The sequence below is a fragment of the Tasmannia lanceolata genome, unplaced genomic scaffold, assembly GCF_043159265.1.
Source record: "Tasmannia lanceolata isolate RefF3 unplaced genomic scaffold, GAP_Taslan_0.1 ptg000037l, whole genome shotgun sequence".
Taxonomy (NCBI): Eukaryota; Viridiplantae; Streptophyta; class Magnoliopsida; order Canellales; family Winteraceae; genus Tasmannia; species Tasmannia lanceolata.
Genome location: NW_027518714.1, coordinates 16946260 through 17089379, shown reverse-complemented (window position 1 = coordinate 17089379; position 143120 = coordinate 16946260). Strand labels below are relative to the sequence as shown.

Genomic DNA, 143120 nt, shown 5'->3' with positions numbered 1-143120 from the left:
TACGTAGTAATATTGAACAATATTTGAACAATATTTTTAAAAAGTTATACTAATTCATTAATAAATATTGAAATAAACAAATTGTAAAATACCTTAGTGGCACGTGCATATTTTACTAGTAAAAATAAACACAAAAACACGACTCTAATGTGGAAAACCAAAACTGACTTGGATCGGCTAGTGTAGGCCCCACATGATTGAATTATTTTTCTAACAAAACGTGCAACGTACTGTTGATATTTGATCCAACGGACTGCGTAGAATTAATCTGGCAAATTTGTAAATCATCGATTTCACTGTCGGCCATTTTGCCAAAAAATTTGTTTTCTTCTTCAACCACTAGCAAATTGCAATTGAATTTGCCATAAAATTTGTTTTCTTCTTCAATCCTACTCATTTTATTTTTCTGGGTGGGCCTATCCTACTCATTCTAGACTAATAAAACTTGGGAAAAGACAAACACCCTAATACGGGAAAAGCAAAACGTCGGTAAACCAATCAAAAAAAAAAATTCAACTTTTTGAATGGTTGTCGTTCTGACAAAAGTCACTGCCTATGGCTACGTGAATCAAACATTGACACGTCTCTCCTGTCTTGCATCCCCCCTTCTTTCTTTTAAAAGCATCCTTAGCCCTCTCCCCTTCTATCCATTTAAGGGACTCAAGTGGCCTTCAACATAAAACAGGAGAAATATTGTCTTAGCTTTGTTGCATCCACTGTCTGTCATGTCGTGTTGGACTGATTTTCTCTTTATTGCAGTGTTAGCAATAGTAGGAGTATGGTCACTAGTCTATCTCCTATATGCGATGAGGCGAAAAGGGAAAAGGCTACCTCCTGGGCCTTTAGGACTTCCTATCCTGGGGAGCCTTCACTTGTTGGGAGAGCTACCTCATCGTGAACTTCATAAGTTGGCCAACAAGTATGGACCCATCATGTACATACGCCTCGGCCTCGTCCCGACCATCGTCGTCTCGTCCCCTCAGGCAGCCCAAGAGTTCCTTAAGACCCATGACCTTGTCTTTGCCAATAGGCCCATCGTTGAAGTCTCCCACTACCTGTCCTTCGACCAAAAGGGCATGGCCTTCACACCGTATGGCCCTTATTGGCGTCATGTACGCAAATTATGTACCTTAGAGCTGCTTAGCCACGCAAAGATCGATTCCTTCAAGCCCATGAGGAGACAAGAGATTCGCCTCTTGGTCGAGTCGCTAAAGGATTCATCCAAGGTTGTGGTAGACCTCAGTGCTAAGGTGGCTTCTCTCTCTGTAGGTATGACATGTCTGATGATGTTTGGGAAGAAGTATGATGATGACGATTTGGACGGGAGGGGGTTCCAATCAGTGATTCAGGAAGCCTTGGAGTTGTCAGCAGCTTTCAACATAGCAGATTACTTGCCGTATATTGGGGCCCTCGATCTGAAGGGGCTGCGTCGTCGGACGAAAGCGGTTAGCAAAGTCTTTGACAAGTTCTTCGAGAAGATCATCGACGAGCATATGCTTGCGAGGGAAAGTGGGCATCGTATGGATATTGTGGACTTTTTGTTATCCCTCATGGAGTCAAAGGATAGTGACCTCCATATCGATCGAACCAGCGTCAAAGCAATCATATTGGTAAGGAGTATAACTTAAATTTATGGAATCTTTTGCCTGTAACTCCCTAATATGCAAGGTGGATCATCCTATTGGGAGGATTTTAGGGGAAAGGCCGATTTACGTTGGGGCCAACAAATAAACGGTTAAGATCTTCAAACAAAGTTCACCCAAGCGAATGATTTTTTTTCTTAAAAACTTATGGATTATATGCATGCGTAACTGTTTTTTTCTTCTTTTTTTCATTTTTTGGGAAATATAGTGGGGCCTATCGTGAACAAAGATCTACATAATTTACTTGTTGGGCCAAACGGACACACAGGCAGTGCCCCCAAAATCATTACCATAGATGAATAGATGATCATAACCTAACCTTAGGATCTGTTGAGATTTCGATATGTTGTAGTTTATCTATAGATTAGAGGATTAGTACCATCCAATATAGATGATTTTTAGGGCACAACCAATAAGATTTCACATCGGAAAGAGAGAAAAGATTTATGGGCTATATATGTGGATTCTCCCTCTCCCTGTGTAGACGCGTTTTCAGCATCCTTGTTGCATGAGCCGGGCACAGTTGGTGCTGTTGGAAAACAAAATCGAGGTGGGTTGAGACCGAGAACCTGACAATACTTACACAGTGGGGTCTGGGCATGACAGAATGGTATCAGAGCCGTACCTCCAGTAGTACGGTGTGCTAATGAGTATGCTGGGCCCTAAGGATGGTGGATTGTAAGATCCAACATCAGAAATGGAGAGAAAGTTCTCGGGCAATATATGTAAACTCTAGCCTTCTCCTTGTGTAAATGTGTTTTCAGCATTTCTAAGGGACGAGCCCCTCGAAGTGGGTCGAGCAAGGTGGTGCTGTTGAAAACAAAATCAAAGAGAGTGGAGAAACCCAGATCCGGACAATATTTACACAGTGGGGTCGGGGCATGATAATCCACGATGTAAATGTTGTTTGGTTCTGGGTCTCAACCCGCCCTGGTTCAGTTTTCCAGCAGCACTAACTGTGCCCGACCCATCCAACGGGAATGCTGAAAATGCGTCTACACAGTGAGAGGGAGAGTCCACATATATAGCCCAGAAATCTTTTCACCCTTTTCAATGTGGGATCTTACAATCCACCCGCTAGCACCCGCCTTGGATCCCTGCATGCATCTAGCATGTACACATACCACAGGAGGTCCGGCTCTGATACCAATATGTATCATAAGATCATACATAAGAAAGGGAAAGAAAGTTCCTGAGCTATATATGTGAGCTCGCATTCTCCTTGTGTAGACGCATTTTCACCCTCCAAGGGCAAGTCCCTGCAGAGTGGGTCGGGCACAGTAGTGATGTTGGAAAACAAAATTGAGGCGCTACACCGAGAAGTGTGGAGTAATCTGTGATGGCGGTAAAATTGAGTTCTACCCAATTCAACATCGACAAGTTTGACGGAAATAACACCAATATTTACAGTGGCGTGACACAACCTATTTACATTAGGGCCAAACAACCGAATGTGGACTATGTCTCCACTCAACATCTTCCTGTACTGCCATATAATAGGTGGGTCCCACTATATATGTCGTCCTTGCATATATAGGGGTGCATATTTTTCTAAAATAAAATGGAGTCCACCTACTTTGAAGATCCAAACCACCCCAACGTAAATAGGGTGTGCCCTAAAAATCATTCCCATTCTTCGACCTTGAGGTTAATTGGACGTTCAATTCCAGCTTACCTAAGCCTCTAACACAATTGGCCAGGGCTTTGTTGTTGAAGCTTGATGTTAGAGGTTCTATAATAGAGAGAGAGGTTCAAGGGGGCAGGTTTTCTCTCTCCGCCCTTGTTACTACACGGTCGGCCACCGTATAATTTCTCTAGTTTATATATACAATAGATTTGCAGGTAAACATTTTTTGATAAAACTGCCCTTTAAGCTCGTAGTGTAAGAGCATGATGTTTTTGCTCAAAAAAGGTTTGCTATCATGTTCTTAAGAAAAAAACTTAAATATTTTGTTTTTTTTCTGAGGCCATTAATAAATTCGTTGACTAATTGAAGCAGGCCTTCCATATCAGAGATCAATAAGCCAAAAACACTTACTCATTGGGGGGAAACGCATAATTGTATTAACATGTTTCCTAAGGCCTTTACATTCAAGTACCAAAATGCTACATTATTTATGGGCCTCACCAACACAATCAGTTCATGTAATAGAACTCGTCTTTGATGTTTCAATACCCAAAAATTGTTAACATTGGGTGATCTAACTATTCAATCAAGATCTATAAAGCACAAAAGGAAATATAAACATCCAATGGTTCAGATTGAGTTCCAAAAGAGCCATTGTAAACACACCGCCCAGCACAAGTAGTTCATTTTTTGGTTATGGACAATCTAATGTAAACCCAACATTTTTAGCAGATCATACCAAAATATGGATCTTTATATGGGTGTATGTGAGTCAGTCAGTTAAATTGCTTTCTTTTGTAGGATTTGCTTGCTGGTGCAATGGACACTTCGGCGACCGCAATAGAGTGGGCCCTCTCGGAACTCTTTCGGCATCCACAAGTGATGAAGAAGCTCCAAGAAGAAATAGAGAACGTGGTAGGCATAGAGAGAATGGTGGAGGAGTCAGACTTGGAAAACTTGGAGTACTTAGACATGGTGGTGAAGGAGAGTATGAGACTCCATCCTGTGGCCCCACTGCTCATACCACATGAATCAATGGAGGATTGTGTGGTAAACGGCTTCCACATACCGAAAAAATCTCGTGTCATGATCAATGCTATGGCAATCGGACGAGACCCAGATGCATGGCCTAATGCCGAAGAATTTCTCCCTGAGAGGTTCATCAGCTCAAATGTAGATGTGAGGGGCCGGAACTTCCAGCTTATTCCTTTTGGGTCTGGACGTAGAAGTTGCCCTGGAATGCAGTTGGGTCTCACCGTTGTTCGACTAGTACTTGCCCAATTGGTTCATTGCTTTGATTGGGAGCTCCCCGATGGTATGTCCCCAGGCGACTTGGACATGAGCGAGACGTTCAGCCTTGTAGTTCCAAGGGCCAAACATCTCATGGCTATTCCAACTTATCGCCTTCACGAATCACACTGAAACCACACTGATATTCTATGGGAGCAGTGTGGTTTAGTTAAGAAAGTTCAAGTTTGTTGTTGTAATATAAGCTGGCTCTAGTTAGTCTTGGTACGCAATGTCATAAGCGCATTCTTTTATATTTCTAAAAGTAGTTGCATATATATAATCTTGTTGGGAACGGTATTGAAGTAAAATATTATTATTTGTAGGCATGTTTGTGTTGGGGGTTCCACGTGAAAGCAAAATAGTCCCACATCGGAAAAGTGTAAAGATGTGAATGGGCTTATAAGGGAATGGGTTCCCTCCCTTTAACAACTAGCTTTTAAAGGCGAGTTCTACCCAAGTCCCAACAGTGGTATCAAAGCCGGGCACGTGGTAACCCCGGTTTAGCCTCCGAGGATGGAAATACCCTCGGGGAAGATCCCGGTAATCCTGGTATGCCTCTGAGGACGGAGAAATCCCTCAGAGAAGATCGAGATTGTCCACGGTGCTTCCACGTCGAGGAAGAGATTGTTGGGGGGTTCCACTTGAAAGCGAAATAGTCCCACATAGGAAAAGTGTAAAGATGTGGATGGGCTTATAAGGGAATGGGTTCCCTCCCCTTAACAACTAGCTTTTAAGGGCGAGTTCTAACCAAGTCCCAACAGTTTAATCTAACTTCATCGGCATGCAATAAGATCCGTCAGATCCAAATCGCATTGTTTGAATCTAAGTCTAATCAAAATACAAAATAAAGTGTATATGTTAGATTGTCCTTGTTGGGGGTAAAATCGGTATGCCTGCCCGGTACCGACCCTTAGACCAAACCATGGCACACAAATGGCCCAACACAAACTCACATAAAGAACTATCGGCACCGACCCTCAAGAGGAACCAGACATGATCACAGGAATCCCGCCGTTAAGCTATCAATCCGGGCAACCGTTACGCATAAGGCGCTTCATTCAAATTCAAAACATCCCGCCAAGGGCACTTTCCACAATCTCCGCTCATAATTCTAAGAAATCATATCTCCACGATCTTATCCTCCACCAATCACGCCCCACGTGGGCTGAATCAAAGGCATGATTGACGAGTGGGCATAATGGGCCTCCACTCCTATAAAAAGACACCCCCACGCTCAAAGGAGATCATCTTCCTCTACCCCCACAACGCTCTCTTTCTCTATGAAGTCGTATTTTGCTTAGATGTCTGTTGACGCCGATTTCTGACTTGGGCGTCGGAGGGTGCCCCCGGAGTCCCCCTTCGGGGGCCCTTTTAACGTTATTTTCTGTGAGCGCAAGTGAGTAGATCTACCAACTCGAACAGCCGAATCCGTCTACAACGCTCATCCGATTCTCAGGTACAATCATCAGAATGGCGCCATTCTTGGGACATGAAAAAAAAAATCTAAGCATGACAACAATTTTAGAGAAAGAAGCATTGGGAATCCACGCACCAGATCCGACTTTCATCCTTCTTCTCGCCAGCATGGTTTAAAATTTCGACCGAAATCCGAAATTTCGGATACCGGTGGGAACCGAAACTGAAAATTTCCGAAATTCAATTTTTCGCCATTTACCAAATTTGAGTCCGAAATTTCGGTAATTTCGGTTTAATGACATTATTTATTAAAAAAATAAAGTGTTACAAAATTTCACATTTTGGTCCGAAATTTCGGTTTTTGGTGGGGTCCGAAACGGTTACCGAAACCGAAATTTTAAACCTTGCTCGCCAGAACATTGGGGAATACTACCTCCCTCATGGTAGCACCTGTCAGGAACAGAACTTGGCCCAACGACCATGGTTTGCAGTTCCAAGACCGGAGCGAACCACCGTCCAGACTCAATATGCAGGTTCCTGAAATTCCATCTGCGGTCTACATCTAGGGTCCTCTGATTAGACTCAACAAGAGCCCCCGTCCATCTAAGGATTCAGGAAACAGAGTCGTCTTTATTGGAACCCGGAGACGAAGAAGACGGATGAATCAAGCGCCACCCTTCCCTCGTTCATCTAACCAGCGAACACCCCTTATACTCCAAGCCACGGGAAGCTTAAGACCGGTGAGATCTAATTCACGTACTCTTTTGATAAAATCTGTTAATTTTCTAGAATTTTTTGGAGAGCCTCTGATAGTAATTTTCGCTACTCCTTTTTTATAACGGCACCCATCTCTCTATCTTCCTCTTCTCCGATCTTTGGTTCGAGCCCCGGTGCAATAATCTCTCCGGAACTATTCTTCCAGGACTGGATAGAGAGATTACGGCAATCTCTCACTCGTATGACGGCAAGTACCCCAAAAAACTTTCTACCTTTCTCCTCTTGCGATTTTGATTTTGATTTTGGAAACCTCAGCCCCATCCCATTTTTCTATCCATCGCAAGCCTCACTACAAACAGTTAAAATTGATCCGAACCGTTCCTTAGATGGGCCAGTGTTTTGGATCTCTTAAAATTAAAAAATAACCCCAAACATGCAGTCCTGAACGGTTCCACCAAATTAAAGTTGGAACTCGGCATTCATGAACACTGATGGGCCCTACTACACAATGAGATGGCGGGCCCACACGGTGCAATGTTTGAGATGAGATGGTGCTTGCCCCATCCCATCAAAATACCAAGTGCGGTTTTAATAAATACACCCCCTCCTTTTACTCTTTCTTTTTTGGACGGTTATAGCTCCTTATACACAGTGCAAATGTTGCATGATCTCAATTGATGATTTAACTTATCGTGTCTATACATGTTGAAGTGGGCCAAACCTCTCCAAATTAACACCGTGTTTCTCGTCTTTACCACCCACGGTGTAGAATGAAATTACACCCGCACACTCTTGTTTTGATAAGAGCACTCCATACTATTTCTGATTAGTTGTTAAGACCATATTGAAAATGGTAACAGCCTTTAAAAGCTGATTGCAGAAATGCAAAATAAAGAGTGTAGTGCTATTATTGAAACAAAGGGAACACAACTGTAATCTATCACCATCTATCACACGCAGATTGAATGATCAAAGCCCTTGGATTAAAAACGTTTTAGCCAATTTCAAAATTTTGGAATAATTTGCTTATGGTTTGTGTGGCTCCCTTGAGGCATCTTACACATCCAGGGCATGAGAAACAATTGTTGGTTCTTTGTAAAGACCAATATGTGCAGATCTCACAAGGTTGAGGTTGAGTTGGTGTTCGAACATCCGATGTGACCCGCAAACAAGCCGAGCCGGTAGATGGCCCACCAAAAGCACCTCCAAACATCGGAGATCCAAGCGCTCGAGAAGAGCATCACTATGAAAACCACCCTCTTCGAGCAATTCTCCATGCCTGGGGTGATGAAGTACAACTCTCTCGCTGTCCATGGGTATGGTATGGTTGCACCAATCCCCCACCGACATATTCCGCCAATGCCACTTTCCACAATCTCCGCCCATAATTCTAGGAAATCATATCTCCACAATCTTATCCTCCACCGATCACGCCCCATGTGGGCTGAATCAAATGCATGATTGACAAGTGGGCATAATGGGCCTCCCCTCCTATAAAAAGGCACCCCCACGCTCAAAGTGGATAATCTTCCTCTACCCCCACAACGCTCTCTTTCTCTATGAAGTAGTATTTTGCTTAGATGTCTGTTGACGCCGATTTCTGACTTGAGCGTCGGAGGGTTCCCCCGGAGTCCCCCTTAGGGCCTGTTCAGTTGCGTGCAGGAAACGGAAAGGAAAAGGAAATGACGTGGCAGAAGGAAACGGAAAGGAAAAGAAACTGCTAAGAAATCAGTAAGAGTGCGCATTCAGTTGCCAGGAAACGGAAAATAAACAGTAAAGAAACAACAGGAATGTGCATTCAGTTGCCAGGGAAACGGAAAAGAAACATCACAGAATATGTTCTTTACCACATATTAAGCAAGTTATGCCCCCTAAGCCTACCAAATAGTCCACTAATACAAAGAAATACTTAAAAAAACTTAAGAAACTGATTTTAAAAGCAATATAATGGAACCAACAAGAAAGAGGGAAACCCATGGTAACACCCTCTGTGGCACCACCTCTGCCCTTTCATTTCGTAACTCCTCTACCTCCTCAACCCTTTCGCTGCTCCGATACCTGTCTCTCTCCAAATATGCGTCTAGCTGTGACTGAGCCTCTGCCAACGTCCCAAATGAGCGGTAGCATGCTCCGCTAAATTTGCCAACTTGCTCATGGAACTCTGGCCAAGTGTAGTAAATCCCAAGCCTCCTGCCATTAAAGACAGCATAGTACTTCTGCTTCCCCATACTCACCTAACAAAAAGACAACATATTTTCGATGAAAAGATATCAAAGCATCATCCAAATGTCAAAATTTTGGAATAATTTGCTTATGGTTTGTGTGGCTCCCTTGAGGCATCTTACACATCCAGGGCATGAGAAACAATTGTTGGTTCTTTGTAAAGACCAATATGTGCAGATCTCACAAGGATGAGGTTGAGTTGGTGTTCGAACATCCAATGTGACCCCCAAACAAGCCGAGCCGGTAGATGGCCCACCAAAAGCACCTCCAAACATCGGAGATCCAAGCGCTCGAGAAGAGCATCACTATGAAAACCACCCTCTTCGAGCAATTCTCCATGCCTGGGGTGATGAAGTACAACTCTCTTGCTGTCCATGGGTATGGTATGGTTGCACCAATCCCCCACCGACATATTCCGCCAATGCCACTTTCCACAATCTCCGCGCATAATTCTAGGAAATCATATCTCCACGATCTTATCCTCCACCGATCACGCCCCATGTGGTCTGAATCAAAGGCATGATTGACGAGTGGGCATAATGGGCCTCCCCTCCTATAAAAAGACACCCCCACGCTCAAAGGGGATCATCTTCCTCTACCCCCACAACGCTCTCTTTCTCTATGAAGTAGTATTTTGCTTAGATGTCTGTTGACGCCGATTTCTGACTTGAGCGTCGGAGGGTTCCCCCGGAGTCCCCCTTAGGGGGCCCTTCTAACGTTGTTTTCTGTGAGTGCATGCACCCACTGATCGAAGCTCTACCGACTCGAACAGCCAAATTCGTCTACAACGCTCATCCGATTCTCATGTACAAATTCTAGCGTCATCAGAATGGCGCCATCCGTGGGACCATAAACCGATGCCCCAAGAGGTTCGGTAGAGCGTCTATCTACTTGAAAGATATGACCTATAAACCGACACCCCAAGAGGCTCGGTAGAACGTCTATCTACTAGAAAGATATGACCCATAAACCGACGCCCCAAGAGGCTCGGTAGAGCGTCCATCTACTTGAAAGATATAACCCATAAATCGGTGCCCAAAGAGGCTCAGTAAAGAGTTTATCTAGGTGAAAGATATGACCCATAAACCGATGCCCTAAGAGGCTCGATAGAGCGTCTATCTACTTAAAATATATGTCCCATAAACCGATGCCCGAAGAGGCTTGGAAGAGTGTCCATCTACTTGAAAGATACGACCAAAAAACTGATGCCCCAAGAAGCTTGGTAGAGCGTCCATCTACTTGAAAGATATGACTCATAAACCAATGTCCCAAGAGGCTTAGCAGAGCGTCTATCTACTTGAAAGGTATGACCCATAAACCGACGCCCTAAGAGGCTCGGTAGAACATCTATCTACTAAAAAGATATAACCCATAAACCGACGCCCCAAGAGGCTCCGTAGAACGTCTATCTACTAAAAAGATATGACCCATAAACCGACGCCCCAAGAGGCTCGGTAGAGCGTCTATCTACTTAAAAGATGTGACCCATAAACTGATGCCCCAAGAGGCTTGGTAGAGCGTCTATCTGCTTAAAAGATATGACCCATAAACCGATACCCCAAGAGACTCGGTCTATCTGCTTAAAAGGTAGGTCAAGAAACCGACGCCCCTTGAGGCTCGGTAGAGGGTCTACCTTCACCAAATTCTCCGGCAAAAGGTAGGACAAGAAACCGACGTCTCTTGAGGCTTGGTAGAGGGTCTACCTGTACCAAATTCTCCAGCAAAATGTGGGACCAAAAACCGACGTCCCTTGAGGCTCGGTAAAGGGTCTACCTGCACCAAATTCTCCGGCAAAAGGTGAGGCCAAAAACCAAAGCCCTTTGAGGCTCGGTAAAGGGCCTACCTTCGACAAATAAAAAGGTAAGGCAAAAAACCGAAGCCCTTTGAGGCTCGATAAAAGGCCTACCTTCGACAAATAAAAGGTGAAGCGAAAAACCGATGCCCCTTGAGGCTTGGTAGAGGGTCCACCATCGCCGAATTTCTCCAACGTTAAGGTGGAACCAAAACCCGATGGTAGTGGGTCCACCATCGCCGAATTTCTCCAACGTTAAGGTGGGACTGAAAATCGACGCCCCTCATGGCTCGGTAGAGGGTCTACCATCGCCGAATTCTCCAACGTTAGGTACACTCGAAAACCGACGCCCCGCGAGGCTCGGTAGAGTATCTACCTTCTCAAACTCTCCAACAAAAAGGTACACCCAAAAAATCGTAGCCATGAGAGGGCTCAGTAGAGCGTCTACATTCTCCATCATCGATCGCCCTTCCTCAAGGCCATTCAACCTCCAAAAGTTGAAGGAGACACAACTTGAACTCCAACAAAGGATATCGGCCAAAGTTCGGATACACCAAGGATAGACTCCACACTTTTGAACTTTATATCGCCAAACTTCAGTAAGCTCGACCGAGCATCTAAAAAGCACCTTATTAAAGGTCAGTACCGGCCTACCTCTCAAAAACTTATCTACTTCCTTGATCCGCATAACGGGACAAGAAAGTAGAGGGGCAGTATGTTGGGGGTAAAATCGGTATGCCCGGTACCGACCCTCAGACCAAACCGTGGCACAAAAATGGCCCAACACAAACTCACGTATGTTGGGGATAAAATCGGTATGCCAGGTACCGACCCCCAGACCAAACCATGGCACACAAATGGCCCAACACAAACTCACATATGTTGGAGGTAAAATCGGTATGCCAGGTACCGACCCTCAGACCAAACTCACATAAAGAACTATCGGCACCGACGCTCAAGAGGAACCAGACACGATCGCAGGAATCCCGCCGTTAAGCTATCAATCTGGGCAACCGTTACGCATAAGGCGCTTCATTCAAATTCAAAACATCCCACCAAGGCCATTTTTCACTATCTCCGCCCATAATTCTAGGAAATCATATCTCCACGATCTTATCCTCCACCAATCACGCCCCACATGGGCTGAATAAAAGGCATGATTGACGAGTGGGCATAATGGGCCTCCCCTCCTATAAAAAGGCACCCCCACGCTCAAAGGAGATCATCTTCCTCTACCCCCACAAGGCTCTCTTTCTTTATGAAGTAGTATTTTGCTTAGATGTCTGTTGACGCCGATTTTTAACTTGAGCGTCGGAGGGTTCCCCCGGAGTCCCCCTTCGGGGGCCCTTCTAAAGTTGTTTTCTGTGAGCACAGGCACCCACTGATCGAAGCTCTACCAACTCGAACAGCAGAATTCGTCTACAATGCTCATCCGATTCTCAGGTACAAATTTTGGCGTCATCAGAATGGCGCCATCCGTGGGACCATAAACCGATGCCCCAAGAGGCTCGGTAGAGCGTCTATCTACTTGAAAGATATGACCTATAAACCGACGCCCCAAGAGGCTCGGTAGAACGTCTATCTACTAGAAAGATATGACCCATAAACTGACGCCCCAAGAGGCTCGGTAGAGTGTCCATCTACTTGAAAGATATGACCCATAAACCGGTGCCCAAAGAGGCTCGGTAGAGAGTCTATCTACTTGAAAGATATGACCCATAAACCGTTGCCCTAAGAGGCTCGACAGAGCATCTATCTACTTAAAAGATGTGACCCATAAACCGATGCCCCAAGAGGCTCGGTAGAGCGTCCATCTACTTGAAAGATACGACCAAAAAACCGATGCCCCAAGAAGCTCGGTAGAACGTCCATCTACGTGAAAGATATGACTCATAAACTGATGCCCCAAGAGGCTCAGTAGAGCGTCTATCTACTTGAAACGTATGACCCATAAACTGATGCCCCAAGAGGCTCGGTAGAACGTCTATCTACTAAAAAGATATGACCGATAAACCGACGCCCCAAGAGGCTCGGTAGAGCGTCTATCTACTTAAAAGATGTGACCCATAAACCGATGCCCCAAGAGGCTCGGTAGAGCGTCTATCTGCTTGAAAGATATGACCCATAAACCGACGCCCCAAGAGGCTCGGTAAAGCGTCTATGTGCTTAAAAGGTAGGTCAAGAAACCGACGCCCCTTGAGGCTCGGTAGAGGGCCTACCTTCACCAAATTCTCCGGCAAAAGGTAGGACAAGAAACTGACACCTCTTGAGGCTTGGTAGAGGGTCTACCTATGCCAAATTCTCCAGCAAAAGGTGGGACAAAAAACCGACGCCCCTTGAGGCTCGATAAAGGGTCTACCTACACCAAATTCTCCGGCAAAAGGTGAGGCCAAAAACCAAAGCCCTTTGAAGCTCGGTAAAGGGCCTACCTTCGACAAATAAAAGGTAAGGCAAAAAACTGAAGCCCTTTGAGGCTCAATAAAAGGCCTACCTTCGACAAATAAAAGGTGGAGCAAAAAACTGATGCCCCTTGAGGCTCGGTAGAGGGTCCAACATCGTCGAATTTCTCCAACGTTAAGGTGGGACCAAAACCCGATGGTAGAAGGTCCACCATCACCGAATTTCTCCAACGTTAAGGTGGGACTAAAAACCGACGCCCCTCGAGGCTCGGTAGGGGGTCCACCATCGCCGAATTCTCCAACGTTAGGTACATTCGAAAACCGACGCCCCGCGAGGCTCGGAAGAGTATCTAACTTCTCCAAATTCTCCAACAAAAAGGTACACCCAAAAAATCGTAGCCCTGAGGGCTCAGTAGAGCGTCTACATTCTTCATCATCGATCGCCCTTCCTCAAGGCCATTCAATCTCCAAGAGTTGAAGGAGACACAACTTGAACTCCAATAAAGGATCTCCGCCAAAGTTCGGATGCACCAAGGATAGACTCCACACTTCCGAACTTCATATCGCCAAACTTCAGTAAGCTCGACTGAGCATCTAAGAAGCACCTTATTAAAGGTCAGTACCGGCCTACCTCTCAAAAACTTATCTACTTCCTTGACCCGCATAACGGGACAAGAAAGTAGGGGGCAGTATGTTGGGGGTAAAATTGGTATGCCCGGTACCGACCCTCAAACCAAACTGTGGCACAAAAATGGCCCAACACAAACTCACATATATTGGGGGTAAAATCGGTATGCCAGGTACCGACCCCCAGACCAAACCGTGGCACACAAATGGCCCAACACAAACTCACATATGTTTGGGGTAAAATCGGTATGTCAGGTACCGACCCTCGGACCAAATTCACATAAAGAACTATCGGCACCGACCCTCAAGAGGAACCAGACACGATCGCAGGAATCCCACCGTTAAGCTATCAATCCGGGCAACCGTTACGCACAAGGCGCTTCATTCAAATTGAAGACATCCCGCTGTTAACTTTTAAGCCTTTTGGAGTTAACGGTGGCTCCGCTCCTCCACGCCTTTGTATATCCTAACGATATCTGTGAAAGAGGGGGGGGGGGGGGAATATACATCAGAGGGGAGGAAATATCACTGCCCAAAACAAAATAGAAAACAAAGGTGATTATCATCACCATTTCAAAAAAATAGGATTCAAAATAGAAAAACGAAGAGAAACAGCAATAGTATATTTTTGTAATTCTTAATCCATAGCATAAAATATTAGATGCTCTATGATGCAACCTTATCTCTTGATGGCCTCATTTAAGCATGAAGACATGTTTTGTCATCCCATCAATAATGCTATCTTCAGACTAGCATTATTGATGGGGAGTGGGGGGGGGGGGGGGGGGGGGGAGGTTGGGAGTGGGGGGAATATCACTGTCCTCGATCTAACAGCAGCTTCTCAAAAAGTGAGCTGCTGTTGGATCAAATATCAAGGGTGGTACCTCTACCGTATTGTTCTAACTTCTAAGGCCTTAAACAGTTAACACCATATAAAAACTCCTAAAATAGTTATCTTGCTATATATGTTAGTGGATTAGTTTTAGAATATTGCTAGTCAGAGGATTCTTATAATAAAATATGTATGAAACATTTGAAATGAGACATTGTACACACTAGGGCTGCAACTCGAGCCGGGTTTTACCCGACCCGCATCGACCCAACCCGAAAATAACCTGGGTCGGGTTCAGGTTTCATGGGTTTCGGGTCGAGCCTGGTTGAGCATTCAAAAGCCCGCATGAATCTCAGGTCGAGCCGGGTTTGAAGGGGCCCAACCCGACCCGACCCGACCCGAGTTACATAAGTTATAGTATGTACATTTTTTTCTATTGTTAGTTACAAGTTAAAAGTGAAAACCCACACACCCACTGTTATTGTATGTGAGTGTAATTTCTGCTTCTATGAGTTGAGTTGATTCAAGCGTTTGATTCAGCATTGTTTGATTGTAATTACAACATTGTTTGATTACGGCATTATTTGATTCAAGTGTAAAGTGAGTGTAATTACATCATTGTTTGATTCAAGTGTAATGTGAGTGTAATTTCTACTTCTATGAGTTGAGTTGCCTTGCCAAACAAGAATTTTCCTTAAAAAATTGCGTCAACGTGAAAAAACCCGACCCGACCCGACCCGAGATTTATCATGGGTAGGGCCGGGTTTGGGAATCGTGGGTTTTCCGGAAAAAACCCCGACCCGACCCGACCCGAGATATTTCTCGGGTAGGGTTGGGTTCTCCAAAACCCGACCCGCCCGACCCGAGTTGCAGCCCTAGTACACACATAGCCGCCAGGCTACATCACTCTATGATTTTAACAGTTTCGATTGTGCATAGATGGCCTCATTTAAGCATGAAGACATGCTTTGTCATCCCATCAATAATGCTATCTTCAGACAATCTGTTCGAGAAGATAATAAAAAAAATCTATTAGAAAAAGGTAAACCAGCTTTCAACATGTCATTTTGATAACGACACAAGGAAATATTAGATGGCAACCAAATTTATTTCTCCCCAAAACTACTGTTCTTTGCACAATCTTTTTACATTAGGAGAAATTATACGGTGTAAGCAAAGCACAAACCTTGGCATAATAGGAATATGATAAATGTGCAAAGTACTGTTGATATTTGATCCAACGGACTGCGTAATCTGGGCAGTTGCTGGGGACCACTTAGTAAATCTTCGCTTTCACTGTAGTCGGCCATTTTGCCATAAAATTTGTTTTCCTCTTCAACCACTACCAAATTTTAAATTTTTGAATGATTGTCGTTTTGACAAAAGTCGCTGTCTATGGCTACGTGAATCAAACAGTGACTCGCCTCTCCTCTCCTCTCATGCATCCCCGGCCCCCTTCTTTCTTTTATAAGCATCCTTAGCCCTCTCCCCTTCTATCCATTTAAGGGACTTAAGTGGCCTTCAACATAAAACAGGAGAAATATTGTCTTAGTTTTGTTGCATCCACTGTCTGCCATGTCGTCTTGGACTGATTTTCTCTTTATTGCAGTGTTAGCAATAGTAGGAGTATGGTCACTAGTCTATCTCCTATATGCGATGAGGCGAAAAGGGAAAAGGCTACCTCCTGGGCCTCTAGGACTTCCTATCCTGGGGAGCCTTCACTTGTTGGGAGAGCTACCTCATCGTGAACTTCATAAGTTGGCCAAGAAGTATGGACCCATCATGTACATACGCCTTGGTCTCGTCCCGACCATCGTCGTCTCGTCCCCTCAGGCAGCCCAAGAGTTCCTTAAGACCCATGACCTTGTCTTTGCCAATAGGCCCATCGTTGAAGTCTCCCACTACATGTCCTTCGACCAAAAGGGCATGGCCTTCACACCGTATGGCCCTTATTGGCGTCATGTACGCAAATTATGTACCTTAGAGCTGCTTAGCCATGCAAAGATCGATTCCTTCAAGTCCATGAGGAGACAACAGATTCACCTCTTGGTCGAGTCGCTAAAGGATTCGTCCAAGGTTGTGGTAGACCTCAGTGCTAAGGTGGCTTCTCTCACTGCAGGTATGACATGTCTGATGATGTTTGGGAAGAAGTATGATGATGACGATTTGGACGGGAGGGGGTTCCAATCAGTGATTCAGGAAACCTTAGAGTTGTCAGCAGCTTTCAACATAGCAGATTACTTGCCGTATATTGGGGCCCTCGATCTGAAGGGGCTGCGTCGTCGAACGAAAGCGGTTAGCAAAGTCTTTGACAACTTCTTCGAGAAGATCATCGACGAGCATATGCTTGCGAGGGAAAGCGGGCATCGTAAGGATATCGTAGACTTTATGTTATCCCTCATGGAGTCAAAGGATAGTGACTTCCATATCGATCGAACCAGCATCAAAGCAATCATATTGGTAAGGAGTATAACTTAAATTTATGGAATCTTTTGCCTATAACTCCCTAATATGCAAGATGGATCATCCTATTGAGAGGATTTTAGGGGAAAGGCCGATTTACCTTGGGGCCAACAAATAAACGGTAAAGATCTTCAAACAAAGTTCACCCGAGCGAATGATTTTTTTTCTAAAAATATTATGGATTATATGCGTAACTGTTTTTTTTTTTTTTTTTTTTTGGAAATATAGTGGGGCCTATCGTGTACTAGATCTACATAATTTAGTTGCGGGGCCCAACGAAACAGGTTGTGCCCCCAAAATCATTACCATAGATTATCATAACCTAGCCTTAGGATCTGTTGAGATTTCGATATGTTGTAGTTTATCTATAGATTAGAGGATTTTATCATCCAATATAGATGATTTTTAGGGCACAACCTATAAGATCTCACATCGGAAAGAGAAAAGAGATTTATGGGCTATATATGTGGATTCTCCCTCTCCCTGTGTGGACGCATTTTCAGCATCCTTGTTGGGTGAGCCGGGCACAGTTAATGCTGTTGGAAAACAAAATCGGGGTGGGTTGAGACCGAGAACATGACAATACTTACACAGTGGGGTCTGAGCGTGACAGAATGGTATCAGAGTCGTACCTCCAGTAGTACGGTGTGCTAATGAGTATGCTGGGCCCTAAGGATGGTGGATTGTAAGATCCTACATCGGAAATGGAGAGAAAGTTCTCGGGCTATATATGTGAACTCTAGCCTTCTCCTTGTGTAAATGTGTTTTCAGCATTTCTAAGGGACGGGCCCCTCAAAGTGGGTCGAGCAAGGTAGTGCTGTTGGAAAACAAAATCAAAGAGGGTGGAGAAACCCAGATCCGGACAATATTTACACAGTGGGGTCGGGGCATGACAATCCACGATGTACATATTGTCTGGTTCTGGGTCTCAACCCGCCCTGGTTCAGTTTTCCAGCAGCACTAACTATGCCCAACCCACCCCACGGGAATGCTAAAAATGCGTCTACACAGTGAGAGGAAGAGTCCACATGTATAGCCCAGAAATCTTTTCACCCTTTTCAATGTGGGATCTTACAATCCACCCGCTAGCACCCGCCTTGGAGCACTGCATGCATCTAGCACGTACACATACCACAGGAGGTCCAGCTCTGACACCAATATGTATCATAAGATCATACATCAGAAAGGGAAAGAAACTTCCTGAGGTAATTATGTGAGCTCGCACTCTCCTTGTGTAGACACATTTTCAGCCTCCAAGGGCAAGTCCCTGCAGAGTAGGTCAGGCACAGTAGTGATGATGGAAAACAAAATCGAGGCACTATACCGAGAAGTGTGGAGTAATCTGTGATGGTGGTAAAATTGAGTTCTACCCAATTCAACATCGACAAGTTTGACAGAAATGACACCAATATTTAGAGTGGCGTGACACAACCTATTTACATTAGGGCCAAACAACCGAATGTGGACTATGTCTCCACTCAATATCTCCTCTGTACTGCCATATAATAGGTGGGTCCCACTATATATGGCGTCCTTGCATATATAGGTGTGCACATTTTTTGAAAATAAAATGGAGTCCACCTACATTGAAGATCCAAACCGCCCCAACATAAATAGGGTGTGCCCTAAAAATCATTCCCATTCTTCAACCTTGAGGTTAATTGGACGTTCAATTCCAGCTTACCTAAGCCTCTAACACAATTGGCCAGGGCTTTGTTGTTGAAGCTTGATGTTAGAGGTTCTATAATAGAGGGAGAGAGGGGGTGCAGGTTTTCTCTCTCCGCCCTTGTTACTACACGGTTGGCCACCATATAATTTCTCTAGTTTATGTGTACTATAGATTTGCAGCTAAACATTTTTTTTTGATAAAACTGCCCTTTAAGCTCGTAGTTATAAGAGCATGATGTTTTTGCTCAAAAAGGTTTGCTATCATGTCCTTAAGAAAAAAACTTAAATATATTGTTTTTTTCCGAGACCATTAATAAATTTCGTTGACTAATTGAAGCGGGCCTTCCATATCAGAGATCAATAAACCAAAAACACTTACTCATTGGGGGAAATGCATGATTGTATTAACATGTTTCCTAAGGCCTTTACATTCAAGTACCAAAATGCTACATTATTTATGGGCCTCACCAATACAATCAGTTCATGTAATAGAACTCGTCTTTGATGTTTCAATACCCAAAAATTGTTAACATTGGGTGATCTAACTATTCAATCAAGATCTATAAATCACAAAAGGAAATTTAAACATCCAATGGTTCAGATTGAGTTCCAAAAGAGCCATTGTAAACACACCGCCCAGCACAAGTAGTTCATTTTTTGGCTATGGACAATCCAATGTAAACCCAACATTTTTACCAGATCATACCAAAATATGGATCTTTATATGGGTGTATGTGAGTCAGTCAGTTAAATTGCTTTCTTTTGTAGGATTTGCTTATTGGTGCAATGGACACTTCGGCGACCGCAATAGAGTGGGCCCTCTCGGAACTCTTTCGGCATCCACAAGTGATGAAGAAGCTCCAAGAAGAAATAGAGAACGTGGTAGGCATAGAGAGAATGGTGGAGGAGTCAGACTTGGAAAACTTGGAGTACTTAGACATGGTGGTGAAGGAGAGTATGAGACTCCATCCTGTGGCCCCACTGCTCATACCACATGAATCAATGAAGGATTGTGTGGTAAACGGCTTTTACATACCGAAAAAATCTCGTGTCATGATCAATGCTATGGCAATCGGACGAGACCCAGATGCATGGCCTAATGCCGAAGAATTTCTCCCTGAGAGGTTCATCAGCTCAAATGTAGACGTGAGGGGCCGCAACTTCCAGCTTATTCCTTTTGGGTCTGGACGTAGAAGTTGCCCTGGAATGCAATTGGGTCTCACCGTTGTTCGACTGGTACTTGCCCAATTGGTTCATTGCTTTGATTGGGAGCTCCCCGATGGTATGTCCCCAGGCAACTTGGACATGAGCGAGATGTTCAGCCTTGTTGTTCCAAGGGCCAAACATCTCATGGCTATTCCAACTTATCGCCTTCACTAATCACACTGAAACCACACTGATATTCTATTGGAGCTGTGTGGTTTAGTTAAGAAAGTTCAAGTTTGTTGTTGTAATATAAGCTGGCTCTAGTTAGTCTTGGTACTTAATGTCATCAGGGCATTCTTTTATATTTCTAAAAGTTGTTGCATATATATAATCTTGTTGGGAACGGTATTGAAGTAAAATATTATCATTTGTAGGCATGTTTGATCTAACTTCTCCGTCAGATCCAAATCGCATTGTTTGAATCTAAGTCTAATCAAAATACAAAATAAAGTGTACATGTTAGATTGTCCCGTGTGTTATTTCACTTCGGTTGGGAAAAGTACCAAAATCCATAGGCAAAGGTTTTTCCCTTCGGATTTCAAAGTTCACAACTTCTATATGCTAGGTTGGGGTAGGGAAAGCCCTTTCCGTCTGGATTTAACGTTCCATAGAGATTGTGTAATACCCGCCCCCATGTAATTTTTTTTATATGTGGTTGTCTTTATCAAATTTTTTTTATATGTGGTTGACCTTATGGTAATTTTAATGGGTGTCATTATCAAAAGTGAGCTTTGGGTTAATTGCTTGGAAATGGGTATCTTTATCTAATGGGACTTAGGATTGATTTCATTGGAATGGGTGTCGTGGCCAAAATCAAGCTTAGGATTAATTTCTTGGAAATGGGTATCTTTATCAAATGGGACTTATGATCGATTTCATTAGAATGGGTGTCCTTACCAAAATCAAGCTTAGTTTTTAACTAGCCGTTTTAAGGTCCATAAAGGCTAGTTTTGGCTTGGTTTGGCTATATAAAGGGCTTCTACCCCCTTAAACCATGAAGACACACCCTTGGAAGATATTTATATAAACATATTTTAGAATGCTTAATACCCTTGTGCCTCTATTTGGTGATCATCTGGGGGATTAAAATAGGTTTTCACTTGTTTAGTGAGCATATCTATTGTATTTGCCTTTATGAAGGCGTTGTTTTTCATCTCTGTGATTAGTGGAGGCACCCGGAAGACCCTTGAAGACAAGCTTGGGGATAAAGCTCGGGATATCAAATGCAGCACAGACTCAGTCTGGGGACAAATTTTTTGGGGATTAAAAATTAGTATGTGGTTTGGACTTCTTAGACTTCACCCGTAAGAAGTCCGGGTTAGTGGAAACCTCGAAGAGGATATTCAAGGAGTTGGTGTAGGCTGGTTTGTGCCAAACCACTATAAAAATACTGATGCACTCCATCTATCTCTATCTTTCTTATGCACTTGTATTTTTATCTTCTTGTGATCAATTATTTTTGTTCTCGTGATTTAATTTTCTGATGAATCTTTTAAAAGAGCAAAGTTTCTAAAACCCAATTAACCCCCCCACCCCCCCAATTGGTATTAGAGCTAAAGGCTCTTGTCAAGAAAACAGTTTGGTTGCTATTTTATTTATTTTTTGAGTATTTTTAATGGATTTATTTTTTGAGTCTTTATCAAGGTGAAATGAATTCTACGTCAAATGAGTTAGCTTGTGAAACTTTTGTTCTCATTTTCCACCCAAATCTAGTACGAAATGTGAGTCAATCCATCACCGGCAAATCCATGATCTTGCACAAGCAAAATGGAGAATAATATATGGCAAATAACCACAACCACATAGGTGAGAAAAAGAAATAAATCACAAGCAGCCACAAGAAGACGTGATTCACCATAATGGACTACATCCACAAGCAAGGCAATACATAATCCACTACTTAGAACCATAATTGTATATTGTTACCTCACACCGGTAAAACTCACCAGAAAAGCCCTTCACTCCAACTTTCTATACAACCACAAAGCAGCCCTCAAATCTCTACTTGAGTAACCAAGAAGAGAAATGACCTCTGCGTTTGTATCGTCACAAAAGCCCTCCAAGAGCCCAAGAGAAAACTTTTCTTTTTGCCCTAACCTTTTCTGCTCTCAAAACCTCCATCTCTTCTCCTTTCTTTAAACCCTATTCTCTTTTGCCTTTTACAAAACTGTATAAAAAGGAAAGAAAACATCCCACTTAAACTACTAAGTGGGATCGACTCCACAAAAAAGGCAAAATAAAAAACAAATGTGATTATACATCAACATTTCAATAAAATGGGATTCAAGATAGAAAAACAAAGAGAAAGATAAATAGCATAATTTTTTAATTCCTAATCCATAGCATGAAATATTAGTTTCACAGGGAACCAAATCCATTTGGGTCTCCCCATGATGCTCCATGATGCAACTTCATCTCTTGACATAAAAAGTCTTATTCCAAAACACCAAGCTGAGAAAGATTCATAGAAAACCTTTCTATTTGAAAGACTACCTTTTATAATTAGTTAATTTTTTAATTAGCAAATAAAACTATTGTTTAGAAACTCTAGAACATTTCTTTGGAAACCAATGTTTATTAGGAGTCTAAAATAGGTATCTTCAGGGGCGGAGCCATTAATTTACACTTTGCGGGGGGGGGGGGCGCACACTATATCTCCCTCCGCCCCTGGGTATCTTGTTATATGTTAGTGTATGTATTTGTTTTAGAATATTGCTAGCTAGCTAGTATAAGGATTCTTATTATAAAAGATGAATGGGACATTTGAAAAGAGACTTTTGATTAGTTTTATGAAATAATAAAGAGAAGGGAGATATGTTGACGTTTTCCTTTTATCTTCTTCTCCCGATTGCACTAGTAGGTGTGATTGCCGCTCATCCTTGGTAAAATGCCTACACACGCATTGCCAGGCTAAATCACTCTAGATTTTTAACAGTTTCGATTGTACCCAGATGGCCTCATTTAATCATGAAGATTGCTTCACTACCCCATCAATAATTCTATCATCAGACAATGTGCTCGAGAAGACAATAAAAAATTCAATTAAAAAAAAGGTAAAACAGCTTTCAACATGTCATTTTGATAACGACACCATGAAATATTAGATGGAAACCAAGTTTATTTTTGGGAAATGATTTCTACGCTCCAATGTTTTGATAAACATGCGCTCCATTTTTTGTCGTGTAGTATTTAAAGGCTGTCAGAGGAATATTACGGTTCTCAAAAAGCTCTTAAAGCCCTTTAAATACTACACGACAAAGCCCTTTAAACAGCTATGTGAATCAGACATTAGCTCCTCTCTTCTCTCATGCACCCTTCTTTCTTTTAAGCACCCTTAGCCCCCTCACCTTCTCTCCATATTTGTGTGTTAAATGTTTTTAGCTTTGTTACATCCATGCCTACCATGTCTTCTTGGACTGATTTTCTCTTTATTGTAGTAGCAGCAGTAGTAGGAGTATGGTCAATTGTCTATCTCTTATGTGCTACGAGGCGAAAAGGGAAAACACTACCTCCTGGCCCTCCAGGATTTCCTATCCTTGGGAGCCTTCACATGTTGGGTGAGCTCCCTCATCGTGACCTTCATAAGTTAGCCCAGAAATATGGTCCCATCATGTACATACGCCTCGGCCTCGTCCCGACCATCGTCGTCTCGTCCCCTCAGGCAGCCCAAGAGTTCCTTAAGACCCATGACCTTGTCTTTGCCAATAGGCCCATCGTCGAGGCCTCCCACTACTTGTCCTTCGATCAAAAGGGCATGGCCTTCACAGAGTATGGCCCTTATTGGCGTCATGTACGCAAATTATGTACCTTAGAGCTGCTTAGCAACACAAAAATCGATTCGTTCAAGTCCATGAGGAGACAAGAGGTTGGCCTCTTGGTCGAGTCACTAAAGGGCTCGTCCAAAGTTGTGGTGGACCTCAGTGCCAAGGTGGCTTCTCTCTCTGCTGGTATGACATGTCTGATGGTGTTTGGGAAGAAGTATGAGGATGACGAATTGGATGAGAGGGGGTTCAAATCAGTGATTCAGGAAGCAATGTCGTTGTCAGCAGCTTTCAACATTGCAGATTACGTGCCGTATATTGGGGCCCTGGATCTTCAAGGATTGCGTCGTCGGATGAAAGCGGTCACCAAAGTGTTTGACAACTTCTTCGAGAAGATCATCGACGAGCATATAGATGAGAGGCAAAGTGGGCATCGTAAGGATATCGTGGACTTTATGCTATCCCTCATGGAGACTAAGGATAGTGACTTCCATATCGATCGAACCACCATCAAAGGAATCATATTGGTAAGGAATATAACTTAAATTCATGGGATCCTTTGCCTATAGATCCCTAATATATGCAAAATAGATTGTCTTGTGGAGATGATTTTCTGGACAAGGCCTATTTACGTTGGGGCCCAACAAATAAACAGTTTAGATCTTCAAACAAAGTTGACCCGAGCAATTGATTTTTTATTTTTTTTAAATATCGATTATATGCGTGCACATATTTTATTTTTTATTGTTTTGGAAATATGTCTTGTACAAAGATCTACATAATTCAGTTGCCCAATGTAAATAGGCAGTGCCCCGAAAATCAACACCATAAGATCATTCTAACCTTAGGCTCTGTAGAGATTTCGATATGTTGTAGTTCATCTATAGATTATAGGAATAGGATCACCCAATATTGATGAGTTTTGGGGCACAACCTATTTTCATTAAGGCCAAACAAACGAATGTGGGCTAGAGTGCATTTTTAAAAATTGTTAGCGCAGAACCCATAGGTGTTTTCCTAAAATGCAGTGGATTCCACGTACTTTGAAGATCCAAACCATTCAGTTGTTGGGCCCAAACGTCAATAGGGTGTTCCCTAAAAATGGTCCCCATTCTTCGACCATGAGGTTAATTAGACCTTCAATTCGAGCTTACCTAAGCCTCTAACGCAATTGGCCAGGGCTTTGATCCTGAAGCTTGATGTTAGACGTTCTATGAGAGAGAGAGAGAGAGGTTTGGCCCCTCGACCCCAACTTCGGAAATTGATTTTAATAATGCTACCTGAGAGTAGAAGGGTTTAGTTTATATATACAATAGATTTGCAGTTAAACTTCTTTGATATAACTGCCCCTTTAAGCTCGTATTTCTAAGAGCACAATGTATTTTGCTCAAAAAGGTTTGCTACCATTTTTTTTTTTTTGAAATGGTGAATTATATTAGAATGGAAAGGGAAGCCCGAGATGGGACAGCCCAATAGAACATATTACAAGATAAGAAAGCAGAAACAGAAAATACACAACATCAACAGAACAAGACATGGCTGATCAATCAAACCATTGTAAAGAGTCACTATTCACACCCCTCTTGGCTAACAGATCAGCCTTCTCATTGGCCGCCCTCCTCACATGCTTCAAGACAGCCGATGACCCTGATATAATCTCGTGGATTTCATCTATGAACGGCAAGAATCTCCAAGGAGGCGCCACTCCCCCCTTAAGCCACCGGATAACATTTAAGGAATCCCCTTCAATAATAACCTTGTAAAGACAATCACCACTTATTTTCTTGATACCGTGGAATACCACCTTAACTTCCGCCTCCGAAGCATCACATACACCAATCGGACCAAAGAAGGCCCATTGAACAATGCCCTTGCCATTACGGCATAACCCTCCCACCCCGGCCGGCCCGGGATTACCAAAAGAAGGACCATCAAAATTAAGTTTGAACATACCAAGAGGAGGCGGTTCCCATCTACCATATTCTTAGGGAAAAAAAAACATAAATTGTTTTTTCTGAGACCATTAATAATTTTTGTTGACTAAGAGCACAAGTTTGGTGTGAAGAGGCTCAATTGAAAGAAGTATTCCCAGATTTGTTTGGAGTGATGGAAGAGCAAGAAGCTGGGGTTAAGGATTGCTTCGAGCGAAGTGAAGAAGGGATAACATGGAGGCTTAATTATTTTCAGGCGGAACCTATTTGACAGGAAGATGGAAAGCGTAGTGAGGCTACTTCATATGCTTGCATCCTGTTACATAAAGAAATCAGGTGAAGATAAAACCAAAAAAAAAAAAAAGGTATGAATCCAGTGGTCGTCTGGTTCTTTTAGTGTCAAATCATTCTATAACATAATTGCATCCAATCCAACAGTCTCACCAGTGGCTACAGTATGGAAAATACCACTACCTCCCAGGATCTGTGCCTTTACTTGGATGGCAACATTAGACAAGATCCTCATTGTGGACCATCTTCGTTACTAACACATGTGGATCATAGATCATTGTACATTATGTGTGGAGGCGGGAGAATCAGTTGACCACATGTTCCTTTATTGCAAAATAGCTAGATATGTGTGGACTAAAATCCTAAGTAGGTTTGGCATATCATGGGTTTTTCCATCTAAGCTGTCGGAGCTCTTGGAAGGATGGTCCTCAGCTCCATGGCGTAAAAAAGGTAAAGTCTTATGGAATGTGATATTCTTAACCACAATTTGGGTGTTCAACGAGAGAAATGCCAAGGTGTTTAGAGGCTTAGTGGGTAAGAGTTCTAACTAGCATCATATTTGTCTCAGCATATGATCTATGGAGAGGATGGTCAAAGGTATGTAGCTGTAGGGAGTTAATTAGGCTGGTCGTCAATCAGAGTTGGAAGCCCCCTACTAGCGGATACCTAAAGTTGAACTTTGACGGTTCAAGCTTAGGGAATCCTGGCCGGCAAGAGTAGGTAGTCTTCTTAGAGATGGGAGCGGAGCAACGATATGAGCTTTTTCGGGTCCTATTGGTATCGCTGCCTCTAATGTGGCGGAAATTAGAGTGGTGTATCAAGGAATCAAGATATTAGACCGAACTACCGAAGCATTCTTGATAAGGTCTTGGCGGAGGGTGACTCATTGAATGTTATAAAATGGTTGGAGGGTAGGGCATCCCATCCTTAGCGGTTCGCTAGTTGGATCGATGAAATCTTGGATCGAGTGGCGTGAACATCCATATCTTTCCATTATGTTAGAAGATCAGCTAATAATAAGGCCGTTAAACTAGTGAGGTAAGGTTCCTCATGGAGGGAGTTGGTAGTATGTATTTAATTTCCTTTCCCCTTGAATGGTTTTCGCTATGTATTTCTTCTTTTCTTTTCCTCCCTATTTTTTTGTTTTCTCTTGATAAGCTCAATTGTCGAGGCCCTCCTTGTGTATCATTCTCGGCTTTAATATAATTCTTTGCCATTCCAGAAAAAAAAATCGTTGGTTAATTGAAGCGGGCCTTCCATATTAGAGATTAATAAGCCCAAAACACTTTTAGCAATGACTGTTGTGGATCTTATATTTTCACCTCATTTCTCAATGACTATTTCAGTTAAATTGGTTTCTTTTGTAGGATTTGCTTGCTGGTGCAATGGACACTTCGGCTACTGCAATCGAGTGGGCCCTCTCGGAACTCTTTCGGCATCCACGAGTGATGAAGAAGCTCCAAGAAGAATTAGAGAACGTCGTCGGCATAGAGAGAATGGTCGAGGAAGCAAACTTGGCAAAATTGGAGTACTTAGACATGGTGGTGAAGGAGAGTATGAGGCTCCATCCTGTGGCCCCACTGCTCATCCCGCATGAATCAATGGAGGATTGTGTGGTAAATGGCTTTCACATACCAAAAAAATATCGTGTCATGATCAATGCTACGGCAATAGGACGAGACCCAGATGCATGGCCTAATGCCGAACAATTTCTTCCTGAGAGATTCATCGGTTCAAACATAGACTTGAGGGGCCGCGACTTCCAGCTTATTCCTTTTGGGTCTGGACGTAGAGGTTGCCCTGGAATGCAATTGGGTCTCACTGTTGTTCGACTCGTGCTTGCACAATTGGTTCATTGCTTTGATTGGGAGCTCCCCGATGGTATGTCCCCGGGCGACTTGGACATGAGCGAGACGTTCAGCCTCGTAGTTCCAAGGGCAAAGCATCTCATGGCTATTCCAACTTATCGCCTTCACGAGTCACACTGATACTCTATGCGAACAGGGTGGTCTAGTTAGTCTTATTACTCTATGTCATAAGGGCATTCTTGTATATTTCTAAACAGAGATTTGCTAGCGTCCATCGCAAAAGGAATTTCACAGATGGCCTATTGCATGTGAGAGCAGCCACACAGGCTCACTTTTCAGCAGATTTTATACGAGGTGGCTGCTCCCACATGCAACAGGCCATCCGCGAAATGCCTTTTACAATGGATGCTAGCAAATCCCTTCTAAATGTATTTGCATACAATCTTGTTTGGAATGGTATTGAAGTTAAATATTATTATTTGTAGCCATGTTTGATCTAACTACATCTTCGTGCAATAAGATCTGTCGGATCCAAATCGCATGTACCGAATTGAGTCAGATCTAAATACAAAATAAAGTGTATATGTTGCGATTTTCACTACAACAAAACTGGGTTTTTTCTATGGACAAATCCGTAAGAAAAAGCACCAAAATTCATAGGTAAAAGTTTTTTCCCTACGAATTTCAACATGCACAACTTCCGTAGGGCTAGATGGGGAAAAAGCCCTTTCCCTAAGGGTTTGACGTTTCATAGGGATAGGCCACCTTTCCTACAGAAGTTAATAAATACTGTAAGGAAAGTATGGACAGGGGGGAGAATAATCTGTATGGACAGTTTTTCTACAAAATTTTCCTTAGGGATCCGCCTTTCCAAATTTTAAAATAATCCGTAGGGAAAATGTGCTTTCCATGTGGAATTTCAAAAAAAAAATCCATAGCAATAGAATTTCAAAACAATCCGCAGGAAAAATGTATTTTCCCTACAAAATGTCAAAAAAATCGGTACGGATAAGCTTTTTTCCTGCGGAATCTCAAAATAAACCATAGGGAAAATGTGTTTTTCCCTGCAGAATTTCAAAAAAAAAAAAAAAAAAAAAACCGTAGGGGTAGCCTTTTCTTTTCTTTTCTTTTTTAAATCCAAGATAACAAAGTCATAGGTAGAAGGGCTTTTTTGTTGGCCTACCTTAAAATTTCTCCCATCGGAATGCAAGCTATACAAATGAATAGTTCCACTGGGATAGTGATTCAGGGGCATACGAGCTCATGGCATGGATGGCCCGTTCCAAGAGGGAACACAAGCTACCCCAAATTTAGGATTTCATCTAATGTTGGCATGCCTCGTAGCATGTCAACACGTTTCCAATTAATGAGTCTATTTCCTTCTTTAAAGTTTCTTATTTTGATTTTAGTTGTTCTAAGTTAGCAACTTTATATTGTTTTAAAAGTAAATTCCGTAATTTACTTTAGCCACTGCTTTGATATATTTTAGGGAAAATTACATTTACACCCCCTCTAGTTTCTGACACATCCACTTACACCCCTATAGTTTAAAACGTGACGAATACACCCCTGTAGTTTCAATTTGTTTAAGGTAGGCCCCCTCAGCTGAAGGTTCGTCCATAGATTGAAGGGTTAGGATGATCCGATGGAACTGATTTTTTGGGCACACCCTATCTATGTCAAGGCCCATCAAATGAACGCTTTGGATCATCCAAACAATGTGGGCCCACATTATTTGGATGATTTTTTGGTAGTGTTTGGATTCGGGTATGGGTCCACATTATTTGGATGATCCAAAGCGTTCATTTGATGGGTCCTGACATAGATAGGGTGTGCCCACAAAATCAGCTCCATCGGATCATCCTAACCCCCTTCAATCTATGGACGAACCTTCAGCTGAGGGGGCAAACCTTAAACAAATTGAGACTACAGGGGAGTATTTGTCACGTTTTAAACTGTAGGGGCGGAAGTGGATATGTCAGAAACTAGAGGGGGTGTAAATGTAATTTTCCCTATATTTTATAATTGGTTGCTTATTTTAGTATTGAATGTAATTGGTAAGAGTACATGTCTTTAAATATTGCACGTATAGGATAAGAAGAGCTTGTTTTTTGCCAGTTAAAATATTGATAAAAGGTGTTCCGTGGAGAACAGTGTTATTACACTTGTTTCTTGGAGTTTCCCTCTAATGTGGGTTAGCTTTTAAGCACCACAATTATCCTTCATAATCTTCTGAACCAACCGTCTTGTTTGTTTTTTATTGTGCACCACCCCTATTTCATAGCTCTTTCTATTTTTTTATAAATTTCCATGTGACTGTTGTACTTGTACACCACACACAGTATATAATCGAAAAAGTGATTCTGCTCGGTTGAGCAGTTAACTTATTTGCTCAGTCGGCCACAAATACAGTGGGGGCTCACATTGTTTGGGTGATGCAAACCATTCATTTGATTGGCCGTGACGTAGATAGGGTGTGCCAAAAAATCAGCCCCAGAGGATCATCTCAACCCTTCAATTTGTCCATTTTAACCTCCACAAATTAAAGGGTTGGGATGATCCTATGGAGCTGATTTTTTGGGCACACCCTATCTACGTCAAGGCCTATCAAATAAATACTTTGGATCATCCAAACAATGTGGGCCAATTGTCTTTCTAGCTGACCGCAGATAAGTTATCTGCTTGACCGAGCCGAATCACTTTGCCCGAATAAAATATCAAAATCTTTACAATTATAACATTCATTTTTTTCATAACATCATATACAATATACAAAAAGTTAATTAAATTAACCAAACATCTTTAAAATTGCAAAAATTCATCAATAACAAATGTCACTTGAAATCACTTCAAAATTGTCCCATTAGCTAAACTTGACACAAACTACATTGTTCAACATTTGTCATTCAATGGTAAGATTTGCCAGGGTCCACCGCAAAAGGCATTTCAGAGCTGGTCTGCTACATGTCAGACCAGCTACCTCGTGAGTCCTTGTGAATGAAGACAACAGCTTTTGTCTCCATACAGACATGAAGATCAGAGCTTTTGTCTCCATTCACGAGGTTGCTGGTTTAAGATGCGACAAACCAGCCGTGAAATGGACGCTAGCAATTCCCTTCAATGATTTATAATTTGGACCGTAACCCAACGCAAGTTAGCATTCCCTCAACCCTAACCCGACCCAACCCAAGCCTGGAATCAAGATTGGTCAACCCTAACCCAACCTACATCTAAATCTTTCAATCGTGACCCAACCCTATTTACCTGTTTTTTTCCAAATCGGGCTGGGTTAAGTCGGGTTAATCTAAGGCTAAATAGAAAATTACAAAAGAAAAAAAAAATCATAACCCTAAGAAACCACGATAACCCGAGCCAAAATCGGGTCCGTAGCCTAAACCCGACCCAAGTTCTTACAGCTTTGTAAGAAGTATAATTAGATTAGAAACGTCCAGTTGAGAAGCATGGCTTTATATACAGTTTGGATAATCGATAGAGTTAAAAAATAGTGGCCCGACCCGGGCACCCTTTAAAGTCTCTTCGAGGCAATAACGATGCGAGGAAACCGTCTACTACGTGTTTGATGATTTGTGGCAATGGGAAGATATCATGCTTCTTTACTACCGCACCCCACTAATATCTGCACTTAAAAAAACCAACAACACGCTCACATCTCACTCCTTTGCCTCTCTCTTGAAACAATGCAAGTCTCTATCCGAAGCCCAACGGATCCACCAACAAATCCTCACAACCGGACTACTCCAATCTCCAACACAATCCTCCTCTTTAGCAACCTCAATCATCTCAACTTATCTCCATTTCGGAGCTTCCTCAGACGCCCTTTCGGCACTAGAAAAACTATCCCCATCTTCCGTTTACTGGTGGAACAACTTAATTCAATATCACGTCCTTCACGGCCATCTCAACCATGGCATTTCCCTCTACTACCGAATGCAAATTCTTGGGACAAAACCCGATCATTATACCTTCCCTTTCGTCCTCAAAGCGTGCGGTGAGTTGCCTTCTTTTCGTCGAGGCACGGCCGTTCACACAGTTGTTACTAGAGGCGGATTTGAATCCAATGTTTTCGTATGCAACGCGTTGGTGGCAATGTACGCGAGGTGTGGGGCAATAGAGGATGCGCGCCAAGTGTTTGATGAAATTACTGAGAGAAGGATAGATGATGTGGTGTCGTGGAATTCGATGGTGGCTGCTTATGCACAGAGTGGCAATTACCGTGGCGCGTTGGAGACCTTTGTGGGGATGATGGAAAGGGAAGATGCAAAGAGGCCTGAGGTGGTGAGCCTGGTTAACATTCTTCCCGCTTGCGCTTCCCTTGGAGCTTCATCACAAGGCAAGCAAATTCATTGTTTTGCTGTAAGAAATGGGCTGTTATGGGATATCTTTGTGGGCAATGCTATGGTTGATATGTATGCGAAATGTGGGATGATGAGGGAAGCTCTGAGGGTGTTTGAAGGCATGAAGAGGAAGGATGTTGTGTCGTGGAATGCGATGGTTACTGGGTATTCTCAGAGTGGGAGCTTTGGGAAAGCCTTGGAACTGTTTGAGAAAATGCGCGAGGAGAGAATTGAGCTGAATGTGGTGACTTGGAGCGCAGTGATAGCAGGGTACGCTCAAAGGGGTCATGGGGATAAGGCATTGGATGTGTTCCGGCAGATGCAGCTTGCGAGATCGGAGCCCAATGCGGTCACCCTTGTCTCCCTTTTATCTGCTTGTGCTTCTGTAGGAGGTCTGCTTCAAGGGAAGGAGACACATTGTCACGTGCTCCGATGCCATGTGAATTGGGCCAATTATGAGGATGGTGACGATCTTATGGTGAAGAATGGTATCATAGATATGTATTCCAAGTGTAAGAGTTTTGATGCCGCCCGAGCCTTGTTTGATTCTATACCACTGATTGAAAGAAATGTGGTGACTTGGACTGTCATGATTGGCGGTCATGCTCAACACGGGGATGCCAACCATGCCTTGAAACTCTTTTCCCAAATGCTGCTTGGGACCAACGCCAAGCCGAATGCTTTTACCATATCCTGCGTTCTGATGGCTTGCGGGCGCCTAGCAGCCCTGCGGTTTGGTAGACAAATTCATGCCTATGTAACCCGCAACCAGTACGAGGGTGTGATGTCGTTTGTCTCCAATTGCCTTATAGACATGTATTCCAAGAGTGGTGACATTGACGCTGCACGAAACGTGTTTGATAAAATGTCTCAGAGGAATGCTGTCTCTTGGACGTCACTGATGACAGGGTATGGAATGCACGGCCATGGTGATGATGCACTTCGCCGGTTCAATGAAATGCAGGAAGCAGGGCTGGTGCCCGACGGAGTTACCTTCCTTGTCGTGCTCTATGCGTGTAGCCACTCCGGCATGGTTGATCATGGGCTGAATTACTTCACCAGCATGAGTAGGGATTTTGGGGTGGCCGCCGGTGTTGAGCACTATGCTTGTATGGTTGATATCCTGGGCCGTGCAGGACGTTTGGATGAAGCCCGAGAGTTGATTGAGGGCATGCCTATGGAACCCAGTGCAGTTGTGTGGGTGGCATTACTCAGCGCCTGTAGGATTCATGCCAATGTAGAGCTTGGGGAATATGCTGCACAAAGGTTGTTACAGTTGGAATCAGAGAATGATGGATCATATACACTCCTTTCGAACATTTATGCCAATGCCGGGCGTTGGAGAGATGTGGCCCGGATCAGAAGCTTGATGAAAAAAGCGGGTATCAAGAAGAGACCTGGGTGCAGCTGGGTTCAAGGAAAGAAGGGCACTGCTTCATTCTTCGTTGGGGACAGGTCCCACCCGCAATCACAACAGATATATGCAGTCCTTGCGACCTTGATGCAACGCATTAAGGCCATGGGGTATGTGCCAGAGACAAGCTTTGCACTACATGATGTGGATGACGAGGAGAAAGGGTCCCTTCTCGTTGAGCATAGCGAAAAGCTGGCTCTTGCGTATGGCATTTTGACCTCATCCCCCGGATTGCCCATTCGGATCACCAAGAACCTGCGTGTCTGTGGCGACTGCCACAGTGCCATCACTTTCATTTCTAAGATCATTGATCATGAAATTATAGTGAGGGACCCGAGTCGCTTCCATCATTTTAAGAATGGCTCCTGTTCTTGTGGTGGCTACTGGTGATGGTGGATTTTCTCTGAGTTGATCTAATGATGATGGCAGTGAGGATGATTAAAATTGACTACTTAATTAATTTCTTCAGTTAATTACTCCCTGAATGGGGAAGGTAAGTCCTTCACATGGAAGCAAACTACACCATTTTAGTTTTATTTTTATTTTTATTTTTGAAGAGGTAACGAAAATTGCATTATATCAGAGAGAGTACAAAGGGACAAGACATCCCCAAGATCAACAATGACAATGCGAAAAGGCCCCACCCATAAGAGGGCCACAAAAACCCGAAAAGGCCCCACCATTTTAGTTTTATACCACTTATAATAATTGTTGATTTTTTATTATGATTATTTTCTATAAGTTGCATCATAATTTTTTCAAGTGAGTGTACTCATCATAATTTTGTCAGGTGAATGTACTGGAATGGCTCTGTTTTATTTATGCTGATTGACAATTTAGATACAATCACATTCTTCTTCTCTCACAGTATATAGGCATCAATTCATATGCACTCTCTGTTATACATGTATGTGTTTCCGTTTTTTTCACAGCAGGACATGACAATGCCATTTCAATGTGAAACAAAATTTCTCAAAAAATGGACAAAACTACAGGAAGAAACTTAAAATGTGAATACAAATACAAGCCAATTAAGGGATTTTCTTTTTCTTACATTGAACAATTTTCTTTTTAGAAGATGTCTCCCTCCATTTGCTCCATATAGTTCTATCAATTGGGAAAATGAATGTTCCCATTATGGAAATTCTCCCTTTCTCTCCTATCTTGGTCTGAGTAGAATAGGCAAAACCAATACAATGATGATCCCTGCACCAAGGCTCATAGCAATGCATGTCCACTTCCTTGAGCTCTTCTGGTATTCCTTTGCCGTCTGTAGCTGCTCAGTCCCTCTCCGCACAAATGAATTGGCGTGTGCCACATTACTCTCTATGTCATTGAGATGTTGCCCTTGTGCCTCCACTAGAGCGGCCATGTCCAGGAAAACCTGGTGTAGGTCAAGGAGATTCTTTTCAATCTCCTTGACAGCATCATGGCGCTCTTGGATCTCAGATATGGTGTCAAGGATCTGGCCTCGTCCTTGGTCCTGGATGGCCTTTTGGAGGAACGTCTCGCTCTCCCCTGAAGAGATGAGATTCTCTATTGTCTGTTCATCAGCTTTCTCCCCCGTGATCGTGAAGTACCTGTTGAAGTATAGATGATTAAATAACACCATCTCTAACTATAACCATTTCGGGAAAAAGAAAACCATCTCTAACAGCTTAAGCTTTTGGAGTAATTGGTTGTTTCACATGGCATCAAAGCTATTGCCTAAAGGCATGTCCTGGGTTCAACACCCAACAACTCCTTGATATTAAAAATCCACTTGTAACGGAGGAGGTGCCACACATGAAGGGGAGTCTTGAAATGATTAAATAACACCATCTCTAACAACTTAAGCATTTGGAGTAATTGGTTGTTTGATAGTACCTACGCTCCACCGTTTCCTTGTACTCAGATGTGATCTTGGCTCGAAGGCTTTGGAAGTCATCCATGAGGTCCTTGAGCTTCTTTCCGATCCCACCCACCACAGACGTCCGGGTCCTATCGGCCGACGACCCTGGCCCACAACCAGGGACGTTCCGTTGGGCAACGTTGGACTGGTCTAGTGCCTCTAGTTTTGTCTTGATGATTTTCACCCGCTTGAGCACCTGCTCCACATCGGTGTCCATTCGCGCTCTTAGGTCCTTAACGGTCTTCGCGTTGTGTACTGTTTTGCTTTCCTCATTCATCTCTTGGAGTTGCTTGTAGAGCCTCTCTACCACCCTCATGTCATCCTTGACATTCTCCACGTCTTCGAAGAACCTGTCAAGGTTTACGCTCTCCTTCCCTCCTATCTCCCCGTCGGCCATTGGCCCATTCTCCATGTCAATACGGACCTGCTGTTTCAGGTCCGTGTACTTCTTGAAGGAACCGGAAAACAGATCATTCATTGTAGCTAATTAGATGTGGATGGTGTTCTCTCTTTTTAGTGTACTAATAGTAATACATGCGATAAGATCACAAAATTAAGTAGGATTTTGAGCCGCTTTCTCTATCAAAAAGTGAAGGTTCCATCTTCATATTCGTCATCCCTACTGTATCTTCATTGAAGCAAAATTCACATGCTGAGATTCAATGGCGCTTTCTCTGTCAAAAGTGAAGGTCTCATCTTCATATTCGTCATCCCTACTATATCTGCATTGAAGTAAAATTCACATGCTAAGATTCAATGACAACACAAGAGAAATGAGAGAGGGAGGGGAGGAGAGGCCAAATCTGATTCTCTTGGCAGAAAAAAACAGACCACCGAAAAAAAAAAACGTGTTGGTGGTTGAGAGGGGAAATAGGAGCTTCAGTGGACAGAGAGAATGGTCAAATCTCCTTTAAGTTTCCCCCTCACAAACGAAACAAACAAAAAAAGCCCCTCTCTTCTCCTTAGAATTCTCATCAAATTCCATGGCTTACCACCCCTCGAGATTCCAGCTTCTCTTGCAAATCTTCCAGACCTCCCTGTATTTTTAAAACAATACATACCACCTAAGTGGGGACACCATATAAGCATAATTTAAAAAATAATAATAATCACATGAGGCCACCTCTTTCTAAGATCCAAACCGTTCACTTGTCGGCCCCTTTGACCATGCCGATAAAATCATCTCCATAGGATGATCCTAACCCTCCGATCAATAGAGATCAATAGATAGAGGATAACCTATATAAACCTTCATAAATAGAAGAGTTAGAATCCTAGAATGGAGATGATTTTTAGGCTACAACCTATTTACATTTGAGGCCACACAATGGAATGGTTTGGATTTTCGAACAAGTTAGACAAGTGTATTTTTAAGAATAAAGAGACTACACCTACTCACAGTCATCTTTTGTACCATATAATAGATGTGCCCCCACAAAATATGGTCTTGGCATCAGCTTGTATATTTAAAAAAAAAAAAAAAAAAAAAAAACCCAAACCGGAGCCCACCTTGTTCGAAGATCCAACCCATTTGGGCCCAATGTAAATAGATTATGCGTCAAAAATCATTTCCAATGGATGATCCTAACCCTCTAATACGACTATACCATATAGAAATCTCTATAGATTGGAATGTTAGATCATCATATGGTGATGATTTTCAAGGTACACCCTATTCGCGTTGTGGTCCAACAACTGAATGGTTTAAATCTTTGAACAACGTAGGCCCACTTCTTCTTTTTTTAAATAATAAAATACATGTGCGCAAGTAAGGACGCCATATAACGCGTATTTAATAGAAAATTTATCAGGCCCGTCTTGTTTGAAGATCCAAACTTATCATTTGTCGGACCCCAACGTAAATAGGCTTTGTTCATAAAATTATCTCTATAAGATAATCAAAACACTCTGCTCTATAGACCTTTACAAATAGAACAATATGATGGTCCTATAGATATGATTTTTATGGAAAGGCCTATTTACGTTGGGCCCAAACAAATTAACGGTTTAGATCATCAAACAGAGTAAAAAGGTAAAAGGGGCGAATGGGGGACTTGTAGGGGGCGAATTTATCACCCTGCTTTCTTAAACTAAGCCAAGAAGAAAACAGCTAAAAAGCACCACATCTTATCCTTTCAAACGGTTGGGGGATCAGCCTGTAAAACAGAAATGTAATAAATTTAACTAGATGCTCGAACAATAACTGCTTTGGCTTGAAATGTAATAAATTTTCTGTAATCACAATTCTCTGTTTCAGATCGTTTGCTCGCAGTAAGGTTATAAATGGAATTGACATTTCAGTTTAAGAGCATGACTTGCATGTTGTCTTGTTGAAAATAAGCTTAATAGTACATGATCAGTTAACTGTTCGGATTGGCCACACATGGACACTAGTTGTGTCTCATCAGAAGAACCCATGATAGTTTGAAATCAATCTCTGAGTTTAGAAATCCTTCAACAACTATTGATTACAAGGAATCCTCTACTTAAGTCTCTTTCAAAGGTCTGATAGTTATTGGAATTTATAGTGGCAAGCAGCATCTACAAGAGAAGTTTTCACTGGTTTTTTCAAATACATAATGCAGAGTTCAGATTAGAGTGACAGGTCTCTGCCATTTTCAACGAAGTTTGCCTCCACTATTTTCCTGATTAGTCGGGCCACTCCATTTTCTCTTTTTCTTCTCTTCCCTGCAAAAGATACTCCATCAATGATCTGTTAACTACTTCTTGGATTTGATATTTTTACTTTTTGGGTTTTATTTTTACTCATATTTTGCCCTTACTTGAATTTCGTATGCTCAAGATGAAGCCAAGATGTGGATCTTCAGCTCAAATGGTAGAGCACTTGGGAAATTGCGTATAATCGGAAATTTCTCAAGAGGATGGTGGTTCAAATCCACCAAGATCCGTTACTTCTTAATCTATTTTATTGATATTGCCCTTCAATACTAAAATAAAAATAAAAAAAATCAAATCCATGCAACAACTTGGAAGCACTAGTGCGGCCAACAATGCACACTAGTATTTTAATCCATTAGGAGGGCCCACAAATGCACACTAGTGTTTTGATCCATTAGGGCTCACAAATCCATGGGAAACAGTAAAACTCAAGGTTACTGTGATTATATAAATCACACTGAAAAAACAAGAAGATAATTTTAATTAAACCGAAACAACCCTCTGTATTTAAAAAATTGATTATTAAAACTCTAAACTTCAAAGTCATGTATTTGTTGATGACAAACGTGTGATTTCAATGTCCACGTGACTCTAAAAAGTTCCCATTGGAGTCTCTAGAGTCCCAAGTGTCCGCACATTAAAGTCCAAGTCCCAAAAGAGTTATGGACAATTTGGCAAAGTCCATCAGGGACTTAGGGACTTAAAAACACGCACGACTAAACCCCCTTGCTATAACTAATTAGGCCAGCAAAGGAGATGATGTAGCCCATAGAGTTACTAAAAACACCTCCAATACCTGCCATGCCTGGGTTGCCAAATGACGGTGCTAATCAGAAATGAATTCCGATTTCTAATGATATTGGCCACTGAAAAACTAGTGAGAAGCTATTGTTGCAAAGCCTGAGATCCCACCGTGAATTTGATTTTCCATAACATCCATCTTAAGGTATAAGATTTATCCTCAAAAATATTCCTACAAGTTCAATGTGTCCAAATGATCCATAAGACTGTAAAAGGTGTAAGTTGCCAAAGTTCCAAGGGAGCCTAGACTTGTTGCTCCCCAGCTGAGATAAGTTTGCTTACTCTTACCATTCTCCATTTTCATCTCACAAATGCAATTTAAATTCGTTTCTGTTGTACAGAATAGTTGTCAGATAACCTCATGATCATGCATCTTTTCAACAATATTATTCCAGTGCAACCATGTCTTTGCAGCAAGCATTTTGACAATATAGCTAAAGACCTTGAAAATAAAAAATAAAAAAAATCAAATGAATGATGGGTAAAAAGAGAGCTATGGTTCACTATTGTGTACAACAGCAATTTGCACAACTAGGATCGCCCAATTTCCAAAGCAAATCTGCCAATTGGAAAGATTTGCTGCTGTTGAAAGGATATAAAGTATAAACAAACTTATGGATATATCACTTTTGATGAATGGTGAAAACGTAGAATGAAAACATGGATGCAGATATTAGATATGTATCATCTTTCTCCTTGCTATTGATATATCGGGAGATCATTAGGTGTTTGATGATCACCAAGATCCCCTCCTTCTGCAGTCAACTTCTGATCTCCAGCCTCACCCACCATTTTCAAGAAGAAACTGTGCCTGCACAAGCAATGCCCAGAAACTTGAACAAAAGCATTGGGAAGAATTCAAGAAAGTTTCGCATAAACTTATGACTCTTACCGAATAAGAAGTCAGGCAAAGCAAACTTAATATGCGTAGATTTTTTATTTTAGTTTTTTGAATGGTACTTGGTATGCCTAGAAGTTCATACAGTTTTTGACAGATAGTATCAAAGATATATTAGAGAAACAAGCCAGAGTTGACAATTAACACCAGATGTGGATCGTGGACTGTGGATCTGGATCATCAATCGGGTAAGTGTGGTCCCACTTTGGATTGCCAATGGCCCAACGTTCATTCAATTGGAAAAACCTAACCCCTGATTGGTGGACTGCAGATGGACAGCCATAATAGGATGCCTTTTTGAGCTTTAACTGTCAATTTGCATTACACATATCTAACAGTTAGGATCATCTAGTCAGTGATTTTTGCACAATGACTCATCCACATTGGGCCCACTAAATGAACAGTCCAAAAGAACCACCCAACCACATCCGTGTCACGAGTACAATATTCATAGCAAATTCGGAGCATCATATGGTGCGAATGATTTGTTCTGGACCGTCTTCATGCCATCATACAATACTGGTTCACATCTCCGTGACAAAGACATTTCATGACTCCATCTGCTCAATTAAACAGTGCTGTGCAGAAACCTCGAGGTCAGGGAATCTCGGCCCATCCACCAGGTAGAAAAAGAAAACACAATACACCTTTTAAAGGATTTGCCACATTCAGATACGTGTATTGGATTCCCGACAACACGGCTACTATGTTGTTTCTAAAAAAAATTTTTTTTTTTTTTTTTTTGAAAGTAAACGAAATTTACTCCGAAAAAAAAGAGGGGACAAGTTGTCCCCATTGCAAAGAGGTGAAAAAACTACAAGGGCTATCAGAAGCCGCTACAAAGAGCCCATAATATCAGAACAGACTATATTCAACGATGGTAAGGAAACCCCTTCTTTGGCTAGAGCATCCGCCATGGTATTTACAGACCTTATCCGGTGACCCAGTTGGGGACGAAGAATACGAATCAAATCTCTAATTTCGTCTAGAATGTGGTAAAGCCTCCAAGGGCCACTACACTGGTTGCCCGCCCAGGCGATGACATTGGATGAATCCCCCTCGACGATTAAGGGTCCAATATTATGCGTTTAAAACCACTTGAGGCCCGCAAGAAGGCCCCTCGCCTCTGCTTCATTGGCTTCGCAATTACCAGCTGGACCTGAGTAAGACATAATGATTCTTCCTGTTGAATCTTGGATGACTCCTCCGAATCCAGCCCTCCCCGTGTGTCTAAAATTCTATGAATCCAGACACATTATTATATGCTGTGCGTCTATGACAAGATGTCTTTTTTTTTCTTCTCTTATGAAATGATGTCTATACAATGTTATAGATTCCAATACTATGGCATGCCAACATATGATGTTTTCTACATTACTTTGTGCCCAGCACCAAAATACTTGATCTTTTCCAAATACCAAAAAATAAATTGAAATTATGAAAATGCAAATAATAGCAGACAAACACAAAAGAGAAGATAGTTTGAGATTTTATCCTAATAAGCACACAGGTGCGTATCTCACAGGGCAATTTTTCAAAAAGTAGGTTCTGCTTGTTAAGTAGCTTGTAATGCTATCATAATGAGTTGCTTGATAAGTGAGCAATTACCATCGGGTGTCTGCAGTCAATTCAGGGTGGAAAGCAGTTCCAAGCAAGTTCCCTTGCTTTACGGCTACGATCACTTTTTCTTCAGACTTAGGTTTCTCCTGTAACACGGTTCATAAAATGTTTAGAGCACAGAACATAAAGCCCTAGTAGACTACACTAAAGAAGTTACCCGACTGATATATCCTTGTGAAAATGAAAATAAGGTCGCCATGGAAATCGTCTTGCGAAGTGAACATGAACATAGTTCCCAATACTCCTCTGATATTGAAAACATCATAATTAAAGGATAAAATGAGAAAGGCTGATTAAATCGATTGCTACTGGCATATTATGATAATTTCATGGAAAATTTAAATTTTCATTTTCAGCTAGGGGTATTTTCTTAGTTATCCCACCAAAATTTCGGTGTAAGTTTCCTCACTAATCTTGACAAATCAGCGTTAGCGTTATTTATATGCCAATTTTCGCAAAATAAGAAAACATCATAAATATTGGATAAAATGAGAAAGGCTGATTAAATCGATTGCTAGTGGCATATTATGATAATTTCATGGAAAATCTAAATTTTCATTTTCAGCTAGGGGTATTTTGGTAGTTATCCCTCCAAAATTTGTGTAAGTTTCCTCCCTAATCATAACAAATCAGGGCTACAGTTATTTATATGCCATTTTGCACAAAATAGGGTAATTACATACTACAAAGAGAAGAACTACAATTACTTTCTTCTTTTAACTTTATGAACAGTTCATAGAGGCCTTAAAGTTACCCAAAAGAACAATGACGTCAATTTGGTTCCAGAATTAACATAATGGCTAATCTGAATATAACAGAGAGTCCACAAAAAAAAAATAACTCTGAACTTCCCAAAAGAAGCTTAAGAATGACCTTTGGTGCATTCGAAAAATAAGTGCCAAGATGTTGTAGAGAGACCTTGAACAAATCACTGAACCAGCAAAGGAAGGTAATAATCTCCTCCTAGAAAGAGTGCTTAAAAACTCAGACTTGAATGAGAACTCGATGAAGGTAAAACCTAGCTGACCTGGGCATGGCATTGATGGACACAGCCAATGTTTCATTAACTCGGGTGAATCAAAGGAGATTCTGACTGACTCGGTGTGACAAAACTAGAACACATTGACAAGCTTAGCTGAGAGCCTGTATAAGATCATGTCGAAGACATAAAGGTTTGGGGGAAATTATCCCGCTGTATCAGGTTGCTTTCATGGACAGATGCCGAATTTTGGATGGAGTTCTCATTGCTAATGAGTTTCTAGACTATTGGAAGAAAAGGGATGGGGGAGACGCAAAATCATCTTGTCTGCAAAATTGACATGCATGAGGTGTATGCCCATGTAAATTGGAGATTTGTGCCTTTCTAGGCAGGATGGGTTTTGGAAAGAAATGGAATGGTTGGATTCGTGAATGTATTCTGCATCCATCTTTCTTAATTTTGGCGAATAGCAAACCAACGATATTTTCTCCGTGAGCTCCAGGGGACTTACACAAGGGAATCCTCTATCTTCTTATTCATGATTGTTAGGCACAAGATAACTCTATCTAAGGAACTAAGCAAAATAGACCAGCAGGGCATAAATTTGGGAGTAGGGATGCCTCCGAACAAAGGGGGTCTAATTATAAGGATCTATTGAAAAGAACTTACTGGTTACACTTTCCAGCCACATGATCTTCTCATCCCGCATTTGAATACCAATCAATTGACCTATTAGTAAGGCAAGTCAAAGCCTCCCCAATCTTGCCTATATTAAGCATAAGCTAAGGGCGAAGCGTTGCAGAAGCTAATGCAAATTATAAAAGAAACTGAGAGACGGGAAGCTCCTGATCACAGCTAACATCAATATACTTCAAATCTTTGGTCAACTAATAGACAAACAATTAATGTAAAAATCACAGTAACTAACATTTCGACTGGTAACAAACCTAAGAAATGCTGCAGAAATAGATCTGGACTGTTGATTACAACTGTATACCATATCCTAAGAAAATAAATGCAGAATTCTTCTGAACTGGAGTCTTCTTTCCAAAATAGCTCCATGAACAGCAAATTGCAATTTAAACCCTACAACAAAACCCAGCTTCTTTTCTTTTTATTCAAAAACCCCCACAAAAAAAAAAAGCTGAAACAGAGTCCCATACAAACACTCATGCATGCATACATACATTTATCTTATATATATATATATATATATATATATATATATATATATATATATATATATATATACTGGAAAAATCCTATGGAGAGATTACCAAGGAAGCAGGATTCTTCCCTGGGAGTGGGGAACCTCGATTCCCGGGTTCTCGAATCCGAAACAGGAATCTTCTCGAATCCCCAAAAACTGGGTATCCCGGTTCGGATTCGCCGGAAACCCGATCCCACTTTTGGGAATCGTGGTTTATGATTCCCCGGAAACTCGATTCTTACTTTTGGGAAACGCGATTTAATGTTATGTGAAACGTGATTTCCCAGCGAAGCCTTGGAGATTCCCTGGCGATGCCCAACTCCCCAGCGATTCCCCGACGATTCCCCGGCGATTTCACGATTCCCGCTTTCGATTCCCGTTTCGATTCCCGCTCTGGCAACCTTGGAGATTACTACACAAAGACAGTATAAACTGATGATCCCAATCACATACACACACAGACAGTATAAACTGATGACTTTCAAAAAATAAAACAAAAAAGAAAAGAAAAAAGAACCACAGCAGCTATTGGACTAAAAACAGCACATAAATGAGCAAGGTAAACTTTGCATCATCCATAAGTGGGCACCATCTACATCAGATATTGCATTAGGGACAGTAGCATTTTCTCTCTTCCAAGGTCGATGTTTCTGGTCCATTTCTGGGCCATGAACAGTCCCTATTTCCATCTCCCTGCATATGTTTTAATGACTTTTGGACTTTCCACCTTTCGCCTATGTCAATCAGCCTCATCCTCAACCTCAGTACTACATCAGAAGCCCCTATAATCTTTTATGTATGCCAAGGAAAGGGGACTAATTGAGGACGTTTTTCTCTGGAGGGGAAGACAGAGAGTCTCAATATCTCACCTCTAATGTCCAAATAATATCCTAAATTTCCTGGAAAGATTCGAAGAATAGGGTGGTAAACCTGAAGCTCTCGCTCAGCTGGTAAACCTGGCTTCAATTTATCGAGTGACATACAAATATTTGTCTCAGGAATTTCGCAGGAAGGATGTATCTCGGGATATTTTAAGAACAAAACTAGGTCAACAAATACTATCATGAATTAATTGTGATATTTCCGTGATTGTTTCAAAGTAAAAAAATAAAATATGAACATATCTCAATATTTTTCATTATCTCGGAAAATTTTGTGATTTTGGTGTTTTATAAAGATATCGCAATATTTTGAAAAGTATTGATATTTGAGACTATGAGTGAGGAAGATGCATCTTATTGGGATTGTTGTTTGTGAAGTGGATTCCTTACCAATGTCTTATTTGGACCTTCCAGTTAGTATGCACACAGCATGGTAAACTTTTGTGGACCTTGATGGTGGAGCATATGGAAAGGAAACTCGCAGGGTGAAGAAAGAAAATAGTCATCTATCTTTTAAAATGAAAATAGCTCTAATAAAAGCACTCCCTGTCCAATTTTCCTACCTATTTCATGTATTTGTTCAAGATTCCTAAGTTTCCAAAAAGATTGAGAGATAATAGAGGATTTTCTTTGGGGAGGAAGAGGTGAGGAAAATAAAGCATCTACTAAGCAGGGAGTCTGTATGCAAAACCAAATGGGGAGGGGATTGGGTTTAGGTAAAACTATCCTTGGGATGAAGATTTGGGAAGGGAAAAAAATACGGAGAGGGTTGAGAAGAGTGGGAGGCGTTAGGTTTAGGTGCATGGAGGTTTGGTGGTTTGGTCTATCAGGTTAGGAATGAGTTATTGTCGTGGGTAAAGTTAAGAATCGGGAAGGGGAATATGGTAAGATTTTGGATATATCTCTCGTTAGGAGGCATACCTTTTTCCTTGCATTACTAAATCTTCTCATATCAGTTAGTGTCATGGAAAAGATGCAAAAGTTCAACAATGTTATAAGCAGATGGGGAGAATGATTGCTTGGGGGTGAATTCCTAAGAATTTAAAGGGTCAAAGTCTTAAATAATTTATCAGGCTTTTACAACTTTAGAGAGGGTCTTCCCTTCTCTAGAAGATGAAGAAAGTCACCTATGGGGGTGGACAAGCGAAGAGGTGATTTCATCATATGATCCTTTTTCTCATTGCTTGCCAAGGCAGTGAGAAATATGGGTTTTGGAGAAGGATTTGGATGTCATCCATCTCATTTAGAATCCAATCCTCCTATTGGACAGTTCTTAAAAAATCAACACTTTGGATGTGCTAAAATTGAAGATCTTTCACTTGGGGAAAAGGTGTATGCCATGAAAAAAGAAAAAAGAGTCGGTTCATCACATCTTGATGGAAAAAAGGAACCATGGCATTTTCAACAAGGCTCACTGCTCTTTCAGTTAGATTCTTTGAGAAATCAAGTATGTGTTGCCAAGTCGGGCCCTTGTGGGATCGCTACCAAGACTTTTTTGTGTAGTGGAAGAAATCATTGTAGGTTGTCTGACAAAGAGGCATAGAACCGCTAGCTGGGTTCCCATTCCCAATCCATTCGGCATAGGAGGGGTGTTTAGAGATAGCAATGGCAAGGTATTGTGGCCCTTTCAAGTCTCGTTAGAGTAGCAGACTCCAACAAGGCCAATGCGAGGGTGGTCCTTATTGGTCCTTGCATCTTTTTCGACAAATTCGGAGGCACTCAGTGAATTAAGATTACCAAAAGTGTAAGGGACTCAAAAAGCAGTGAATTGAGGTTATCGAAAGTGTAGGGGGACATGTCGGTGGGGTGACATCATTAATGAGATAGGCAAACTAAGTAGAGGGATGGATGTGCGTGTGTGTGTGTGTGTGCGTGCGTGCTTGCATCTGTGCGTACATGTGTGTGGCAGGGGGAGGGTTGGATGAGTATTAAGATGGATTCTTAGTGGAGTGGCAACCACGACCCCATTGTAGTTTAGCTTTTGTATCTCTTCGTTTTTTCATAACACCAGTTAACTTCTACTAAAAAAATATAAATGGTAAAAAGGAAAAAAAATAAACAGTCACATATTCGTAGAAAGGTTTCAAATTTCCTCCTGAAATTTAACATACACATTTCCATGCTAACTAAAACAGAACTACCTCCCTCTAGATTCAAAAGAGTTCCTGATACAAGAAAGAAGCTACATAAGAACTGCAAAAAGTGACCATTTCAAAAAAAGAACTGCAAAAAGTGATTGGTTGCCATTTTTTCATCCAATACATATAATTCAAGCTTAATTTAATAAGTTATTCTCTTTGAATTAAAGCTTAATTTGATAAGTTATTCCCTTTCATTTCCATCAAAAGCCAACCCAATCTGGTTTTGGGCACTTTCCCAGATTATATTAGTCAGAATGGTGGATGAAATATATCTACATCCGTTTCAAGCACTCAATAATTTGAAAGTTATTGAAAGTTTTCATCATTTTTAAAAGGCAGCATCTATCCAAGGATTGGAATAGCGAGATTTCCCTATAGAAGGTAATGCCACTAGACCCAGTGATGAGAAAGTAGAGGCATCCTCGCAGGAATTATTTAGTCACTGAATAGCCCTCTACTATATTAGGATAAGGGATATTTGAATGGGTCTCAATAATTATGGATAGGAAAAGAGAGTAGCAAAAACACACACCAAAAACATTTTAAAGTAGTAGCAGGTCATAAACCCCTCGAGAAGGCAGCTGAGAAAGAAAATAAGGTAACAAACCTTCTGACTTTCGTCAACAGATTTTGAACTCGATGATTTTTCCAGCATAACAGGGTAATCAGCAAGCACTTCGACATCAGGTCCTGCTTCCAAGATTGCAGGCGCGCGAATAAACACTCCACGAAAAGTTGCAGGGCCCCCTTCCTTTGCTATAATTTCAGGCACTGAAAGCTCTGTTTCGAAGCTTTGAAGCTGCAAAAATGGCGAGGTAGATCAGCCACCATATGCTGGAAACAAGCATTACTGAATACTGTTTAGTGATTAAGAAAAATAGATCGTTAAAGCAAAGTTCACAGTCAATAAATTTAACAAACATGAAGAAGAATCAAAAAGTACCTGACTACCAAAGAAGTTTCGATGGACAGTACAATCTAAACCTCCAACGAGATCTTGCCCTCCAGACTTTTGGCCTGAGAAGCATATTTCGTCAAACCAAATTGTTATGAAGGTTACGAAAAAGACAGAATTGGACAGGAATCGCACATTTACTCACCAACTGCTTTATTTGCCAAGAAAATAAGCCCTGCACAAGTCCCCCACACAGGCTTCCCTGTTTTAACAAAGTCTCGTAGGGCAGGAAACTGCAAATCAAGAGGACATATGCAAAATCTCATTGGTTATTTCACCACTTGTGTGAATTCTAACAGAATAAGCAAGCACCCATTTCATCAAATTACTACTGAATTATTACATGTGCTTGTCAAGGTGGACTTACAAGATACAGAAATTATCTAAAGATAAAAACAGAGATGTAATATCGAGAAAAGGACATATAATGAAGGGGAGGGATGGGAAATCCTTGATCTTCAACCCTACTTTTATACGCAAGTTCATTAATTTAGGGCCTCTTTGGATACCTCCAACAATGATTTGCATATAATCTTATATGCAAATGCTTTTAAAGTAAAATATGATTATTAAAGTAAAATATGATTATTTGCAAATAATGTTTATAACAGTCCTCAAAATCTTACAGTTAATGGTTTCCAATGAGGCTTTAAGTTCCCATTTGCAAATAAGATCAAAATAAAATAAGCTTATTTTCAAATAAGGGCCTATTTGAGTGGCATCCATTGAGGCCCTTAAGGTATATTTTGTTAAATAAGCATAACAAAATTGATGAAAAATCAACAATATCTGCCAAGTGGATACTGATCTCTTGGAGTCAAATTTGCAGACCACTTTGATCCACTCCCTGTTTAACCGCAAGAATGATGATACTCCCTTCCAATCTCCAAATTCGAGTGTTCTCCATTTCAAAGTTGTGAGGGAGTGGAGATCTTTATGGTTTTTATTGGCTTCCCTAATTCCACTAAAAAAATTCCAGTTTTGAGGGATAAATCGGTCAATCCCATAACCTGTCCTGTAATTATCAAAATAACTGGCATCGAACCGATAATACAACCAGTATCAACCAATACATGCACAATTCTCTCAAAAGTTTCCCAATTAATCATAGTTATTAAACCCCATTTTGTATTGAGTTCATTATGAGATTTATTCATTTCTCTAACTATTTGATTATTTTTGGATTTCCTTTATTCAAACAGTTCGTTGATTTGATTGGCCAAAATAGTGTAATGGAAATTTTATAAATTCCAGTAACAAACCATTTGATAAAAACAAATATATATAATATATTAATTTTGCAAAAAATTAAGTTGTTAATATTTAGAAAAAATTAAAAACAAAATTCTATCTTGGCATGATAGATCATCAAGTATCACCAGGGTAATTATATTTAAGTATCTTGTATCTGTTGAGTATTCTAAACATACTCAAATTAAATATAATTACACGTAAAAATAATTCCATACTTAATTCCTCGACTTCAATTAATACACTCACTCGGTTAAATACCATAATTTTATACAATCGCTTCTCTAGTTAAGTATACCAAAATAAAATTATGATATCTAACAGTGCGTACATGATTCAATATATTCCGAAAACATATAGAAGCACATACTTCCGTTGAACCACTTTGTTACGAACACGAATCGGTATGTAACGTGATTGATCTTCTCAGAGGGAAGATCAGCCTCTTGATCCACTTCGAGGGAAGGATCAGTCCTCCTTTGTGCAAAGACACAATTCTAAGATAATTTCTTCATTCATTGATTTCCATTATAGTAGCATGTGCTTATATAAAGCACTTCAAGATAACATAGAAAGATCTTATGATAAATATAAAAATAACTAAATAAAGATTATACTAATCTAAATTAATATTCTAATCTATCAAGCTACTAAATATATCGAATCTTACTAGATCTGATCTTATTCTCTAAAATAAGAAAGTAATTTATTCCATTCTAAATGGGACCCATCTAGGCACGTATCATTTGCGATCCTACACGTGTGGATATTTTCACATGTTGTCGATTGGTTTGTGTGAGATATGCCTACACACAACCATGGGTTTTTCCCACGCATGTGTATATTTTCACATGTTGTGGATCAGTTTGTGTGAGATATGCCTACACACAACCATGGGTTTCCTCAATCACACAGGGTCAAAAATCTTCTGAAGCATGTTCCTTCAGACAAACCCTAGCGAAAAATTTCGTGTACTAAGTATAGTGGTGTTATTCCATCTGCAAATCTTGTAGTTCTTTCCATGTGGGTCTACTAAGAAATACTTCTCACAAAAATTGTATGGCAAGAGAACAATAGGAAGACAAAAAAGCTAAAGGAGCATGAGAAAACAAGATGAAGAATATATACAACGAAAAATCCCTATAAAACATAAGAATTGAAGTTAAAAGTGATGAACCCATCTTTCACCTTCAAGACTACTCCTTCCCATATTGATTTTTCTCCAAGGCATATTTCTCACACATATCAACATATACAGAAATACCAAAACAAACACTTTAAAACCCAAAAACAGAAAAAAGGCAAAAGAACAAAAGAAAAAGAAGGTATGAGAAAGACAAACCAGGTTGTGATATTCAGCAAGTTTAGCCATGGTGGTGCTCTCTCCACCGGGTATGATGAGACCAGTAACATTCTGCAATTGTTCAGGCTTCCTTATCTCCACACCCTTCACTCCAATCCTTCTAAGTGCTACATAATAATAAAACAAATCACAAAGAGTAAAAAAAAAAATAGAGGAAGAGAAAGGAGAGAAAAAGATGAGAAGAAGAGAAAACCTACCTGCCAAGTGTTCGTTAAAAGAACCCTGTAGAGCAAGGACGCCGATTGACATGGCAGGCTTGGCAGCAGTCTCGCACTCACTTGACTGCATGGAGAGAGAGAGCGAGGGCAAATACGTTTTTATTTCTTCTAGAGGGCAAAAATAGAAGTCAGGGAGTGTTTGGTTCTCAAGAAGAGAGATACGCGGGATTACACAAAACATAAGCCCACCAATTTCCATTGGTTAAACAATGACCCACGTATATTAATATTGGTGGACTATTGAAGTCCTTACGTGAAAGATATTCTCATACGAGGAGTATAATTATTTAAAAAAAAAAAAAAACAGAATGTGTGATTCTCTCTGCGTTTGAATTCCCTCAATCGGGAATTGGAATCGGCATCCTATTCCAATTCATAATCTGATTCTCTTGAAAACATAATGGAAAAAAAAATTTTGATTAAAAACATTTAATAAAAATTTCATTTGGGTCGTGGGAGAATCAGAATAACACCTCTTGGGTGGGAAACGGATTTGGAATTTCCCTACCTTAGATTCGACTACGGTGTCATTTCCACCTTTTTTATTCCATTCATTTTTTGAACCAAATGCCAGAATAGGGCAGAATAAGAATAGGATGCTGAATCCAAAGCCATGCCAGCCAGATATTTCATTAGCTATATTCATCATAATAACAAGATCGATCACAGCCGTGTTTGGCAACCATGAAAAATAATTCCATGGAATATTGGTGGGCTCAAGTGTGTGAGGAGAATGGGAGGAGGAGAGGAAGAGACTGAACCTTAAAACTTAAAAGTCACCTTAGTGATCCAGGGACTAGGATCATCCAATCATGAAAGAACCAGTGCCATTAGTTAGACTTGTGTTTAGCCATCAGATCAATGGACATAATCATACATCCCAAGGGCAGTGATAAATCTACCCCCATGCCTCTCCTCTCTCCTCTCTCCTCTCTCCTCTCTCTCAGCACTGCCCTATATGGTGATCGGTTTAAGAAATATGGGGGTCGATTTATCACTGCCCACATAAAATATGTTTAGTTTCCAGTAGTTGAGTTTTATTTTTTCTAGTAAATAACTAAGCAGTTTTAGAAGATTTCAATATAGCTTTGCATTAACATTTATCGTGCAAAATAAGTTACGTAAGAGATGTAAATTCTACATGAACACGCGGTGCAAAAGAGAAGACTCTTGACCTGTCTGAGAAGTTTTTCCTTGACTGATAAAATGTTAGACTCGTTAACAAAACCCATTTTGTATCAGCCATAGGAAAAAATAACTATTTTAATCATGTCTTTAGCAGACCTTGGTCTAGACCGTTGAATTAACTACTTTACCTCTTTCAGGAGTCAAAACAGGAGAAATTATATGATATAAGGGCTTACGACGATAAGGCCTTTGTACAGTGGAAGTACCATCCTTCATATCTGATCCAACAGCAGCTCCTCAAAAAGTGAGCTGCTGTTGGATCAAATATCAAGGGCGGTACCCCTGCCGTATTGTTGTAATATAGAGTCTCTCATCACAGGAGTGAACTTAAAAAAAAAAAAAAAAAAAAAACCAGTGACGGACCGGATGTGGGACATTAGAGCTATGGGACACATGTTACAACTGTCTCTTGTTCTGCAGTATGCAAGGAAAATGGTTATGAGATCAGAGGAACATACAATAGATAGGGGTTGAGCCTCTAGCTCAGTTGATTGAGTCTCTGTTCTGCAACCTTGAAGTCCGAAGTTCAATCCCAGCTTGCCTACCAAAAAGAAAAAAGAAAAAGAAAAAGAAAGCATACCATAGATAATGAAGTACTCCATTGTATCTGTTAACTGAGCAATGACAGGAATTCAAAGTGCTTGCCAAGGAAAGCACCAGCTGACATATATTACAGATAATATCTTGTATTGACATCGATATATGTGGTGATTTGGTTCCAAGATTATCATAACAAAGAGCAACTTGTCATCCGATGGGACCTAAATTTCGAACCTGTTATGTTCCGAAGCAACTTATCATGACGTGTAAGCTCGATAATGATCTATGGTCCCTTCAATTGTCTGGGAATCCAATAAATGCACCCATATGTGGTGTGAAACACTCGGGCAATATTAGTATTTCCTCCAAAGGTCAGCATTACCTTCATCCACTACCTCCATCATATTGCATCCAATAAAAGTAATCTCTCTAATTTCCACTTGGCTATATAAAAAGGGTGGAAATAAAGCTTCCTTTTCACATCATTTTTACATCTGAAAGTGCAGAAGTATTAGACGCTGACAGCAACCCGTTTTGGTGAAACTTTTACTGACGTTATGTATATCTCAGAGCAGGAAACCAGAAACCGATGACAAGCTAAGGCCAGCGCTGATATAGATATCACAAAGGAAGTCCAGCAGAATCTCATCATCAATATAGGATCTCTCCTTACTCCATTTAAAACCCTGTAGAAAATCACTTTCATTCGGCGGTCCCGCAGGAGCAACGAAGATGATTCTGAAGGCAAACCCGTCTCTCTGCTGTGCTGTACATTAATCGTTGTCATGTGAGAACCATGTAGTCTTGTAATAAACCTTCCATGAGTTTTAGTCATCCATTGGTGGAGCACATCAGCAAGAGACCTAGTAAAATACTGACGGAAGAAAATTGCCTCCTTCGATGTCATACTTCGAATTAATGAAGCCGGATCCTGTTCATCATTAGAAAAACCCAAGAGTATTCATGTAGTTTTTGAAATGCTAAGTAACAAGTGAAAAATGATAAGACTATGCATGCTGAGTCATAGTAAAATGATTATTTGTACAGTAGTCTGGCTTGCTAACACAACTGGAATCATAGTTTTCTGAGGAAAAAAAAAAAAGAAGGGAAATGATATATTTGCCCCCACTATAGCAAGAGAGTGTTTCTAAGATCCTAGGTTTTTGGCCAGTAGTGAGTGGCGGCCTTAGCACGCATAGGTGGTACATATTTTGTGATTAAAAGATGATATAAAGAATACAGTTTTTGTCATGTACAGAGATGAAAATAAACCAGTGTCAATGCTTTGTTTATCTCCTTTGGACTGGTGCCGGAATGTCGGCCAGTCCACCTTAATATTTTGTAATGCAGGCAGGATGGGACTACTGGTCCCGAATGCTATCTTAATATTAATGAAATCTGTCAACTTTCAAAAAATATATATTTGCCCCCCTTTCTTCTTGGGGCACTCCCTTTTAGTGTAAAAAGAGTGGTCATAAATACACTATAGAGGGGTGGCCCTGAGGAAGAAAAGGAATAAATCACTTCCCAAAAAGAAAATGGCGAGATAACATAAATTAGAAGATAAAGGGTTCTAGTCAAGATGACAAGGATGTTTGTGCATGTAAGATGATCTGCAATTGTTCATTTGTTACAGGCATAGATTCTTCTAAATGGGAGAAGTACCTATGCCGGACACGTCTCGGATTCCGATACTTAAGGATTCACTGTGACACTTCAAGATCTCTTGTCTGTTTTTTAAATATTACTACCCCAACTTAACAATTACCGTATGTTTTGAGTTTTACCCAATAATGCAGGGCAATTTTTTATTTTATTTTTGAAAGATAGGGCCTGGCAATTATTACTACCCCAACCTGTCAGATGTCACAAAAGGACAAGTCTTGGCATGCGGATAGCGCTTTTAGAGCGTGGGAATATCATTCCCATTTATTTGATTGTCTTCTTATTTTGATCATAGAATGTTTTAGCATTACTATTCATGCTTGATCAGACTAATTCAATATTGCACTTCTTCATCAGTTTCTGTCATAACATGAGAGATCAAACTTTAAAACGTAGTCAACCATAATTTTTTTGGGCAATAAAAATAAAAATTTTGTTTTTTATTTTTTTGAAAGATGACTTTTATTAACCATAAAGAGCTACATGAAAGGGGACAAGATGTCCCCTCATGCAGCAGTTACAATCCATAGGAGGTACAAAAAATTTTGTTATTTTTGTAATAGAAACATATCACTATTTCCTAATTTGTAAGGATCCTAAACATATCTGACAAAAGCATATCGGATCCTTGCAATTCTCATAATATAAAATAACCATATCGGTATCTAGGTAACATATGTACGGACAGCTGCAAATTTTACAAAAATAACCATTAGCATTCAAACCAGGAAATATGACCATCATAATCACAAATGATATGGAGAATAGCACACTAGTCCTAAGTCCTAACAAGATAGCTTACAAAAAATAGTAATTGATTTGTGAAAAAGAGAAATTGCAAGAATTACAGTTACATAGATCAAAAACAAAAAACAGAAAGAAAAAAAAACTGCATAGAAATTTGCATGATTCACATGAGCCAGGATAACAAGAGCCATCAATTTGTAGTTTGGGATACGCACCACTGTCATCAAGAGTCTTCTGAGAACAGTTCCATTTTTAGAAGGTAAAATCCTCAAGATCAAGCGTGAAACTTCAAACACACCATTCGGTTCATTTGTGGTATATTCAGGTCGAGTATCAGGGTCTAATGCATTAAGCCCATGCATGCATTTCCTGCCTCACACATAAAAACAGAAAATGTGAAAACTTGCCCACTAACAAATGTGAGGTCAAATAAGAAAAGCACTGATAGAACAGACATATAAACTTTGTAACTAATTAAAACAATATAACTACACCAACCACCCAGGATTTAAGCCATACAAACAAATCTTGTCATTTGATACGCATTTCATTCAGCATTCTCAAATAGGAGAAAGAAAAGTTTCAGAAAACGGTTCCAATTTTGTGACTTCCATCTTCTCTTATGAGATGGCGATATCATAACATAGAGGAAAGCTTTATATGTCGTCTTTAGCAGCATGTCTACTACAGCTTCTACAGTAGATATTATTGCATGCTGGAAAAACACCTGCTGTGAACTTTCTTTAGTTCAAAAGATAGCATCTATCTGACGATGCCAAAATATGTTTTCTTTCCGATTTGGTTTGGTGGCGATATCCCTACTACAGGTAAATCCTTAAACAGTTTCAACTAAGAAAATCCATTATTAACCTCCTCCACCAACGTTTGCAATGCTGTTAGAAGCATGGTCATACCCACAAGCCCTTCACAAGTTTAATCTTGAAGTGGGCATTTTGCATGAAACTAAGATTGGTCGCACACAACAGACATTGCCAACAGTACTGAATAACAAGCTATGATATGATCAATGCCAATATAGATAGAACACTAAGTACGGAAAAATATGCAGCAGATGGATATCCATCTTCAAGTTCCAAATGTTTTATCCTGATTAGTTTCAAGCAAGGTTTTAAATGTCAATTTTGGTGTCGGTTTCGGCCACAAACAAAACCGAAAATTTTCAGTTTCAGCCAAGTAAGTAAAAAAACAAAACAAATTTCGGATTTTTTTTAAAAATTCACCTTTTTTCCGAAATCTCGGCCGAAATTATCAAAGTTTCGGCATCAACAGATCAGACTATGAGAATTCTAATTATTATAACTGTACTATTCAAGCACGCACACACACACACACACACACACACATATATATATATATATATATATATATATGAGGAAACTGTTGGTGAGCTAGCTTGCCCAATCACATGGGGGCCCACTTTGTTAGGATGATCCAAACCATTCATTTGAAAGTCCCTTACATAGATGGGGGATGTACCAAAAATCAGCTCCATAGGATCATCCTAACCCCTCCATTTGTGGAGGACAAAAATGGACAGACACAAATCTGCCCCATTTTTGTCCTCCACAAATGGAGGGGTTAGGATGATCCTATGGAGCTGATTTTTGGTACACCCCCTGTCTATGATAAGGCCTTGCAAATGAATGGTTTGGATCACTCCCCAAAATGTGGGACCCATGTGATTGGGCAAGCTAGCTCACCAAACTTATGGTGAGCTAGCTTGCCCAATCACATGGGGGCCCACTTTGTTAGGATGATCCAAACCATTCATTTGAAAGTCCCTTACATAGATGGGGGGTGTACCAAAAATCAGCTCCATAGGATCATCCTAACCCCTCCATTTGTGGAGGACAAAAATGGACAGACACAAATCTGCCCCATTTTTGTCCTCCACAAATGGGGGGGTTAGGATGATCCTATGGAGCTGATTTTTGGTACACCCCCTATCTATGATAAGGCCTTGCAAATGAATGGTTTGGATCACTCCCCAAAATGTGGGACCCATGTGATTGGGCAAGCTAGCTCACCATAAGTTTGGTGAGCTTAAGCTCACCAACAGTTTCCTCATATATATATATATATATATATATATATATATATATATATATATATATATATATATATATATATATATATATATATACGGTTCCTACACATATGTGTAGAGAGTTCTCTACACACTAGCTTAAAATACAATGGGGGCCCACATTGTTTGGGTGATCCAAGCCATCCATTTTAAAGGCCCTCACATAGATAGGGTGTCTACAAAAAATCAGATCCATAGGATCATCCCAACCCTACGATTTGTGGAGGTAAAATGGATGTCTTTAAACCTTCACAAATTAGTCCATTTTTTGCCTCCACAGTTCGAATGGTTAGGATGATCCTATGGATCTGATTTTTTGTGGACACCCTATCTATGTGAGGGCCTTAAAAATGAATGGTTTGGATCACCCAAATAATGTGGCCCCGACTGTATTTTAAGCTAGTGTGTAGATAACTTATCTACACATGTGTGTAGGAACCGTTTTCTCTCTCTCTCTCTCTCTCTCTCTCTCTCTCTCTCTCTCTCTCTCTCTCTCTCTATATATATATATATATATATATATATGTGTGTGTGTGTGTATGTGTGTGTGTGTGTGTGTGAGAGAGAAAACGGGTCCTACACACTTGTGTAGATAAGTTATAAGTTATCTACACACTAGCTTAAAATACAGTGGAGGCCCACATTGTTTAGGTGATCCAAACCATTCATTTGAAAGGCCCTCACATAGATAGGGTCTCCACAAAAAATCAGATCCATAGGATCATCCCAACCCTACAATTTGTGGAGGTAAAATGGACGTGTATAAACCTTCACAAATTAGTCCATTTTTTGCCTCCACAGTTCGAATGGTTAGGATGATCCTATGGATCTGATTTTTTGTGGCTACCCTATCTATGTGAGGGTCTTTCAAATGAATGGTTTGGATCACCCAAACAATGTGGGCCCCACTGTATTTTAAGCTAGTGTGTAGATAACTTATCTACACAAGTGTGTAGGAACCTCTCTCTCTCTCTCTCTCTCTCTCTCTCTCTCTCTCTCTCTCTCTCTCTCTATATATATATATATATATATATATATATATATATAGAGGAAAAGGATTGTACGCTCGAGTGTACCAAGCTTATGGTACGCTCGAGTGCCCAATCACATGTGGGCCCACTTTGTTAGGATGATCCAAAGCATTCATTTCAAAGGCCCTTACATAGATGGGGTGTGTGCCAAAAATCAGCTCCATAGGATCATCCTAACCCATCCATTTGTGGAGGTCAAAATGGACAGACACTGTTTGTCCACAAATCTGCCCATTTTTGCCCTCCACTTTTGGAGGGGTTAGGATGATTCAATGGAGCTGATTTTTGGTACACACCCTATCTATGATAGGGCCTTGCAAATGAATGCTTTGGATCACCACAAAAAATGTGGGACCCATGTGATTGGGCACTGGAGCGTACCATAAGCTTGGTACGCTCGAGCGTACAATCCTTTTCCTCACATATATATATATATATATATATATATATATATATATATATATATATATATATATATATCTGAGGAAAGTGTTTCTGAGCTCGAGCTTAGATAAGCTTATCTAAGCTCAAGCTCAGAAACTCATGTGGGCCCACATTTTGGGGTGATCCAAAGCATTCATTTGAAAGGCCCTTTCATAGATAGGGTATGTACAAAAAATCGGGTGGTTAGGATCATCCTAACCCTTCCAGTTGTAGAGGGAAAAATTGGGCACATCCGTGAAGAAACATTATCTGTCCATTTTTCCATCCACTTTTGGATGGGTTAGGATGGTCCTAACAACATGATTTTTTGTATACTCCCTATCCATGTAAGAGCCTTTCAAATGAATGCTTTGGATCACCCCAAAAATGTGGGCCCACTTGAGTTTTTGAGCTCGAGCTCAGATAAGCTTATATGAGCTCGAGCTCAGAAACTCTCTCTCTCTCTCTCTCTCTCTCTCTCTCTCTCTCTATATATATATATATATATATATATATATATATATATATATATAGAGAGAGAGAGAGAGAGAGATCTTAAAGCTGAAGGATAATCGTTCTACTGTAGTTTATCAAGTCAGGGGTAGTTTTGTGATATGTCAAGGTGCACATGCTCTGTAAAAAACTTTAGTTTGGCCAACTACTAGACTCATGTATGCACCAGAAGATATTATTCTATTGAACAATGAATCCTAAATATCAGCTCACCTAGTTGCACCAATTTTTAAAAAGAGTGCAAGCTTCTGCCACTGGAACTCCTTCTTCTTGTTAAATACTACCTGAATATGCATAATGAAATTAAACAAACAACAATGTAATGCTAATCGATTTATGGAAGAACAACACTAAGAAGAGTAATATTGCTACCAGCATTTCATGTGGCAAAGTACATCATTTTTCAAGGTGTATTTAGGGAAAAAGTTTAAAAGTAACTGTAGAGTGAGAAATTATAGCTTTCTAAACATAAGAAACATAGTCTGGTACAGTGGAAAATGGATACCGAGTGCAAAATTCTCTTTGTATCAGCCGAATTATCAGTAAGAAGTTTACGAACAACATAAGGGTATGCAGCTTGAAATGTCTTAAAGTCTTGATCTGTTGCTACTGCCAAGCCTGATGAAGCCCACAAGAGAAATAAATCAACAATTTTGGTTATTATGGGGAGAAACAAATATGGAAGAACATAAGATACTAAAATGAAAAATTTCGTCAATATCGAATGTGTGGACGTGAACATCACAAAATAGCTAATATCAAACGTTGAAAACAAGAGATAGTCATGGTAAGATACGTGGTATTACTATTTATAACGTAACAAGGAGTTTTATATGGTTTCCATGTATTGCTGTGCATAATCAGGGCGCCACCCTATGCCGTGCTTCATTATGCACGGCAACGCACCAGATACCATATAATTTCACATAATAAGACTTCATTACTTAAGTAGTTGTCATCTCAGACAGTATTATCAGGCACACATGTTCACAGTGCCACTAACAAAATCTTAATCACTTTTCCTTGCTTACAACTATGCATTATACATATTTAATCTTCAATTTCTCTAGATCATATAGTTTAATGCTGATTATATGGATAAAATTTAAAATTATCATAATTGAAGTAAATTAATCAAGTGAACTTTACAAGATATGGATTTCCTTCTTACAGATAGAACAGGCACAACAAGCAAATATAAAACTACACATAGCATGAAATGTTATGTATCTTATATGGAAATAAATAATTGAAGTGAATAAATCATGTCAACTTTACATGACATAGATTTCCTTACAATTTTTACAGATAGAACATGCACAACAAACAAAAATAAAACTACACAGCATGAAATATCATGTATCTTACCTTCCAATGAAGCCAAAGAGCGTAAAACTAGTGTATAGTACGGCGGCATACGAAAATTATATTTTAGGGCTACCATCCAAATTTTGCCAAGAACCTTCAAAGATAAATACAGAAGTCAGCCAGACCTAAGGTCCAAGCAATAAGAGATAACACAAGTCCAAGACGGAAAAAGAAACAGTTCAGTTTACAAATGGCATGCTTAATTAACTAAAGAACAAGCGAAAAGGGATCAAACATATAGGCTATACACCTCAGGACCTGTATAAATTATCTTATATGACAGTTTCCCATTCAAAGGTTTCTTCACCAGACACAATGATAAGATAAAATGCAAGCATGGCATATATATTAAAAACACAAATATATTAGCTTTGGCATTTAGATCCCCTCATATAATTTTTATAAACTTACAGCGGCAACTGAATGGGAGTAGCCTGAACACTTAGTTTGTTTCACAAGTATGTAACACAAGTGAATATTTAACATAAGAGAAATCAATTCTTTTAATATTTAAATAGTAAAAGTGAAGATCAAAATTCTGTGTTAATTTCTTTTCCTTATCACATATCCTTCAAATATCTATCCTCAACAACAAGGAGCAATCAAATTATTGCCAATACAGTTTTATTTATATTGGTCATGATCCACATATTGCATTTAAATAAAGCTTCATATTCCATCCGCAGTTGCTACTTACGTTCTTGGTTTCAAAACTGATAGGAAAAATGATAAAGGAAACAACAGCACTAGAAAGGAAAATAGACTGTTAGAAATGGTTGTGTCATGTGACAGGTATTTCGGTCAGAAAGCCTTGCCTAAGACCTTAAGAGAGAAATCTGGAGCAGCTGTCTGAGAGCAAATATCTAAAATCTTATTTTGGATCTTATCCATCCTCCTTGATGAAGTACCTGTTTTTTGTGTAACAAGTAAATGACAATAAGGGAGTTATTCGCCACTACCAATGGCCTAAAAGAGGGGCCGTTCTCAACCCCTCTATATCTGACAGTCATATTTGCTAAATCAACAGGCCGGTATGGCATCACATCAATATGCTTTCCCTTTTTGTGGATATCTGCATGAATTTATCATGATGATCTTCCACAATAGCATATTTCAGAGCAATGATTTCCAAGCTATAATCATAAGGTCGGGTGCCTTCAACTTTTTTCTATTGATGCTTTATTTAAGGCCTACATTGGGCTCTGATGGCTATTTGATGCACAGTGACAGTCATGCTCATGACTAAAGCAAAAAAGGAGCGAATCGACTACCAATGTGATTTAGAAAAACCATTTTTGAAGCACAACATTTTATAAATAAAGACCTGAATGCACAACACCAGGAGAAATAATAAACAAAGTAACTATATTAATGACCGGCCCAAAGTGAAATTTCATTGTAAGCAGCATGTGAGGATGATATAAGAGAGAGGTCATTAGAGCAAGATCAATAAACGATAACATGTATGCCTAGACAGGAAAAGAACTCTCAAATAGAAAACACAAATAAATACCTTTGTAACTTTATCCACGGAAACAGACATTGTAATTATATGCAATGTGGCCAAAATATGAAATATAATGAACATGGATAATGTCCAAAGCGACATCAGAATAGCAACTAGTGGAGCAGAACAAGGAAACTGACCCTGCTGAACTTGATATCAGGAATTCCATCTTTAAAGACTACCTCTCCCAAGGCTTCTTCCAGTTCCTGAGTATTTCAACTCAAACGTTAGATGAAGCTTACGACCTCAAATATTATTTCACAGGCAGCAGAATGAGAACACCCTCAGCTCTAGATATTATAATCAACTAATACAGAACAGTGCTCAAACATGCTTCAATATTCTACTGAGCAAACAATTACATCCAGCCACCACATAAATATTTGAAGAATTATGCAAAGAGAAAGAATGATAATAGGCACGCACCATGGTCACACGGCGGATATTAGTTCCCCGCATCACAACATCCATTTCAGTCAAATCATAAACAAGGCCAGCCCAGTCCCCATTTACAATGTGTAATATCGATGCAAGCATAGCAAACTGATGTTTCCTCTTCATCCGACAAAGTAAACCAAAATCAAGAAACCTAACAAGCAGACATCATATGATTTTAACTTCTGATCTCAAATAATATATCTGAAAGATGTTTCTGGAAAAAATCTATTTCATGATTCTGTCAGTTGCAAAATTACAAAGTAAAAACTATCAATCTCATGGAGAAAAGGTCATTGAGGTTACCCAATTTGCCCTGAAGACGTATAAAGCAAGTTCCCAGGATGAGGATCAGCATGCAATAGGCCGGTTTCCAGGAGTTGAACAAGTGTTGCTTCCACTCCTTTGTTAACCTTGAAATCAAAACACCAAAGGTCACAGAGTAATCAGCTTCAGGAAGAGAATTATTAATCAGGTGAAAAAAAATAAGAATAATATTACAGAAAAAGCAAGCAAAATGAAAACCAAATAGGCCTTGTAAACATCTAATAGAGACTTCTATGAAAATATAGACATACAGCTTGATTGTTCAACTCAAGTACACTGGGTTATGTGACATACAGCTTGATTGTTCAACATCAAAGGTCACAGAGTAATCAGCTTCAGGAAGAGAATTATTAATCAGGTGAAAAAAAATAAGGATAATATTACAGAAAAAGCAAGCAAAATGAAAACCAAATAGGCCTTGTAAACATCTAATAGAGACTTCTATGAAAATATAGACATACAGCTTGATTGTTCAACATCAAGTACACTGGGTTATGTGAAATAGACAGTCTTGAAAATGAAGACTGTAGAAATGAAATAAGAACATAAAAGGTTTGAATAAGTTACCCAACCTTTTGCACAAAGTCAGAAGGATTTGGAACACTTAACCTTTTTGATATGTTGTGGGGAGTCCCACAAACCATCACAGAACTTCAAGGGTGCAGGGCAATCAGATTGGCATATATTCTTTAGAGGCTTGCCCTCCCTTGATCTTGCGGGTAACTTGGAAGGAGAGTGGAAGAATCAGTAATAATAAAATTTCATCAAGGCCAAGACTAGCAGAAGAAATCAAGACTCCGGTAGGGTTTTGAGCATTGAGGAAGGAGTTTAGGGGCATCACGTTTCAAGACTTGATTAGTAGGTGGTTGAAGTGGCTTAAGGCCATTTAGCAAGGGGCAAGGTAGCCACTTAATGGTAATCTCCACAAGAAGGCCCTATCAAGCTTAATTTCGATCAGAGTTATTTGAACAATCTGTGATGTGGCTGCTAGTATGAATGGGTGTTTAGAGATAGCAGAGAGGAAGTGAAATCAGCTTTTTTGGCCTAGCGGGTTTCAAATATTCAAATGAATCCAAAGCATGTATTTTGTTAGAGTAAGGTTTCTTTAACTCGATGGTCATTTGGAAGAGACATGCACATACAGTCCCTCAGCCCTATATTGTTGAAATCTGAACCTGCTCGCATCAGCTATTCAAACCAACCTCTAAACATGAGAATTTCAGCCCATTATATACACCAAATCCTATTAAGGTAAGGTATGGAGGTAAGATCAAGCTAAACACGGATGGGGCTTCCAAAGGCAGCCCTGGTGTGATTGGTGATTGGTGATTGGTGATTGGGAAGTTATGAGAAACTATTGTGGTATATAGTCTTCGCTTTTTCTCATTATTACAATACTGCAACTAACATGCACGCAAAAGCAAGAAGCATGTTGGACAGCTTAAGATACTGCAAAGCGCTGGGATTTGAAAAGATTTGGATCGGCCATAAAATTTTACTACCAGGATCTTATATCGCTTATAGTTGAGCTAAAACCGCGGATGTCTCATGCCCCCAGAGGTAAATCAAGTTGCCGATCCTTCAGCCAATCATGCTTGAGACAATAAATGAAATAATGTCTTCAAATTTTGGAGAGCTTCCTAATAGAGAAAAAGGTGCAGCTAAATGTGATGCTCTGGGAATACCAAGTATTCGATGTAAGTAAGCTTGAAAGTTTTTTTGAATTCACAGGGATGGTGGTATGCCCCCCTCTTCTACTGTTTTCTTATATCAATAGAATTTAAGGTGTCGCCCCGGATTCCTAGATAAATTCTGGGTTAAAAAGGGAGGTATCATGTGCATTAAAGAAACATTCAGCTCCCTGGCGGTCAACGAACACAATTGAGAAGTCATTGGATTTATCAAGAAGCTTGGATGTCTTTATTTGCTATGTTCTACAAGAATTTAAACGAGGTCAAAATACCCATGCCAGAGCCCAGAGAATGTGCATAATACATATCTCGGGGATTATTTGCGCTTTGGACAATCTCAGTAAAGTTTTTTTTATGACAATCTCAGTAAAGTTGATCACTAATCAGAATAAAACAATAAGAATAATAAGTAGCTCAAAAACTAAAAAAGGAATAAATATTTTTTCCAATCCATCCTCATTTGAGAATAAGATGTTAATCAAACAAGAAACACTAAAAAACAGTGCAAGAGTTTGAAGAAAGGAACGGAAAACTGTGCAAGTAACTGATATTTCAAGAATATAGTGCAAGTAACTGATTCCTCAACTAGGCTTCAAACTGGAATCTTGAAAGAGTTTGAAGAAAGGCACGGAAAACTGTTCTAAAAATGTCGCACTAGAAGAAACATTTGATATTTCAAGAATGATAAAGCTCTAATCAAGCATCCCACACAAAAAGCAGCACCCAGTTACATGATAAAGCTCTAATCAAGCATCTCACACAAACATTTAAACGTCCTTATTAGAGCCTCGCATGCCCTATTAATAAGTGAAACCCGCGCGTGGTGGATTCACAATCCACTGCCTTGATCCACTTGGGTACATCCACGCCAAGCCCCGCACTGCTTTCAGTCTCTATCTATGATCAGATCCTTTTTTAACCCCATTATGACCGCTATCAAAGAGGAGCTTTTTCCGATAGTTGCAAACCCTGCCGTGACCAAGAATCAAGTCCTGTAATCTGGAACCATGCACAGTTGCAGTCCTAACCCTGGAGCGTGCCAAGCCTGTGCAGACTTTGACGCGGCCTAGGACACTGATGGCGGCGCGATTAGCAGTAGCCATGCTGCAGCCGATCGATCAAGTCACCAAAAACCTTTCCCGGTTGACAGAACATCCCGCTACTAACACTTGAAAAAGGCAGCTTTCAAGGTCTCGTCGCTTCGGTGAAAGTGATCGGTATATTAGCCTAGCCCCTTTTTTCATCGAGCGATTAAGTCTTCCTATTTCATTTCGGGCAGTAGAAGAACGGGAGGAAGAACAAACAAGCCAGTGGGATTGCGGTAGAGGTTCTTTCTTTAGACACTCGACTGTTTTCATAATAATACATGCAGTATGACATCCTCTGTATGATACAAAAGAAAGATATTAAGTTTTCATAGGGATACATGCAGATGTCCATGTCCACAGATATCTACGATCGTACACCGGTCCACATGCATATGAGAACTGACATCCTAGCAAATATAAAAAGATACAAAATTGCACACGAGGAATAAACGAGCCCTAGATGGAGAGAAAACTAGAGGTCAGATGAAGTTGCATCCAGTTCTACTTACAGAATATCTCTACTGAAAAAGAAAGCTTTCAGATACTAGGTGCATGCAATCATTAGTTGGTATATACCAGATCAAGAAGATGTGTTTTAGCCTCCAGTCGTTGCCTCTCTGAATAACCCAGACTATGATGACCTGAATCTCGAGATAGCGATAGTAATTCATTTGGATTTTCTCCTATCACCCACTCCATAGTCAAAACTCTCCTTCTGGTCAAATGTCTAAATACTCTTGGAACAAATATAAACGGAAAGTACTTATGAGCTTCCTGTAGAAGAGAAAAGTGCAATTATGCATTATCATCTTGAAACCAGTGAGAGATTGAGGTTCAAGAGAACTGCAAATCCATAATAGCTCAAAGCAAATGAAATTCAGGTACTCCAAACAAAATATTACCAAGAACTCAGAAGCATTTACAGCCTCTAAAGTGTAATCCAACTCCCCGGTGAAGCCTTTCCCGAGCTCATCGGCATAAAGACAAAGATCACTTTTTCTCTTTGCTACTTTTTGCAGTAGCCGTAGCTGCAGCAATTGATTACAAAATTATCTCAGAATAATACACACACACACACACACACACACACACACACACACACACACACACACACACAGAGAGAGAGAGAACACAGCCAACTAAAAACAGGTTTCATGAAAGAAATCAGTCAATATAAATCGCAACCCTCGTAGAAGCACCTGACAGCATCATCCAATAATTAGCATAGATATGATGTTGAGTACCAATAAAAAACACCATGAAATTGGAGCCTACACACATCAACAAATCCTCCAATTTGGTAACACATTAGTCATCAGCAATTATGTCTCTATACTAACCCAATGACAAGCCTAGGTGATATCTTAGTATCAGCTCCAAAATGCATCAAGAATTGCATAAATTCAGCTAAATTACTGGTAAATGTAATGTGCGTCTAAACTCTCAACTCTCAGACCTTCAGAAAATATGGGATGAGAATCATATACAAGAATAAGGGCAATGGCAGTGTTTAAAAACGCGTTGACTCGGCTCGGAACTCTGCCGAGTCGACGCAGATTCGTGCCGACCGCGTTTCTGAGTCGCGGACTCGGCGAGTCCGAGCCGAGTCAAGCCGATTCAAACACGAAGTGGTTTTTCAAGTAATATACGTTGGATATATCACTAAAATATCAGTTGATAAAAAAAGGGAAAAAATTCAAAATTGCTTTGACAGAGAGTAAGAGACCCATTTAAATGCTCTTCTACATCCGATGGTGACACTTTATTTTCTTTATTCTTTCTCTATTTTTTGGATTTGGTGTATCCAGCAAATGCTAAAAAATCACATGTTAACTAATGGGCCCATAAAAAATCAGTGGATGGAGTAAAATATTGATGCAACGTTTCAAAATGGATTGAATTCACCTCTTTTGTTTTAGACAAATTGAGCTATGTATGTATAGCCATCCAATGAGGTAATGCCATGTGGGATTCAGGCTTCCAAGAAACACTAATGGCATTTATTTCACGCAGGCATAGGTGTACTGGGCGGCTACCCATTTTCTATGCAAAAGTTGAAAACCCATTTTTCTAAGAAAAAGTTAGCTGCAATTAAACTTTTAAAGTTGGATAATCCAAACCGTTGGATGATCCCTTATTATATCTATTTTACTTGGTTTGATCATCTAAGCCGTCCATTTGATAGGAGGCAGCGTCAGTGGGTTTTGCTCAAAAATTCATTTCAATATTTATAACTTTATATGGTGTAAAACTTTTGGATGATCCCTTTTCGATGCAACTCTGTTTATAATTTTATATGGTGTATTTTTTTCATGGCTTATGCCATAGGATGAACCAAACTGTCCATTTGGTGGGCCACAACGTAAATAGGTTGTGCCAAAAAATCATTATCGTAAGACGATCCTAATCCTCTGATACATTGACAACTGCATATTTGTCAAATGTAATGTATTAATTTTGGAAAATGATATTTGCGCCAAAGTGTTTTGATAAACATGCGCTCTGTCGTGTAGTATTTAAAGGGCTTTAAGAGCTTTTTGAGAACCCTAATATCCACTGACATCCCTTTAAATACTACACGACAGACAAATGGAGCGCATGTTTATCAAAACACTTTGGCGCTGATATCATTTCCCTTAATTTTTTTTATAGAAAAATATGATCCATTTCACTAATGATTTAGTTACTAATGATACTTTAATACTTATTTTTACATTATTTCTATTTTTTTGAATTTTTTTATTTATTTTTATAAAAATTACGACTAATCTGACTTAGCCGTGTCAACCGCGTCCGCGCCGAGTCGACAAGGATTTTCTTCGGCCGCGTTCCGCGTTGAAACCGCGTTTTTAAACACTGGGCAAGGGTATTCAGGTAGAGGCGTTCAACAAAGGAGAGATGAATGCCGTTCGTAGTCGCAGATGAGGAAAGAATTTCAGCATCTATCGAGCTACATTTTTTTTTATGTGATTCATTCAGGCTTACTATTCTGAAAAGGACGCTCTGGATGCTTTAGGACCAATCGAGGAATGTTGTCATCGAAGTTTTGCAAGCTTTGGCGATATGGCGAGCAAGGTAGTTACTATATATATATATATATATATATATATATACTAGTGAAAAACCCCGTGCGATGCACGGGCCGACAAAGAACTGTACGGACCACATCATAGGTTGATCCAAACCGTCCATGTGATGGAACACAACAGACAAAGGTTGTGCCCATAAAATCATTTCCATAGGCTGATCCTAGCCCTCCAATCTATAGAGGTTTCCATCATATGTTGTTCCTCTTAAGGTACCCGGAATTCGTCAATATTTTGAAAGTGTCCTGAATCCGTATTATTATGTAATATGTTAACAAAAATCCGTAGTATTATGTAACATATGCACCCAATCCGTAATGTTTGCAAAAACAAAAACGCCACCATGACTTTGTCCACTTTTTTTATGAAAAAAGCAGAGAGGGGAGTAGGATTGAAATTATGTGGCTTTAATGGGTGCCTTTGTTAAAAAGCATAAAGGAGGGCGTAGGATTGAAAATATGTGGGTTGAATGTGCCTTGTTAAAAAAAGTCAAAAAAAGTGATGTGTAATTCTCATAGAATTTTGGGAGAAATTCAAATAATTCTCTCTGTTCTCTTCTGCTATATATATATATATATATATGAGGAAAATGATTGTGAGCTTGAAGCTCATATAGCTTATATGAGCTTGAGGGCCAAAACACATGGGTCCCACATTTTTTGTGGTGATCCAAACCATTCATTTGCAAGGCCCCATCATAGATAGGGTGTGTACCAAAAATCAGCTCCATTGGATCATCCTAACCCCTCCAAAAGCGGAGGGCAAAAATGGGCAGATTTGTGGCAAACGGTGTCTGTCCATTTTGCCCTCCACTTTTGGATGGGTTAGGATGATCCTATGGAGCTGATTTTTTGTACACACCCTATCTATGTAAGGGTCTTTCAAATGAATGCTTTGGATCATCCTAACAATGTGGGCCCACATGTGTTTGGGCCCTCAAGCTCATATAAGCTATATGAGCTTCAAGCTCACAATCATTTTCCTCTATATATATATATATATATATATATATATATAGGAAAAGGATTATACGCTCGAGCGTACCCCAAGCTTATGGTACGCTCGAGTGCCCAATCACATGGGTCCCACATTTTTTGTGGTGATCCAAAGCATTCATTTGCAAGGCCCTATCATAGATAGGGTGTGTCCCAAAAATCAGATCCATTGAATCATCCTACCCCCTCCAAAGTGGAGGACAAAAATGGGCAGATTTGTGGACAAACAGTGTCTGTCCATTTTTACCTCCACAAATGGATGGGTTAGGATGATCCTATGGTGCTGATTTTTGGTACACACCCCATCTATATAAGGGCCTTTCAAATGAATGCTTTGGATCATCCTAAAAATGTGGGCCCACATGTGATTGGGCACTCGAGCATACCATAAGGTTGGTACACTCGAGCATATATATATATATATATATATATATATATATATATATATATATATATATATATATATATATATATATATTATTTTTTTATTTTTTTTGAAAAATGACATATTTTATTAACATTAAGATGGCAGATGGGACCAGGAGTCCATCCTATTACATGATATTATAAGAAGCCAGGCCGGGCATACCCAAACCCGAGATAAAACATCAAAGTAAACAATTACAGTTACAGTTATATGTCTTTTCCTTCCCCGCTTCCTACCGGTGATAACCTATCAATTATAGCACAAACTGCGACCTTCTGCGTCTTGAAACCTTGCCTTAACCCTTAACCCATACCCTATTAAAACAGACAGTCATAAGAAGAACACAGAATCTGAAGCTGTAGAGAGATCACCACACTCCAAGAGATAAAGTAGCCAATGAAGAGTATCCAGATTAATTCTAGTTTAAGCGAAAGACATAATCTCTCGAGCCAAAACCTTTGAAGTTGTAGTTCCTCTGGATATAGATCGAATACGTTCTCTTTGCTACGTAACCATGACACTCACCCCTCTATACTCAAAAACTATAACTATTCTCCCCAATTTTTCGGTATTTACACATCTAACAAACCTACCTGGTAACTTAGAAGAACTCTTTTCAAACAGTTGTGCCAAAGCCCGGGAACAGATTTTCTTGAGCCAACGAAAGTTCTAACGTCCTGAGCTCACACCAGGTGTGCTTATCAAAAACCCCCTCCCCAGCCTTCTTTTCAGCCTCTTTTGATCTTTCCTCTTTTTCTTCCAAGTCTCTTGCTGCCATAGCCAAGAACATATCTTTAGTCGCCTCCAAGTCCTCCTCATATCCAATCCCAAAGACGTCACCCATTGTTAACAAATCATCAAACTCTTCCGAGAACAACCCTCGGTTTCTCTTGAACTATTTGCCATCATTTTACCCTCAACTTTAGTATCCACGCTAAGTCTTGGACTCTCCCCGGCCAGCTGATTTACTTCCAGTCCTAGCGTGTCCCGGGAAACAATGGGCTCATCAACCAGGCCATCCCACATTTTCTCCAGGTCCCTAATTACCGCCCTTTTTTCCTCCTCCCAGAGACGTCTACGGGGCGCCTTTTCTTCTCTAAGATTTTACTAAAGATGGAGAGTTCGAGGAGGGGCACAAGCAATTCCTTGTCATTTGTCTTCTCAGAAGAACTATGGTCGTTACCTTTACTGCTGCTGGAATCATTCCTTTGCTGAGCCCATCGCTTTTTTACCGAGCTCAAGGAAACCTCACATGGAGTGGGTGATTCCTTCCTCTCCGGCTTTTCGTTGTAACTCAAGTCTTCCAGGAGGTCTAAATCTCCAACTTCGAATGTAAAATCCTGGACATTCCAAGTGTTGCTAAACGGGTTCACTTCCTTCCCTGTCATAGCTGCATCGGTGAAGTTGTCGAAATCTCAAAGAAGCCGTTGAGAGTCGGAAACGAGTTTTCTCTTCCTGTAATCCTCTTTCCTAAAAATGCCTCTGAGTTTTCTTTTTAAAACAGAAAGGCCAGCTCGAGTAGCTAGCAACCGTGCTTCCGGGTTAGTACCTCTACGTGGTATGTTACCTTTCCCAATACGTAGACGCTTCTCCTTAGTACTCTTACTCTCCTTATAAAATCTGTTTTTTTATTTTTAAGGCCTTTTTCTCCTTTGCCGACTTCAGTGTACAACTGTCAGCAATATCTTTTCGAAAAGCCTTACCTTTCGCCATGTGCTGCCACATTTAATGATTTTAGCATTGTCCCTTCTCCAGACTGACCCCACTTCCCACTCACAGCAGCGACTCTGCTCTTTGACAATCTAGACGAATTGTTGTCTGCTGGAATAGGCGAGGAGTTGGGCAATTAGAAATTCAAAGAGGGACCCACCAACGGCTCCCTGCCACTATCACAACCCTCGGGATTAACATCTGCCCCCTTTTCGGGTGGAACAACCATCGCCAGCGACTCATTGTCGGAGGCCTGCATACTGGGGCCCTCAAAAGAAACCGAATTATCTTTACTACTTGATTCCCCCACCACCGACATCGCCAGGCTATTAATACTATCTTTGGAAATCACCTTAACTCTTATTGAATAAATGTTGGAATCTATTCTTAGGTTGATAAAGGAGGGGATAGTTTTTCAAAGGGGAGTCATGACCAGAACCGAGGCAAAAGCCATACAATGGTCATGGTTGCCAAAAAGCTGGGTCTGAATCACCTGGCCCAAGTGTTGACCAAGGATCTCCACAGTTGACGTGGAACAAGCATGGAGGGGGGTATCATAGAATCTGATCCTTATGGTTCTAGCACCCGTGTTATATGCCGGGAACCAAGGTTGAAGAGAAGAGGGGTATCCCCCAGGGCATCACCTCCATGCCTAAGAATGGAAGTGGCCTGGGATTCTGACTCAAAGCAAAATAAGATGTCCACTGAGTTGATGGAATAAGGCTTTTGCAGATCAGATAGACCCCAACATCTTCTAGCCCACTCCCAAACATCTTCCAACAGCCAGGATCCAGACTTCAAGCTCCCAATGAGGCAACTCTTAAGGTTCTTTTTCCTTTCCTCCACCAGGCTGGCTGGAATATCAAGAGCCGGGAGGTCATCATGAACAGAAGCCTGAGGGGGACCATCTTTAGGTCCCCAAACCATGGCTGGAGCCAGTTTATTCTTAGGTCCTGAGCATTTCCTACAGACATTGCGCGAGCCAAAGTTTTTATAATGGTATTTCGAACACATCCAATCGCTGTAATTCGAAGGCATACGTCGATTAAACTCAGTAGCTCTACGGCCAGGGACTTTTCTGGCCTCAAACTCCAATCTTCTCACTCTGATATCCCTAACCTCAATGCTTCCCAGAGATCCAGAATGGGAATTGGGGGGAGCCCAATGGGGTCTGACCAGATTGTCTCCTTGCCCAAACAAACTTAAAGACCGCCGGCAACAAATATTAAAGATCCCCAGAGATTCAAACACTTACAATGCATGAAAACCAGACTCAATAAAATTTTAAAAATGCCCCGCTAAGGGTTCAAGATTAAGGCCGCATGAGCATATGAGAGAGTCCAACGGAAAGCCAGAGACAGGGGCCACCGGAGGGAGAATCCGACGGCTTCTGAAGACATCCCTAATGGTCATTTTTTAACCAATGAGCTCCAGGCATCGCCATAGATTATCTTCCTCTAGGGCTCCAATTTTTCATATATATATATATATATATAGACACACACACTCGTATGCATGTAATTATTTATGATGTAAGTGGATGTCGTTTGTCTGTCATTATGCATGTATTAATGTATGTGTGCATGTTGCTACATTTAATAGAAAAGCAAAGTGCAAACAGTAAACAGGTGCAGTTTCCAAAAGGCCAAGTACAGGCGAGTACATACCCCAAGGCGGAGAATATAGATATCTCGCACAACCATGTGATGCAAGTCAGGACGTTGTACTTTTACAGCAACACTACAACCATCAAAAGTAGAAGCACGATAGACCTGGGATGCAGGTTAACAGAACATGTAAAAACTAAAGAACAACAAGGTTTCTGAAGATATAATAAGGAAAAAGTGACAGGAACAGTCAGAAGAACAGCCTAACTAAAACAGATGCAAAACTCTTATGGATGCAAACTATGGTGAGAAACCTAAAACCAGCAAATAGGAAGACCAATCTCATGATGCATGGGCTGAAGATCTATGACGAGAAAATTTATAAGCAATATAGAGCATCTAATGTTGTTAATGCAAAATTTCATAGAACTAAAATGACTAGGAAATTAAGGCCAACCATGAACACATAATCACAAAACATAAGGATAATTAGAAAATTGGTCTAATTATACTTTTTTTAGTTTTTTTTTTTTTTTTTTTTTGGAAGGTAAGCTGGCTTGAACTCTGGGTCTCTGCTCCCAGGTAGACTACTTGTCTTGACAAGATTCTCACGCTGGTTCACCTGCAGAATAGAAAAATGCTTATTGTTGATCATTGTGCCCTATATCTGAAGGCAGGGGAGTCTGTGGATCATATTTTTCTCCAGTAAAGGTTAGCCAAGGAGGTTTAGAGTTGCATCCTAGAGAGATTTGGGATATCCTGGGTCTTCCCCTCCCAGCTTGATGGTCTTCTAGAGCTGGTTTTCTGCCCCTAGGCAGAAAAAATGGAGGATTTTGTGGAGGGTGCTGATCTTGGCTACTATTTGGATGATTTCGAAGGAAAGGAATGCCCGGTGGGGCTGCTCGCCATCCTTGGAGATTTATGCATATGATTGACAAGATTCGAGACCGAGTGGCGGATTTTCCGGTTACATTCCAACATGTTAGGAGATCTGCTAGCAGTGATGCGGATAAGTAGCTCGAGAGGGAGCTGAGAGGGATAGCTTGGCGATTTTTTATTTTCTCCCTCCTTGAGGGGCTTTGTCGATTGGTGCATTTTGTTTCCACACCTTTGTTTTAGTTTCATGTGTACTGACTATCTCGGTCGCAGGTCTCTCCCCGTTTTTTCTTCTTTGATAAAATGATCTATCTTTCGAAAAAAACAAGTTCGCTTGAACCTACAACCGTGTGGTTGTGACATGAAGCATCTTCCAACTGAGACATGGAAAGCCTATAGACTAATGAAGTTGGAACTTAGCAGGGACACTCAGCTACACTTCAAGGGCTGCAAATGACTAACATGGAAACTGTGACCTGTATATGTCAAGGCCAACATTTACTCTCAACTCAGTTACTCAATTTTCGGTTTCACAATTCTAAGGAAAGAGGGAACAAATTCCAAAATGTACACCACATTCCGCGAATAAGGAGCAAAAAAGTGTTTTGCCGCAAAATACATGCACAGAAAAAAGTAAAAGTTCAACCAGAAGAATGATGAATAAGTTCATTACTGCAAGCACTGGAAACTAACTAATCAAAACCTTAATCAACATATTTTAAAATGAGAAAAGTGTTGGTGCGCTTGAGGTGTTATACCGCCTCCCATTGGTTTAAATGTTTGGGTCCCACATACCAGATTACCAGAACCAATGGGAGGCGTTATAATGCCTCAAGCGCACCATTGTTTTGGTGCGCTTGAGCGCACAATCTTATAGCTCTTTTAATATATATATATATATAGGGATCGACATATTTTAAATATAAATATATATGAGGGGAGAGAGAGAGAGAGAGAGAGAGAGAGAGAGAGAGAGAGAGAGAGGATAAGAAATAGAAAGGTTTAGACAAGTGTCCTGCATGGTCACCTGGCCAAATGAAGCGGCAGCTACAGGTTCCTCAGATATGTAGCTAAAGACTGTTTCTACAGGACAGCCTAACTCTGCCTCAATTATCTCCATAGCCATGGCCCTGGGAAAAGGAGGGATTTGATCGTGCAGTTCAGATAATGCCTGCAATCACGGGACAAAGACCAAAATTTAAAAAACAAAAAAAAAAAAAAAAACAAATAAACTAAACTAAATTTCAAGCCACCAGTACCACGCGTTTTACAGCGTGATCCACATAAAAAGTAGTTACTATACAGCACCATGTACTAACAGTGAAAACTTAAAATAAAGAAGAAAGCAGCTGCCAATAATATAATCAAAAGAAAATGTAAATAATTAAGTGTAATCACAAAACATGAAATTTCTTGGTTGCTGTTTAAAAGGTCCATAGTACAAGACAGATGATATGGCACAAGTGTTTAAAACTTAGGCCAAAACTACCCAGTTCAGTATACCCCAAAATGAAAGATTCCCTACTTCACGAATATTTCAGGTCCCCCCTCCTCTAAAACCATGTTTTTAATCCTTGATTGGCATACAATATATCTTTCTGGGTTGGAAAAGGCTATCAAGGCCCACTTTGGACGTTAATAAGTCCATCACTGTCTCCAACTTCATTTTTTTATCGTCTTGCTCCCTTGTTCTTAGCATTTCATCACATCTCAAAGGATGAAAATAGTAACCATAATGGATTCAGATAAATCATTCTTAAACTCACAATAAAGTTACTTGAAATAAACCAACAAGAAATCCCGATAAGGATGTGTCAATATTTGAAACTGATCAGTGTTATTGAGTGCGACGGTTATCATTTTATCATGTATTTGCAGAGGAGGGTAGCGCAGATTCCTAGGTTGCCACTTGTCAGTTATTGAACATTTTCTAAATGTTTAGCTTAGAGAATTCTTTATACTTTTTCCTTCTTTGGAACCAGAGAATATAGGTTGTTAGTTATTGAAATTTTTTTAATGTTTTTTTAATGGTATATTTTCTAAATGTTTAACTTAGAGAATATGTTATCTTTCTTCTTTCTTTGGTAACAGAGAATACATTATCCTTCTTTTTTCTTTGGTAACAGAGGATAGGTAACACTCCAGTTAAAAAAAACAGAGAATAGGTAATACTTCATCACAGAATATTTTGATCTGTTCTAAGTATAAATAGTCCATCAGGCTCATACCGATACAAATCAATTCAATAATAGGAATTTACTATTGTAATAATACAATACAAAATAATTCAGCAAACCAAAGTGATACTAATAGGAAGAGATAATAAAGGTTCATGCTCAACAAGTTAAGCAGTTGCTTAGAACAGGTAAAATAAGCCAGAATCCACATATGAGGCTAGAAGAGGAAGGGATGAGAAAAAAAAGGAGTAAAGATTGAAATTTCAGAGGGAATGGTCTATTCATTTTCAAGAAAGATAATCATGTTCCTATCATGATCCATTTATAGATGCCTAGGAATACAAAGAGGTGAAAGTTTAAAAGCCTTGTCATGCTGGAACACAAAAGGACACGTATGCAGAACAATTAATAGAAAGATGAATAAGATTATACTCTCAAACCTTGGAAATCTCTGAACCAATTATATCTGGCCTTGTGGAGACGGACTGACCAACTGCATTAGCAAGCAAACGCATGTAACTAGCATATTTGGGAATCTTGTGACTGCAGAAAAAGAGAAATACCAAAGGTAAAACATAAAATATTTTCATGGGATGAGAGAAGATAAATAAATGGCATGGATCGTGCAATATAAACTGCAATTCAATACTGAGCTAGAATCTCATCAGGGGTTGAGCTTGTAGATCAATTGAACATTGCTCTCTATTGCAACATTGAGGTCACAAGTCAGTCCCAGTTCACCAACCAAAAAAGGGAGCTACAATCTCAATTATTTTGCCTCTAACCTTTGATAAAAGTGGGGCCAAGATTCAGCATTGTTTGTTTGAGCAGCTGCCCAATATAGTATTCTGCGCTTTTCCTGTCACCATTTCCATCCACGCCAGATCTGTTGAACATTTCTGAGGTTCGCATTTTTATCACAGCAGTCGTGAATGATGAAAATACCTTCAGATACATACACCACATTATCAACCGGCAATACAAATACAATCCCAATGACAGCCTATCTACAGCTAGCCTCTGTTTGATTAGAAGCAACAAAATTTGCGATCCAAGGTTTAGGCTGGCCATGGATGAAAAAAATCAAATTAAGAACTGCACACATACTTTTTTTTTTAAATCTTTTGTCAATGGAAAACTGTATTATGGTATACATATAGAATAAGTATATTCACTAGCATGGAAGGATGCTTACAAGGAAAATTTTATAAAATTTCAAATTTAAAATGTAAAAGGGAGAAACACGTCTTATCTAAAGACATAAATTATACCTAAGAGACTAGGGAAAATGTATGCCATCCCTATTAAAAGCATAATATGCTTTTGGCGTGGAAGGAAAGAATAACCAACTTTCAAGGTCAAGTCTTCACAGACAAGAGGCATCAGGGTTTTCTCAACTCAACTCAACAAAGCCTTTGTCCCAAACTAGTTGGGACAAAGGGTTTCTATTTCAAAAAATTTAAAACAATTTTCTCTGAAACTATAAAAGAAACATACTTTGCCAAAGTATGATGAGGAACTGGGTAAAACCTCAATACTTCAGGCCTAAAACTAAATTCTAAAATACTAATGGTCAAAGACAGTACCATATTTTCATTCAAAGTAAGGTACAAAATAACATAATGAAATATTTGAAATACCTCCAGAACTCGAAAGGCCAAGATATGAGGCCTGCAATTGAAATAATCTGCAACCCTTTGTGGATCGTAAACATCGGGAAGAGGCGTAGACCAAACTTGTGAGACATGGTAGAAATAATAAGCATAGTCCTTCAAAGCATTTAGATCAGCTATCAACAAGTCAGTCCCAGACAATCCTGACAAAAGAATTACAAACAACAAAATCAAGATGGCGAAAGAATTATAGAAGCCAATGATAACCAATTAGTGGTAGAAAGTAATGACTAAAAAAAGTTCAGAAGCAAATGGAGTGGAAGGTGATTATCTTTATAGAAAATGACCAATTGGTCAGAAATAGTCTTGCTTAAATTTCCATGTGATCTTTGTAATTGGACCAGTGTTCAAAAGCTCACCAAATCTAAACAGAGTATGCCCTAGTAGATGTAGGTTTTCTGAGCCCCAAATAACAGTCCAAACTCTCCTCTATGAAAAATATGCCAAGCCAATAATTGCTTTTGAAAGTATAAAAGATTAAATAAAGCCATCTCCAACGGCTTAAGCTTTGGAGTAACTGGTTGTTTCAAATGGTATCAGAGCAATTGCCTCATGGCAGGTCCTGGGATCAAATCCCAACAACCCCTTGATAAATTTCCACGTGTAAGGGCAACCCAAAAGAAAGAGGGGCCACACGTGGGGGGGTGTGTTAAAGTATAAAAGATTAAATAACGCCATCTCCAACGGCTTAAGCTTTCGGAGTAACTGGTTGTTTCACGGCTTTAACCAATTATGCCCAGATTAAATTTGGAAATAGAAAAAACAATGTCGGGGTGGAGTATTAGTTTTGGAACATTGATTTGGACAAACGTAGACTTGAAGCCACACTACCTATTTAAGTCACAAACACTAAAAGAACGACAATCCAAGAATGCGAACTAGAGCCTGGTGAGAATATATTTCCGCTCTAAAGCATCATCCAAGGAAATAGAGCCAAAACTTCTCTTTTCTGTTAATAATTGTGCCCTTAGAAAGGTTTCAAGATTTGCAAGAAAGGTTTTGAAGTCTCTCAGCTTCAGTTTGCACATGATACGCTCTTGTTCAGTTCTTCTAATGTAGTGAAAGTGCTGAATTTAAAAGCAATCCTGCGGTGCTATGAAGTTATAACAGGGCGGAGATCTAACTTTCATAAATCCAAGGTGTTTGGAATTCACTTGGAGGAGTGTGCAATTCAAGGATTGGCAGGCATAATGGGATGTAAGGTGGATTTACTTCCTACTTCTTATCTAGGTTTGCCTCTTGGGGTTGGTAGAGCTAAGAAGATGAGTTGGGACCATATTGTGCAAAGAGTGGAAAAGAGATTAGACACTTGTAAGAGAAATTTGGTGTCTAGGGGAGGAAGAATCACACTTATCAAAGTGGAAAAGATATTAGAACAGATTCAAAGATGCTTTCTTTTCTTTTTCTTTTTCTTTTTCTTTTTCTTTTTCTTTTTTTGGGGTGGGGGGGGACCCCACGCTGGTAAAATGGGAAGTGGTGTGCAAGCCATTAAAAGGTGGATGCATAGGGATCAGAAGAGTTAAGGAGACCAACATTGCCCTTCTAGGAAAGTGGTTGTGGAGATTTGAAAAGGAGGAGTCCCACCTGTGGGTTAAAGTTATTGAAGGTAAGTATGGCGCCCTTCCAGAGCATTGGGCTCCATCAGATATTTTTAGAAGCAAAGGGTTGACGATCTGGAGAGAGATTAAGAGCTTTAGTTATTTGTTTGAAGATGGCATTAGATTCAGGATTTATTCAGGAGAAGTGATCGTATGCTTAGAGAGATGTTCCCGGATTTATTAGTCATTGTTGTGCATAAAGAAAGCCTTGTCATAGATAGCATGGAGAAAAGGAATGAGATGGTGTCTTGGAAACCTTAATTCAAGAGAAATTTCTTGGACCGAGAGCTTGCATCCATCGCCCATCGGTAGATTGCTAGAAGGGCTTACATAAAACAAGACGGAGAAGACAAGAGGGTTTGGATCTGGAACACATCTGGGGAATTTTCGGTAAAGCCTTTCTACCATTGCCTAGTGACTAGATCGGTGACCTCCAAGGTAGCTAGAATGTGGACAATCCAGGCTCCCCCAAGGATATGCATCTTTGGGTGGGCGGCTTTAAGAAAGCGGATTCAGACGGTGGACTTTCTTAGAAAGAGGAAGATTCTCATCGTTGATTATTGTGCGCTCTGTTTTGAAGAGAGGGAATCTATGGATCATCTGCTCATTCATTGCAAAATGGTATGGGAGATTTGAAGCAAAGCGCTAGGCAGATTTGGTATTAGTTGGGTTTTTCCTGAGAACCTCATGAATCTTTTCATTGGGTGGTCAGCAGCGCCGTGGAAGAGAAAATGAAAAGTTCTATGGAATGTTTGCTTCCTAGCTACTAGGGGTGCAACTCGGGTCTTGTTGGGTCGGGTTGAGGCCAACTTTAACCCAACCCGAGATAGCATTCTCTCAACCCTAACCCAACCCAACCCGAGCTTCGGGTTGGGGATGGTCAACCCTAACCCAAACCCGCCTACAAATCGGTCGGGTTGAGTTGGGTTCATATCGGGCCAAATTGAAAAATACAAGGAGAAAAAAGCATAATCCTAGAAAAACAAGAGAAAACTATAGGACACTGGTCGGGTCGGGTTGCCAAGGCCTCAACCCAAAATTAAATCGGTTGGCTTTTCCCAACACCCTAACCCAACCCAACCTGAGAAAATGCCAACCCAACCTGACCCAAAATCGGGTTGAACCCGTCAGGTTCTGGTTGAGCCCGACCCAAGTTGCACCCCTACTAGCTGCTATTTTGGTGCGTTAAAGGGTATTTTGGTATTTTCAATTGAGGACTTTAAAAACTAGGTCAATTAGCAGTCCACACTTAAAAATCGAGACAACAGAATAAGCATTTTAAGCTTACGGCCCGTTTGGATACCTCCCATTTGTATTTGGATTTGGAATTGAGTTTTGAATACAAATTGAATAGATCCGGCAGCTCATGTAGAGGGAGACACAGAGGGAAGGGGGTACTTCCTAGTGGAGGGGAGAGGTTGAGGAGCAAAGATGGTGAAGGAAACTGCCACATCTGTGGATTTTCAATTTCTTATTTCCACAGCATATTTAGAAATCGGATTTTTTTCACTGTCAGCTGCTGAATTAGAAATCCAAGAATTTGATCCGATCCAAATTACAATGCAAAAAGGGCTGCAAATGTGAGAAATCCAAATCCAAATCTTCTCGGCATCCAAACGGGCCCTTAAAGAATTCCACTTCTCTATGAATTATTCAGGGTTTTACTAACTAGTGGGCACTCGATGAGGAGAGTTTAAATGCTCTTGGATACATCAATTTATCCATGTTTTGCGTCCTCTTTTTAATCAAAAATTGGGTAAAATGATGTTTCCAAGAGCATTAAATGCTCTTTAACGAATGCCCTAGCAAGACCCATCATGCGAGATGAAGCATTTGTTCTGAATTTCTATTTCTCAATTTCAAAGGCAAAGACACAGACCTGGATATGAAGGGTTTGGCCATGGAGGGGTTGGTGTGGGATCGGCGTGAGGATCTTCGAGATTTCGCATCCAGAAGAAATTTTCGAAGGATTTGGAGAGAGTAGGGAGGTGAACAGATTTGAACTTTTGAAACCCTAACTTGAGAAATTCCCGGTCCTGGCGAAGGACCTGGGCCAAGTTTCCTACTCGCCTCTTGTTCTCTTTTGTAGAAGAAGGCGCGAGGCTCGAGACAATGGAGAGAGGGAGAGTGGCTAAATTCGCCATGGGATTTGGGAGACGGGTTGAATTAGGGATTTTCTGGTTTGGAAGAGTGAGGAAGAGGGGTTTTGTGTGTTGCAGAGAGGGAGAAGGTTAGGGTCGTTGTGAGTTGTGACGCTTCACTCCCATAATAAAGGAGACAAATGGATGGAGGAGAGAGCGGGTATTGAAGGCTTTCCGTTAAGTGCGAAGGGGGTATTTTGGGAATTTGAATCTAATTATATCTACTACAATAAGCTGGGATGAATAATATAATCTAATTATATCTACTACAATAAGCTGGGATGAAAAGAAAGAGTTTTTTCCATTTTTTTGAAACTTACATGAGATTTACACATCACATTTTTTGACTTTTTTGAACAAATGCACCCATTCAACTCATATAATTTCAATCTTACCCCCCTCATTACATAAATACCTCTTATGCCCTTCATTCCTTCGTCTCCCTCTTCTCCCCTTACCATCGAACATCCACAAAAACCTAATCCTTAAACCCCAAATATAAAAACCCATGTAGCAAAACCCACCTCTTACCTCTTATGCCCTTCATTCCTTCGTCTCCCTCTTCTCCCCTTACCATTGAACAACCACAAAAAACTAATCCCTAAACCCCAAATATAAAAACCCATGTAGCAAAACCCACCTCTTATGCCCTTCATTCCTTCGTCTCCCTCTTCTCCCCTTACCATCGAACAACCACAAAAAACTAATCCCTAAACCTCATGTAGCAAAACCCATGTAACTAAACCCCACCCAAAAAAGGAAATCGAATTGGGGTTATGCACCTCTCTCTTTCTCCATGTCGCCATTCCACCTGTACTTTCTACCCATCTCTGTCGCCATCAACATGCACAGAAAGTGGCTTCCAAGCCTCCCCCTCCCTCAAGTCGTCTCATTTCTTGGATATTTTGATTCAGTATTAACTTTAGCAATGCCAAAAACTCCATGCTTCTGGAAGTAGATTAGTTGCCTTTCTGCTTCTTTCTTATTAACTCTGAATAATTCGGGTTTTTCATTACTTCTTTTTATGCAGTCTATTTAGGGCGGAAATGTTATCCTTGATATGTTTGCTTTACTCAATGGTGTTTTGGGGGTTAAGTGGAAAATGATTGAAATTTATCTTTTTCTTTCATTTGCAGGTTGTTCCACTATCCGATGGACTCTTACTTCATCTTGGGCAGTGATTGTAGTTTATTATTCTTTGGGTAAGAAATAAATTATTGAAATTTTGGTTGATGATTAGGTTGAAAATAATTGAAATCTATACATATTTTTTATTTCCAACATTACTTGATGTGCACAACTTAGGGTTAACTTTGTTTTCTATTCTTACTCTGCTTTTGGGTCATTGATTGAGGGACAATTCGGGGGTTTCAATTTTTTTTCCCCAAAAATCATGAAGGAGAATTACAAAGTCAGAATTGTTGATCGAAGGTATGTTTATTTCATTAATTTGTTTTGTTTAACTTCTGAAGCGATTCAAGCATCTCTTGCTTAATCTAATTTGAGTGTGTTTTGCTTTCATTATATGTTCTCATTCTAAATTTGAATGATATTGATAAATTTGAATTCATGGGATATGGGTCTGTGGTTTTGTAAATTCTACTTTTTCCTTTTCAGAAGCTGGTTTTGTAAATTGTTTTTTTTTATTTGTTTGGTTAAATTAAATTTCAAGGATTATGTAGATTTGAATATACTTTTCTTCTATTTTCATGTATTTACACCGTTCAATTAATGGAAAATATATTATTTTTTATTTCTAATCTAACTATATGGATCCAATATGGTAGTCCTTCCCTGTTTTAGAAACAACAGGGAACTTAAGTATTTCATATGTGGATGCAAGCTCACCCTGTCTCTGGATGTGTTGTTTTTTTTTTTTTTTTGAAACAAAATCTCTGGATGTGTTTCTTTGCACTATATTTCAAGCAATGCTTCAGCCAGCACAGTTACAACATGATAATCATCTATCACTTTTCTCCATTCTTTTCCACTTTGCTTTTATTGATATTTGATACATCTTATGTCCATTCAAGATGCAAGGTTAGATCTTAATGCCACACCATTTGATCCCTTATTTCACTGTTGTCATGCAATTCAAGGCATCTGTCCCAAATTTCATGCAAATATGTCTTTGATCCATCTAAACTTTGGCTGTCTTGGTAAAATCATATGAAAAAAGTGAAAATGTAGAAATTTCATAACAAAAACCCCCATGTACTGATGAGGTTTTCAACTGAGAAAATTATCACAATTTCTGCTATTATTCTCACATATTTATAACCATTATGGTTCCCAGGTCTGTTCTTTTTTCATGGCTCTCTCTCTCTCTCTCAGCGGGCTCATGACACGAGCACTAGGGATGATTTAGTTTTGTCTCATAATGTTGTCAACAAAGCCATCTCTCCAATTGAGATTATTGTGTCTTTTTAAAGACAGAATCTATCAAAATTGGTAGTTAGTGGTAGATAGATCATATGTGTATTTGTTTATTATTAGTAAATAGTATTATAATCTTCTGCTACTTGCATTTCGAGTGTTCGATAAAATGGCACACTGTTTTCCCTTCAAACTTACATTATGATGCTTTCAACAAAATGCACAATTTGCTTCTGACCCGAAAATAATCTTCTCCATTGAAAAGGTCGATATATATATATATATATAATCTATGATTTAGTATTTTCAAAGCATAACTAAGTTATTGAAAACATTGGTCAGATTAATGAATGTATCTCCTTTTTCGCATGTACTTTGCTTTACTGTTATCTCTCTATTATCGTTGCAACAACATTACCTTGATATATCAAAATAACTTTGTTACCAGTGATCAATAAGCTCCAATATACAACAAGGGGAATCATTAGGATGATCTAATCATAATGTTCAACTAGCATCCTCGGTCTCATGGTCTCATGCATGTTACTTGCTAACTATCTTTAGATTACTGATGCCTCAAAATTTGAGAAAATTATAATTGTTTGTAGATACATGAATTGTATCCTATTTTCCCATAAGAAAAAATATTCAACTTACATTTTTTGTGGTTTGTTTCCTACATCAGTAGTTTTTATAATTATTTTGTTTTTCTTTCTCTTCCCGTGCAAAGGCTATAGATCACATTCAGTGTTTTGACCAATTAGAAGCTCAAAATACCCTTTCCTTTTCCTTTTATCCTTCCTGAAAGTCTGGAATTTTCCTTTTGATTAACTATAAGCCGTATAACAATGTTTTCTCTTTTCGGTCTTATACTCAGTACATTTTCAGTTTGTATTTGAATTAATTCTTGGGTTACTCGAAAAAGATATAAATTTTCATGCCGCCCCGTGCATCGCACGGCGGGTCTTTACTAGTATAATTAAGGCTGAATGTTGCACAACGTGGTGCTGTCACGTGTCACCCTCTATACACACTACTTTAGCGTATTGCTATATGCCGAATTTCCAAAAACAATCGAAATGGCACCCCTCATATACACGCTACTTCAGTGTAGGTTAGAAAAATCATGAGCAAAATTGTTACACGTAGCGGAAAATTAAATCGTGTAGAATAAATTTTTTGTTCTAACCCAGGATTCCTAGGGAGTAATTGATTTTATAGTGATTTAATAAACATAAATATAAATACCTTATTTTGCTGATGAGAAGAAAAATTTCTACGTGATCTACTACTCGAAAATCCGCTAACGATCTAATCGATGCGACAACTTAACCCCAAAAGTTTAAAAAGTTACAGGTAGACCCCCTGTGTTTTCAAAACGTGACAAGTACATCCCCTCCGTCAACTGTCCGTTAGTTTAACCTGACGGAACAACTAAAACTAACCATGGTTAATATTTTGAGGACAAAAATAGCCTCATTTTGCAGAGGGATTAGGGTTACGCCATTTCCCACCGCCGTCTTCGCCCCTCCGGCCACCGCCTTCGTCGCCACCTTCGGCAACCGCCGCCGTCGCCATCTCCGGTAACCGCCTTCACCTCCACTACAGACAATCGAACCCCACCCCATGGCTACATCAAACCCACATTTCAAGAAAAAAGCTTTGATAAAAACAAAAAAATAAAGCCCTAAAACATTAGGGTTTTTGTGCAAATCATTATATAATGATGTGAATGAAGACAAATAAAACTCCTAAATTGAGGGTCTATGTTGATAAATCAACAAGGGTTTGAATCAAACCCCTATTTTTAGTTTTCAAGTATGAAAACCCTAATTTTCAGTTGGGGAAGACGAGGGCATTTTGGTATTTCCCCCCACACCGTCAGCTCCATCCAGTTAAAAAAGCCCAATGAAACCACAGGGGGTCTACTTGTAACTTTTTAAACTTTTGGGATTAAGTTGAATGTGTCAGAAACCATAGGGGGTCTAAGGGTGTGTTCGGGCGGGATTTCCCCTTTTTTAGGGGTGGAGAATGACGAAAGCCAAAAAAATCTCAAAAATCATGTTCGGCTGCGTGACCCGCTAAGGTCCGTTTCCAAAATTTCTGCTACTTTGTCGACTAAAAAATAGGATTCCTCGAAGCGATAAATAACCGTTTCTAAAATTTCTCATCACTCCTTTTCCGCCCGATTCTTTAGGCGAGAATGAGAAGTGTTGTCGAACATGCCCTAAGTGTGTTTTTCCCTTTTTTTTATGCTAAATTCAGCTAGGAAATGTCTTTTCATGAAATTAATATTATAAAAGTAAGAATTTGGGGAGATAAATTTGAAAAAAAAAACAAAAACAACGGAAAGATTATCTGTGAAAAGTGTGGTGTGCCGTTAATAATCTGGCAGCATGGCAAATAAAAAAAGATTGAAAAAAAATATGAAATAACAAGTTTAAGACTAAAATGGAAATCCATAGTCACTCAACTACGGTAGTGCACCAGTCCAAAAATCTATCTTGTTCAAAGCTGAAAATATTAAACTAAACAGACCTTTGTCACGGGAATAAAGCTAATGAAAAGATGACTTTAAGATTTATTTTATTTTATTGTTATTGGTAAGCTGGGGTTTAGCGGCGACCCCTACAAATCAGATTAAGAGAGAGAACAATAAAAGCACAAAACCAACCCTAACTCGGGCAATGCGAGAGAGGGAAAAACCAAGGCTCGGCACATATGAGCGACAAACACTAAGCCTAAAAGCTCAAAATGCTCAATACTTGCGAATTACATAATCAGCTAATTTGGAAGGGGAATGTTGGGCTCTTTGTGAGCATTTTGGTCAAACTTTCTTGGGAATTTCCTGCCAGGATTCCTTTGATTCTTCAACTTCTGGAGTCTCTTCTTCACCACTATCCTCATGCTCGACTGGAATCCAGTGGACTTGATTAAGTTCATCTGCCCATGATACATTCTTTTTTGAAGATTCTTTGGGACCTTTTGTGTTTGTTTGGTCGTCCTCCTTTTCTGAGGATGATTCTAATGAGGAAACCTCTTCAGGGTCAGAGAAGCTCTCTGATCCGGAGTCCTCTTCACTCTCTTCGTCATCCGTCTTTCCATCTGAATCTTGATTATCAGATTCAATGTTTCTTCTGGTGCCATCCTCATCATATTCAATGGAGTCTGGATCCAGCTCATTTAGGATGCAGAAAGGATTTTTAGTCAGGGGGATGTTTGGCCCAGCGTTAGCAATTTCTCTTGCATTTTTCTGAGCGATGTCTACTGTTTGCTCCCAATTGGTGTTGATGTCTTGAGGTGTATCCTTCTCTCCTTTGTCCTTTACTGCTATGTCTTGATTTCTCTTCTGAACCCATTCCTTTTTCTTTTGACTCCTTGAGGTAACTGGCTTGTTTGGACATTGGGGGCAACCTTCAAGGGAGTGGCTGAAATCCTTACAGGACTTGCAGGCATTGGGCTTCCAATCATATTCAACATGTTGGAAGATGGTTCCCGATGGAGTTTCAATCTCAATTTCCTCGGGGAGAGAACTTTCAGCTGTAATTTCAACACAGACACGAGCATAGAGAAGTCTGGACGCTTCGGCTGTGGTCGAATCAATAAACAAAGGTTTGCCGATCACCAAGCAATTTTGCTTAGGCCTTTGGGTGTCCAAAACTTCAGATGCAAGGCAGCTGGAAATCTGATCCAAATGGGAATGGAGTTTAGTTTTAATCGTTCCATTGAACAATCAGGGACCCATTTTTGAAGGATTAGGGCCCGACCACCATATGTTGCGGTAGGAGCTTCAATAACCTTGGTGCAGTCCTCTTCGTTCATGAATTTGAATAGGAAGAAGCCACTTGGGAGTGCAATGAGCTGGAATTCACCTTTGAGCTTTCCTTAAAATTAATTTTTTGGCACAAGTTTGATGAGCTTGCAGCCTATGCGAATCAATCAAAGGAGCATTACTTGAGGGCTACAGCAGAGCACTACTCCTAAAAAGCTTTGGGTGTTGTAAAGGAGGAATGGAAAGTCAATGTATTTCTTCAAATGGATGAGACACTTGGAAAGGATTATTTGCAGGTGCTGATCTAAGAGAACTATGCTGCTGCTGCCATAGTAGGACAGGGAGAGTAGGGAGAAGGACACAATAATGAGTACCCTAAGAACTTGCTCCAGGCAATCAACCTCTCATCATATTGCAAGAGAGAGTGAACGCGTCAGCTTTACGCCTTCACCAAGCACTTGCGAGATAACTAAGGTTAGTGAATGAGGGGTGTTTTGTAGTTCTCTGAAATCAATCGTTTGGTCAACAGTCTTTGTTATTCACTTTTGTTATTTGTCTGTCTTGTTTAGCACTGTAACAAGTTTTTGGGACTGTTTTATAGCAAGGGTTGAAAATTTTGAGATTCCCCCCATTTTGAACTTGCACACCATAATGATTGTTTCTTGTCCAGCTGATATTTCTAATGAAAAGTTTTATGTTCTGTTTATTTGTATGTCCATGGATTTACATCACCTAAAGAAGAAAAACTTTGACATGCAACTTTTCTATATTTTCAAAGACTTGTTGGCTAGTTTGGAAACAAGACAGACTGTATAAGACATAGAATCAGCCACTATGAATCTGAATAACAAAACAGTAGGAGTATTCTCATGTGATTTCGAAGTTTCTGAGCATTTTTATCAAAGTTCATGCGGTAAGAAACATCAAGAAACATAGCATTCAGCCATTTCTCTAGGTAAATCTGCCGATGGATTAAGTAAATGTTCAGAAACCCAAAACCTGAGTCAGAAATAGGTCTTCAATTCCCAAGTTCGACTCAACAGTAATTCAGTAACTAAGAAACCCATCAAGTCAGATTAAATGAAAAGTTTAAGAACATTGGTTTAAAGTTATTTGTCAGGATTTGTTCAAACCCAACATGAGAGTTAATTAAACATAGATAGGAAGTAATTAAAAAATCACATAAGAAGCTATTTTTATCAACTGCATATGATGGCTACCTATTTACATGTAGATATGGAAGTGAATCTTGGGTAGCAGATGTTGAATACTAGAAACAAATTCAAAACATCCTTCAAGTTCAAACTATTGTTTATCCTTAAAATATAGAACAAATGAATGAATTGACAAGTATATTGAGAATTGTCATCAAATGAGTACACTCATCTGCATAGTCCGTATGAGCAATCCGAAAAGTACCAAACCAAGAATGGGTTGTAAGTCAAGATTCTATCCCAAAGAGCTGCACAGGTTGATATAAGCATCAATGAGTTGGGGTCAAGCATTGAATCATTCTCGCAAACATAACCTTCAGCTATCAATTGGAAACATGATGTTATGAGTATTACCTGAAGTTTCTCAATCCCCACCAATGACAGTAAAAGTATTTTTCGAAGTTCAATGCATCAATGAAGATCCCAAATTGATAAAAATCACTACTTGGATTCCATAAATCTTTGATATTGCTAGAGTCGAGACAGAAATCCCTCATATTATCCTTCACTCGGCAGTCTAAATATCTATATTGACAAGCTGGGCTTTGAGGACTGCAGAACTTTCTCCACAAAGCTTCTTCACGGTCAAGAGACGAGATACCAACAGTCTCCTATTACCTTTAAAGGCAAATTAATGAATGAATCTGGTGTTATCTTTCATATATGCTATCATAGGCAAAAGTTTATAAGCGTTTAGAATAAAGTAGTTAATTTACACATTAAAGTAAGTTGGACGCATTGATTAATGTATTGTAAGAGTGTATGCCGTATAAAATTATAGATTTTGATGTTTCCTTCACCAATGTATGGCTAAAGAGATAGTGACCAACATGCTTATAATACCTTTGGGATAAGGAAATTAATGAATTGGAGATTGGGCTTTATATGGGTTTAAAGGGAAAAAAAAAACCTGAAACCCGACCCGAGTCTTATATGCATAGTACAAAATTCTTAAATTTCTCTTGAATAGAGTAAAAGATTATTTTCCAAAATATTGATAAACTTGTTATCATCAAGGTGATTAAGTTTGTTATGTCAAAAAGAAGTTTCCTTCTTAAATTTATGCGCTTGATGACTAAAAATTAAGTCATTTTAGGGATTTTGTGTGAGAAGATTTGTTGTGTTCTACAATCTTGAAAATGGATTTGCTAAAGATCATCCTAGAAGGCATTTCGCTGGCCGGCTGTTGCATGAGAGAGCAACCGCATAGGCTCTCTTTTCAATAGTTTTTGTCTTATTCATTCAATTCATCTGATGTGGATGCTGTTGGTCCGTGAAATGCCTTCTGCGATGCTCCCTAGCAAATCCCTCTTGAAAATTAGTCAGCATACATTAAAAACCTGACCCAACCCGGCCTGACCTGAGAAACTATCTTGGGGTAGGGTTGTGTTTATGAATCTCGGGGTAATTTATCGCGTAGTGTAAGGTTCTAGAAAACCCAACTCGCCGACCGGAGTTGCAACCCTAATAGCCTTTTGATAGATGATTAAAGCATATAAAACAAGGGGAGTTCGTCTCATTAACAAAACACGGTCTCACCAATATCAATCTCCTTTATTTAGGGAAATGATATATTCACCCCACGCCGACACCTCTTTTTACTTGGTACAGTCTACTCTGTTGTAATTGTGACTACTCTTTTACACCAAAGGGAGCTGTCCCAGGTAACATAAAAGGGACAAATATATTCACCTAGTTGCAGTTACGATTATTTGATCATGTAATTTTCCAATCGTTTCATCTTAATGACTTAATGAGTTAATGAAAACAATTGAGGTTTGATAACTTCAGGCATTGATCAAGCGAACCAAAACTCAATTCCATGTGGGACGAAGCAATTCCATAGGCCTTCTTCGATTTGGGTTTTGAGAATTGATAGGGTCCAAAATCAATTCTTATCACCAACCTTCATGCCAATTGGATTTGGGCCCATGACTATATGATAAGAGTGGATTCTGTGGGGCCAACAATATTGATAGACCTAATCACCGTACATGTGGCAAGTAATCCGTGCCATACAATTATTATTTTCCTTAACAAATCCCACACTCGTCCAAACAAATGTTTCCTAAGGGGCTAAGGGCATGCTGACTGTTTGGATGCAAGGAACTTTATCTTTGAAAAAGTTTTCCAGTGTTTGATTGTCTCATTTTCAATTGATTTTTTTTTTCTTTCTAAATTTAATTTCTGTAATCTTTAGAAAAGTTGCAAGATTGGTGTTTTTTCTCTATAATATGAAATATATTTCTCCCCTTGATCCATATGGCCACTTGGGCCCTTTTTGGATTGCAAGAAAAACATTTCTGTTTTCGGACGGAATTTATTTCCAAAATTTAAAGGAAAATATACGATTGTCTTTAATTTAGAGGGCTTTCGTCTTAAATGGAAGGTTCCTTTAAGTAGAAATTGAACAAGGATGGTTCAAGTTAATGTTTTTTCTCTGTGAATAAAGTAGTAAATTTTAGAAATGTTTTTCCTTTCCAAACTTTACCAAACAGAGCATGGTGAGTGTTTGGATCTAGGGACAAAATTATGGAAAACAAAACTTTCTATAGAAAATAAATAAAGGAAAATGACTTGACCAAGAGCTGGAAAATTCAATTTTCAATGTAAAAAAAAGGGAGATGATAAATGTCCGCCCAGTGTATGATAATTCGCACCCCTGCTCTATTTGGTTGCTGGGTTTTTTTTGGTTCCTAGGATTTATGTGGGAAAAAAAATATCCAAGGAGATTGGTGGGAAAAGAAAAATCCTAGAAGTATCCCGGTAAAATAAAAATCCCATGTTTGGTTGACCGGACCATGGTGGAAAAAAAACCTTTGTTTGGTTGCTTGAACTGTTAGGAATAAAAAAAATTCTTCTCGAGCTTATTTTTGGTTCCTGGGATTATTTTGGGATGGGAAGAAAAGGCAATCAATACAAGAGTGGGATTAAAAAAATTCTAGTGCTAAAAGGCAACCAAACATGGGATGGGACCAAAATTTTACTAAAACTTCCTAGCACAAAAATTTTACTGCCAAAGCAGACTTTAACGCTTTTTGACGTTAAATCAGGTTAAAATGGTGCGAATTATCCTACAGGGGGTGCGGAATTATCATCACCCAAAAATAATTGTAATAAAAAATTTGCTGCATCCAAACGCATCCATAGATTTTTCTTGGCGCTCAACCTCAGCCTCAAAAATTAGACATCCCTATCGGATAATCCACCAGAACACGGCCCAATGATTTCCAACCAAGAAGATTGTACTGACCAATAGCAATTCGGCATTGGATTTGCCTATCTCCAATCAGCTCCACTCCTCTATATACTAAAACTAACACATAGCCTCTGCCAAACTCACTCTCAATAAACAGAACACAAAAAAAAGAAGAGAGAGAGAGAGAGATAGAGCTAGAGAGTAAAGAGAAATGGCTTCGAATGCTTTGAGGAGCTTTGGAGTAGCAGCAGTGTTTCCATCTCTCCTGTCTTCTTCGAAATCGAAATTCACCAACTCGCTCTCACTCCCCAACACCCACGCCAATGCCTCGTCGCGTTTCGCCATGTCGGCCGAGTGGATGCCTGGTCAGCCTCGCCCTCCTCACCTCGACGGATCAGCCCCTGGGTAAGGCCAAAAATAGCACTCAATTCTCTGCATTTATGCGGAGAATTTGCCTATTCTACTACTAACACACACTCTTTGCTATGTTGTTAGTGACTTTGGGTTCGACCCACTTGGGCTGGGTTCTGTACCCGAGAACCTGGAGAGATTCAAGGAGTCTGAACTTATTCACTGCAGATGGGCTATGCTTGCGGTTGTAAGTTTTTCTCTCTACCTTTGACCCTGCTTGGATTGCAAGTTTTTGTTGGGAACATTTTTTTCTTTCTTTCTACAATTTAGATTGAAATGATACGATTATGGTTAATTTAGAGGGATATTATTTTAATCCCATATTTGCATCATAGCATCATCATTCATCTTGCACTATATCATCTCCCAATAAAAATTGAATAGGGTTGGTTCGATTTTTTATTTTTTTTTAGTTGTGTGTGCAAAGTGAACTTTTAAAAATATTTTTCCTTCCCAACTTTTCCAGAAAATTCCTTCAATACAGAGTTACAGACAGGGTCTTAGTACCAAACCTATTTATCAGTCTATTCATCTTTAAGCATGTCTTAGTGTAGTTCCAAACCTATTTACCAGTCTATTAATCTTGAAGCATGTCTTAGTGTTTCTTGTGTTAAGATAATTTATAAAAATGATGAGGCTGTTATGAAGTTTTCACCTTTTTGTTGACAAACACTTGGAAATTACTGCTTAGTGAAGTAGCTGACTGAACATGCTAATTCATGGATAACCATGTGCCAATTATAGTGTACCGATTGGGATTGAGCATCTAGTTCAATGGGTAAGGCTTTGTTCTTCAATCCTAACATACCTACCACAAAAAAGTTATAGTGTACCCATTTCAAATCGACGGATGTAAAGCCTCTTTGTGATAAAAATAAAATGAACGGGCGAAGGCCACCCTTTTTTCAATTGCTTGTGTTTGTGTTTGTATGGGTCTGTGTGTGTCAAGGTTTGAAAATCTGACTTTATATAGAAAATTTGCTGGCTTGATCGACACCCGGATACTGTCGAAACACACAAAAAAAATATTATTACTAGTCAGAATCAAGGCGTCACCGAGTCTGAGTTCGGTTTAGAACTCTTAGTCCATGATTTAAATGTGTGTGTCTATGTACGTGTATATTCTTGTATGTAGTTTTGTGAAAAAAAACCACCATTTTGGCGGCTGAGTTATGTAATGGTGCTGGCCTGTTTTGCAGCCAGGGATCCTGTTGCCAGAGGCATTGGGATTGGGCAATTGGGTGAAGGCTCAAGAATGGGCTGCAATCCCAGGTGGACAAGCAACTTACCTAGGCAACCCAGTCCCATGGGGCACCCTTCCAACCATCCTTGTCATCGAATTTCTTGCCATCTCATTTGTGGAGCATCAACGCAGCATGGAAAAAGACCCTGAGAAGAAGAAGTACCCAGGTGGAGCCTTTGACCCCTTGGGCTACTCCAAGGACCCCGTCAAACTCAAGGAATACAAGATCAAGGAGATAAAAAATGGTCTCTACTCTCTAATCTAGTTTTCCATTTCTTAATACCTAAATTTGAATCACATGTACTTGTTTACTCACTCAATGTTTATCTTTTCAGGCCGGCTGGCATTGTTGGCCTTCGTAGGCTTCTGCGTCCAGCAGTCAGCATATCCTGGAACAGGACCACTGGAGAATTTGGCAACCCACTTGGCCGATCCGTGGCACAACAACATTGGAGATGTTCTGATCCCCAGGGCCATTTCACCTTGATATGAGGAATTGAAGATCCAATTTTATCCAACAACACTGTATAACTCCTTGTAATCATCTGTATGAATTAGACTTGCATCTATGTATCTGCTACTTATTTCCCAAGTCCCTTTTTCTCTAATTCATATACAAAAAATGCGGATACTTTCCTTATATTTCTGGTTATGATAAAAATCCAAGTAGGATTGAGACCATAGGGACAACCCATGGATGTTGAACACATGGCAATGTGCCAGAAGACACATCTGTTGGAACAGTGAAAGCCTATTTTTAGACAAATGAATAGGAGCATTTATCTAATCCTGCATATTAAGCATGGGCTGAAATTTCATCAATCGAAAAGAAGAAGTAAAACCCCTAGTTTCATGAAACAATTAGGATTCCCCGGCATATTCACGAGCAACAAATAACAACATTTTTGTAAAAGAAGCAGCGTAGCTGTGCGATTCATCAAAAACTGATTTTCAGCCCTTTTTGTTGATATATAACCTATTTAAAAGAATGCCTTTAATGCGGTACATTTTTATATATTATCAGTAATGCCATCTAAAAGCCCACGTAGAAAATTTGATTTGATGCATTTATAATGTGATCTTTCCATTTCATGGGCTCTTGCACTCTGCATGAAAGCACTTTGCAGAGTAGAGTTTTTTTTTTTTCATTATTAGGGGCAAAACCTATGACTAATGTGTGCAACTATTATGTAATTGTTGAATCTTACAAACTGTCATATTCTTAATATTGGACATATTCATCAATTTGAAAAAGAGAGAATATCCAGGTACCTGGAACTGTGCTTAGGGTAGATGGGGTTGCTTAAATCTTCTTGGAATTTATATTTTGTATGGTTTGAGAAATGGAAGGTGATAGCCCAAGGTATGACCTTGCGAGCTGCTTCATCACAGCTATTCCCTGGTTGCTGCACAAAATACATGAATTTAAAATTTAGTTACCTGAGCAATTCAAATATACGGGGATGGAAAACAAAAATAAAATATGTGCATCATATGAAAGAACTTCCATCAAGATGGCTTCCATCTCACTGCAACTCATTCAAACCAAATAGCAATAGAAGTTACAAATACTGACGATTTTTTTTAAAGATCAAAGGTATTTTTATTTCAAGGTAGCTAAATTGGGATCGAATTCAAAACCTCAAGGATACGACATAGATTACCATACAATTCAGGTACAGACTCCCTCAGTGATGCTTCCCAACGAGTCAATGTAGTATTTTACTCCAAGATTATATATATACTTAAACGCATTAATATGGCAATGTGAGAAATTTTGTAATCCCAGTATATAGGGCTAGATAACTACTTGGATAGGTGAGAAAAGAGCGGTAGTCTGCTTAAGTCAGCCCACTCCCATTAGTTGGAATGGCATGGTGAGGATCCCATTGCTTGATCCAATGGGGATGGGAACCGGAAAACTACAATTTGAGGAAGTCTCATGGACTACTGAAATTATGTGTAAACATAAATAGATATTGGATCTACAAAATAAGACATACATGCTGTTGGAAATTTTAAAGGTTTGAAAAAGTCAAAATTGATTTTTGCCTTGTCTTTAAAATTTAGAGGGAAAGATTCAAAATTTAGTTTCCCTCTTATTTCAAAAGCTAGTGACTTTTGAGTGCTATTTTGGGTTTAAATGAAAAAAAGATCTTTTTAGTGCCCAAAACGGTTTCCATTTTACCCCACATTTTTGTTATGGACACCCCCATTAATTGCTAAACGTTTTTTTATATTGGCACCCCAAACGGTTGTGATAATAACACTCATTAAAGTTGAAAAACCGTTTCATCTCCAACGGTCACAAATGTGAATGTTGGAAGAGAAACGTTCAAGGCTCTTAATGGTGGCTTTTCTCAATGGTCATACCCATAAATAGTGGCTCTTTCCAACAGACACTTTGAAGTCTATAAAAAGGGGAAGAAACATCTTTGCAAAAACACAATTGTATAGGCTTAAGATTTTGATGGGCGAAGTAATCTGGACAGACGTTTGGGCTGGTTTTTGCCAACAGAAGAAAAAAGAGATTTAGATAGAAAAAGGGTTCTGTTTTTCTGGTTTTGCTTCATCTCCTTCCATCCATTCCTTTCGTATCTGAGCACAGTTCTAAGGTGGTTCTGGGTCGACCAGTCAGCGAGTGCACGTGGACTAGAGCCATATTTGGCTATTTTATCTTGGAGCATCGATTTGCGGATCCCGGTTGCACCGGTAGGGGCGGATACGATTCTTTAGGAGAGTGACCATGTGGCACGACTCAGCCTTCTCTCTTCGAATCTGGTTTTTCCAAACAGTTTTCATCAATCAAAAGAGATAAGTGCAATCTGTTTTTCCATGTTTTATTTCAATTATGGTTGGATTTACAGTACATGGATTTTTGGCTTCAAGTTGCATTATTTTGAGGTCAAGTAATATGTTTTCGGTTCAAGTAACCTGTTTTGGGTTCAGAAAACTTGTTTTGACTTCGACTTTCTGTCTTTTGGGTTTGATTAAGCCATATATCATTTCTTCATTATTTCTTTATAAGATCTGTAGAAATCTGATCCATCCATTATATAAAACAATGTTAAGAACCATAATATTTGGGCTTCTTAAGATATGGATTTTTCCAACAGTCTTAAGAATCGTAATATTTGGGCTACTTAAGATATGGATTTTACCAACACATGCTTTTTCTGTTTTAACATTAAACTGAAAATTGAAAATCCGTGCTAACCATAGGACGAGGGGTTACCTGGAACTAAGTAGATGATTGTCACCATTTTCCCAGTATAAAGAGCACTAACCCAGGTTGCATGGAGCAATGTCTGCAGAATTAGAGTTCTTTTTGGTCGAAACGGAGTTATGCTCCATATTACGTTTGCAAGAACAGGTCCAAATTTGCTAGCAAAGAGGCAAATCTCTCACACAGGTCTTCCTGTGTACGATTGTAACAGAGTTGTGCTCTCATCTTGCTTACAGTACCTCGTTAACAATCGCTTTCATGGAGTAATTCAGAAAGGCGATGTAAGCCAGTCCAGGATCCAAGTTTATCAAATCTGCTTGACCATTTTTCATCGAACTCAAACATTCCTGGGTTGTTTCTCTCTGAAACTAAGCAGGAAACGTAAGAGAATAAGGGAAAAAAAAGAATCAGAATAGCTCACATGAATGAAGATTAAGCAGAAACCAGAGTTGGTAAGATTAGAATAATAATGACAAGCAAATCCGATCCGCACATAATCATATAAACTTGAATGGGAGAAGTTCAATCTTCAGCATATAGCTGTACAATATTTCAGCATGGAAACATCATCAATCGCCTAGAGAGAAAAGGAAAAAAGAATTGAAAATGATAGCAGAGATGGGCCATTTATTGTAGTGGCTCGCTATTTTAGCCTAGTAAGTTCAAGCAGTGAACTACATTTCCTCCAACAATTGGTGTTTCCAAATTAAAGCTAGATCCACACCAAATATTCTGAGAGGATAGTATTTGTAGACTGCAATTATCTGAACTGGATTGTAAGAGAATAAGAGAATAAGGGAAAAAAAAGAATCAGAATAGCTCACATGAATGAAGATTAAGCAGAAACCAGAGTTGGTAAGATTAGAATAATAATGACAAGCAAATCCGATCCGCACATAATCATATAAACTTGAATGGGAGAAGTTCAATCTTCAGCATATAGCTGTACAATATTTCAGCATGGAAACATCATCAATCGCCTAGAGAGAAAAGGAAAAAAGAATTGAAAATGATAGCAGAGATGGGCCATTTATTGTAGTGGCTCGCTATTTTAGCCTAGTAAGTTCAAGCAGTGAACTACATTTCCTCCAACAATTGGTGTTTCCAAATTAAAGCTAGATCCACACCAAATATTCTGAGAGGATAGTATTTGTAGACTGCAATTATCTGAACTGGATTGTGCATCCAATGGATAAGTATAGTTATGAAATGAAGATTCGGGTCCTCGTTCATTTGCTTAAACGACTATATGCTAACAACAATAGTTTATAAAGCCTGCAAGCCTAGGTAACATACAGTCTTTTGTGTTTCTTTCCATCAAAATCACCAAACTATGGTTCACAATGAACTTTCAACTTTAAGCAAGTCTATAAAAATGTCTAGAATGCCTCGGCGAGTAAGTCACAATGGTCTCCCATGCTTTGGCACAACAAAGATCTGATTTTTCTTCTAAATCTTTCCAAAAATCCTCGAGCATTTGATTCTTTGAACTATTCCTTAATCCAAACTTTGTAACTGTGCAAGTAGGTGTCTTGATTCAGGTGCATGTAACTCAAGAGCTACAGTATTTTTTTTATTGGACTGTTATGAAAGTCCCTACTAATGGATTCTTTAACCATAATTATATGTAAGAAACCAGATCTTCCATAATTAAGGCTCTCTCCCAGAAACTGAGGGACTATACTCTCCTAACCAATTGTGCAGGTGGCTTCTTTCATTCTCATTTGTGGTGTTGAATTATTAAATAATTCATTATCTTTTAAAGTTGGGTGGTGATATTTCCATCCCTTTGTTTTGGCGCCTTCCACCTTTTTCCTGTGTTTTAAAATTTAAGTTCTCCCCTTGGTTGGAATGTTTAAGAAGCCTTACACAATACCTCGTTCAAGGTAAAACCTAGTCAACTCAGGTGTTTCAATGACTGACATGGCTTCACTGATGGAGTTGTCAAAGGAGTTTATGATTGAATTTGTAGTGTAAACACTGAGCTGACTAGGGTGATTGAGGATTGACTAGGTGAGTTTTTAAATAATATTTGAAGCTGACAATTCCCAATGAGTTGTATGAAGTGTGAGTCCACAATAATGAGGGGGTCCAAGGTACAAAAACAAAGGGTGGAGATGTCACCTCCCTTTTAAGTATATGGATCTGTTATTGGTGTCCAAGTCTATCGTGAACTAAGCAAAGCTTAAAAATACTGGTACAATATGTTTTGGGATTTGCTAGGGTCCATCGCAAAAGGCATTTCGCGGAACGTCTGTTGCATGAGAGAGCAGCCACCCCCTAGCAAATCCCATATGGTTTTGATTACTGTTTGTTGGGTCATCAGTGATAATAATTTGACCAGAACTGGGCTGGTATGTTTAGCACTGCCTCAAACGTAAGGGGGACTAAATCGAATTTTCTAAAGCACTTTCGGACAGTAGAAGCTTACCATCTATTCTGTCAAGCTTCCAACATTGCTTTAGGTTTCTTTAATGATCCTTGCACTCTTTAAAAAATCATGAACCTCAAATGAGTGCCTAGAGCATTCATTTCATTTTTTTTTTTCAAAGTGAGTAAAGTGGTGAAGAACAGAAGGATAAGAGATTAGATGGCATGGTATGGGAACTTGACTGCAATATACAGATATCTGTCTAGGCAGAAGTCAAGTGTCCCCGGAAAGCTCAGGCACCAAGATGCGCTGGGAAGCTCAAATTCAAGCTAAAGGTCTTTGTGAAGTGTTTTGTCAAATTCTAGAGGGCCTTTGTCCTTCCATGGAGCCAAAGTTCCAGGTGTTCTGTTAAGCTAGTTTATATTGGCGCCATGTATAAACCATTCGTACTCAGATTTCTTCTTACTAATTATTTCTGTTATCTCTCCCTTTATGTTATAAGTGGGTAGATGGTGATGGATAGACAAAGTTGAATCACTATGTCCAGAGTAATACATTCAAAGGCATAAAAAAAGAAATGAATGGGTGAACACATTTAGCACTAGATGTTTCAGTTGGAGGTGCACACAATAAAATAATGATATAGATAAGGGCAATGATATTTTCGCCCCCTTTTCCCAGCATTTCCACCTTGTGAAACTACCAGTTACTCCAGAAGCTTAAGCTGTTGGAGAAAGCATTATTTAATCTTTTATACTATAACACTCCCCCTCACGTGTGGCAACTTTTTTAAGGGTTGGCCTACATGTGGCACATGTGGCCCCTCTTTTGAGTTGGCCATTAGATGTGGATTTTTAATGTCATGAAGGTTTGAACTCAGGACCTTTGCTCTGATACCATGTGAAACTACCAGTTGCTCCATAAGCTTAAGCTGTTAGAATATGTGGGATTCAACGGTTGGATTGGGTTAAGATCTCACCGGGATCATCTTGGAGGTAGATTGGGTAAGTTGGCTAAATGAGGAGACTAGATAAATTAGGCGAGTGGATAAGAAGAGGCAAGCAAGAAAGATTAAGAAAGTAGATTTAATTAGGTAGATTTGATTAGGATTCCTTCCCTTCCCTAATTATCTTGATTTCCCTTCTATGCTTATCACATAAGTGCTCTATAAAAGCACCAGTTGATTCTCTTGTATTCATTCAGAAATTAGTAAAATCTTAGAATTTATCATGGTATCAGAGCGGGACGATCCGACCCGTCCTTGACCACAGCTTTCGCAGTTCCGTTTTCCGGCGGACGGCTAACTCGGCCGTCCGCCGGGCCAACATAGCTCTCCAATTTATCCGCTGCAAAAACAGCCCCCGCAAATCTAAATCCCAACTCTTAGAATACGCTTCCTTTGTGTTTACCTCATTTTCATCTCTACTTTCCATGTTCCATCCATGGGTTTTCATCAATGCCTTCACTGCACTCACAACCATCTCCCCTTAGGTTCATTTGATCGGCTGCATGGAAAGAGAATGAAGTCCTCAATGTTTTGTCCAAATATCAAGCCTTGAATTCCAACATCATGAAGAGAAGATGAGGGATGCCCACTGAACACAGAAGCCTATGGTGTAGACACGGCTAACTTTTTATCTGTTTTCAATGCACCCCATCTCTTCAATCTATCTCCTAAATTTTGATATTTGCACCCTCCTATTCATGCACCATTTAAATCCGTAAAGTCATTGGCTTTTTTTATGTGTCGTTAGCTTTTCCGATATTATTCGTCGCCCATCTCTATATTTCCATTTTTTTTTCTCTCTTTAATTCCTTGATCCATTTGAGTTGAGGTACCTCTTTGGCGTGCGTGCCTGAAATAAGAGCTCTACTCAGTTGAGGGGCCTATCTCCTCGAGGTTCGTGCCCGAGAGAGCAATTTGAAATTCCCATGAAGATTGGTATTCTAAAACCAACCCATGTTGTCATGCCCATCGAGGCCCATTCTTGCCCATTCCGGCATCGGTCTATACTGACCCAATCTTACTCGCCCATCGAGGCTTGAGTTTTGTCTAGCCCATTGAGGTTGTGATCTATTGATCCATTGGTTTTTTTTTAAACCCTCTTTGCGACACATCAACAAGCGGCGTCTTATTCGGCAACCATCGTTTGTGATCATTGGCAGCAACATCAGTCTTCACTATCAACTTTCGGAAGTGTGCATCAAATTGGTGGATTTTGATTAAATTTGTAATTTGGGAATTCTATTTTCCATATTTGGCAATTTTATTGTAATATAACGTATATCGATTTTCAATCCATATACGTTTGAGGGGGCATTTTAGAATATATGGGATCCAACGGTTGGATTGGGTTAAGATCTCACCGTTGGATCATCTTGGAGGTAGATTGGGTAAGTTGGCTAAATGAGGAGACTAGATAAATTAGGCGAGTGGATAAGAAGAGGCAAGCAAGAAAGATTAAGAAAGTAGATTTAATTAGGTAGATTTGATTAGGATTCCTTCCCTTCTCTAATTATCTTGATTTCCCTTCTATGCTTATCATGTAAGTGCTTTATATAAGCACCCTTTGATTACTGTAATTGCATCCAAGATTTAGTGAAATATCAGAATTTATGATAAGCTGTTGGAGAAGGCGTTATTTAATCCTTTATACTTTAACACACCTCCTTTTGTTTGTCTTTTAGGACACGTTTGGCTACCATGAATTTTTTACCCCCGGAATATTTGCCTACCCAATGGTGAGGGACAGTGGGAGAGGGATAGAAACTAGAGGGGCCGTGTGAGGAGAGGGCAAGAAATGCCTAAAAAATCAGGAAACAAAAAACTCCATTCAAAACATGATGACGTTTTCCTATTTTTTAGCCCCGTCTCACCCTTAACTCATTTTTGCCCTCTGAAATTTCTCCTCCCACCCGCCCAACCCCTCTCTCACCACTTCGAGACAGTAATTTATCATGAAAAAAATCCCTGGTTGCCAGACATCACTCACAATGCCTCCATCAGTGGCTCACTGTAACTATCGTCTCAGTATTGAAGGCCCCATTGATGTGAATGCTATTCTCACTATGCTCACAAAGCATAATTCTGACAAAGATGACGCAACAAACTTGGAACAAATGTGTTATTGCCGCGTGCTCCACCTAAGAGTATGTGATTCATGGGCCACAACCACAAGTCCCAAGGATGAAATGTTACAGGCAGACAAAATCAAGTCGATAAAAGAATCCCAATTTTTCATTATCTGCCAAACTGTTTTGTGTCTTTAGCTTTCCCTGAGCAGATAAAATCACTTTACAAGAAAAAAGAAAAGAAAAGAAAAGCTTTAGATGGAACCACCCAAAGAATCATCTAATTTCTTTATCTTTCAAAGGCATTAGATGGTGCTACCCAAGGAAATCAAAGGCATTAGATGGTGCTACCCAAGGAATCATTTCATTTCTTAGCTTCTAATTTAAAACCCAGTTGTTTAATCTATAAAGCTGCCTAACCAGGCAGAGAAAGACACTTAATTTTTGTAGCCAAAGCCATTCTGATGGGTCATCACCAGCCATACCCATCTCCCTTACAGCCTGTTATATCCATGCTTTTGATACTTCCACTCCTCTAGCCTGTAAAATGTTACTTACAATATGATCTCTTTCTCTCTCTCATATGTATATAAGTTTTCTTAATTCAAACTCTACCATCTTTAAATAATTAAAAGCTCTCCCTAACCAATACCAACAAACCATATCTCGACAGGCAGTCCAACAACCACAGATGTCTTTCACTAGCTACAGCCAATATAAATTAGGCCTCCCCAATCATCATCATCCACTATAATAAGGATACTCAATTAGTCCAACCCTTTACTTTAAAAGATTTATAGTGTTAATGCAACCTTTGAGAATGGGGTGTTAATGCAACATATTCAGACCCACTAAAGCATTATCTTCTGGGGAAAAAATATTTATATACGTCTTCTTATCCCCCACCACTTGTCGATATTTCAAATTGTGGTGTTCATGTATATGACCTTCTTTACATGTAATTTCATCAAGTTGGGCTCCTTTCTTTTCTCTATATAGAGATTTTCAGATTAAATCACCATATAAATGTCTTTTCTTTTTCCCATTTAAAAGACCACATATATTAAAGATATTCTATTTGTGAATGCTCAAAGCGACAAGAAACAAAATAAAATAAAAACCTCTAATATGTTTTATATGGTTAAAGTTGACATAGGAAAGTCGACCATGGTTGCTTATAAAGCCATTAGTTAAAAGTAAGGACTTGATTTTAGAAAAAAATAACAAAAAGATGCAATAAGGTGGTTGAATCTCACTAGCTTCCAATGTTCTTAGATAAATTTAACTGTAGCTCTATTGATTATTTGTGATAAAGAAACAACACGGATGTCTAAAGAATTACCTTACAATATAGCTCTCTCTCTCTCTCTCTCTCTCAATTTTAAGAGGAATAACCCTGTTATGAAATCTACCCAAAAAACCAAAAACAAATGAAGTCCTTATAAACTATGCACTAAACACAGTTCCTCTTTGCGCAATGACTAGAATCACAATCTCTGATCAAGTGGGCTGTTTTAAAATAATTTGTTCTATCCATGGGTCCAACTGTCCAATCAATGCCCACGCGTCAATACACTTCAAGACAATATTAAATTTCTATACATAGACATTAGAAAAATGCTAAAAGACACTGGCTGTTGGGCTCTTTCCTACCAACTGCCTTTTGGGCCCATGTGTGTCAATTGTACATGATCAGTTCTACAACTTGGTCATTGTTACAGACTCACCTTGATCTGTTAAACATAGTCCCTTGATCCATTAAACATCCTTCCCTGGTTAGATAGCAATAAATTAAAACATTTCTTATGGAACAAAATTTTCTTTACACGATTTAGACAAGAGGGAGCTGCCCCAAGTAAAAAAAAGGGGCCTCATTGAGGTTTTTTTTATTTTTTTTTAATGTGCTTTTTGCATGATGTGTGGACTCTGAGTTATTTTATGACTGGCACTAAAAAAATTACAATGAGGCATACATCATTAGGCAATCTAATACAAACCTTTATTGGAGTTTTTATCTGGTGTAAGGCCTTACAACTTTATCGTAGACTATCCACCCTTGATATTTGATCCAACAGCAGCTCACTTTTTGAGAAGCTGCTGTTGGATCAAATATCAAAGATAGTACCTTCACCTTACAAAGGCCTTATTGTTGTAAAGCCTTACACCAAATAATTTCTCCCTTTATTGATCGCAACATATAGTGCACCAAAAATCTTCTCTATAGGATGATCTTAACTGTCAGTTGTCTCAAAAAAAAAAAAAGATTTTTTATGATTTAAGCCCTTATATTCCCATATTTTACAAAAAGTACTGTACATACGACGATCCAAACCGTTCCATAAGATGGAACACAACGTAAATAGGTTGTTCCCCTAAATTCATTCCATAGGATGTTCACAACCCTCCAATCCATAGAAGTTTCTAGTTTTCTACCAAGAAATATAGGCCTGCCTGCCTGCCATCTACACCAGAATCAATGGAGTTTTCCAAAAAAACCTGCTAGTGGAGGAAGACCTCCTATGATAAGAGACATAGGGCTGAAGAGAGAGACAAAAAAGGATCTTCCATGTATCTAGCTCTCTGAAGAGTTACAACACGAGTAGAGGCTATCAATGTTATTTAATACTAATCATTTCCATAGGATGGGATCATCCTATGGAGAAATGATTTCTAGGAAACAACTTATTTACATTGTATTCCATCTTATGGACGATTTGTATCATCTTATGATGTGGTCCATACAGTACTTTTTTGAAAAATAAGGTACGTAAGGGCTTACACCACATAAAAACTAAGAGCAGACGCGTGAAGGTTTCTATACCGTGCCGTCCATTTTAAACATAGGATAGGAGAAGAATTTTGGGGCACGGACAAGCTACACACAGGATCCATCAAATCAACGGTTTAGATCCGCCCCTAATTTGAAGAGAGAGAGAGAGGGAGAGAGGGGAGTTATTTTAGATTCGTTTTTTACGACCTTCGCCATTTGCGTTCAGTTGTCAGGGAGATTCGTTTGGTGCGTTCGTCATTTCCGTTTTCAGCATTTTAACGTTATTAAGCTTCTTTTCACTGACAATTTCCTCCATTTCAGTTGGTACTCGGTACATTTCCAGCTTTATATCTGCTACTGCCAGACCAACTTTCTGATAAAAGTCCCAAACCAACTTCCATGAAAAAACTACTACTAAACCCCAACTGAAATCCCATCTTTCTCATACCATTTCCTTAACAATGCCGTACAAAATCAAATTAGGGTTCCCAAAACTCTCCCCAATACAACCCTTACATCTTCTTCTTCTTATGTTATCTCTGTTTCTAATTCTTCTTCCTGCGAGTGGTTTCGGATCCATGGGTCCAATCTCAGCCGCATTCGGACTCAATGGAGGGTTTTTCTGCGCGATTGAGGCTAGTGGAAAGCAAGAGATTGTGTGTTGGGAGAAGAACGGATCGTCTCCTTTATTTGCTGCTTATTTTAGCTCTCTCCCTCCTATGGCCGCCTTATCAGGTGGAGAGGGTTTCATGTGTGGACTCCATGCCCTAACTTCACAACCCTATTGTTGGAAATCGCGGAATTCAGGTAAAGATTTTGTACCTTTTAGATTCAAAAATTATGCTTATTCTCATATTGCTGCTGGTAAAGACCATGTTTGTGCTGTTAGAGGATCATATTGTTACGCGAAATCGGATTCAGGTTTTGGGAATATTGACTGTTGGATTATCAGTGAAAATGCTAACGGATCTAGTTCGAATTCGAATTTGAATTCTAGTTCTGTTTCTGTTTTTGATTCTGGGTTTTCGGTTTATGATCCGCCTTCGAAGAATTTAAGTTTTGGGGAAATTGTTTCTGGTGAGGGTTTTACCTGTGGGGAAAGCATGCAATTGGGGTTCATCTGTTGGGGTCCGAATTCGATGGATTTGGGGGTTTTTGAGGTGTCTGATAGTTTTGTATCTCTTGCTTCTGGGAGGGATTTTGTGTGTGGAATTTCTAGTCTTTCTGGTGAGGTGAACTGTTGGGGTGATATTGAACATTTGCCTTTGGTAGGGACCCGATTCATTGGCTTAAGCGCGGGTTCACGCCATTTTTGTGGGATTCGAGAAGATGATCATGGAATCGAGTGTTGGGGGAGCTTCAATTCGTCTTTGATTCCAAAGGGTTCTGGGTTTTTAGCGATCTCCTCGTCTGATTTTACTACGTGTGGTGTGAGGGAAGATGATCTGATATTGGATTGCTGGGGGAGTGATGGGTTGTTTTCATCGTCATTGGATTATAGTCCTCCATTGCAGCTGTGCAGTCCAGGCCTTTGCACAGTTGAGCGCTGCAATAAGGGGGTGTTCTGGTTTAATGCCAGTGTTTTGAATGTGCCTGATTTGGCGAGTCTGTGTGTTCGTAAGGACCTCAGGATATGCTCGCCCTGTGGGTTGAATTGTTCAGAGGGTTTCTTTCCTTCTAGCGTTTGTGGGGAATATGCAAATCGAGTTTGCACAGCTTGTTCCCTTTGTCAGAACAGCACTTGTTCGGATGCTTGTAGGTTATCTTCTTCAGTTGATTCCATGGAGTTGAAAGAGAGGCAGTGGGTGAAAAAACTATCTATTATCCTTGGAGTTTCTATCTCGGGTTGTTTAGCATTGGCTTTAACTGTATGGTGTGTTCTTCCCCGTGTAATCATGGCAAGGAAGGGACGAAAAGGGGTAGGCCATTGCGCATCATGCATAGGTAATATGGAGACTGAACCTGATAACAATGCAGAATTGCAGTTCCCACACTGTACTGCACCCAATGTTGCAACTCAAGCATTTCGCCTTTCTGAACTCAAGGATGCTACCAATGGTTTTAAGGAATTCAACGAGCTAGGCAGGGGGAGCTATGGGTTTGTATACAAGGCGGTTCTCTCTGATGGGCGCCAAGTAGCGGTTAAGAGGGCAAATGCAGCCAAGAGAATTCACAGCAACAGCAGGGATTTCGAAGCTGAACTCGAGATCTTGTGCAAGATTCGGCACTGCAATCTTGTGAATTTGTTGGGTTATTGTGCGGAGATGGGCGAGAGGCTGCTTGTCTATGAGTTCATGCCTCACGGTACCCTTCATGACCATCTACATGGAGGCTTATCCCCTGTGAACTGGAATCTGAGGTTAAAGATCTCACTGCAGGCAGCAAGGGGACTCGAGTATCTTCACAAGAATGCTGCACCTCCAATCGTCCATCGGGGTATCAAGACCTCGAACATACTCTTGGACTCTGAATGGGGAGCTCGGATTGCGGATGTGGGGCTCTTGGGCAGTGCCGATAGGGCCATTGATGGGGACTCGGTGTATGTCGACCCTGACTATTACAAAACACAAGCATTCACAGAGAAGAGTGATGTGTACAGCTTTGGTGTAGTACTGCTTGAGATTCTCAGCGGAAGAAAAGCTTATGATAAAGATTACACACCTCCGAGTATCGTTGAGTGGGCAGTGCCCCTCATCAGACGAGGAAAGGCAGCTGTTATTATTGATCGAAATGTGAGCCTACCAGGAAATGTGGAACCTCTGCTCGGACTGGCAGAAATTGCAGAGCTTGCGGTTAGAGACAATCCTTGTGAGCGTCCAATCATGTCAAATGTAGCTGTGTGGCTGGAGCAAATTGTGAAGGGTGGATTCTCCTTTTAGCCATCCAGTTTGATCTTTGGTTAGCATTAGACTCTTTTTTCATCATAGATGGGGCTGTATTTTTTTGACGGTGCATGTATTGATGTGGGTCTTAATCACCCTTTCTGACTTTCAGCCTCCAAAGTTATCTGGGTGATACCCCAAACCCATGCTTATGTGGATTGAGGCCCAACTCATTCATTGATTTAAACTGTTACATTAGGTGGAATCTGCTCGAGGGATGTGATCAGTGGAGGCTTTTACTTGGTGCTCTACAGCTTTCTCCCTCCCACCTTTTCCTATTGGTACACCATCGTTATGAGCTTTCATGCTGTAAAATTTTCCTGAGCTTATATACCATTATTTACATTCTTATACTTCACAAAGTGAAGGCGATTGCAATTCTTGCGACATATTTCTATATTCTTCCTATGAAGAACTTTCTAAGTGTATTTTGAACAATACAGAAAGAGTCACCCTTTTATATAAGCACGGGGCTGAGTTGTGTTATTTTTTCTCCCAGGGCTTCCTTCCTTCCATGTAAAGTGATTGATGAAGATGCTTTTATCTGTCTTCTATCAAATTACTAGTGATTTCCCTTTTGTACTTCTGCTGCTGATTGTAAATGAACTTATGAAAAGATTTATAATGAGAAGTTACTCCTATTTACTCATGTCATTCAACTTCTGTTAAAAGTAACTACAATTGGGTTGTTTCCTTTTATGCTGGTGTTTAAATTGCCTAGTTACAAAAGGATTTGAGACCAAATAAAGAACGTGTTGCAGCTTTAGAGGCAAGAATCTTCCTCATAGGTGCCGCTCCCGCGGAAGAGCCGCGATTTGGTGCTCCTTAGGAAGGAAACTGCTCTCATGGTGCTCTTGAAGAGAAGGAAACTGCTCTCATGGTGCTCTTGAAGAGATGGAAACCGCTCCCATGACGCTCCCAACCTGCTTATATTACTCCATCAGTACTACCATCACCATCTTCCTTGCATCAAACTCGTAAGACTCTCTGAAGTACTTCATTGGAGCAAGCACAAAGGCGCCTTCAAAAGGTACGAAGAAAGAGAGCATGGAAATCAAGATGGTTAAAAATGACTACTTTTTTATGTACTTAAATTTTTGAAAGATATATATGTATATGGTTATAAATTACTATATTTTATGTACTTGAATTTGGAAAAACTTAAAAAGAAAATGTTACATAAATTCTCCCACTGCACTCCCAATCTTAGACTCTTCTAGACCCCAAGCTTGCCCGCCCCCACTCCCGCTTTGTGCTTCTAAGGTGTGCAGCCTAACAAGGCCCAGGAAGTTACTTACATATCAAATGTAAGTAACTTTGAAAGGACATCAGACGAGCTTAGAAATGTTGGAACCTGAGCGATATTTACCCATTATTAAATAAGTATTTAGGTTCATTTTTTTATGAAAGCAAGTATTGTGTTTCGAATCTTCTAAAATTTAAGATCATTTTTACCAGGAGTTGTAAGTCTTATCATAGATCTTCAGGAATGATTGTGAATTCTCTCAGTTGAAGGGTGTTCATATAAGATATTATCGAGTTCGCCCTATTTTTTCAATGCTTCTAGGATAGGAAGAGGGAAGGAGCAGCCTCCTGAGTTTGACTTCTATAAGGAGGTGGGCCCAGAGAATTGAGAAATTTGTCAGCGTTGTCTTCAACACGGTGGAAGAGGCTCCAACAAATTCTCAGACAGATGGTATTTTGAAGTGTTATGATCCTTGTCTTCAAATATGCAGGTACATGTTCGCTTATAGATTTGCATTTTCTCCAGTTCACCATACAATATAGAAATTCCAAGTGATTTCCATACTAGTATTTTTTGTGTAGTACATGTGAAGTTTCAATGGCTTTCAGTATATCTGATTATTTCCCAAGATTTAATTTCTTCTTGCAGGTTTCAGGTCCAATAAGAAAAGGCCTATCTAATTACAGGGTTGCAAGACATTCCTTCCTGCAAGAGATGCAAAAGAGAACCCAGGACGAGCGGGCATTGGGAGCATTTGTTTTGTACATCCATTTCACCTTCTTGGAATTCAGTGAATCATTGGATGTAAGTTTGAATTTGCTCTGTAGGATTCATTAACTAAGGCAATCATCCTTTGAGCCTCTTGCTTTAGTTCTTTTGAATGCTTTTTAAATCCTTCTACTTTAGCACACAATCTTTCTTCAGGCAGTCACGGTACTAAATCCACCCACTTTTTTGGTTGCACACTAAGAACTATTTTGAATGAACTTTTTTCCAAGGAAGCAGGATTCATCCCTGGAGCCTTCGATTTCCGCTTTCGATTCCTGCTCTGGCGACCTTGAGCAGGATTTATCCCTGGGAGCCTTCGATTCCCGTTTCAATTCCCGCTCTGGCAACCTTACTTTTTTCAGTGGTGCAGTTAAAGGAACTGTTGTTAGCATACTCGATCATGGGTAATATATCGCCCGATCCCTTGATGTTATCTCCTGCCAAGCATAGTAAGAGGCTGCCCAAACTACAATTTGCTATGTTCGTCAGCCAGTATATTTATGGATGAAATATACTTGAGTATTGTAACTTGGTAGCTCATAAAATTGACATCAAAATCTAAAAGAATTACTCTGGAAATCCATGAAGATGTACTATTTCTGTTGAATAAAATCTTGGAGATATGAACGACATATTTCATTGCTTGCTCACAAATAAAGGCTTTGAGCTGGAATGGTCCTTGAAAAAAGATAATGATGCTTGCTCAAGTGAGAAGTTTTAGGTTCTCTTGAGGCTTAGGATTCGTTTAGAAAGGAGCAACTAAGGCTCAATAACCAATCCGTTTTTCTTTTCAGAATTTTTTTTTGAAGGAAAATGATTGCACCCATTGTTGTTAAGTTGCCATGTACCCCTTTGATGAGATCATGCCAAACATAGTTTGCTTTATTTTTGCCTTTATTTTTGCTTTTATTTTTTTGTTTTAAGAAAATCTGTTTCTGAAGTAAAAGGATTCATTTGTTTTAGGCTCAAAGGATTTGCTGATGGTTTAAAATTTTATGTTTAGAATTGGCAAAGCAAACTATAAATGGAGGCTTTCCTTTGTGAGCACAAGTTATGATCCATTCCAATTCTGATTTGTCCCCAGCATCAAAGATGAGTGCCGTATCTCAATTCTTTTTTGACTTCCCAACAATAGAAATCTTGTAAGTTATCTGCTTCCACCAATAACACCCTTACTCTATGTCTCCTTTTTGGGTCCGTGACAGGTAAAAATAGAGATTTCATGCATTTTCTAGTGCATTTATTTGGAAAATATCTTTAATGGGATGGGCTGTAGACAAAGGGTGTGATTGCAAATTGTCTCTTCATGGGTTCCTGAGTATCATGCATTATGTTGAATTTAGATGGAGTAGTGGTCGCCTTGTGATCCTTCCTGTTCGTGCATTCAGTTTGAAAAGTCCATTTAACAGATGAAGAGAATATGGCATACATGTGCCCCTTCCCTCGGACTATATTTGTTTATTCTTTAGGGTATGGCTTTCAAGAACCCATCATCCCCTTGCTCCATGACCCTTTCCATGGTTTTTAGGGCCACTCAACCTCCAGAGCTTATAACATTCCAATGAAGGGTGTCAATTTTGGCTCGGGCTTGGAAGCTCGCTCGAGCTCGGCTTGAATCCTTAACGAGCCGAGCCGAGCCGGCTCGTTAAGCTTAAGGAGCCGAGCCCGAGTTAGGCCAGGCTCGGCTCGTTAAGGCTCGTGATGTGCAAAAACGTAATGAGGGTGCGTATGTCATGTCAACATCATCTGCAAAAACGTACTCGTATTAAACGGTTGTGAAAAATCGGATTAATTTTTTCCCATAATTGTCATAACTTTGAACCTTTTTTAGTATTTTTTTCTTAATTGTCAGAACTTACTGCCTTTTCTTCGTAATTTTTCATTTTAAACTTTATAAATTCAGCTAATTTACTTTTTTGATTACTTTTTTTCCTTATTTGCTTTTGCTAGCAACCTTTGTTGTGCGAAACTTTATAACCCAAGCTCGATAAAGCTCGCGAGTGGCTCGCGAGCCTGGCCGAGCCTGACCGAGCTGAGCCCGAGCCTGGTTCGACCCCGAGCCGAGCCTTTGAGCTTAACGAGCCGAGCCGAGCTTGGCCAAGCTCGGCTCGGCTCGGCTCGTTTACACCCCTAATTCCAATTAACTGATGTCTTATGATGTTCACAGCTAAGACCAGGCATGAGATGAGATGTCTTTGAACTCCTTTTAGTAATTCCATCATTTCCTCACATTCTTCCGAGGATGGTGTTTTCCAATTAACTCCCTTAGGTTCAGCCTTAATGCCCAAATTTATGGTTTACTTCCATTTTTTGGTATTTTGAGTGAATGGAAAATCATGTAGAAACAAATATGCTAAAGAATTATTCATGGGAAGTCATATATCCGCCCCTTTTGATTACTTAGGACAACCAGGCCAGTGTACGTGGCAATCAGCCCCATTGAATCCTCCAGAGATGGATTCTTTTGCAGATTCAGGCTCGGACCCACAAAAGGAGAGTTGAACTAAGTCTCTCCTGTGTCTGTTTACTATAATTAGAAGCAATTAATAAAAATACAAAAAAGAATATGATCTTAGAGATTGTGCAATGGTTACTCTCAAACTCTTCGCTTACACAGTAGTGGTATTCTTTGTTTCTATCTTCATCTTCAGATTCCTATCTAATAAAAATACAAAATTGAGACTTCTTCACAATATTTTAGAAAAAAAATTCAAATGAAATTCTGAAACTCTATCAAGGAAAACAGAAGAAAATAGAAGAATTCCCAAATGTTTAGTAGTTGAGGAAGAGCCAAAGAATAGTGAGGTTTAGCTAGAAGATGATAGACCTCCTAGATCACAGTAAACACAGTTTTACCTGAATATGGGACCGACTCTTCGGATCATGGGCCTAACCCCAACTTACCCATAAAAAAAAAAGAAAACGCTATCAATATCCTAATTTCTAAATATAATTTTATGATTTGTAATAGATTATGGAGCAATGATAGATACAAGGGAGCCCTTCCATAGTGTAAACAGAGCAGTCAATAGTGTAAACAGAGCAGTCATAAATAGACTAGATGGGGGTGGCCCAGGGATAAAAAGGGACGAATATATTACTTTCCCTAAGTCCCAGCTGCATAATATGAACATCCACCCGTTGATTCGCCTTGATCGAGTCGGTATATATTGGGTCACAAATCACAATGCATAGACTGGATTGGTGTGGCCCACCTAATCAATCAGCGTATAGATGGCCCCACATCATATTTCCCAAAAGTTGGTTTTTCCTGTAGGATAATTCGCACCCCTGTAACGTGAATCATGTGGGAGAACGCTTTTTTCACGTTCCAGTGGGTGCGAATTATCCCAAAGTGGGTGCGAATTTACCATCTCCCTTTTCTTTCCAGCCGTGTTCCTTTCCATGCATTTGGGGTCACACGCAGTACAAAACAACCGAGCGCTCTTTTGCTTCTCCCTCTTTCTTCATTTCGCCTCCATCTTTTCATTTTTGTTTGCAAATCTAAATCTAAATCTTCTTTCCATTTCCCCCTTTGATTTCTTCTTCCGATATATTGTCCTGATTCTCGATCCGTTCCAAAGATCAAAGATTCTAGGGTTTCGGATCTTCTTCAGCTATTTGTGACTTCAATTAGGGTTTCGATATTTCTTCTTCCATCGATGGCGATTCGTCTCCCGTTTTTTAATACGTAATGATTTTCTTTTCCCGCTCGTGTAATCGAAGCTAGGGTTTTCGAGATCCAATCTTGCCTATAAAATTGGAGTTAGGGTTTCGTATCCATAATGCATTACGACTTTCGTTCATGAAATTGGATTGACTTTTCCCTCCCTTTTCCTATGTTACGAATTGAGGTAGGTTTTCAACATTTATATTTATTGTTATGAATACGCGTGCTTTGGAAAATTCATTATCTTTGATTCTTGATGGCGTATGAATGACCTGTGGCCATTTGTCTGGTTTGCAAATTGTATGAATCTTGGTTTTGTTTATTACTTTATTTTATGGTTGGCTTATTGTTTTTTATTTTTCTATTGATGGAAAAGGTCAAGATACTGTTCTTATTTTTTCAAGATGGTTGTGAGGATGAGCTGCATTGATTTCATCAGTTGCTTCATTTCATTGTGTGAATGGCATCCTCTAGGATAACGAAGTCGAGCTGGGCCTGATGCCCTTTGATTCTCTGTTCTTGTTCAGTTGCCAGGTATTTGTAGTTCTCACCTCTCTTTGTTGTTTTCCTGATAGTGTTTTGATTGAGAAATGGCAAAATTCGTTCATTGGAATCAGATATAATTTGGCACTCACAATTGGTTGTCATAATCGGATTGGGGGGGTGGCAATCGGTTGTCATAATCCCAAACGAACAGGGCCTTCCAACTTGGAAGTAACACAAGTTTGAAATACTCAGAACTATAATTCCCAGTATTGGTTGGGTTCACTATGCATTCGGTTATTGAATTTGGCCGTATTGTACATTGGGGTGAAACTCTTTTAGTTATAAAGGAAAAAACTAAACTTTAATCTTGGGTGCTACTAATAATTTCTTTTCTGTAGTTCTTTTGATCGCTTTTTCCATTTTTGTCGTGCATAGTTTGATATCGTGTTTAATACTTTAATGTTTGTCACCCGCAATGCAGGAATTGGGATCTCTGTTGTGTTCTCCAAGTCAAAGAATTCATTTGTGTTATTGTCTTGCTACAGATTCTATTTATATCTCCACCTACCCAAAGTTCTTATGTTTGGGAAGAGTTTTTCTATCTTGAGTTTGATGGATATGGGTTGCTGTAGCTGCTTTGGGTTCTTGCGGAAACCCCAGAGACCATTGAGGTCTATTCACGCTCCTGGTGCTCGTTTATCCCGGGAGTTCTTGTTGCCAGATAGTCTGGAGGATGTGGATGGAAGCTTTTATAATGGCGAAGCTACTAGTTCTTTCTGTGGAGTTGATGTCGAGTTGCAACCCCAGAGTAAAGGTGCTGATGAGATTCTGTCATTCCGAATCGAAAGTGGTACAATATGCAGGGAAATTCCTGTTAAGGAAACTCGGCGTGTTACTCGCACAGAGGTAAACAAAGAAATTTACCAAAACCTCTCTGTTGGGGTTAGGGACTGCAAGGCATTTTTGAGTGAATGTAAACATTAATGCTTTTTTTTTTGTGATATATAAACTTGTATTCAAGAGGATGTGATAGGAATGGATGAATAACTGATAGAATCTTACAGTTATCCTTCATCTATCCCTTGTCTTTTCCATGTTATACTCTTGAAGAGTTTGATGTAGTCTATTTCTTATACGAGAAATAAGGTTTTAAGAAGCATTATTTCTTCAAATTGTCGTATTGATGATGCCATACGTGCAGGTTGTAGTGTCATGTACAAGATGTTACTCAAATGTGTTATGAGTGTGGATGAAGCAGTATTTTAGTTGTATCATTCTATCAGCCTTTTCATCCTAAGCCAATTTACACTTTTTTTTAAAGACAGAATAGAAAATTCCTAAGCAACTGGTTTGGGACAAAGGCTTAGTCGAGTTGAGTTGAGAATAGAAAATTCATTAATTGAATGAAGCAACTGGTTTGGGACAAAGGCTTAGTCGAGTTGAGTTGAGAATAGAAAATTCATTAATTGAATGAGAAACACAGCAACATCAAGATGATCGAGCTGGTCAATGTGGACACGAAATGGAAAAGACAGTTACAATTAATAGTATTTTTAGCTAAAAGAAATTGATCACTAATAGTAATAGCCAATGGGAGCCTATTGAAACCACTCCTGCAAGGGAGTCTTCCTCAATGCCCTGGAATTTGTATCCAACATACTCATAAGAAATGGGGAGTTCTGTCGCAATGTGCAGAGCCTCTAACACATCACCCAATCTTCATGGGAAACCCTCAGATGCATCTACTTAATCGCGTTTGATGAGTCTCCTCTATAATCAACAAGCTTATAAATGATATGACATTTATCCCCAATCCTTGTCTTACAGCGAGAATCTCCACATAAATAGCATCATTAACTTGGACCTGGCCTGAGAACTTCTATATACCACACCATGATGATCTCTAATAATGCCTAGTATACCCTTGCATGCCAAAATTGCCTATGCTTGAACCATCAGCATTTAGTTTGAGAGCCCATGGATAAGGTGGAATCATCTATTAACTATTTTTCTTTTCTGAATTTTTGCATAAATGTAATAGCCGTATATTATTCTTATCTCTTGGGTTGCTATTCCTTGAAAAGGTTTAGTCACAACTGCCCATTGAGATTCCAAGGATAGTATTGACCACTTTATTTTCCTTTTATGGTCTTTATGCTATTAATTTTGATTATTGAGGGCAAAATCTTCTTTTATCTGTGTATTTTGAGAGTAGTTCTGGGTTTTATGACCTCTTTGTAGGTCCTCATGCTCTGCACCCCTTCCATTTATCAAAGAAAAAAAAGAATATCTCTTACCATTCAAAAAAGAAAGAAAGAAAGAATATCTCTTTCGTTCTGCCAAGGCTGCATAGTTATTGGCAACATATCATGCCTAAAGAGCACTGTCATATGCTTTTTCAACCAATATGAAGAATTTCTTTTGCTACCTGGTTGAAACTCTCTACCTTCAATTGTTTGGGAATTTAGATCACTTTATATCTGAGCATACTGTCCTACTAACCTAAATTACTGGGGTGAATTATGTGGATAATGACTGTGGATAATAATTACTGGGTGAATTTAGATCACTTTATTGCATACTTTTGTTTTTGGTATGTCCAAAATGATGTGGTCAATGACTGTTGATTGCAAACTTCATGTTCAGGATGAGAACGGAAACAAAATGGTTAATGAATATGTTCGGGAGTGTAAGATTGCTTCTGGAAGCTATGGCAAAGTGGTAAGAATGGAGCTGTCACAATAAATTATCTCACTTGAAAGAAATAAACCTTGCGAACTTCTCTTCGATGCAACAGGTTCTCTACAGAAGTACTATAGATGGGAAGCGCTATGCAATTAAGGTAGTTTTTGTATTTCCCAATGTAAAGGCTTGAGTATGGTGTGAGTATACTTATGTTGCTTCCCTTTCTTCTATTATTTTGTTTTGTGTGGTTTGTTTTTTCCCGAGCTTTTACAAAGGTAAGGTCCACCAATGACTGCAAGGTTGACTGACACACACACAGACACGCACACACACCACCAAGAAAAAATGTGATGGCATCTGAGTATATTTCATAAGTACCTCCTTTTGGTTCAGTTATAATGGTCTGCACTTGATATTTCTTAACAATACATTCATTGTAGTATAGACATGACAACCACAATACAAACGACCAGCCTATTTATTTTCCTATCCGAGTTTCGTTTACACTTAGCAGTTTTATTTTTCTCATCAATGGTATTTTCCCTCTTGCACAATTTGCACTCAAATCAATGGAGTCAGAGTACTTCTTTTGGCTCACCATTGTTTATGTGTGTATGCTTTTGTTTATCACTTATATTGTTCCCATGCACCATTGAAATTGCACCAATTTTCTGAGACAACACTCTACTTGTTTTTGAATTGTGTTACTTACTGCAGGCATTTCACAAGTCTCATTTATTGAAGTTGAGAGTTTCACCTTTTGAAACTGCCATGACTGATGTTCTTAGGGAGGTGAGTAGTTTGCTTTCTGCTTTTACATATTTTTTAAGAGATTGCCTGGGATTAGCCTTCGATATCATTCTCGTGCTTTCATTTGATATGACACAGTGCTCCGTAGTGGTAGACAATTTTCTCTTTGCATACTTTGGAGTGAGTATATTTGGTGCCCTTGGATCACATAATTTGACTTTGGGTGGAAGTGGGAATTATATAAGTTGAACGACATTGAATTGTTCAAAAGTTCTGGGTCTACAGTAAGGATATATATAAGATGGGGAAATATATTTGGTGACCGTGTCTATTAAAATGGATTAACTTATACTCTTTCACTTCTTTGAAAAATTATCATACATACTCTCTTTTTAGGGCCAACTCTTATTGGAAAATTGAGCATAAAATCCTTGGGTGATCCCCCCTGTATTGCTTCGCCACAAAATGCACAAACAACCTGACATGCTTTTGCCTCCATTTGTTCATCGTCATCCTTGAAAATTTACACATATCAACAGCATTGAAGCATGGTCCATCGTGAAGAATGGTACACCCTTTCAATGTTTTGTTGCATCCTTAGGATGTGTAGTCTTTGAAGGCACGTGATCCTCCAATCTTCTGACTCTAGCAGGAGAGGATTCCATCCATGGTCAGTAGCCGGAGCTTATGTTCCCTTCACTTTGCACCACAATCTTCATATCCCATGATTTAGATAGGGGTCATCCTGAATCATTAGGATTAAATCATCTGAACGCATTATGGCCATCAGTTGGACCATTTTGTTTCTTGGAGGACGGAGAGGTGGTGCAAACCTGGTAATTTAGGAGCAATAAAAGGGTTCTAATTCAATTATAATAGTAGCATGCAACCCCTAATTAACATAAGCATGACGTGAATAATCAATACAACAAAAGTCTTTATAGAAATATGTCGACTCTTTGACACAAAATATTTGAAACATCTTTGCACAATGCATGATAGAACATCATGTGCAGTAGAGATTCCTTAAATATGTTAATGTTTCATGTTTACAGAATAAGGGCGGAACTTCTCAAATTTCCCCTTTTCTTTGCAGGTTTCAATCATGAAAATGTTGGACCATCCGAACATTGTCAATCTCATTGAGGTGATTGATGATCCAAACACAGATCACTTCTACATGGGTATTTATTGACACTTTCCTTTTAGTAGGTTTTTATTCTTCTCGAGTTGATTATGCCATCCTCTAACCTACGTGTTACAAGTTAAATCTTATTCCTGTGCATAGTTATGGAGTATTTAGAAGGCCAATGGGTATGTGAGGGTTCTGGTCCGCCAGGTGGCATAGGGGAAAATACTTCTAGGAGATACCTGCAGGACATAGTTGCTGGTCTCATGTATCTCCATGCTCACGTAAGTTGTTATTTTAGCGACCTTGTTTATGATGCTATATTTCAGGTTATAATTCTTTCTTTCCATAAGCTATTGCATATTTTCCACTTTTATATGATGCACATGGTTAGTGAGTTCCAAAAGGGATGAGAGTCTTGTTTCTTGTTATGGTTGTACTTCATTTAAGACTTACTCGTTCCTTTTCCTGTTTCTTTCTCTATAGTCCTGCCCCCTGCCCCCCCAGGAACTAATGCATTCTTTCACAGATGCCTAAAATACTTTCTGAGTATGAGTAAAATGTTAAACATCACAGCATTGTTTTTCTTTGGTGGGCGAGCTAGGGTTTGACAAGAGCCCTACAGAGTACTGAAACAGATCATGGAATTGTTTACATCCTAATGTACATTCCACCTAAGGTTTGACAAGACCCCTACCAGTATATTAGACGAGATTGAAAGAATTGCATCAGAATTTTCATTTTCCGATACCATAATTATTTACAAATTTTATTAAGTTTCCGTGGAAAAGAGAGTGCTCTATGCATCTTGCAGAGGTCGTCTGCAGTTTCATTTCCTTTATGCTATACATGGGTACTCTTCCATGATTCTTTTTGTAAAGAATTGTTCCAATAACATTACGTATTATCAATGGGATTAAGAATTATCTCAGTAAACGATGGGCCTTTTGTTTCTTGATTTATAATATGGACGGGAAGAAGTGAGCCATATTCGATCCGGATTTCGTTGTAAATTGTAATTCTCTTGCAAGGCTAGTTGAAGAACTTCAAAAATGGCATTGAGCTCAAGCGTACGATCTCCTCTCTTCTGCAGTTGACTGAGAGTGCAGAAATTGGTGATCCATTGTGTGTGTACACAGTCCCTCCAACGCTTGCCTCTTCTAATGTAAGGGAGGTGTTAGTATTGATTTTGATTTCATCTGTATCAGGTTGGAACCAATTGCAAGTATCAGATTTTGACGTTCTAGCTCTAAGAAATATCCAAGGTTGATCTAATTTGCTGGTTTTTTTTTCTGCCATTAAAAAAAAATTACTGGTTATTTGTCTGCCAACTTCCTTAAGATTGAGGGAGGTGAGGTTTCTGCTCAATGTCCATCAAAATAAGATCCGGAAGAATCTTTTCTTATGGAGTTCCTTCTTTCAAATGTTCTTGAGTTTGTTTCCAGCAATACATGGAAGGAAGAAGCACCGAAGTATAGTTTTTTTTTTTTTTTTAATGATGACAGAAGTAGAGCTTTAGACCAGTGGATATTAGCAGTTCTCTTGAAGAGAGTCTGGAAAACCATTCTGTAGCAAGTAGTAAAGATATGAAATTTCACGTTTTATTTTGGATTTGTCTAGGATTGATTTCCAGATCCAAGCCGTTTAAGCAGCGAAAGAATTGGTGGTCCATATATTCTATGCCAAGCTTCGAGAGGGGACAATACCGTTGATCTGGATACCCATATGGAGTAGACGGTTCTTTATATGCGTTTTTCCAAGAGCTATTTGCGAACCTTTTAACAGTTGTTAAGGAATATTACCTTTGAACCATGTTAGTTTAGTCCAGGAGGTCATCACCAATGAAGCAGGAATCTTCCCCTGTATCGGGGAATCACGATTCGAAATCAGGAATCTCGACGCTTCCCAAAAAATTTGGGAATCATGCTTCCCCAAAATGAAATGGGAATCGTGCTTCCCCAAAAATGGGAACACACTTCCCCGTCGCTTCCCATCATTTTAATTTTATGGGAATCACAAAAATGGGAAACACGCTTCCCGGTCGCGCTTCCCCGGCGCTTCCCTTCGTGCTTCCCCAATACTTCCCCCACCCTTCATGCTTCCCGCCATCTCGGGAGCCTTCGTTTCCTGCTTTGGCAACCTTTGGATGGACACCTCTAACTAGTTCTCGTGCAACTACAATTGGTTCTGCTTGAAGCAATGGTCCAGACACCTGTCTTCTAAGGTTGTCATAGGAAGCTTATATTAGAGGATCTTTTCATGAATTTCAGGAATAATCACGAGTTTGATGTTGGAAGGCTTTAATTCCCATCGTGAATAAAATTTTCCCTTGAATGTCTTTTGGAATCGGCACGTTTTATATTGCTCTTCCCATTGAGCTCTATCAAATAGGCCAACCAGGAAATATTATTATTTCCATTGCGAGTGATATGAAAGATGAACATATCACTCAGCTTCTAATGTTTCATCACTTCAGAGGCTGTATAGAGATAGATTCCTTCTAGATCTAAAAAAAACTCATTTTAAACCCTATAACTAAAAAAAGAACTCTGAAAAACTTATGGAATCATCTCTGAAAAATGTGGGCCCACCGGCCATCTAGAATATGTCTGTAACATCTATGGATCATTCGTGCCGTCGGATCATCGATCTAATACATGCAGATCAAAGAATCTAGTCATCCATCCAGATTAAAGTCATGTGCATGTCTCTGTATCTCTTCTGTCGCTGGTACACTCAGAATCATAAGTCTGGATCCCCATCATAACGGGCTATACTAGTGTACTGATGTCATGATATTTTCTCACCCATGTTTATTTAATGAGAATTTAGATGACTTTTAGGAATAATCTAACTCGATTTCCTGGAGGGCCTGTTTTCATGATTCTATTTCTGTAGTTAGAGGGTTTTGGTTGCAGTTTGTTTTCCACGGAACATTCCTTGAATTAGTTGTTGGGCATTGCTATGGAAAGGGTTGGAATCTTGCAAAGGTTGGCGTGCTCTCTCTTACATAGTTTTCCCTTATACAGTTCTAGTTTGTTTGCTGCATGAACAATTACCTATCTGTCCTACTATATTTTGTTTGATTTTCCTAGATCGGCTGGATACTTCTCTTCTTCCTCCGATGTTGCCTAACTTCAACAGTCCAACTATGAGAAACATTAGCAGCTGGGTAGTAAGTGTCTCTATCAAGTGTGCCGGTTCCCAATGGAAAAATATGTGAGTTGTAACTTGTAACAAGGAACCAAATGGCCTGGACATGACCAGCCACATCCATTGGAGATAAGCGCTTAAATTAGAATGTATATAAAATAATGACAATAATTACAGTATTACACAGTACACACACCGTACTCTGAATCAGATTGGGAACACCTGAAAATTGATACATATTTTGCACAATCATTGATTTAAGGTTTATTTTGGATATTTAAAAACTGCATTTGATATGTTATTATCTTTTCTCTTACATTCTTATGTTAGTTCAGGATTGATATTTGATACAATTTTGGAAATAACATTTTCTTCACTTTTAGTTGAAATGTTGTATTGTGTAGAAGTTTGAATTTTTTACCATTCTGAGCTTGTTAATATGATCATGTCTTGGTTATTTTGCCAACCAACAGAATATTGTACATGGGGACATTAAACCTGATAACCTTCTGGTCACAAGCAGTGGCGCAGTGAAGATAGGAGATTTCAGTGTCAGCCAGGTCTTTGAGGTATGTTAGTTTTCCTGTTCATTTGTTCTTAATTTTCCATGTGAATGCAAGTAGTCTGAGGTGTAAGAGCACGTGCTCCTCAAGCTTCTTTATGTTTTCAGGTATTCACTTATGTTGTCAAAGCATATGACTTCATCATTGATGCATATGCATTTGACTAAAATCTACGAATAAAGTAAACACAATAGCATATGCTTGGAAAGATTACTGTTGAGTCTGTTATGAGGATATACAGATTTTTCCATAAACACGGTGGACAGCTAAACAATATCAATACCCTTAGCTTATTAGAGGAAAGTTTGCATTTGGTTATGATTCTGATTCTGTTTCTTGATTTTAATTCTTTTTCTTCATTGACACGTCCGCCTTAAATGCAAAGAGAACAAAATCCATGGTTATGGATTGTATGATGTTGATTCGGTATTGCTCTTTTATTCCAAAGCTGGTATTCTAACTCTTGTTCGTATCCTGTGTCTCCTGAGTAGGGGCCCTTTTACCCCTCACCTCCTCCCCACGTGCATAATCATCGTCGAAAACACCTTTCATTTCGTCATATAGTTCGTACCGTTTGGCAAAGAAGCGAAGGTGTTTTGGATGTATCTTCAAAAAAGAAATGACATTGTCACGAAATACCATTTAAAAAAGTACCGTATAAATGACACATAGCGATAAACGAAATTCGAATATTACCTTCAGGTAATCATTCTTCACCTCTTCCTCAACCGATATTTTGCAGATGGTTGCATCACAGCCAAAGCCACTGAGGTTAATGATGGAGTTCAGAGTCTTAAAGGTAGTCTTCAGTGTCTTTAAATGGTTCTTGATATGATCTTTTGCAAGGGTCTTGTTCAGGGTGGTAGACAGTTCGTGGGCAACAACATTGTAAGCATCCTCTTTGAAACCGACACCAGTCTTGTGACCCTCGGCTATCTGATGCTTCAGGGCTGCTAAGAGAACCCTACCTGTACTTGTTGCCATCTCGCGTGCAAATTTTTGAAAGTTTTCATATAAAAAATATTCAATCATAGAAGTTGCAGATCCAACAAATCAAGATATTTGTTACATCAATCATACCAAATGATGACAAACATTTTTATCATTCCTTACAACAAATCCCAACAAACATACCAAATGAGTATCTAGCATATCAAAATAGTACAACACAAAGAAACAAAGTCCAGCAAACAACACATCCAAATAGTAAAATCGAACAAACATATCCAACTCTGTCAACATGTCGTTTCCTAACGACGACGACATGCCTGGAAATCATTCCACATCTGATTCATGATTGCAGTTCGAATATTACCACCTTGCCTTACATCCTCGGCCCTGGTCATAGGTGGCACTGGAGGAGGTCCATCATCCTCTTCCTCTTCAGCTGGAGTCGATGCCAGCTCATCGTCAACAACCTGAATGTAGGAATCGTCAGGCATCTCCCTCCTATTGTGGTTGTGGACGCAGCAACAGGCTAACACTATGTCGATCCGCATGTCATATGAGTCCATAGGCCTCGTATTTATTATGTTGAATCGCTTCTTCAGGACATCGAAAGCTCGCTCAATTACATTCCTGGCCGTTGAATGCCTTTGATTATACAACTCGGGTTTTTTAGGTTTGCGCCCTCAAATGTTATTGAGATGGTAACTAATACCTCGGATTGGAGTTATAAAATGGGACAGACATGGGTACCCAAAACTTTCCTACAATCAAACAAGTGATTATACATAAGTTCCGTAACCTACGGAAATCGCATCGATACAAACGGAATAATAACCTGACTATTACCTTTCAAAACAGGAATCGTGTTCGGCTTTGATATAACAGATGCTAACACCCTTGAGTCTGATGCCGACCCCTCCCACCCAGCGAGAACGTAAGTAAACTTTAGGTCAAAGTCGCAAGCGACTAATACGTTAATATCGAGAGGTACTTTTCCAAGAATGTGTGTCCCATCAATTGCACCGATACAATCCTAGAATATGGACATTCAGATGTCAAACATCAGTGCAAACACACCAGTCACTTACAACCTACAGTCGAAATGCATAGCTATCGTAAAGGTACCTTAAAGTAAGGCATAAAATTAGGATTATCAAGGATTGCCCATAGCGTGTCCCTTGATGGAGGTAATATGAACAGGTCTTGCAAAATGAGCACAACATCCAGAACCTTATTAAAATACTTTGAAACAGTTGCCTTTGACAGTCTTATGAATGCCCTAATACTACGATTCCTTTCACTGTGTGCAATTACATGTAAGAAAATCGCCACATGTTCCTCGACAAAACAGTGAATCGTGTCTTCGAGCAAGGTCGTGTTTCTGAAAATGCCCACGAAGGTGTGGAAGCAACGAACATCCATACGAAGAAGAGCAACACAATGGTCCTATGCGCACGTGATACGTCTAACAAAAGTCCTACAGGTTAGGTACCTGCTTTCGTAAGGGGCTCTTGTCATATGTTGCTCAAGATATAGTCGAACCCTAACCGTCAATGCAGTCGTCGCAGAGATTATTAAAGCTGCTGCTCGAAGGATCAACATTCGCCTATCTGCTGGTTGTCGAGGCATGATGGTAGCCTACAAGGACAAACACCCAGATTGAAACCCCCGAAAAAACACAAAACCCTTCAACAATAACCCAATAAAAAACTATCAATAGAATCAAATTATCCATGAAGTGGTGCACGCAAAGAAAAAATAAACATAGAAGCAATAAACTACTTGAACTCTATTATCCATGAAGCGGTGCACTAGAAGCATCTAAATTAATGAGTAGAAGCATCTAAAGCATATGAAACATCTAAATATAAAACAAATCTTAAGCACTAGAATTGTTTGCAAGATCTGAACATATTAAGCATGATGGGGACACCATCATTTGGAGATAAGGTCGACGGGGACACCGTTGCCTGAAGAGAACACTGAATGATATGAAGAACAAACAGCGCGGATGCGAATGAACAACTCACGAAGGACTGACAATAAAGATGACAAGACATCGGATGAAGAACACGAAGAACAGCCCGAACACTCCCCCTCGGGCGAGACTACCTGTGCCCGGGACACAACAACAAGACAAGAGAAAATACAACACTCCCTCAAGAAAAGACAACATAAAGAGGACAACATCAAGAAAAAAAAGAGAGACAACCCAAGAACTACATGACAACCACAAAGGACTACATGGCAACACACAAAGAGCTACTTAGATAACACCCCCCTCAAGTTGAAGGCCGACTTGCCATGAAAAGAAGACAATCAAGTCACAACACCTCTCTTAGACATTTGATCAAACACGTAGTGTGCGCCTTGAAGAAAAATACAAAGGCCATAGAAGACAATGGAAAGAACTACACAAATACAGAGGCCATAAAGGCCAAAAAAGATAGAAAAGAGAAAATAAAGGGAGTTGGAGTTGAGATTGGGTGTTTTGGGTGGGGATTAGGTTAAAGAGAAAGAAGAAATGGGGATTGGGTGGAGATTTAGGATGCTAAAAAGGGATTTGGGAGGAAGATTTCTTCCCAAATGGGAATTCAAAAGAGAAAGAAAGCAAGTAATAAAAAATTTGAAGTTACAGATCTAGGATTTGTGGATGATTCAAAAGAGAAAGAAAGTTAGAAACAGATGGTGGAGACCCAAAAAATGGGTTTACGGTCAACAGAGAAAAAGAGATATATCTGGGTTAGGAAAACCCAAATTGGGTGTGCGCAAATCGATGCATCTGTTTGCAAGTTTTGATATTAAGCATTTCAAAGCATATTAAGCAAATATGCAGCAAGATCGAAACCCATTTGGTAATCGAAACCCCATTTTGCAAGATTGAAACTTCTCATGCAAATTGAAACCGCATTTTGCGTATCAAAACCCCATTTTGCACATTGAAACTTCTCCTACAAATTGAAACCCCATTTTGCAAGATCGAAACCCCATTTGCAAGACCAAGACCCCATTTTGCAAGATCGAAACCCAAATCCCCATTTGCAAGATCGAAACCCCATTTTGCAAATCTAAACTTCTCCCGCAATGATTCATGATCTTGTAAAAGATGCAGATCTGTTGTGGAGAAGAAGAAACCACCAACACAACATGTCACGGAAAAATCAAACCCCCATAGCAACAGATCACGGAAAATTAAACCCCCAACACAGCAGATCTTGAATAATGGGGAAGAAGAAACGTCCAACACAATAGTTGCCGGAGAAATCAAACCACCAACACAACAGATCGCGGAAAAAACCCACCCCCATCACAACAGATCGCGGACAAAAGAGAAAAAAATGCAGGTATGGAGAAGATGAAACGAGACCGTACCTTGAAAAACGGAGGAGAAATATGAGCATCGCCGGTCTTTGGGTGCTCGCCGGAGTGATTACCGTCACCGGAGTGCCCGATGAAGACGAAGAGGAGCGGCTAGGGCTCCTCAGCTGCGTGGGTTGAAAAACATAAGCCCGATAAGTTTTCTCGCGTGTGAGGGAAAGACGCTTTCCTGACTCTTTTTACAGAAATCAACTCGAGCATTTGGCGAGAAAGCAAATTTTCCACGTAATACTTATTACTTTCCCTAGAAAGGAAGAGAACGGCGGGATTTTATATTTCCCGAGAAAATACACTGTAATTTCCTTTCCAGCGCTTTCTTGAGAACGCAAGTGAACGGACCCGAAGGGATCATCATCATTTCCTATTCTGGCCCTGCAGGATTATGTGATGTAAATGAGGCGGAAGTGATGGCTCTGCTATTCGGCTTGCGATGGTATGAGAAAAACAATCATGGGCCGCTGATTGTTGAAGGAGACTCAACTAATGCCATCGCTTGGGTAATGAATGTAATTGCGAACCGTGGCGCATTTCCGATAAAATCGATGGGATTAAGGATCTGATTCGCGTCATCCTACCATTATAGGAAAAGATCCGCGAATTCAATGGCAGATGCACTGGCAAAGGCGGGAGTTGATCTCCATGTCTCGTGTATTGTGACGGGAGAACATACTGGGGAAACATTTTGAATTGTTATTGTAATTTTGATTTTGTTTTGGTGGGTGATGAACCATTGATAGTTATTGTTGTTTGTTTTTGCCGGGGATTGGTTGTCCACATTGTAATCTTAGAGGAAACAGGTCCTGCGCTCGAGCGCAAATAAGCTTATCTGCGTTCGAGTGCAGGAAACATGGTGGGCTCACATTTTTTTGGTGATCCTAAGCATTCATTCTAAAGGCCCCATCATGTATGGGGTGTGTACCAAAAATCAGCTCCATTGGATCAACCTAACCCTTGCATTTGTGGGGTGAAAAAATGGGCAGATTTGTGGACAAACAATATTTGTCCATTTTCTCACTCACAAATGGACACCCTAAGATGATCCGATGGAGCTGAGGTTTGGTACACACCCCATCCATGATGGGGCCTTTCAAACGAATGCTTAGGATCACCCCAAAAAATTTTGAGCCTACCCTTGTTTCCTGCACTCGAGTGCATATAAGCTATCTGAGCTCGAGCGCAGGAACTGTTTACTCATATATATATATATATATATATATATATATATATATATATATATATATAGGAGTTTTAATCAATAAGGTATGGTCTCCCTTGAGGATCCGGGAAGACCAACTTCCCTTAGTAGTCGGCCCTCCCCCTTTATTTTGCGCTGGGATCTTACCAGGAATTCGGGGATCGGATTTTGTATTGGATGGCGACAAAAGCGACTCCACATCCAAATGGTGGGTTGCTGTATTTGGCGATCAGCGACCCTCTGGGAGTTCTGATCCTGTTTTCCGGGGTTGTATATCTGCTAAAGTCCCAGATTCAGCATGGCACGTTTGAGTCTCCTCTGGTCTTGATGGATTGTCTAGATCACCAAACTAAATGACCATCTAGATGGTGATGACAAATCTGTTTTGAGGAAAGCCTTGCATGAGAAGGCCCCCAAATATGGCACTTTTTGTTGGATTCGATCTGTTGAAGGCCTTGGGGTTGTGCTTTGGAGTCTTTGAGGGAGTGGTGAAGATTATCTAGGTTGTGACTTTAGATAATAGGGAGGTAATTAGTTTTTCGGTAGGTAGGCGGCAGTGTTTGAATGGATGGTCCTCACTGAAGTGGATGAATTAGTAGATTTTCTTCCTTTTTTATCTGTTTGGGAGTATGCTCCTGGCTATTCTTAATTGATTCTATGTATGGCAAGCCGGGACGTTCGGGACGTCTGGTCCCCAATGTAACTTCCTTAGTATCAATAAAATTGTCATCTTTCAAAAAAAATTTAAATAAAATAAAATAAATATATATATATATATATATATATATATATATATATATATATAGAGGAATAAGATTGTACGCTCGACCGTACCTAAAGTTAGGTACGGTAGAGTGCCAAATCACATGGGTCCCACATTTTTGGTGAGCATCTAAACAATTCATTTGCAAGGCCCCATCATAGATAGGGTGCATACCAAAAATCAGCTCCATAGGATCATCCTAACCCATCCATTTGTGGAGGCCAAAATGGACAGACAGTGTTTGTCCACAAATCTGCCCATTTTGGTCTCCAGTTTTGGAGGGGTTAGGATGATTCAATGGTGCTGATTTTTGGTATGCACCCTATCTATGATGGGGCCTTGCAAATGAATGGTTTAGATGCCCACCAAATATGGGGGACCCATGTGATTTGGCACTCTACCGTACCTAACTTTAGGTACGGTCGAGCGTACAATCCTTTTCCTCATATATATATATATATATATATATATATATATAGAGAGAGAGAGAGAGAGAGAGAGAGAGAGAGAGAGAGAGAGAGAGAATAGAGTTCCTAAGGTGTCACCTCATATAGCTTATATGAGGTGGCGCTTAAAAACATAAGGGGCCCACTTTGTTTGGGGTAATCCAAACCACTCATTTGAAAGGCCCTTAGATGGATATGGTGCCTACAAAAAATCAGGTCCATAGGATCATCCTTACCCTTCCATTTATGGAGGTAAAAAATGGGCATATTTATGGAGGTTTATACCCATCCATTTCAACCTCCACAAATGGAAGGGTTAGGATGATCCTATGAAGTTGATTTTTTGGGCACACCCTATCTATGTGAGGGCCTATCAAATGAATGCTTTGGATCATCCAAACAAAGTGGGCCCCTTTTGTTTTTAAGCGCCACCTCATATAAGCTATATGAGGTGACACCTTAGGAACTCTATTCTCATATATATATATATATATATATATATATATATATATATATATATATATATATATATATAGCAGAAGAGAAAAGGAGAGAATTATTTGAATTTCTCCCAAAATTCTATGAGAATTACACATTACTTTTTTTGATTTTTTTTAACGAAGGCACCCATTCAACCCACATATTTTCAATCCTACTTCCCTTCTTTATGTTTTTTAACAAAGGCACCCATTAAAGCCACATAATTTCAATCCTACCCCCCCTCCTTTATGCTTTTTTAATTATGGAAACGTCTATAGATTGGAGGGCTAGGATCAGCCTATGGATATGATCTTACGGGCACAAAAATTCACACAAACACCTGAACTCCTCATCTTTGAGGTTACAATGTAAGACTTTAACCCTGCTCTATCCTACTCCCATTCATAACAATGAATCCCCTTTTCTTTTCTTATTTTTTTGAGTGGTTAACAATAAAAACCCTTTACTCGCATAAAAAATGTCCGGATATGCATTGCACAATGGAACATGGCTCAACTACAAATCTTCCCACAATCTTATCCCTCCCCACCCTGTACCCAACCAAAGATTGAATGTCATCCATAACACTGCAAACTGACTGCCACACAACCGAGGCCCTACCATACTCGACTGTTTAACACTCTTGGCCTACTGACCCCGACACTCACCCCTGATGTTGCTCATAATAATCTTCCTCCAAGGAGCTTCCCTTTCAATGTCCATTCTCCAAACCACCTTCCAAGAGAAATCTGTTCTTAATTACATAAATTACCATCATCAAGACCTATGTCTCCTTAGTCTGCATAACCCTCCAATCAAATAGAGGAATTAAATAAGTATGTTTGAGTCTAGAACTCTTTTGAAGAGAGTTGTGCGTGCACGTGCACGTGCGTCTGTTGGTGATGATGTTCTGTTGTAGATACCCAGAACTCTCCAGTAGATAAAGACCAAAACATTTATCGAAGTAGGATTCCAAGCTTTAGGTTGGTTTGTGTGTTCATAGATATTTTTATCATTGGAATGTGCGTGCTTCACATTTTAACTTAATTGCAGGATGATTCAGGGACCGCTAAGCTATCAAGATCCGAGCTTGGCTGATGGAAATTGTTATTTTTTTTCCAAAATTGACATCTGTTGATAATAACAAATATGCAGAAGGTATGGGGACCAGTAGCCCCCCGCCACAATTACATAAAAAAAAACCCAAAACAAAATATCCCAGGTATATACTACCCCAACCTACCAATCCCAGATTGAGAGAAAGAGCGCGGATAACTGATGACTTGATACGCGAAAGACAATAGTCTCTCAAGCAGCACGAGTACTGCATTAATCAGGCCCTATTCCGCCCCCAAATGGTTTGCTCATCCCATCGGAATAAATCCTCCTTCCAAACAACAATAATACCCCCAATGGTTCCGACTGCATCTTTTGAGCACCAAAGACGATTGTTTCGACCCCAAATCTCATAGATAGTATTCTCCACCACCCCCCGAAATTTTGATTCACTAATATCCGAAGTGTCAGGTTTTCTACTATGACAGATTTCCTTTGCCGCCAACTTCTTCCTCTTCGTCCCCAAACCCCTAATATTCCAGAATATGATCTTCATTTGAGAAAACGTGTACCCCTCCCACAATACCCTCTAACCTTCGCACGCCGCAAGGCTTTGTGCTTTCTTTTTCCTTTTCCCGAGTTTTTTTTTTTTTTTTGAAAAGCGACAAATTCCATTAATGGTAAATTAGCATTAGGTACCAATAGTCCCGTCCTGCTTACAAAAGAACCGTTCCTGATGACTCGGAAGATCCTAGGTCCGAATTAAAAAAAGAAGAACAGTAACCTTACAATCCCTTCCCTTCATCAGATCATATGATACCTTGATCCCTCCGAAGTAGGGGTGAGCATTATTCGGTTATAACCGAATAACCGTACCGAACCGAACCGATTTGGTCGGTTCGGTTCGGTTTTTTTCCATTTCGGTTCTATTTCGGTTTCGGTTATCTAAAAAAAATAAAAATCGATTAAACGAAATTATGATAAAAACCATTTTTTTTCCAAAAAAACAGTGCTATATGTGCACTCCATAGGATCATCAAAACCGTCCATTTGATTGATCACAACTTAATTAGGTTGTGTTCAAAAAATCATTTCGATCGGATGATCCTAGCATTCCGATCCAAACCAGGATTTTGCTTTTTTCCCTCTTTTTTTCCCACAATTTGGTTATTCGGTTATAACCGAATTAACCGATTTTTTTTTTTCAGTTTGGTTTGTAAAAGTTTCGGTTGCCGAAATTTGGTAACCGATTTCGGTTCGGTTATAACCGAATAACCACCCCTACTCCGAAGCTCATCACCGTCACCACCCCGCAGGGCTCGACTAAATGGAACATTTTCGAAGCTCGTCCAGTAGGCTTTGAAGATGGTTGGTCGGCAAACCCATGGAAGCAGCATCTGGATTCCTTGATTTATGTTTACCGGCTCGACCCTTGTTTTCGATCTTCATGAAAATCTTTTGGGTGCGAGCGACATCATCCTTGTACAGGATGCCAAGATCGTCACCCATCGCAGACTCTTCAACTTGGCTGCGGAGAAGACAAGATTTTATGTTCTCGTCAAGCTCCTTATCAAAAGTATCATCCAATGGTTTCGATGTAGCCTCCACAGAGGGTGACACTAATCTGCCACTATTTGCTTTGAGATTCCGATCCCACCACCCCCTCCTCATGTTTAGAATCATTCATTTCCTCCATTCTCACCCCACCCGGTGGTCTTACATCTTTTCCCCTCGATCTTGTTGAAACACCCGCCGCGGCCTCAATCTCCACCCCGACCCACGGATTGTGGGCAGAAACACATGTTATATCCAATTTCTTCCATTTTAGAGCTAGATATTCCGCTGCAACCTCATCCCTGTCCCTTGATTTCGTAACCACTCGACATTCATTTAGCGACGATGCGGTACCCGCCTTCCCTAGGCTCGGCGACGCGGGGTCTTTAATTGGCTCCACCGTCTGGATTCGTTGCCATTTGAGAGTGTCTAACAATCGGGAAATTGTTATTTTTAAATGAGCACAAGACAAAAAATTAGCCCACATTTATGATAAAATCTGAAACACGTGCACTGTGGGAACTTTTGAGAAAGACAGGCCAATTTGCTCAAGAACTTTTTATCTGTAAACATGGCTTCCGGAAAATGGTTAGGATAGATGTCAAGGTGGTAATTCTTTGCTCTCCTTCACTTTATCTGCAGGATAGTAATGATGAGCTTCGAAGATCTCCTGGGACTCCTGTTTTCACTGCCCCTGAGTGCTGTTTAGGTGAGGCATCACTCTTAAAGCAAGTTCCAGAAGGCAGAGAATCAGTGCATTAAGACTATCCATGACGGATGACGTGTGATGTTTATTTGAATTTTCTTAGCAGGGCTAACCTACCACGGCAAGGGTGCAGACACGTGGGCTTTGGGTGTTACCTTATACTGTATGGTGCTTGGTCAATACCCTTTTCTTGGAGACACACTACAAGATACTTATGACAAGGTGATGATTGCAATTTGCCACTTTCAAACACTCAATTTTATTGTTTGTTGCCTTTCTTTGAGCTCAGCTTGTCATAGATTAATGTAAACTTGAAACCATCCTCTTCAGATCATCAATAATCCATTCTCTCTCCCAGAGGGCATTGACCCACAGCTGAAGAACTTACTGGAAGGGCTTCTCTGCAAAGGTCGGCGAATTTTCCTTGGAAATTTTCTTAATTTCTGAGAAAGCAATTATCTGATAGTTTTTCTTTTTGTTATGTCAAAATATTCGCGTGATAGATCCAGGGCAGCGGATCCGCTTAGAAACTGTTGCAGCCCATCCGTGGGTGGTCAGTGAAGAAGGGCCAATACCTCAGTACTTGTGTCGGTGCAAGCGCAAAAAGGATGCTGACTAAACTGGTATGTTCTCCATGAGAGGACTATTTTGTACAGTAGAAGAAAGCTAGAGGTTTTGAGGTTGGCAGTGTGATTTGTTGTTTTTTGGTGCATTCATATGCAATTCCAAGATTGGTGTGCCCAGAAACTTTTCGATGATTTTGGGTGTGAGGTGCATAAAAGTTGTCTAAATATTCAGCATGGTGCACATCTCGCCCGTGTTGGCTCTGAATTTGGAGTGTGTCCTGGTTTATTAGATTGATTTTCTATGTTTTGGTTATGTTTTACGATCAGGCGCAAATTAGGTCAGGGAGTTTTAGATCTATATATCACGTTAGAAGAGAGCCCCTCGATCGAAGGACCATGGAGTTGAATTGCTCTCCCCATGGTTGGGAGGCTATTGAATTACTCAGCTCTAACTTGTGTAATACAGGTGAATTGTATAGAATCTGGAAAGCAACACAGTGAAATGAGAGGGAAATGTTTATTTAATTGTGATCAAAATAGCTCCAGTTTTCTCAATTGGAAGAAATGCTTCAACTCGTTTCCTTCATCCTCCTCAGGAATGTGAGGAATTATACAAGATTGATCTCAGCAGAATCTCATGTTCTGTTCCTGCTGGGCACTGGATTCATTTCTCTCCTCTCTTTTTTATTTTGAAGTCTCTTATCTCCATCTCAAGTCGGAATTTCTTCCATTCAGCCTTCAATCCTCTTACTGACAGAGCCCAGGGATTGACAGCTATAAAATGGGTTTTCCAAGATGAGGTGCTCTGCTATTTTTTGTGATGGGATTCCTGGTTTTTGCACCAGACATATATGGGAACCCATATTACAAAAGGGGACCACCCAAAATCTTAAAATCTTGGATTGTAAAATCCCGGATTTAAAAATCTAATTTTTTTCCCATGGAAGATTAATTTTCCACTGTAACTCATTTTTCCATGGAAATCGAAAGTTATCCTTGTTTTCCAAGGAATTATTTACTCTGTTTCCATTATTCAACGGGAATTGATATGATTATGAGGTTCAACTAACTCTTTTCATTTGTAATCAGACAATAGAAAATCCAAAAACAATTAAAGAGCTTTTTTTTTTCCAAACTTTTCTAAGAAAAACCTGCAATCCAAACAGTGCCAATAATGACCAAGAAAAAACAAATAAAAAGGGTTGGAAATATCTTTCCAACTTCTGCAAAAATGTCTTTCCACCAAACAAATGAAAATAATGACCAAGAAAGCACATCTTCTTTTCACACGAGGCAAGAGAAGATGGAGGTTTATAATCCGGTGTTTATCCCACCGTCCATTTAATTTATTACACATCTCGAGGCAGATCTAAAGGCAGTTCGTATGGGCTCTAATGAACGGTGACGATTGACTTATAAGCCTGATAACGTCCATATAGTTTTGTTCTTTTCATTTACGCATATACAGTTGAGTTGCATGGTTGTCAGATGACGACATTTTGGCATGTAGCGAGTGGGACCCACCTTTATTTAATTCGAGTGGGACCCATCTTTTTTATTCTTCCTCTACAAAATCCATCACTATACTGTTCACATGCACGCACATGGAACTTGCTACTTTCCACTCTTTGCGTCCATATTCCGTCGCAAAAACATGGATAGGGAAAATGATATTTCCACCCGATTTGTTTGTCGTTTTACGAAGAGGAAAAGACAAGCAAGAGGGGGTGGAAATATCACATGGAAATCAATTAAACAGGCTCCCATTACGTAAAGAAACGGGCAAGAAAATCCCATTATGTTGATTCCCAACTGTAGCACGTGTGGGCCCCAAAATTCCCACCAATTGTAGACTTGAGAGCATGAATTCTAATTCAGTGGTCCCACACACCATTTTTTTTGTTCATTCTCCACAGATAAAAAGGCACAAACTAATGACGGTATTGATGGGGACTACTCAGCAACCGCGTGCAATCCTCCTATGCTTGTCGTTGTTGCTTAATGAAAATTAACAAGGGCATTATATTTTGGGGAACTTATAATTGCACCCCCTCTTTTTTATTGTACCACACCCCCACTTCTTATATCCATGGTTTTAAATTTCGGCCCTCTCTGAAACCGAAATTTCGGCCGAAATGCGGTACACCATTAAAAATAATATTTTATTTAATACCAAAATTTTGGTAATTTCATCCTAAATTTCGGGAAAAATGCTATATAGTTAAAATTTTTTTGAGATTTTTGGGTTGAATTTCTCATAAATAAAACTTGACTTGGGGCATTTAAGTTTTTTTTTTTGTAGAGAATTGTTAGTGTCCATCGCAAAAGGCATTTCGCGGCTGGTCTGTCACATGTCAGACCAGGCACCTCGTGAATGAAGACAACTTGTCTCCATTCACGAGGTGGCCGGAGTTGTTTCCATTCACAAGGTGGCTTGTCTCCCGAAATGCCTTTTGCGATGTGCAATCAAACACTGGAAAAGCATGAAATTTTGAAAATGTTTATCTTTTCCAAACTTTTCCCGAAAATTCCTGCAATTTAAACAGGGACTTAGGGTATAATTGCAAGATCCCTTAAAATCTTATTCGTGATCATGTATTAATTAATTAGGTAATGTTTGTTTAAGGCCCTATCCGTTTATGATTACTACAAACTGATTGTGAGTCCAAAAACAATTATTGGACTCAAAATTCCAATAATTGGCTTGGACACACAATCTGCTGTCGTAATCTTAAACGAACAGGGCCTTAGATTCTGAAAAGTGATTATAATTATGATAATAGATTAAAGTAATAATCAGTTCTTAGAATAACTGATTTTGGTGAAAGCACCATTTCATAATCGATTTTTTCATTCAAACAAATGACGTTTGTCTGCAACCTGCCAATAATCGTTTCCGACTGGCCAATTGCCAAAAATATATGGCGAAAAGCATTGTCGCCTAGCTTACCCTTATCCATTTTATTGCCTTTTAGGTGTTGCCCAACACACTATATTACTTCTTTTAAAAGGCGTGGACAAAACAGGGCCAGGAAAATGCCTTTATTTCCTTCTTTCCTTTTACGTTTTACTTGCAATCTAGGAAATCTGTCAAACTAAGCTTCTCTTTCCCCACCCCCTACTCGGGACACCTCAATAGTTTATTGAGGACTACTTCTTTTACACTACAGGGGACTGCCCCAAGTAAAAAAAGGGACGAATATATCATTTCCCTTTTGAAAATGCCCACAAATAAATATCTTTTCCTTTCTTTAAATGAGGCTGTTTCTGGGTAAGTAGGTCCACCAATATCAGTCTATTCACTTTGGTTGAGATTTGTCTAACCCAAAACTTTTATTTTAATCTCAGCCACTCATCGGAAAGTGAATTGGCTCATTTTGGGGGACACACTTAGTCGCGAACTGAGGTGAAATTGACTCTTTTAAATTTCAAGTAAGGCTCTACTTTTTTTCTGTTTCTTTCGGCTTAAAAATTTGTTTTACTCGAATTTTACATTGAGGCTCTGTTTCTTTCGACGTAAAATTTGTTTAATGTTCATTTTTACAACATAAAACAAATTTTACGTCCATTTTTACATAGGAAGAAACGGAAAGAAATGGATATGTGAAGGTAATGGGTTTTGACCCACCTTACCGAATAAGACAAATATCATTTGAAAAAAAGAAGAAGAAACAAAGTAATTATATTCAATTATTGGGTTAACACATTGTCTATTGAGATAGATTAGCAAGATGATCTCATTTCGATCATGATCCAATGCACACGTGGCATATGTGCAAGGTGATCGGCGGCATTGATGAGGATGGAAAATTATATACAGCTTAATGACATATTTAGGACGCGTTTTTCATCATGCTTGATCAAAGGTCTAGATCATCCGATGGGATGGGATCAAGAGTAATAGGCCAGACTTGTGATGGCCAACAATATTCATATTTAACTTCAAAATCACTTGCAAATTTGATTATATGCAAGTAATAATCAAAGATGTACTCAGAGCACAAAAGGAAAATGATATTCTCACAAGAGTATGACCAATGGGAGAACCCAACAATGAGATTGTGCCATGTGTGCAGAAAAAATCTAATTTCTTTTGATTTTCCCAAACAACCATTTGTTTGGTCACTTGATCGGTCTTACTCTCTAGCCTTAGAGATGAGTAATTTGTGAGCATTTGATGAATGAATTGCTTGTGGTGGTCTCTTTTCAGTCGCTTTCATCTAAAGAAGAAGATGTCTTTGTTTTCTTTATCTTGTTCCCTCTTTTACTTTTCTAAGCCCCATTAAGAATCATATTTCCTTTCCAACCAAAAAAAAGGAGCCAATTCTGCACAATACCCATTTTTATATGGAAGACAAAACAAATAGAAGATAAAAGGTCACTCATGTTCTTGGCCATTAGTAAGAGGAAGCAACGACCACGCTAATTGCTCATGTTAGCCATGACGTCCCACGCTATAATTTAAATTGTAGACTTAAACCCAAATTCGCTTTTGATGGCTATGACTAAGAGACTTTGCTAACATGCGCGAACCCTTTAGTTCTTCCTCTATTAATCTCTGGGAAAGTTCCTCGAAAATTGTGTTATCTTGGAGAAATTACTTTACACTATTCTATTAGGACATTTCACGTTCTTCTAGTGTTGTATGACGAAAAGGACCAAAATGCTCGCTTCTTTTTTTTTTTATATGTTTTTTCTATCTCTACCACGGCCTTAAAAGAGGATGAAGATGAAGAAGCTAAGAAAAAGAAAAAGAAGAAGAAAATTAAAAGAGGAGGAAGAAGGGAAAAAAAGAATCAACACTGGAAAATAGAAAAAAAAACAATAGAAGAAGAATGAAAAAAGAAGAATCGATGCTGGAAAAAACAGAAAAAAAACCTAGGAGGAAGAAGGGAAGGGAGAGTTCGGATCATGTTAGTGAGATTTGGGATCAACTCGGTGAGATTTGGGGTCAGCTCGATGAGATTCAGGGTCGACTCGGTGAGATGTGGGGTTGAGTCCACATTTTACAGAGTCGACCTCATATTTTACTGAGTTGACTCCAAATTTCATCGAGTTGACCCAAATCTCCTTTCTTTTTTCCTTCTTTTTCTTTCATTCCAATTTTTCGACATCGATTCTTTTTTCGTCCCCTATATCTCCCTCCTCTTTTCCTTCCTCTTCTTTTTCTTTTCGCTCCTCTTCTTGTTGCAACAATTGTCAGCTACCGAGGAGATGAAAAACATAGAAAATTAAAGAAGAAAAAGAAGAAGAGGGCATTTTGGCCTTTTCATTGTACGGTGCCAATCCTACATGAAAAGTCGCAATGGTGCATTTCCAAAGTAATTTCTCCAATACAGCTCAATTTTCTTGGCCTTTTTATTTCTTAAAAGGAGCTTACTATCATTCATCATTAGAAAAAAGGAAACCTGTTTTTTTTTTTTTTTTTTTATACAAAAGAAGTCTTATAGTTTGCTCTATTTGCAAAAAGAGTCCTAATTTAATGATTTGCAAAGGGAACTGATATATCAGTCCCTTTTGATTACTTGGGACACCCAGCAACAGTTTATTAGTGACTAGTGCCTGCTGAAGGGCTGATGTACTTTGCGTCAGAAGGATTCAGTGGGGCTGATTGCCACGTACACTGGCTCTGGGTGTCCCATGTAATCAAAAGGGGTGGATATATCACTTCCCTTTGCAAATAGTCAACACATTTGAGTGAAGTGTGCAAATCCTGTGTCATGAGCAAAATACCCTTGGTAGGTTTTTTTATAAAGAGACCAAAATGTCCATATACATTTGAAAAGATGAAAACCCCCACCATTTTACACCTCTTGTTTTGATAGGGTCGGTCCTACTGACTCAGCTCAAACCCATGCATCTGGTGGGCCCACCATCTTAACATTTTACACCATCTTAACTCTTGTTTTGATGAGACCGTCAAGGGTATTATTTTGTATCTTTCTAGACGTTAATTTTCATCTTCTCAGTTCTCACGTATATAAGGACATTTTAGTCTTTTTATGAGAGGTTTTTGGCTCAAAAATTTACGGCGCGACGTGATTTACAAAATTCCCTCAAATGTGATGTGGCCCCTTTTTTTACTTGGGACAGCCACCCCAGTGTACTTATGACTACAGAGGGACCTCGCGTGGTTAGGATTCAACAGGCTTGACTGCCAGTGCCACGTAGTAGTTGGCTGTCCCATGTAAAGAAAAGCGGCAGACATAACATTCCCCATTCTCAAAAAAAGGCTGACAAATTCGCCCCACTAATGACAAATTCGCCCCCGTGCACACACGTGAGCTCGCACGAATAGGAAGGGTAAGGATCCTCTCATAGAGGGTCCGATCAAATTTGTTCCTAACTAATAAAATTATATTAGGGATTTGCCAAGGACCATCGCAGAAGGCATTTCACGCAGTGTCTGTCGCATGAGAGCAGCCACATAGGCTCAGATTTTGTCTTATTCATTTAATCGTAACTGTCTGATCTCTCATGCAGCAGGCAGCCCGCAAAATACCTTCTGCAATGGTCCCTAGCAAAATCCCTTACTATTATGTGCAAGTAGAACTCTGTGGCTTTCTACTAACCATTAGATCCTTGAACTTGATTATGAATATTGACTACAAAATGAAGGGTCTAGATCATGCCATCATGTGAGTTCCAGGTAAATCCAATGATTTTCTCCTCCTAATTGACTACTTACACTACTACTTTACAAGTTAAATACCTCCAAGTAAACTGAAATGGGACTTGATGGGTTCAAGAACTTAGGATAATCTGATCATCAAGGTGTTGATAATGGCAGTTGGACATGGTCAAGTCCGGTGAAAGGTAGTAGCTTAGGACAATCCAAACACGCCACTTTAATGATAAGGAAAACATTTCTTGTGGGAGAGACTATCTTACCAACATTTGCAGAGTCAGAGTCCGGTGAAATCCGGTGAAAGGCTATTTCACCGTATTATCTTGTGGATATCATTTTCAAAGGTAGTTCTTAAGTTCTAGATAAAGATTGAGGTGCAGTGGATTAAGCTACTATTTCCCCATGTGATTAATTAAACTATCGAAAAGTAACAAATTTTGGAAAAAGGTTTTTTTCCCCAAAAATTTTCCAGAAAATTCCTCGACTCCAAGCGTACCCTGTAATCTGTATTGTTCAATTCTATTTCTTTACGGAAGCTATTATATATTCCCCCCTTTTCTTCCCCGGTACACCCCCTTGTACTCTATTCACAACTCTCTCTTATTTTCTCTTCTCCTCGTCTTCTCCGTTACTTCTTCAAACCAACCATTTCTCTGCTCACCCGTTATCTTTCGGATTCATAAACCCTAGCGGGATCCTCGGTTAGTATTTAATGCTATCTAATGTACTATGAGAGTCTCTTTTCCAGATTTCTTTTCTTCTTCTTCGTATTCTCCTCTGCAATTTTCTCTTCTCTGTCTCTAAAAGCTTTTAAATTCTAGGGCAAATTTCCCGGCGATTTTTCGCCGGAGAATTTTGCGCGATGGAGATCCGTATCTCAACAGTCCGATTTGGATCCCATTTTTCTAGATTTGATTTGATGCCACGATCTTTCTTCTAGATAATCCAATCGAGGTATAAAAGTTAAAATTTTTACCAGAAATTCCTTTGATTTCGGTCAGAGGACGTCAGGATTTGCAGTTTTTACTGTAGATCTTGATGCTCTGGGGTCCTATTTGGATCCGATTTTGTGTTGTTAATTCAATCCCTTGATCTTTTATCTTCTTGAATAGAACTGAGATATTGCCGAAAGAATCCTTTGATCGCTTTTCTGTTGTTTCTATCGGAGAGATTTCTTGTAAATTTATACGATCTAGATCTTGATATTGAAGAATGAGTAGAGAACGTTTTTATATTTGGAACTTTGAATAAGATCAGAGAATAGGTCGATAGAGAGATAAATTATGGCAAGAAAAGAGCAAAATCAAATCATCTTTCTGGTTAAGCCATTGTTTTAGTTGAGATCTCTGTCGCGAGATTCTTCATAGATTACCAAAGCTCTTTTTTCTTCTTCTGAATGAATGAAAGGCTATCATGCTAGTAGAAACAAGTAGATCAAAGAAACTCTCTATATTTTTTTATTCGATGAAAAAATCTTGCATTAAGAATTCATCAGAGGAAGAAAAGGCTGTGGTTTTGAAGATGAGATCGATGGTAGGAGATTATGATCGTCACTATTGTCGTAGATCGTGTGATTCTCTCCTTCCCGGTCTCCATGACGACATTGCATTGACCTGCCTTGCATGGGCTCATCGATCAGATTATCCTTCCCTTGCTTCCCTCAATACAAGATTCAATTCGCTAATCAAAACTGGTTATCTTTATGAATTGAGGAAGCAGATGGGCATTGCTGAACATTGGGTCTATCTGGTATGTGATCCGAGGGGTTGGGAGGCTTTCGATCCCATGAGAAATAAATGGATGAGTTTGCCCAAAATCCCTTGTGACGAATGTTTCAACTATGCAGATAAAGAGTCCTTAGCTGTAGGCAGCGAACTGCTGGTCTTTGGTCGTGAATTGTTGGATTTTGCTCTTTGGAAGTACAGTTTGATTAGTAGGAAGTGGGTCAAGTGCCAGGGGATGAATCTCCCGCGCTGCTTGTTTGCTTCGAGCAGCTGTGGTTCTGTTGCCATTGTTGCGGGTGGAAGCGATAAGAATGGGGCCGCTTTGAAGTCTGCAGAGCTTTACGATTCTGTATCGGGTGAATGGGAGCTCCTGCCAAATATGCATTCTCCACGTAAGCTATGCTCTGGGTTTTTCATGGATGGGAAATTCTATGTTATTGGTGGGATTTCAAGTCCTACAGTTTCATTGACCTGTGGAGAGGAGTACAATCTTCAGACTAGGACATGGAGGAAGATAGAAGACATGTATCCGAATGTCAACAAGGCAGCTCAAGCGCCTCCTCTTGTGGCAGCTGTGGACAACCAGCTTTATGCTGTTGAATATCTGACAAACATGGTGAAGAAGTATGACAAGGAAAAGAATAGTTGGACTGTGTTGGGAAGGTTGCCTGTTAGGGCCGACTCTTCAAACGGATGGGGTCTGGCCTTCAAGGCCTGTGGAAAGAATTTACTAGTTGTGGGTGGACAGAGAGGACCGGAAGGTGAGAGTGTTGTGCTAAACTCGTGGTGCCCGGACTCGGGGAGCGAGGGTGGGTCTTTAAACTGGAAGGAGCTTTCTGTCAAGGAACGCGTCGGGGTGTTTGTGTACAACTGTGCTGTAATGGGTTGTTGAGCACATGCTCATTGGCCTTTCTTCAGATCTTGCCACCTAAAGGAATGGTACTCTAAATTAACCAGGCCAGTTTCAGATTTATCCATTGACCGCGCTACTTATTTTATACATGGTCATTCTCCATTTGAAAACTCATTTTCCTTCAACAAATTCTGTATTTGGACATGGTGTTGCTAATTCTACAGTCTCCATGGCTTGCAGGGGAATAAGTAGGACACTCTGATAATGCCACTGCCTCTTGGACAAATCTTACTTTCTATTTCTGATTCACAGGCGATCATCTCTGTAAGAAGAAAATGAAGAGCTTTATTTTTTTCAGTGTCTTGGTTTTCATTCTCTTGATACTTTGATTCTGAGCTTGAAAACACAACTAAATGCTATTATTTTTTTCTGGTTGTTATACCATCTGTTGTTTCTTGTTCCCTTCGTGTTGTAATATCTTTGTTTCTAATGGTTTTGTTCATTTTGATGAAACTGTATGTTTTTCCTGCTACCCAAGTCATAATTGTGCTTTCCATCTGCAAGACA

General features: G+C 39.7%; 12 protein-coding genes across 17 annotated transcripts; 9 read left to right on the top strand and 3 right to left on the bottom strand.

Annotated features, from left to right (window-relative positions):
- Nucleotides 1-636: 636 nt before the first annotated feature.
- Nucleotides 637-4886, top strand: LOC143862077 (cytochrome P450 71AU50-like). Its single transcript, XM_077373070.1, has 2 exons — nucleotides 637-1610; nucleotides 4072-4886. The coding sequence occupies exons 1-2, from the start codon at nucleotides 726-728 to the stop codon at nucleotides 4690-4692; spliced, it is 1506 nt and encodes a 501-aa protein (XP_077229185.1). The 5' UTR covers nucleotides 637-725; the 3' UTR covers nucleotides 4693-4886.
- Nucleotides 4887-16034: 11148 nt separating this feature from the next.
- LOC143861194 (cytochrome P450 71AU50-like) lies at nucleotides 16035-20280 on the top strand. Its single transcript, XM_077372126.1, has 2 exons — nucleotides 16035-17026; nucleotides 19466-20280. Exons 1-2 carry the CDS (start codon nucleotides 16142-16144, stop codon nucleotides 20075-20077), a joined length of 1497 nt encoding a protein of 498 aa, XP_077228241.1. The 5' UTR covers nucleotides 16035-16141; the 3' UTR covers nucleotides 20078-20280.
- Nucleotides 20281-23181: 2901 nt separating this feature from the next.
- On the top strand, nucleotides 23182-28182 carry LOC143861713 (cytochrome P450 71AU50-like). The gene is made up of 2 exons (XM_077372603.1): nucleotides 23182-24191; nucleotides 27254-28182. The coding sequence occupies exons 1-2, from the start codon at nucleotides 23298-23300 to the stop codon at nucleotides 27872-27874; spliced, it is 1515 nt and encodes a 504-aa protein (XP_077228718.1). The 5' UTR covers nucleotides 23182-23297; the 3' UTR covers nucleotides 27875-28182.
- Nucleotides 28183-30938: 2756 nt separating this feature from the next.
- LOC143861872 (pentatricopeptide repeat-containing protein At5g16860-like) lies at nucleotides 30939-34285 on the top strand. The gene has a single exon (XM_077372825.1). The coding sequence runs from the start codon at nucleotides 31301-31303 to the stop codon at nucleotides 33851-33853; it is 2553 nt and encodes an 850-aa protein (XP_077228940.1). The 5' UTR covers nucleotides 30939-31300; the 3' UTR covers nucleotides 33854-34285.
- LOC143861873 (syntaxin-124-like) lies at nucleotides 34269-36469 on the bottom strand. Of its 2 annotated transcripts, XM_077372827.1 has the most exons (3): nucleotides 36347-36469; nucleotides 35330-36076; nucleotides 34269-35043 (listed from the first exon to the last, which is right to left on the bottom strand). In XM_077372827.1, the coding sequence occupies exons 2-3, from the start codon at nucleotides 35830-35832 to the stop codon at nucleotides 34623-34625; spliced, it is 924 nt and encodes a 307-aa protein (XP_077228942.1). In that variant the 5' UTR covers nucleotides 35833-36076; nucleotides 36347-36469; the 3' UTR covers nucleotides 34269-34622. The 2 variants fall into 2 exon arrangements, with proteins under 2 accessions (XP_077228942.1, XP_077228941.1); XM_077372826.1 differs by lacking the exon at nucleotides 36347-36469 and having other exon boundaries at nucleotides 35330-36177.
- Nucleotides 36470-39180: 2711 nt separating this feature from the next.
- LOC143860678 (putative pyridoxal 5'-phosphate synthase subunit PDX2) lies at nucleotides 39181-52140 on the bottom strand. The gene is made up of 8 exons (XM_077371453.1): nucleotides 51997-52140; nucleotides 50330-50414; nucleotides 50112-50239; nucleotides 47664-47751; nucleotides 47507-47580; nucleotides 47171-47362; nucleotides 41341-41438; nucleotides 39181-39645 (listed from the first exon to the last, which is right to left on the bottom strand). The coding sequence occupies exons 1-8, from the start codon at nucleotides 52138-52140 to the stop codon at nucleotides 39534-39536; spliced, it is 921 nt and encodes a 306-aa protein (XP_077227568.1). The 3' UTR covers nucleotides 39181-39533.
- Nucleotides 52101-81443, bottom strand: ATATH8 (Protein kinase superfamily protein). Its single transcript, XM_077371452.1, has 16 exons — nucleotides 81009-81443; nucleotides 77499-77674; nucleotides 76644-76803; nucleotides 76299-76351; nucleotides 74709-74852; nucleotides 72866-72970; nucleotides 65883-66008; nucleotides 65557-65754; nucleotides 62181-62287; nucleotides 61866-62028; nucleotides 61580-61645; nucleotides 59933-60026; nucleotides 59070-59182; nucleotides 58778-58848; nucleotides 54706-54859; nucleotides 52101-53009 (listed from the first exon to the last, which is right to left on the bottom strand). Exons 1-16 carry the CDS (start codon nucleotides 81271-81273, stop codon nucleotides 52590-52592), a joined length of 2415 nt encoding a protein of 804 aa, XP_077227567.1. The 5' UTR covers nucleotides 81274-81443; the 3' UTR covers nucleotides 52101-52589.
- Nucleotides 81444-91965: 10522 nt separating this feature from the next.
- LHCA1 (chlorophyll a-b binding protein 6) lies at nucleotides 91966-94125 on the top strand. Its single transcript, XM_077371243.1, has 4 exons — nucleotides 91966-92236; nucleotides 92327-92429; nucleotides 93442-93730; nucleotides 93821-94125. Exons 1-4 carry the CDS (start codon nucleotides 92043-92045, stop codon nucleotides 93970-93972), a joined length of 738 nt encoding a protein of 245 aa, XP_077227358.1. The 5' UTR covers nucleotides 91966-92042; the 3' UTR covers nucleotides 93973-94125.
- Nucleotides 94126-105022: 10897 nt separating this feature from the next.
- Nucleotides 105023-108460, top strand: LOC143860543 (serine/threonine-protein kinase-like protein CCR1). Its single transcript, XM_077371226.1, has one exon. It carries the CDS (start codon nucleotides 105386-105388, stop codon nucleotides 107801-107803), a length of 2418 nt encoding a protein of 805 aa, XP_077227341.1. The 5' UTR covers nucleotides 105023-105385; the 3' UTR covers nucleotides 107804-108460.
- A 589-nt stretch (nucleotides 108461-109049) lies between these two features.
- Nucleotides 109050-110460, top strand: LOC143862599 (uncharacterized). Of its 2 annotated transcripts, none has more exons than XR_013240380.1 (3): nucleotides 109050-109542; nucleotides 109701-109856; nucleotides 110051-110460. XR_013240380.1 is itself a non-coding variant. In XM_077373660.1 (3 exons), exons 1-3 carry the CDS (start codon nucleotides 109537-109539, stop codon nucleotides 110226-110228), a joined length of 333 nt encoding a protein of 110 aa, XP_077229775.1. In that variant the 5' UTR covers nucleotides 109050-109536; the 3' UTR covers nucleotides 110229-110460. The 2 variants fall into 2 exon arrangements, 1 of the variants encoding a protein (XP_077229775.1); XM_077373660.1 differs by having other exon boundaries at nucleotides 110058-110460.
- Nucleotides 110461-113217: 2757 nt separating this feature from the next.
- On the top strand, nucleotides 113218-133903 carry LOC143860896 (serine/threonine-protein kinase GRIK2-like). 3 transcript variants are annotated; one of them, XM_077371744.1, is made up of 13 exons: nucleotides 113218-113674; nucleotides 113867-114024; nucleotides 114522-114882; nucleotides 116623-116697; nucleotides 116774-116818; nucleotides 117379-117453; nucleotides 118508-118595; nucleotides 118700-118824; nucleotides 122167-122262; nucleotides 132719-132785; nucleotides 132886-133004; nucleotides 133113-133191; nucleotides 133286-133903. In XM_077371744.1, exons 3-13 carry the CDS (start codon nucleotides 114556-114558, stop codon nucleotides 133399-133401), a joined length of 1212 nt encoding a protein of 403 aa, XP_077227859.1. In that variant the 5' UTR covers nucleotides 113218-113674; nucleotides 113867-114024; nucleotides 114522-114555; the 3' UTR covers nucleotides 133402-133903. The 3 variants fall into 3 exon arrangements, with proteins under 3 accessions (XP_077227859.1, XP_077227860.1, XP_077227858.1); XM_077371745.1 differs by having other exon boundaries at nucleotides 113220-113674; nucleotides 114458-114882; nucleotides 132889-133004; XM_077371743.1 differs by having other exon boundaries at nucleotides 113220-113674; nucleotides 114458-114882.
- Nucleotides 133904-140539: 6636 nt separating this feature from the next.
- On the top strand, nucleotides 140540-142992 carry LOC143860746 (Galactose oxidase/kelch repeat superfamily protein). 2 transcript variants are annotated; one of them, XM_077371561.1, is made up of 2 exons: nucleotides 140540-142639; nucleotides 142794-142992. In XM_077371561.1, the coding sequence occupies exon 1, from the start codon at nucleotides 141390-141392 to the stop codon at nucleotides 142590-142592; it is 1203 nt and encodes a 400-aa protein (XP_077227676.1). In that variant the 5' UTR covers nucleotides 140540-141389; the 3' UTR covers nucleotides 142593-142639; nucleotides 142794-142992. The 2 variants fall into 2 exon arrangements, 1 of the variants encoding a protein (XP_077227676.1); XR_013239796.1 differs by having other exon boundaries at nucleotides 140542-142704.
- The last annotated feature ends 128 nt before the right edge of the window (nucleotides 142993-143120 follow it).

Coding starts and splice junctions, on each gene's coding strand:
- LOC143862077 (XM_077373070.1), top strand. CDS start 726: ATGTCGTGTTGGACTGATTTTCTCTTTATTGCAGTGTTAGCAATAGTA. Junction 1,611..4,071: donor GCGTCAAAGCAATCATATTG/GTAAGGAGTATA, acceptor TTTCTTTTGTAG/GATTTGCTTGCTGGTGCAAT.
- LOC143862599 (XM_077373660.1), top strand. Junction 109,857..110,057: donor AATTCAGTGAATCATTGGAT/GTAAGTTTGAAT, acceptor CCAAGGAAGCAG/GATTCATCCCTGGAGCCTTC.
- LOC143860896 (XM_077371744.1), top strand. CDS start 114,556: ATGTTTGGGAAGAGTTTTTCTATCTTGAGTTTGATGGATATGGGTTGC. Junction 118,596..118,699: donor CACAGATCACTTCTACATGG/GTATTTATTGAC, acceptor TCCTGTGCATAG/TTATGGAGTATTTAGAAGGC. Junction 132,786..132,885: donor TGCCCCTGAGTGCTGTTTAG/GTGAGGCATCAC, acceptor GAATTTTCTTAG/CAGGGCTAACCTACCACGGC.
- LOC143860543 (XM_077371226.1), top strand. CDS start 105,386: ATGCCGTACAAAATCAAATTAGGGTTCCCAAAACTCTCCCCAATACAA.
- LHCA1 (XM_077371243.1), top strand. CDS start 92,043: ATGGCTTCGAATGCTTTGAGGAGCTTTGGAGTAGCAGCAGTGTTTCCA. Junction 92,237..92,326: donor CTCGACGGATCAGCCCCTGG/GTAAGGCCAAAA, acceptor CTATGTTGTTAG/TGACTTTGGGTTCGACCCAC. Junction 93,731..93,820: donor GATCAAGGAGATAAAAAATG/GTCTCTACTCTC, acceptor TTATCTTTTCAG/GCCGGCTGGCATTGTTGGCC.
- LOC143861194 (XM_077372126.1), top strand. CDS start 16,142: ATGTCGTCTTGGACTGATTTTCTCTTTATTGCAGTGTTAGCAATAGTA. Junction 17,027..19,465: donor GCATCAAAGCAATCATATTG/GTAAGGAGTATA, acceptor TTTCTTTTGTAG/GATTTGCTTATTGGTGCAAT.
- LOC143861873 (XM_077372827.1), bottom strand. CDS start 35,832: ATGAATGATCTGTTTTCCGGTTCCTTCAAGAAGTACACGGACCTGAAA. Junction 35,044..35,329: donor AAGGAAACGGTGGAGCGTAG/GTACTATCAAAC, acceptor ATACTTCAACAG/GTACTTCACGATCACGGGGG.
- LOC143861872 (XM_077372825.1), top strand. CDS start 31,301: ATGCTTCTTTACTACCGCACCCCACTAATATCTGCACTTAAAAAAACC.
- ATATH8 (XM_077371452.1), bottom strand. CDS start 81,273: ATGGCGAATTTAGCCACTCTCCCTCTCTCCATTGTCTCGAGCCTCGCG. Junction 65,755..65,882: donor TAAATGCTTCTGAGTTCTTG/GTAATATTTTGT, acceptor TCTCTTCTACAG/GAAGCTCATAAGTACTTTCC. Junction 59,183..59,932: donor CTCTTTGGCTTCATTGGAAG/GTAAGATACATG, acceptor GGGCTTCATCAG/GCTTGGCAGTAGCAACAGAT.
- LOC143861713 (XM_077372603.1), top strand. CDS start 23,298: ATGCCTACCATGTCTTCTTGGACTGATTTTCTCTTTATTGTAGTAGCA. Junction 24,192..27,253: donor CCATCAAAGGAATCATATTG/GTAAGGAATATA, acceptor TTTCTTTTGTAG/GATTTGCTTGCTGGTGCAAT.
- LOC143860746 (XM_077371561.1), top strand. CDS start 141,390: ATGCTAGTAGAAACAAGTAGATCAAAGAAACTCTCTATATTTTTTTAT.
- LOC143860678 (XM_077371453.1), bottom strand. CDS start 52,140: ATGGAGTACTTCATTATCTATGGTATGCTTTCTTTTTCTTTTTCTTTT. Junction 50,415..51,996: donor AGGCTCAACCCCTATCTATT/GTATGTTCCTCT, acceptor CTCTCCATGCAG/TCAAGTGAGTGCGAGACTGC. Junction 39,646..41,340: donor TTGACTGCAGACACCCGATG/GTAATTGCTCAC, acceptor TTGCTTGTGCAG/GCACAGTTTCTTCTTGAAAA.